At 49.5% G+C, this 144,179-nt stretch overlaps 1 protein-coding gene and 1 long non-coding RNA gene across 2 annotated transcripts; both read right to left on the bottom strand.

Annotated features, from left to right (window-relative positions):
• Positions 1–74,651: 74,651 nt before the first annotated feature.
• On the bottom strand, positions 74,652–132,642 carry LOC115121180 (ras-related protein Rab-10). The gene is made up of 6 exons (XM_029650219.2): positions 131,995–132,642; positions 117,376–117,436; positions 82,038–82,176; positions 81,488–81,577; positions 75,683–75,784; positions 74,652–75,587 (listed from the first exon to the last, which is right to left on the bottom strand). The coding sequence occupies exons 1-6, from the start codon at positions 132,119–132,121 to the stop codon at positions 75,501–75,503; spliced, it is 606 nt and encodes a 201-aa protein (XP_029506079.1). The 5' UTR covers positions 132,122–132,642; the 3' UTR covers positions 74,652–75,500.
• LOC135564269 (uncharacterized) lies at positions 82,183–84,971 on the bottom strand. Its single transcript, XR_010460831.1, has 3 exons — positions 84,220–84,971; positions 83,235–83,600; positions 82,183–82,575 (listed from the first exon to the last, which is right to left on the bottom strand). It is a non-coding gene; the product is annotated as an uncharacterized LOC135564269 (long non-coding RNA).
• Positions 132,643–144,179: the final 11,537 nt, after the last annotated feature.

The following is a 144,179-nucleotide window of genomic DNA, read 5'->3' as shown; positions in this document are numbered from 1 at the left end:
ACACACCTCCTCAGTGTTAACAGTGACCCTACTAGGACACACCTCCTCAGTGTTAACAGTGGTCTTCCTACTAGGATACACCACCTCAGTGTTAACAGTGGTCTTCCTACTAGGACACACCACCTCAGTGTTAACAGTTGTCTTCCTACTAGGACACACCACCTCAGTGGTCTTCCTACTAGGACACACCTCCTCAGTGTTAACAGTGGTCTTCCTACTAGGACACACAACCTCAGTGTTAACAGTGGTCTTCCTACTAGGACACACCTCCTCAGTGTTAACAGTGGTCTTCCTACTGGGACACGATTGAGTCTGTACTGAGGGATAAGCGTTGCATGAGAGTGCTGCCAGCTGATGTAAGACAGCATGAAGGAGTGTGTAAGGGTTCACTTCTGGGAAAGGATAAAAAACTGGGTAGCACACAACCCCCCTCTCCTCTTCGGTCTTCTCTCCTCCTTGATCTGGAAACTGGTCGAGGAGCGTGTCAATTCATCAGCAGGCTCCCCTCCTCTATTACCTACTTCTACAGAGGATGCACAAGAGTATCCTGGCGGCTGGTAGCACGGAATGGTTTTGAATTCCACCACAACCCCTTCGAATCAGCTGTGGTTTTCTGGAAGGAGAAAAGCATCCACACATTAAAAACGATTAAACCTTTATTTAGAAAATGTCTTACACAAGTAGCTACATGTGCTTTAATCACTTTACACATTTACAGACCTGCAAATCTTTTTATGAGTACGACACCCCATGAAGGCGAGCATGCGCCACCCACACTGCTCAAATCATAGGCACCTTTTATATCCTAATAATGATGTTGGCAGCAAACTGCTTCAGCAGGAATGGTATAGGCCAGGGGAATTCAACTCTTACCTCAACTCTTCCCTGCAGGGCGGAATACAGATGTCAGGGCTACAGGGCAACATACCACTCTGCAGGGCAGAATACAGATGTCAGGGCTACAGGGCAGCATACCACCCTGCAGGACGGAATACAGATGTCAGGGCTACAGGACAACATACCACCCTGCAGGACAGAATACAGATGTCAGGGCTACAGGACAACATACCACCCTGCAGGACAGAATACAGATGTCAGGGCTACAGGGCAGCATACCACCCTGCAGGGCAGAATACAGATGTCAGGGCTACAGGGCAGCATACCACCCTGCAGGACGGAATACAGATGTCAGGGCAGCATACCACCCAGCAGGACGGAATACAGATGTCAGGGCAGCATACCACCCTGCAGGACAGAATACAGATGTCAGGGCTACAGGACAACATACCACCCTGCAGGACAGAATACAGATGTCAGGGCAGCATACCACCCTGCAGGGCGGAATACAGATGTCAGGGCAGCATACCACCCTGCAGGACAGAATACAGATGTCAGGGCTACAGGACAACATACCACCCTGCAGGACAGAATACAGATGTCAGGGCAGCATACCACCCTGCAGGGCGGAATACAGATGTCAGGGCAGCATACCACCCTGCAGGACAGAATACAGATGTCAGGGCTACAGGGCAGCATACCACCCTGCAGGGCAGAATACAGATGTCAGGGCTACAGGGCAGCATACCACCCTGCAGGGCGGAATACAGATGTCAGGGCTACAGGGCAGCATACCACCCTGCAGGACAGAATACAGATGTCAGGGCTACAGGGCAGCATACCACCCTGCAGGACAGAATACAGATGTCAGGGCAGCATACCACCCTGCAGGGCAGAATACAGATGTCAGAGCTACAGGGCAGCATACCACCTTGCAGGACAGAAAACAGATGTCAGGGCTACAGGGCAGCATACCACCCTGCAGGGTGGAATACAGATGTCAGGGCAGCATACCACCCTGCAGGGCAGAATACAGATGTCAGGGCTACAGGGCAGCATACCACCCTGCAGGGCAGAATACAGATGTCAGGGCTACAGGGCAGCATACCACCCTGCAGGACAGAATACAGATGTCAGGGCAGCATACCACCCTGCAGGACAGAATACAGATGTCAGGGCAGCATACCACCCTGCAGGACGGAATACAGATGTCAGGGCTACAGGGCAGCATACCACCCTGCAGGACGGAATACAGATGTCAGGGCAGCATACCACCCTGCAGGGCAGAATACAGATGTCAGGGCTACAGGGCAGCATACCACCCTGCAGGACAGAATACAGATGTCAGGGCAACATACCACCCTGCAGGACGGAATACAGATGTCAGGGCAACATACCACCCTGCAGGACAGAATACAGATGTCAGGGCAGCATACCACCCTGCAGGACGGAATACAGATGTCAGGGCAGCATACCACCCTGCAGGGCAGAATACAGATGTCAGGACAGCATACCACCCTGCAGGGCAGAATACAGATGTCAGGGCTACAGGGCAACATACCACCCTGCAGGGCAGAATACAGATGTCAGGGCTACAGGGCAGCATACCACCCTGCAGGGCAGAATACAGATGTCAGGGCTACAGGGCAGCATACCACCCTGCAGGACAGAATACAGATGTCAGGGCAGCATACCACCCTGCAGGACGGAATACAGATGTCAGGGCTACAGGGCAGCATACCACCCTGCAGGACAGAATACAGATGTCAGGGCAGCATACCACCCTGCAGGACAGAATACAGATGTCAGGGCTACAGGGCAGCATACCACCCTGCAGGACAGAATACAGATGTCAGGGCTACAGGGCAGCATACCACCCTGCAGGGCAGAATACAGATGTCAGGGCTACAGGACAGCATACCACCCTGCAGGGCAGAATACAGATGTCAGGGCAGCATACCACCCAGCAGGACAGAATACAGATGTCAGGGCAGCATACCACCCTGCAGGGCAGAATACAGATGTCAGGGCAGCATACCACCCTGCAGGGCAGAATACAGATGTCAGGGCTACAGGGCAGCATACCACCCTGCAGGACAGAATACAGATGTCAGGGCAGCATACCACCCTGCAGGGCAGAATACAGATGTCAGGACAGCATACCACCCTGCAGGGCAGAATACAGATGTCAGGGCTACAGGGCAGCATACCACCCTGCAGGACAGAATACAGATGTCAGGGCAGCATACCACCCTGCAGGGCAGCAGATGTCAGGACAGCATACCACCCTGCAGGGCAGAATACAGATGTCAGGGCTACAGGGCAGCATACCACCCTGCAGGACAGAATACAGATGTCAGGGCAGCATACCACCCTGCAGGACAGAATACAGATGTCAGGGCTACAGGGCAGCATACCACCCTGCAGGACAGAATACAGATGTCAGGGCAGCATACCACCCTGCAGGGCAGAATACAGATGTCAGAGCTACAGGGCAGCATACCACCTTGCAGGACAGAATACAGATGTCAGGGCTACAGGGCAGCATACCACCCTGCAGGGTGGAATACAGATGTCAGGGCAGCATACCACCCTGCAGGGCAGAATACAGATGTCAGGCCTACAGGGCAGCATACCACCCTGCAGGGCAGAATACAGATGTCAGGGCTACAGGGCAGCATACCACCCTGCAGGACAGAATACAGATGTCAGGGCAGCATACCACCCTGCAGGACAGAATACAGATGTCAGGGCAGCATACCACCCTGCAGGACAGAATACAGATGTCAGGGCTACAGGGCAGCATACCACCCTGCAGGACGGAATACAGATGTCAGGGCAGCATACCACCCTGCAGGGCAGAATACAGATGTCAGGGCTACAGGGCAGCATACCACCCTGCAGGACAGAATACAGATGTCAGGGCAACATACCACCCTGCAGGACGGACTACAGATGTCAGGGCAACATACCACCCTGCAGGACAGAATACAGATGTCAGGGCAGCATACCACCCTGCAGGACGGAATACAGATGTCAGGGCAGCATACCACCCTGCAGGGCAGAATACAGATGTCAGGACAGCATACCACCCTGCAGGGCAGAATACAGATGTCAGGGCTACAGGGCAGCATACCACCCTGCAGGACAGAATACAGATGTCAGGGCAGCATACCACCCTGCAGGACGGAATACAGATGTCAGGGCTACAGGGCAGCATACCACCCTGCAGGACAGAATACAGATGTCAGGGCTACAGGGCAGCATACCACCCTGCAGGACAGAATACAGATGTCAGGGCAGCATACCACCCTGCAGGGCAGAATACAGATGTCAGGACAGCATACCACCCTGCAGGACAGAATACAGATGTCAGGGCAGCATACCACCCTGCAGGACGGAATACAGATGTCAGGGCTACAGGGCAGCATACCACCCTGCAGGACAGAATACAGATGTCAGGGCTACAGGGCAGCATACCACCCTGCAGGACAGAATACAGATGTCAGGGCAGCATACCACCCTGCAGGGCAGAATACAGATGTCAGGGCAGCATACCACCCTGCAGGGCAGAATACAGATGTCAGGGCTACAGGGCAGCATACCACCCTGCAGGACAGAATACAGATGTCAGGGCAGCATACCACCCTGCAGGACAGAATACAGATGTCAGGGCAGCATACCACCCTGCAGGGCAGAATACAGATGTCAGGGCTACAGGGCAGCATACCACCCTGCAGGGCGGAATACAGATGTCAGGGCTACAGGGCAGCATACCACCCTGCAGGACAGAATACAGATGTCAGGGCAGCATACCACCCTGCAGGGCAGAATACAGATGTCAGGACAGCATACCACCCTGCAGGGCAGAATACAGATGTCAGGGCTACAGGGCAGCATACCACCCTGCAGGACAGAATACAGATGTCAGGGCAGCATACCACCCTGCAGGGCGGAATACAGATGTCAGGGCAGCATACAACCCTGCAGGACAGAATACAGATGTCAGGGCAGCATACCACCCTGCAGGACAGAATACAGATGTCAGGACAGCATACCACCCTGCAGGGCAGAATACAGATGTCAGGGCTACAGGGCAGCATACCACCCTGCAGGGCGGAATACAGATGTCAGGGCTACAGGGCAGCATACCACCCTGCAGGACAGAATACAGATGTCAGGGCAGCATACCACCCTGCAGGGCAGAATACAGATGTCAGGACAGCATACCACCCTGCAGGGCAGAATACAGATGTCAGGGCTACAGGGCAGCATACCACCCTGCAGGACAGAATACAGATGTCAGGGCAGCATACCACCCTGCAGGACAGAATACAGATGTCAGGGCTACAGGGCAACATACCACTCTGCAGGGCAGAATACAGATGTCAGGGCTACAGGGCAGCATACCACCCTGCAGGGCAGAATACAGATGTCAGGGCTACAGGGCAGCATACCACCCTGCAGGACAGAATACAGATGTCAGGGCAGCATACCATGAATACAGATGTCAGGGCTACAGGGCAGCATACCACCCTGCAGGACAGAATACAGATGTCAGGGCAGCATACCACCCTGCAGGACAGAATACAGATGTCAGGGCTACAGGGCAGCATACCACCCTGCAGGACAGAATACAGATGTCAGGGCTACAGGGCAGCATACCACCCTGCAGGGCAGAATACAGATGTCAGGGCTACAGGACAGCATACCACCCTGCAGGGCAGAATACAGATGTCAGGGCAGCATACCACCCTGCAGGACAGAATACAGATGTCAGGGCAGCATACCACCCTGCAGGACAGAATACAGATGTCAGGACAGCATACCACCCTGCAGGGCGGAATACAGATGTCAGGGCTACAGGGCAGCATACCACCCTGCAGGGCGGAATACAGATGTCAGGGCTACAGGGCAGCATACCACCCTGCAGGACAGAATACAGATGTCAGGGCAGCATACCACCCTGCAGGGCAGAATACAGATGTCAGGACAGCATACCACCCTGCAGGGCAGAATACAGATGTCAGGGCTACAGGGCAGCATACCACCCTGCAGGACAGAATACAGATGTCAGGGCAGCATACCACCCTGCAGGACAGAATACAGATGTCAGGGCTACAGGGGGAATACAGATGTCAGGGCAGCATACCACCCTGCAGGGCAGAATACAGATGTCAGAGCTACAGGGCAGCATACCACCTTGCAGGACAGAATACAGATGTCAGGGCTACAGGGCAGCATACCACCCTGCAGGGTGGAATACAGATGTCAGGGCAGCATACCACCCTGCAGGGCAGAATACAGATGTCAGGGCTACAGGGCAGCATACCACCCTGCAGGGCAGAATACAGATGTCAGGGCTACAGGGCAGCATACCACCCTGCAGGACAGAATACAGATGTCAGGGCAGCATACCACCCTGCAGGACAGAATACAGATGTCAGGGCAGCATACCACCCTGCAGGACGGAATACAGATGTCAGGGCTACAGGGCAGCATACCACCCTGCAGGACAGAATACAGATGTCAGGGCAGCATACCACCCTGCAGGGCAGAATACAGATGTCAGGGCTACAGGGCAGCATACCACCCTGCAGGACAGAATACAGATGTCAGGGCAACATACCACCCTGCAGGACGGAATACAGATGTCAGGGCAACATACCACCCTGCAGGACAGAATACAGATGTCAGGGCAGCATACCACCCTGCAGGACGGAATACAGATGTCAGGGCAGCATACCACCCTGCAGGGCAGAATACAGATGTCAGGACAGCATACCACCCTGCAGGGCAGAATACAGATGTCAGGGCTACAGGGCAGCATACCACCCTGCAGGACAGAATACAGATGTCAGGGCAGCATACCACCCTGCAGAATACAGATGTCAGGGCTACAGGGCAGCATACCACCCTGCAGGACAGAATACAGATGTCAGGGCTACAGGGCAGCATACCACCCTGCAGGACAGAATACAGATGTCAGGGCAGCATACCACCCTGCAGGGCAGAATACAGATGTCAGGACAGCATACCACCCTGCAGGACAGAATACAGATGTCAGGGCAGCATACCACCCTGCAGGACAGAATACAGATGTCAGGGCTACAGGGCAGCATACCACCCTGCAGGACAGAATACAGATGTCAGGGCTACAGGGCAGCATACCACCCTGCAGGGCAGAATACAGATGTCAGGGCTACAGGACAGCATACCACCCTGCAGGGCAGAATACAGATGTCAGGGCAGCATACCACCCAGCAGGACAGAATACAGATGTCAGGGCAGCATACCACCCTGCAGGACAGAATACAGATGTCAGGACAGCATACCACCCTGCAGGGCGGAATACAGATGTCAGGGCTACAGGGCAGCATACCACCCTGCAGGGCGGAATACAGATGTCAGGGCAGCATACCACCCTGCAGGACGGAATACAGATGTCAGGGCTACAGGGCAGCATACCACCCTGCAGGACAGAATACAGATGTCAGGGCTACAGGGCAGCATACCACCCTGCAGGACAGAATACAGATGTCAGGGCTACAGGGCAACATACCACCCTGCAGGACAGAATACAGATGTCAGAGCTACAGGGCAGCATACCACCCTGCAGGGCAGAATACAGATGTCAGGGCAGCATACCACCCAGCAGGACAGAATACAGATGTCAGGGCAGCATACCACCCTGCAGGGCGGAATACAGATGTCAGGGCAGCATACCAGCCTGCAGGACAGATTACAGATGTCAGGGCAGCATACCACCCTGCAGGACAGAATACAGATGTCAGGGCTACAGGACAGCATACCACCCTGCAGGACGGAATACAGATGTCAGGGCAGCATACCGCCCTGCAGGACAGAATACAGATGTCAGGGCAGCATACCACCCTGCAGGACAGAATACAGATTTCAGAGCTACAGGGCAGCATACCACCCTGCAGGGCAGAATACAGATGTCAGAGCTACAGGGCAGCATACCACCCTGCAGGACAGAATACAGATGTCAGGGCAGCATACCACCCTGCAGGACAGAATACAGATGTCAGGGCAGCATACCACCCTGCAGGACAGAATACAGATGTCAGGGCAGCATACCACCCTGCAGGACGGAATACAGATGTCAGGGCTACAGGGCAGCATACCACCCTGCAGGACGGAATACAGATGTCAGGGCAGCATACCACCCTGCAGGGCAGAATACAGATGTCAGGGCTACAGGGCAGCATACCACCCTGCAGGACAGAATACAGATGTCAGGGCAGCATACCACCCTGCAGGACGGAATACAGATGTCAGGGCAGCATACCACCCTGCAGGACAGAATACAGATGTCAGGGCAGCATACCACCCTGCAGGGCAGAATACAGATGTCAGGGCTACAGGGCAGCATACCACCCTGCAGGGCAGAATACAGATGTCAGGGCTACAGGGCAGCATACCACCCTGCAGGACAGAATACAGATGTCAGGGCAGCATACCACCCTGCAGGGCAGAATACAGATGTCAGGGCTACAGGGCAGCATACCAGAGGACAGAATCAGATGTCAGGGCAGCATACCACCCTGCAGGACGGAATACAGATGTCAGGGCTACAGGGCAGCATACCACCCTGCAGGACAGAATACAGATGTCAGGGCAGCATACCACCCTGCAGGGCGGAATACAGATGTCAGGGCAGCATACAACCCTGCAGGACAGAATACAGATGTCAGGGCAGCATACCACCCTGCAGGACAGAATACAGATGTCAGGGCAGCATACCACCCTGCAGGGCAGAATACAGATGTCAGGGCTACAGGGCAGCATACCACCCTGCAGGACAGAATACAGATGTCAGGGCTACAGGGCAGCATACCACCCTGCAGGACAGAATACAGATGTCAGGACAGCATACCACCCTGCAGGGCAGAATACAGATGTCAGGGCTACAGGGCAGCATACCACCCTGCAGGACAGAATACAGATGTCAGGGCAGCATACCACCCTGCAGGACAGAATACAGATGTCAGGGCTACAGGGCAACATACCACTCTGCAGGGCAGAATACAGATGTCAGGGCTACAGGGCAGCATACCACCCTGCAGGGCAGAATACAGATGTCAGGGCTACAGGGCAGCATACCACCCTGCAGGACAGAATACAGATGTCAGGGCAGCATACCACCCCGCAGGACGGAATACAGATGTCAGGGCTACAGGGCAGCATACCACCCTGTAGGACAGAATACAGATGTCAGGGCAGCATACCACCCTGCAGGACGGAATACAGATGTCAGGGCTACAGGGCAGCATACCACCCTGCAGGACAGAATACAGATGTCAGGGCTACAGGGCAGCATACCACCCTGCAGGGCAGAATACAGATGTCAGGGCTACAGGGCAGCATACCACCCTGCAGGGCAGAATACAGATGTCAGGGCAGCATACCACCCTGCAGGACAGAATACAGATGTCAGGGCAGCATACCACCCTGCAGGACAGAATACAGATGTCAGGACAGCATACCACCCTGCAGGGCGGAATACAGATGTCAGGGCTACAGGGCAGCATACCACCCTGCAGGGCGGAATACAGATGTCAGGGCTACAGGGCAGCATACCACCCTGCAGGACAGAATACAGATGTCAGGGCAGCATACCACCCTGCAGGGCAGAATACAGATGTCAGGACAGCATACCACCCTGCAGGGCAGAATACAGATGTCAGGGCTACAGGGCAGCATACCACCCTGCAGGACAGAATACAGATGTCAGGGCAGCATACCACCCTGCAGGACAGAATACAGATGTCAGGGCTACAGGGCAGCATACCACCCTGCAGGACAGAATACAGATGTCAGGGCAGCATACCACCCTGCAGGGCAGAATACAGATGGGCTACAGGGCAGCATACCACCCTGCAGGACAGAATACAGATGTCAGGGCTACAGGGCAGCATACCACCCTGCAGGGTGGAATACAGATGTCAGGGCAGCATACCACCCTGCACAGAATACAGATGTGCTCAGGGCAGCATACCACCCTGCAGGACAGAATACAGATGTCAGGGCTACAGGGCAGCATACCACCCTGCAGGACAGAATACAGATGTCAGGGCTACAGGGCAGCATACCACCCTGCAGGGCAGAATACAGATGTCAGGGCTACAGGGCAGCATACCACCCTGCAGGGCAGAATACAGATGTCAGGGCAGCATACCACCCTGCAGGACAGAATACAGATGTCAGGGCAGCATACCACCCTGCAGGACAGAATACAGATGTCAGGGCAGCATACCACCCTGCAGGGCGGAATACAGATGTCAGGGCTACAGGGCAGCATACCACCCTGCAGGGCGGAATACAGATGTCAGGGCAGCATACCACCCTGCAGGACGGAATACAGATGTCAGGGCTACAGGGCAGCATACCACCCTGCAGGACAGAATACAGATGTCAGGGCTACAGGGCAGCATACCACCCTGCAGGACAGAATACAGATGTCAGGGCTACAGGGCAGCATACCACCCTGCAGGACAGAATACAGATGTCAGGGCTACAGGGCAGCATACCACCCTGCAGGACAGAATACAGATGTCAGGGCAGGGCAGCATACCACCCTGCAGGACAGAATACAGATGTCAGCATACCACCCTGCAGGGCAGAATACAGATGTCAGGGCAGCATACCAGCCTGCAGGATACACAGGGCAGCATACCACCCTGCAGGACAGAATACAGATGTCAGGGCTACAGGCAGCATACCACCCTGCAGGACGGAATACAGATGTCAGGGCAGCATACCACCCTGCAGGACAGAATACAGATGTCAGGGCAGCATACCACCCTGCAGGACAGAATACAGATGTCAGAGCTACAGGGCAGCATACCACCCTGCAGGGCAGAATACAGATGTCAGGGCAGCATACCACCCTGCAGGACGGAATACAGATGTCAGGGCAGCATACCACCCTGCAGGACAGAATACAGATGTCAGGGCAGCATACCACCCTGCAGGACAGAATACAGATGTCAGGGCAGCATACCACCCTGCAGGACAGAATACAGATGTCAGGGCTACAGGGCAGCATACCACCCTGCAGGACAGAATACAGATGTCAGGGCAGCATACCACCCTGCAGGGCAGAATACAGATGTCAGGGCTACAGGGCAGCATACCACCCTGCAGGACAGAATACAGATGTCAGGGCAGCATACCACCCTGCAGGGCATACAGATGTCAGGGCTACAGGGCAGCATACCACCCTGCAGGACAGAATACAGATGTCAGGGCAGCATACCACCCTGCAGGGCAGAATACAGATGTCAGGGCTACAGGGCAGCATACCACCCTGCAGGACAGAATACAGATGTCAGGGCTACAGGGCAGCATACCACCCTGCAGGGCAGAATACAGATGTCAGGGCTACAGGGCAGCATACCACCCTGCAGGGCGGAATACAGATGTCAGGGCAGCATACCACCCTGCAGGACAGAATACAGATGTCAGGGCATACCACCCTGCAGGACAGAATACAGATGTCAGGACAGCATACCACCCTGCAGGGCGGAATACAGATCAGGGCTCAGGGCAGCATACCACCCTGCAGGGCAGAATACAGATGTCAGGGCTACAGGGCAGCATACCACCCTGCAGGACAGAATACAGATGTCAGGGCATGCATACCACCCTGCAGGGCAGAATACAGATGTCAGGACAGCATACCACCCTGCAGGGCAGAATACAGATGTCAGGGCTACAGGGCAGCATACCACCCTGCAGGACAGAATACAGATGTCAGGGCAGCATACCACCCTGCAGGACAGAATACAGATGTCAGGGCTACAGGGCAGCATACCACCCTGCAGGACAGAATACAGATGTCAGGGCAGCATACCACCCTGCAGGGCAGAATACAGATGTCAGGCTACAGGGCAGCATACCACCCTGCAGGACAGAATACAGATGTCAGGGCTACAGGGCAGCATACCACCCTGCAGGGTGGAATACAGATGTCAGGGCAGACCACCCTGCAGGGCAGAATACAGATGTCAGGGCTACAGGGCAGCATACCACCCTGCAGGGCAGAATACAGATGTCAGGGCTACAGGGCAGCATACCACCCTGCAGGACAGAATACAGATGTCAGGGCAGCATACCACCCTGCAGGACAGAATACAGATGTCAGGGCAGCATACCACCCTGCAGGACAGAATACAGATGTCAGGGCTACAGGGCAGCATACCACCCTGCAGGACGGAATACAGATGTCAGGGCAGCATACCACCCTGCAGGGCAGAATACAGATGTCAGGGCTACAGGGCAGCATACCACCCTGCAGGACAGAATACAGATGTCAGGGCAACATACCACCCTGCAGGACGGAATACAGATGTCAGGGCAACATACCACCCTGCAGGACAGAATACAGATGTCAGGGCAGCATACCACCCTGCAGGACGGAATACAGATGTCAGGGCAGCATACCACCCTGCAGGGCAGAATACAGATGTCAGGGCAGCATACCACCCTGCAGGGCAGAATACAGATGTCAGGGCTACAGGGCAGCATACCACCCTGCAGGACAGAATACAGATGTCAGGGCAGCATACCACCCTGCAGGACGGAATACAGATGTCAGGGCAGCATACCACCCTGCAGGACAGAATACAGATGTCAGGACAGCATACCACCCTGCAGGGCGGAATACAGATGTCAGGGCTACAGGGCAGCATACCACCCTGCAGGCAGAATACAGATGTCAGGGCTACAGGGCAGCATACCACCCTGCAGGACAGAATACAGATGTCAGGGCAGCATACCACCCTGCAGGGCAGAATACAGATGTCAGGACAGCATACCACCCTGCAGGGCAGAATACAGATGTCAGGGCTACAGGGCAGCATACCACCCTGCAGGACAGAATACAGATGTCAGGGCAGCATACCACCCTGCAGGACAGAATACAGATGTCAGGGCTACAGGGCAGCATACCACCCTGCAGGACAGAATACAGATGTCAGGGCATACCACCCTGCAGGGCAGAATACAGATGTCAGATACAGGGCAGCCACCCTGCAGGACAGAATACAGATGTCAGGGCAGCATACCACCCTGCAGGGTGGAATACAGATGTCAGGGCAGCATACCACCCTGCAGGGCAGAATACAGATGTCAGGGCTACAGGGCAGCATACCACCCTGCAGGGCAGAATACAGATGTCAGGGCTACAGGGCAGCATACCACCCTGCAGGACAGAATACAGATGTCAGGGCAGCATACCACCCTGCAGGACAGAATACAGATGTCAGGGCAGCATACCACCCTGCAGGACGGAATACAGATGTCAGGGCTACAGGGCAGCATACCACCCTGCAGGACGGAATACAGATGTCAGGGCAGCATACCACCCTGCAGGGCAGAATACAGATGTCAGGGCTACAGGGCAGCATACCACCCTGCAGGACAGAATACAGATGTCAGGGCAACATACCACCCTGCAGGACGGAATACAGATGTCAGGGCAACATACCACCCTGCAGGACAGAATACAGATGTCAGGGCAGCATACCACCCTGCAGGACGGAATACAGATGTCAGGGCAGCATACCACCCTGCAGGGCAGAATACAGATGTCAGGACAGCATACCACCCTGCAGGGCAGAATACAGATGTCAGGGCTACAGGGCAGCATACCACCCTGCAGGACAGAATACAGATGTCAGGGCAGCATACCACCCTGCAGGGCAGAATACAGATGTCAGGGCTACAGGGCAGCATACCACCCTGCAGGACAGAATACAGATGTCAGGGCTACAGGGCAGCATACCACCCTGCAGGACAGAATACAGATGTCAGGGCAGCATACCACCCTGCAGGGCAGAATACAGATGTCAGGACAGCATACCACCCTGCAGGACAGAATACAGATGTCAGGGCAGCATACCACCCTGCAGGACAGAATACAGATGTCAGGGCTCAGGGCAGCATACCACCCTGCAGGACAGAATACAGATGTCAGGGCTACAGGGCAGCATACCACCCTGCAGGGCAGAATACAGATGTCAGGGCTACAGGGCAGCATACCACCCTGCAGGGCAGAATACAGATGTCAGGGCAGCATACCACCCAGCAGGACAGAATACAGATGTCAGGGCAGCATACCACCCTGCAGGACAGAATACAGATGTCAGGGCAGCATACCACCCTGCAGGGCAGAATACAGATGTGCAGCATACCACCCTGGGCGGAATACAGATGTCAGGGCAGCATACCACCCTGCAGGACGGAATACAGATGTCAGGGCTACAGGGCAGCATACCACCCTGCAGGACAGAATACAGATGTCAGGGCTACAGGGCAGCATACCACCCTGCAGGACAGAATACAGATGTCAGGGCTACAGGGCAACATACCACCCTGCAGGACAGAATACAGATGTCAGAGCTACAGGGCAGCATACCACCCTGCAGGGCAGAATACAGATGTCAGGGCAGCATACCACCCAGCAGGACAGAATACAGATGTCAGGGCAGCATACCACCCTGCAGGGCGGAATACAGATGTCAGGGCAGCATACCACCCTGCAGGACAGAATACAGATGTCAGGGCAGCATACCACCCTGCAGGATGGAATACAGATGTCAGGGCTACAGGGCAGCATACCACCCTGCAGGACAGAATACAGATGTCAGGGCAGCATACCACCCTGCAGGACAGAATACAGATGTCAGGGCAGCATACCACCCTGCAGGACAGAATACAGATGTCAGGGCTACAGGGCAGCATACCACCCTGCAGGGCAGAATACAGATGTCAGAGCTACAGGGCAGCATACCACCCTGCAGGACAGAATACAGGACAGAATACAGATGTCAGGGCAGCATACCACCCTGCCCTGCAGGCATACCACCCTGCAGGCAGAATACAGATGTCAGGGCTACAGGGCAGCATACCACCCTGCAGGACAGAATACAGATGTCAGGGCAGCATACCACCCTGCAGGGCAGAATACAGATGTCAGGGCTACAGGGCAGCATACCACCCTGCAGGACAGAATACAGATGTCAGGGCAGCATACCACCCTGCAGGACAGAATACAGATGTCAGGGCAGCATACCACCCTGCAGGACAGAATACAGATGTCAGGGCAGCATACCACCCTGCAGGGCAGAATACAGATGTCAGGGCTACAGGGCAGCATACCACCCTGCAGGGCAGAATACAGATGTCAGGGCTACAGGGCAGCATACCACCCTGCAGGGCAGAATACAGATGTCAGGGCAGCATACCACCCTGCAGGACAGAATACAGATGTCAGGGCTACAGGGCAGCATACCACCCTGCAGGACAGAATACAGATGTCAGGGCAGCATACCACCCTGCAGGGCAGAATACAGATGTCAGGGCTACAGGGCAGCATACCACCCTGCAGGACAGAATACAGATGTCAGGGCAAGCATACCACCCTGCAGGACGGAATACAGATGTCAGGGGCATACCACCCTGCAGGACAGAATACAGGCAGGGCAGCATACCACCCTGTCAGGAGCATACCACCCTGCAGGGCGGAATACAGATGTCAGGGCAGCATACCACCCTGCAGGACAGAATACAGATGTCAGGGCTACAGGGCAGCATACCACCCTGCAGGACAGAATACAGATGTCAGGGCAGCATACCACCCTGCAGGACGGAATACAGATGTCAGGGCTACAGGGCAGCATACCACCCTGCAGGACAGAATACAGATGTCAGGGCTACAGGGCAGCATACCACCCTGCAGGACAGAATACAGATGCAGAATCAGGACAGCATACCACCCTGCAGGACAGAATACAGATGTCAGGGCAGCATACCACCCTGCAGGACAGAATACAGATGTCAGGGCTACAGGGCAGCATACCACCCTGCAGGACAGAATACAGATGTCAGGGCTACAGGGCAGCATACCACCCTGCAGGGCAGAATACAGATGTCAGGGCTACAGGGCAGCATACCACCCTGCAGGACAGAATACAGATGTCAGGGCAGCATACCACCCTGCAGGACAGAATACAGATGTCAGGGCAGCATACCACCCTGCAGGACAGAATACAGATGTCAGGGCAGCATACCACCCTGCAGGGCAGAATACAGATGTCAGGGCTACAGGGCAGCATACCACCCTGCAGGGCAGAATACAGATGTCAGGGCTACAGGGCAGCATACCACCCTGCAGGACAGAATACAGATGTCAGGGCAGCATACCACCCTGCAGGGCAGAATACAGATGTCAGGACAGCATACCACCCTGCAGGGCAGAATACAGATGTCAGGGCTACAGGGCAGCATACCACCCTGCAGGACAGAATACAGATGTCAGGGCAGCATACCACCCTGGGCAGAATACAGATGTCAGGGCAGCATACCACCCTGCAGGACAGAATACAGATGTCAGGGCAGCATACCACCCTGCAGGACAGAATACAGATGTCAGGGCAGCATACCACCCTGCAGGACAGAATACAGATGTCAGGGCTACAGGGCAGCATACCACCCTGCAGGACAGAATACAGATGTCAGGGCTACAGGGCAGCATACCACCCTGCAGGCAGAATACAGATGTCAGGGCAGCATACCACCCTGCAGGACAGAATACAGATGTCAGGCTACAGCATACCACCCTGCAGGGCAGAATACAGATGTCAGGGCTACAGGGCAGCATACCACCCTGCAGGACAGAATACAGATGTCAGGGCAGCATACCACCCTGCAGGACAGAATACAGATGTCAGGGCTACAGGGCATACCACCCTGCAGGACAGAATACAGATGTCAGGGCTACAGGGCAGCATACCACCCTGCAGGGCGGAATACAGATGTCAGGGCTACAGGGCAGCATACCACCCTGCAGGACAGAATACAGATGTCAGGGCAGCATACCACCCTGCAGGACAGAATACAGATGTCAGGGCAGCATACCACCCTGCAGGGCAGAATACAGATGTCAGGGCTACAGGGCAGCATACCACCCTGCAGGACAGAATACAGATGTCAGGGCAGCATACCACCCTGCAGGGCGGAATACAGATGTCAGGGCAGCATACCACCCTGCAGGACAGAATACAGATGTCAGGGCTGCAGGACAGAATACAGATGTCATACCAGCATACCACCCTGCAGGACGGAATACAGATGTCAGGGCTCAGGGCAGCATACCACCCTGCAGGGCAGAATACAGATGTCAGGGCAGCATACCACCCTGCAGGACAGAATACAGGTCAGGGCAGCATACCACCCTGCAGGACAGAATACAGATGTCAGGGCAGCATACCACCCTGCAGGGCAGAATACAGATGTCAGGGCTACAGGGCAGCATACCACCCTGCAGGACAGAATACAGATGTCAGGGCAGCATACCACCCTGCAGGACAGAATACAGATGTCAGGGCAGGGCATACCACCCTGCAGGACAGAATACAGATGTCAGGGCTACAGGGCAGCATACCACCCTGCAGGGCAGAATACAGATGTCAGGGCTACAGGGCAGCATACCACCCTGCAGGACAGAATACAGATGTCAGGGCAGCAGGGCAGCATACCACCCTGCAGGACGGAATACAGATGTCAGGGCAGCATACCACCCTGCAGGGCAGAATACAGATGTCAGGGCAGCATACCACCCTGCAGGACAGAATACAGATGTCAGGGCTACAGGGCAGCATACCACCCTGCAGGACAGAATACAGATGTCAGGGCTACAGGGCAGCATACCACCCTGCAGGGCAGAATACAGATGTCAGGGCCAGCATACCACCCTGCAGGGCAGAATACAGATGTCAGGGCAGCATACCACCCTGCAGGACAGAATACAGATGTCAGGGCAGCATACCACCCTGCAGGACAGAATACAGATGTCAGGGCAGCATACCACCCTGCAGGGCAGAATACAGATGTCAGGGCTACAGGGCAGCATACCACCCTGCAGGGCAGAATACAGATGTCAGGGCTACAGGGCAGCATACCACCCTGCAGGACAGAATACAGATGTCAGGGCAGCATAGATGTACAGATGTCAGGGCAGCATACCACCCTGCAGGACAGAATACAGATGTCAGGGCTACAGGGCAGCATACCACCCTGCAGGACAGAATACAGATGTCAGGCAGCATACCACCCTGCAGGGCAGAATACAGATGTCAGGGCAGCATACCACCCTGCAGGACAGAATACAGATGTCAGGGCTACAGGGCAGCATACCACCCTGCAGGACAGAATACAGATGTCAGGGCAGCATACCACCCTGCAGGACAGAATACAGATGTCAGGGCTACAGGGCAGCATACCACCCTGCAGGACAGAATACAGATGTCAGGGCTACAGGGCAGCATACCACCCTGCAGGACAGAATACAGATGTCAGGGCAGCATACCACCCTGCAGGACAGAATACAGATGTCAGGGCAGCATACCACCCTGCAGGACAGAATACAGATGTCAGGGCAGCATACCACCCTGCAGGACAGAATACAGATGTCAGGGCAGCATACCACCCTGCAGGGCAGAATACAGATGTCAGGGCTACAGGGCAGCATACCACCCTGCAGGACAGAATACAGATGTCAGGGCAGCATACCACCCTGCAGGACGGAATACAGATGTCAGGGCAGCATACCACCCTGCAGGACAGAATACAGATGTCAGGGCAGCATACCACCCTGCAGGACAGAATACAGATGTCAGCAGCATACCACCCTGCAGGGCAGAATACAGATGGCAGCATACCACCCTGCAGGGCAGAATACAGATGTCAGGGCTACAGGGCAGCATACCACCCTGCAGGACAGAATACAGATGTCAGGGCAGCATACCACCCTGCAGGACAGAATACAGATGTCAGGGCTACAGGGCAGCATACCACCCTGCAGGGCAGAATACAGATGTCAGGGCTACAGGGCAGCATACCACCCTGCAGGGCAGAATACAGATGTCAGGGCTACAGGGCAGCATACCACCCTGCAGGACAGAATACAGATGTCAGGGCAGCATACCACCCTGCAGGACGGAATACAGATGTCAGGGCTACAGGGCAGCATACCACCCTGCAGGACAGAATACAGATGTCAGGGCAGCATACCACCCTGCAGGACGGAATACAGATGTCAGGGCTACAGGGCAGCATACCACCCTGCAGGACAGAATACAGATGTCAGGGCTACAGGGCAGCATACCACCCTGCAGGACAGAATACAGATGTCAGGGCTACAGGGCAGCATACCACCCTGCAGGGCAGAATACAGATGTCAGGCAGCATACCAGGGCAGAATACCATGTCAGGGCAGCATACCACCCTGCAGGACAGAATACAGATGTCAGGGCAGCATACCACCCTGCAGGGCAGAATACAGATGTCAGGGCTACAGGGCAGCATACCACCCTGCAGGGCAGAATACAGATGTCAGGGCTACAGGGCAGCATACCACCCTGCAGGACAGAATACAGATGTCAGGGCAGCATACCACCCTGCAGGGCAGAATACAGATGTCAGGGCAGCATACCACCCTGCAGGCAGAATACAGATGTCAGGGCTACAGGGCAGCATACCACCCTGCAGGACAGAATACAGATGTCAGGGCAGCATACCACCCTGCAGGACAGAATACAGATGTCAGGGCTACAGGGCAGCATACCACCCTGCAGGACAGAATACAGATGTCAGGGCAGGGCATACCACCCTGCAGGACAGAATACAGATGTCAGGGCTACAGGGCAGCATACCACCCTGCAGGTGGAATACAGATGTCAGGGCAGCATACCACCCTGCAGGGCAGAATACAGATGTCAGGGCTACAGGGCAGCATACCACCCTGCAGGGCAGAATACAGATGTCAGGGCTACAGGGCAGCATACCACCCTGCAGGACAGAATACAGATGTCAGGGCAGCATACCACCCTGCAGGACAGAATACAGATGTCAGGGCAGCATACCACCCTGCAGGACAGAATACAGATGTCAGGGCTACAGGGCAGCATACCACCCTGCAGGACAGAATACAGATGTCAGGGCAGCATACCACCCTGCAGGGCAGAATACAGATGTCAGGGCTACAGGGCAGCATACCACCCTGCAGGACAGAATACAGATGTCAGGGCAGCATACCACCCTGCAGGACGGAATACAGATGTCAGGGCAGCATACCACCCTGCAGGGCAGAATACAGATGTCAGGGCAGCATACCACCCTGCAGGACAGAATACAGATGTCAGGGCAGCATACCACCCTGCAGGGCGGAATACAGATGTCAGGGCAGCATACCACCCTGCAGGGCAGAATACAGATGTCAGGGCTACAGGGCAGCATACCACCCTGCAGGACAGAATACAGATGTCAGGGCAGCATACCACCCTGCAGGACGGAATACAGATGTCAGGGCTACAGGGCAGCATACCACCCTGCAGGACAGAATACAGATGTCAGGGCTACAGGGCAGCATACCACCCTGCAGGACAGAATACAGATGTCAGGGCAGCATACCACCCTGCAGGGCAGCAGATGTCAGGACAGCATACCCACCCTGCAGGACAGAATACAGATGTCAGGGCTACAGGGCAGCATACCACCCTGCAGGACAGAATACAGATGTCAGGGCTACAGGGCAGCATACCACCCTGCAGGGCAGAATACAGATGTCAGGGCTACAGGACAGCATACCACCCTGCAGGGCAGAATACAGATGTCAGGGCAGCATACCACCCTGCAGGACAGAATACAGATGTCAGGGCAGCATACCACCCTGCAGGACAGAATACAGATGTCAGGAGCAGCATACCACCCTGCAGGGCAGAATACAGATGTCAGGGCTACAGGGCAGCATACCACCCTGCAGGGCAGAATACAGATGTCAGGGCAGCATACCACCCTGCAGGACAGAATACAGATGTCAGGGCTACAGGGCAGCATACCACCCTGCAGGACAGAATACAGATGTCAGGGCAGCATACCACCCTGCAGGACAGAATACAGATGTCAGGGCTACAGGGCAGCATACCACCCTGCAGGACAGAATACAGATGTCAGAGCTACAGGGCAGCATACCACCCTGCAGGGCAGAATACAGATGTCAGGGGCAGAATACAGATGTCAGGGCAGCATACCACCCTGCAGGACAGAATACAGATGTCAGGGCAGCATACCACCCTGCAGGACAGAATACAGATGTCAGGGCAGCATACCACCCTGCAGGACAGCAGATGTCAGGGCTACAGGCAGCATACCACCCTGCAGGCAGAATACAGATGTCAGGGCTCAGGGCAGCATACCACCCTGCAGAATACAGATGTCAGGGCAGCATACCACCCTGCAGGACAGAATACAGATGTCAGAGCTACAGGGCAGCATACCACCCTGCAGGGCAGAATACAGATGTCAGAGCTACAGGGCAGCATACCACCCTGCAGGACAGAATACAGATGTCAGAGGCAGAATACAGATGTCAGGGCAGCATACCACCCTGCAGGACAGAATACAGATGTCAGGGCAGCATACCACCCTGCAGGACAGAATACAGATGTCAGGGCTACAGGGCAGCATACCACCCTGCAGGACAGAATACAGATGTCAGGGCAGCATACCACCCTGCAGGACAGAATACAGATGTCAGGGCTACAGGGCAGCATACCACCCTGCAGGACAGAATACAGATGTCAGGGCAGCACCCTGCAGGACAGAATACAGATGTCAGGGGCATACCACCCTGCAGGACAGAATACAGATGTCAGGGCAGCATACCACCCTGCAGGACAGAATACAGATGTCAGGGCTACAGGGCAGCATACCACCCTGCAGGGCAGAATACAGATGTCAGGGCTACAGGGCAGCATACCACCCTGCAGGACAGAATACAGATGTCAGGGCAGCATACCACCCTGCAGGACAGAATACAGATGTCAGGGCTACAGGGCAGCATACCACCCTGCAGGACAGAATACAGATGTCAGGGCAGCATACCACAGAATACAGATGTCAGGGCTACAGGGCAGCATACCACCCTGCAGGACAGAATACAGATGTCAGGGCTACAGGGCAGCATACCACCCTGCAGGACAGAATACAGATGTCAGGGCTACAGGGCAGCATACCACCCTGCAGGACAGAATACAGATGTCAGATGTCAGGGCAGCATACCACCCTGCAGGGCAGAATACAGATGTCAGGGCAGCATACCACCCTGCAGGACAGAATACAGATGTCAGGGCAGCATACCACCCTGCATGAATACAGATGTCAGGGCAGCATACCACCCTGCAGGACAGAATACAGATGTCAGGGCTACAGGGCAGCATACCACCCTGCAGGACAGAATACAGATGTCAGGGCAGCATACCACCCTGCAGGACAGAATACAGATGTCAGGGCAGCATACCACCCTGCAGGACAGAATACAGATGTCAGAGCTACAGGGCAGCATACCACCCTGCAGGGCAGAATACAGATGTCAGAGCTACAGGGCAGCATACCACCCTGCAGGACAGAATACAGATGTCAGGGCAGCATACCACCCTGCAGGGCAGAATACAGATGTCAGGGCTACAGGGCAGCATACCACCCTGCAGGACAGAATACAGATGTCAGGGCAGCATACCACCCTGCAGGACAGAATACAGATGTCAGGGCAGCATACCACCCTGCAGGACAGAATACAGATGTCAGGGCTACAGGGCAGCATACCACCCTGCAGGACAGAATACAGATGTCAGGCAGCATACAGGGCAGAATACAGCATACCACCCTGCAGGACAGAATACAGATGTCAGGGCAGCATACCACCCTGCAGGGCAGAATACAGATGTCATACAGATGTCAGGGCAGCATACCACCCTGCAGGACAGAATACAGATGTCAGGGCTACAGGGCAGCATACCACCCTGCAGGACAGAATACAGATGTCAGGGCTACAGGGCAGCATACCACCCTGCAGGACAGAATACAGATGTCAGGGCTACAGGGCAGCATACCACCCTGCAGGACAGAATACAGATGTGTCAGGGCAGCATACCACCCTGCAGGGCAGAATACAGATGTCAGGGCAGCATACCACCCTGCAGGACAGAATACAGATCACCCTGCAGGGCAGAATACAGATGTCAGGGCAGCATACCACCCTGCAGGACAGAATACAGATGTCAGGGCAGCATACCACCCTGCAGGACAGAATACAGATGTCAGGGCTACAGGGCAGCATACCACCCTGCAGGACAGAATACAGATGTCAGGCCAGCATACCACCCTGCAGGACAGAATACAGATGTCAGGGCAGCATACCACCCTGCAGGGCAGAATACAGATGTCAGGGCTACAGGGCAGCATACCACCCTGCAGGACAGAATACAGATGTCAGGGCAGCATACCACCCTGCAGGACAGAATACAGATGTCAGGGCAGCATACCACCCTGCAGGACAGAATACAGATGTCAGAGCTACAGGGCAGCATACCACCCTGCAGGGCAGAATACAGATGTCAGAGCTACAGGGCAGCATACCACCCTGCAGGACAGAATACAGATGTCAGGGCAGCATACCACCCTGCAGGGCAGAATACAGATGTCAGGGCTACAGGGCAGCATACCACCCTGCAGAATACAGATGTCAGGGCAGCATACCACCCTGCAGGACAGAATACAGATGTCAGGGCAGCATACCACCCTGCAGGACGGAATACAGATGTCAGGGCTACAGGGCAGCATACCACCCTGCAGGGCAGAATACAGATGTCAGGGCTACAGGGCAGCATACCACCCTGCAGGACGGAATACAGATGTCAGGGCAGCATACCACCCTGCAGGACAGAATACAGATGTCAGGGCAGCATACCACCCTGCAGGACAGAATACAGATGTCAGGGCAGCATACCACCCTGCAGGACAGAATACAGATGTCAGGGCAGCATACCACCCTGCAGGGCAGAATACAGATGTCAGGGCAGCATACCACCCTGCAGGGCAGAATACAGATGTCAGGGCTACAGGGCAGCATACCACCCTGCAGGGCAGAATACAGATGTCAGGGCTACAGGGCAGCATACCACCCTCAGGGCAGCATACCACCCTGCAGGGCAGAATACAGATGTCAGGGCTACAGGGCAGCATACCACCCTGCAGGACAGAATACAGATGTCAGGGCAGCATACCACCCTGCAGGACAGAATACAGATGTCAGGGCTACAGGGCAGCATACCACCCTGCAGGACAGAATACAGATGTCAGGGCTACAGGGCAGCATACCACCCTGCAGGACAGAATACAGATGTCAGGGCTACAGGGCAGCATACCACCCTGCAGGACAGAATACAGATGTCAGGGCTACAGGGCAGCATACCACCCTGCAGGGCAGAATACAGATGTCAGGACAGCATACCACCCTGCAGGACAGAATACAGATGTCAGGGCAGCATACCACCCTGCAGGGCAGAATATCAGGGCAGCATACCACCCTGCAGGACAGAATACAGATGTCAGGGCAGCATACCACCCTGCAGGACAGAATACAGATGATGTCAGCAGGCAGAATACATGTCAGGGCAGCATACCACCCAGATGTCAGGGCAGCATACCACCCTGCAGGACAGAATACAGATGTCAGGGCTACAGGGCAGCATACCACCCTGCAGGACAGAATACAGATGTCAGGGCAGAATACAGATGTCAGGGCAGCATACCACCCTGCAGGACAGAATACAGATGTCAGGGCAGCATACCCTGCAGGACAGAATACAGATGTCAGGGCAGCATACCACCCTGCAGGGACAGAATACAGATGTCAGGGCAGCATACCACCCTGCAGGGCAGAATACAGATGTCAGGGCTACAGGGCAGCATACCACCCTGCAGGACAGAATACAGATGTCAGGGCAGCATACCACCCTGCAGGACGGAATACAGATGTCAGGGCAGCATACCACCCTGCAGGACAGAATACAGATGTCAGGGCTACAGGGCAGCATACCACCCTGCAGGACAGAATACAGATGTCAGGGCAGCATACCACCCTGCAGGGCAGAATACAGATGTCAGGGCAGCATGTCACCAGCATACCACCCTGCAGGACAGAATACAGATGTCAGGGCTACAGGGCAGCATACCACCCTGCAGGACAGAATACAGATGTCAGGGCTACAGGGCAGCATACCACCCTGCAGGGCAGAATACAGATGTCAGGGCTACAGGACAGCATACCACCCTGCAGGACAGAATACAGATGTCACCCTGCAGGACAGAATACAGATGTCAGGGCACATACCACCCTGCAGGACAGAATACAGATGTCAGGGCAGCATACCACCCTGCAGGACAGAATACAGATGTCAGGGCTACAGGGCAGCATACCACCCTGCAGGACAGAATACAGATGTCAGGGCAGCATACCACCCTGCAGGACAGAATACAGATGTCAGGGCTACAGGGCAGCATACCACCCTGCAGGGCAGAATACAGATGTCAGGGCAGCATACCACCCTGCAGGACAGAATACAGATGTCAGGGCAGCATACCACCCTGCAGGACAGAATACAGATGTCAGGGCTACAGGGCAGCATACCACCCTGCAGGACAGAATACAGATGTCAGGGCTACAGGGCAGCATACCACCCTGCAGGACAGAATACAGATGTCAGGGCATACCACCCTGCAGGGCATACAGATGTCAGGGCTACAGGGCAGCATACCACCCTGCAGGACAGAATACAGATGTCAGGGCAGCATACCACCCTGCAGGACAGAATACAGATGTCAGGGCTACAGGGCAGCATACCACCCTGCAGGACAGAATACAGATGTCAGGGCTACAGGGCAGCATACCACCCTGCAGGGCAGAATACAGATGTCAGGGCTACAGGGCAGCATACCACCCTGCAGGACAGAATACAGATGTCAGGACAGAATACAGATGTCAGGGCAGCATACCACCCTGCCCAGATGCAGGGCAGAATACAGATACAGATGTCAGGGCTACAGGGCAGCATACCACCCTGCAGGACAGAATACAGATGTCAGGGCAGCATACCACCCTGCAGGACAGAATACAGATGTCAGGGCTACAGGGCAGCATACCACCCTGCAGGACAGAATACAGATGTCAGGGCAGGGCAGCATACCACCCTGCAGGACAGAATACAGATGTCAGGGCTACAGGGCAGCATACCACCCTGCAGGGCAGAATACAGATGTCAGGGCAGCATACCACCCTGCAGGACAGAATACAGATCAGGGCAGCATACCACCCTGCAGGGCAGAATACAGATGTCAGGGCAGCTACCACCCTGCAGGCAGCATCAGGGCAGCATACCACCCTGCAGGACAGAATACAGATGTCAGGGCTACAGGGCAGCATACCACCCTGCAGGACAGAATACAGATGTCAGGGCAGCATACCCTGCAGGGAATACAGATGTCAGGGCAGCATACCACCCTGCAGGACAGAATACAGATGTCAGGCTACAGGGCAGCATACCACCCTGCAGGGCAGAATACAGATGTCAGGGCTACAGGGCAGCATACCACCCTGCAGGGCAGAATACAGATGTCAGGGCAGCATACCACCCTGCAGGCAGAATACCACCCTACCACCCTGCAGGACAGAATACAGATGTCAGGGCTACAGCATACCACCCTGCAGGACAGAATACAGATGTCAGGACAGCATACCACCCTGCAGGACAGAATACAGATGTCAGGGCTACAGGGCAGCATACCACCCTGCAGGACAGAATACAGATGTCAGGGAATACAGATGTCAGGGCAGCATACCACCCTGCAGGACAGAATACAGATGTCAGGGCAGCATACCACCCTGCAGGACAGAATACAGATGTCAGGGCACAGGGCAGCATACCACCCTGCAGGACAGAATACAGATGTCAGGGCTACAGGGCAGCATACCACCCTGCAGGGCAGAATACAGATGTCAGGGCAGCATACCACCCTGCAGGACAGAATACAGATGTCAGGGCAGCATACCACCCTGCAGGGCAGAATACAGATGTCAGGGCAGCCACCACCCTGCAGGACAGAATACAGATGTCAGGGCTACAGGGCAGCATACCACCCTGCAGGACAGAATACAGATGTCAGGGCTACAGGGCAGCATACCACCCTGCAGGACAGAATACAGATGCTCAGGGGCTGCAGGGCAGAATACAGATGTCAGGGCAGCATACCACCCTGCAGGACAGAATACAGATCAGGGCAGCATACCACCCTGCAGGGCAGAATACAGATGTCAGGGCAGCATACCACCCTGCAGGACAGAATACAGATGTCAGGGCAGCATACCACCCTGCAGGACAGAATACAGATGTCAGGGCTACAGGGCAGCATACCACCCTGCAGGACAGAATACAGATGTCAGCATACCACCCTGCAGGACAGAATACAGACAGGGCAGCATACCACCCTGCAGGGCAGAATACAGATGTCAGGGCAGCATACCACCCTGCAGGACAGAATACAGATGTCAGGGCAGCATACCACCCTGCAGGACAGAATACAGATGTCAGGGCAGCATACCACCCTGCAGGACAGAATACAGATGTCAGGGCTACAGGGCAGCATACCACCCTGCAGGGCAGAATACAGATGTCAGGGCAGCATACCACCCTGCAGGACAGAATACAGATGTCAGGGCAGCATACCACCCTGCAGGGCAGAATACAGATGTCAGGGCTACAGGGCAGCATACCACCCTGCAGGATGTCAGGGCAGCATACCACCCTGCAGGACAGAATACAGATGTCAGGGCAGCATACCACCCTGCAGGACAGAATACAGATGTCAGGGCTACAGGGCAGCATACCACCCTGCAGGACAGAATACAGATGTCAGGGCAGCATACCACCCTGCAGGGCAGAATACAGATGTCAGGGCTACAGGGCAGCATACCACCCTGCAGGACAGAATACAGATGTCAGGGCAACATACCACCCTGCAGGACAGAATACAGATGTCAGGGCATACCACCCTGCAGGACAGAATACAGATGTCACCCTGGGCGGAATACAGATGTCAGGGCAGCATACCACCCTGCAGGGCAGAATACAGATGTCAGGCTACAGGGCAGCATACCACCCTGCAGGGCAGAATACAGATGTCAGGGCTACAGGGCAGCATACCACCCTGCAGGGCAGAATACAGATGTCAGGCATACCACCCTGCAGGACAGAATACAGATGTCAGGGCAGCATACCACCCTGCAGGACAGAATACAGATGTCAGGGCAGCATACCACCCTGCAGGACAGAATACAGATGTCAGGGCAGCATACCACCCTGCAGGGCAGAATACAGATGTCAGAGCCTCAGGGCAGCATACCACCCTGCAGGACAGAATACAGATGTCAGGGCTACAGGGCAGCATACCACCCTGCAGGACAGAATACAGATGTCAGGGCTACAGGGCAGCATACCACCCTGCAGGACAGAATACAGATGTCAGGGCTACAGGGCAGCATACCACCCTGCAGGACAGAATACAGATGTCAGGGCATACACCCTGCAGGACAGAATACAGATGTCAGGGCAGCATACCACCCTGCAGGGCAGAATACAGATGTCAGGGCAGCATACCACCCTGCAGGACAGAATACAGATGTCAGGGCAGCATACCACCCTGCAGGACAGAATACAGATGTCAGGCAGAATACAGATGTCAGGGCAGCATACCACCCTGCAGGACAGAATACAGATGTCAGGGCAGCATACCACCCTGCAGGACAGAATACAGATGTGCTCAGGGCAGCATACCACCCTGCAGGGCAGAATACAGATGTCAGCTACAGGGCAGCATACACCCTGGGCAGAATACAGATGTACCACCCTGCAGGACAGAATACAGATGTCAGGGCTACAGGGCAGCATACCACCCTGCAGGACAGAATACAGATGTCAGGGCTACAGGGCAGCATACCACCCTGCAGGACAGAATACAGATGTCAGGGCAGCATACCACCCTGCAGGACAGAATACAGATGTCAGGGGCTGCAGGACAGAATACAGATGCAGCATACCACCCTGCAGGACGGAATGTCACAGATGTCAGGACAGAATACAGATGTCAGGGCAGCATACCACCCTGCAGGACGGAATACAGATGTCAGGGCAGCATACCACCCTGCAGGGCAGAATACAGATGTCAGGACAGCATACCACCCTGCAGGGCAGAATACAGATGTCAGGGCTACAGGGCAACATACCACCCTGCAGGGCAGAATACAGATGTCAGGGCTACAGGGCAGCATACCACCCTGCAGGACAGAATACAGATGTCAGGGCAGCATACCACCCTGCAGGGCAGAATACAGATGTCAGGGCTACAGGGCAGCATACCACCCTGCAGGACAGAATACAGATGTCAGGGCAGCATACCACCCTGCAGGACGGAATACAGATGTCAGGGCTACAGGGCAGCATACCACCCTGCAGGACAGAATACAGATGTCAGGGCTACAGGGCAGCATACCACCCTGCAGGACAGAATACAGATGTCAGGGCTACAGGGCAACATACCACCCTGCAGGACAGAATACAGATGTCAGAGCTACAGGGCAGCATACCACCCTGCAGGGCAGAATACAGATGTCACAGATGTCAGGGCTACAGGGCAGCATACCACCCTGCAGGGCGGAATACAGATGTCAGGGCAGCATACCACCCTGCAGGACAGAATACAGATGTCAGGGCAGCATACCACCCTGCAGGACAGAATACAGATGTCAGGGCTACAGGGCAGCATACCACCCTGCAGGACAGAATACAGATGTCAGGGCAGCATACCACCCTGCAGGACAGAATACAGATGTCAGGGCAGCATACCACCCTGCAGGGCAGAATACAGATGTCAGGGCTACAGGGCAGCATACCACCCTGCAGGACAGAATACAGATGTCAGGGCAGCATACCACCCTGCAGGACAGAATACAGATGTCAGGGCAGCATACCACCCTGCAGGACAGAATACAGATGTCAGGGCTACAGGGCAGCATACCACCCTGCAGGACAGAATACAGATGTCAGGGCAGCATACCACCCTGCAGGGCAGAATACAGATGGGCAGCATACCACCCTGCAGGACAGAATACAGATGTCAGGGCTACAGGGCAGCATACCACCCTGCAGGGCAGAATACAGATGTCAGGGCAGCATACCACCCTGCAGGACAGAATACAGATGTCAGGGCTCAGGGCAGCATACCACCCTGCAGGGCAGAATACAGATGTCAGGCAGCTACCAGGGCAGAATACAGATGTCAGGGCAGCATACCACCCTGCAGGAGGATACAGAGAATACAGGGCAGCATCACCCTGCAGGGCTACAGATGTCAGGCAGCATACCACCCTGCAGGACAGAATACAGATGTCAGGGCAGCATACCACCCTGCAGGACAGAATACAGATGTCAGGGCTACAGGGCAGCATACCACCCTGCAGGACAGAATACAGATGTCAGGGCAGCATACCACCCTGCAGGACAGAATACAGATGTCAGGGCAGCATACCACCCTGCAGGGCAGAATACAGATGTCAGGGCTACAGGGCAGCATACCACCCTGCAGGACAGAATACACCCTGCAGGTCAGAATACAGATGGCAGCATACCACCCTGCAGGACAGAATACAGATGTCAGAGCTACAGGGCAGCATACCACCCTGCAGGGCAGAATACAGATGTCAGAGCTACAGGGCAGCATACCACCCTGCAGGACAGAATACAGATGTCAGGGCAGCATACCACCCTGCAGGACAGAATACAGATGTCAGGGCAGCATACCACCCTGCAGGACAGAATACAGATGTCAGGGCTACAGGGCAGCATACCACCCTGCAGGACGGAATACAGATGTCAGGGCTACAGGGCAGCATACCACCCTGCAGGGCGGAATACAGATGTCAGGGCAGCATACCACCCTGCAGGACGGAATACAGATGTCAGGGCAGCATACCACCCTGCAGGACAGAATACAGATGTCAGGGCAGCATACCACCCTGCAGGACAGAATACAGATGTCAGAGCTACAGGGCAGCATACCACCCTGCAGGGCAGAATACAGATGTCAGGGCAGCATACGACCCTGCAGGACGGAATACAGATGTCAGGGCAGCATACCACCCTGCAGGACAGAATACAGATGTCAGGGCAGCATACCACCCTGCAGGACAGAATACAGATGTCAGAGCTACAGGGCAGCATACCACCCTGCCAGAATACAGATGTCAGGGCAGAACCCTGCAGGGCAGAATACAGATGTCAGAGCTACAGGGCAGCATACCACCCTGCAGGACAGAATACAGATGTCAGGGCAGCATACCACCCTGCAGGACGGAATACAGATGTCAGGGCTACAGGGCAGCATACCACCCTGCAGGACAGAATACAGATGTCAGGGCTACAGGGCAGCATACCACCCTGCAGGACAGAATACAGATGTCAGGCAGCATACACCCTGGGCAGCATAGGGCCACCCTGCAGGACAGAATACAGATGTCAGGGCAGCATACCACCCTGCAGGACAGAATACAGATGTCAGGGCAGCATACCACCCTGCAGGACAGAATACAGATGTCAGGGCAGCATACCACCCTGCAGGACAGAATACAGATGTCAGGGCTACAGGGCAGCATACCACCCTGCAGGACAGAATACAGATGTCAGGGCAGCATACCACCCTGCAGGACAGAATACAGATGTCAGGGCAGCATACCACCCTGCAGGGCAGAATACAGATGTCAGGGCTACAGGGCAGCATACCACCCTGCAGGACAGAATACAGATACCAGCAGGACAGAATACAGAGGGCAGCATACCACCCTGCAGGACAGAATACAGATGTCAGGGCTCAGGGCAGCATACCACCCTGCAGGACAGAATACAGATGTCAGGGCTACAGGGCAGCATACCACCCTGCAGGACAGAATACAGATGTCAGGGGGCAGAACCACAGAATACAGATCAGGGCAGCATACCACCCTGCAGGACAGAATACAGAGATGTCAGAATACAGATGGCAGCATACCACCCTGCAGGACAGAATACAGATGTCAGGGCTACAGGGCAGCATACCACCCTGCAGGACAGAATACAGATGTCAGGGCTACAGGGCATACCACCCTGCAGGGCAGAATACAGATGTCAGGGCTACAGGGCAGCATACCACCCTGCAGGACAGAATACAGATGTCAGGGCAGCATACCACTGCAGGCAGAATACAGATGTCAGGGCAGCATACCACCCTGCAGGACAGAATACAGATGTCAGGGCTACAGGGCAGCATACCACCCTGCAGGACAGAATACAGATGTCAGGGCAGCATACCACCCTGCAGGCAGAATACAGAATGCAGGACAGAATACAGATGTCAGGGCTCAGGGCAGCATACCACCCTGCAGGACAGAATACAGATGTCAGGGCTACAGGGCAGCATACCACCCTGCAGGACAGAATACAGATGTCAGGGCAGCATACCACCCTGCAGGGCAGAATACAGATGTCACAGATGTCAGGGCAGCATACCACCCTGCAGGACAGAATACAGATGTCAGGGCTACAGGGCAGCATACCACCCTGCAGGACAGAATACAGATGTCAGGGCAGGGCAGCATACCACCCTGCAGGACAGAATACAGATGTCAGGGCAGCATACCACCCTGCAGGACAGAATACAGATGTCAGGGCAGCATACCACAGGGCAGCATACCACCCTGCAGGGCAGAATACAGATGTCAGGGCATACCACCCTGCAGGGCAGAATACAGATGTCCACCCTGCAGGACAGAATACAGATGTCAGGGCAGCATACCACCCTGCAGGACAGAATACAGATGTCAGGGCTACAGGGCAGCATACCACCCTGCAGGACAGAATACAGATGTCAGGGCAGCATACCACCCTGCAGGACAGAATACAGATGTCAGGGCAGCATACCACCCTGCAGGACAGAATACAGATGTCAGGACTACAGGGCAGCATACCACCCTGCAGGACAGAATACAGATGTGCTCAGGGCAGCATACCACCCTGCAGGACAGAATACAGATGTCAGGCAGCATACCACCCTGCAGGACAGAATACAGATGTCAGGGCAGCATACCACCCTGCAGGACAGAATACAGATGTCAGGGGCTACCACCCTGCAGGACAGAATACAGATGTCAGGGCAGCATACCACCCTGCAGGGCAGAATACAGATGTCAGGGCTACAGGGCAGCATACCACCCTGCAGGACAGAATACAGATGTCAGAGCTACAGGGCAGCATACCACCCTGCAGGGCAGAATACAGATGTCAGGGCTACAGGACAGCATACCACCCTGCAGGGCAGAATACAGATGTCAGGGCTACAGGACAGCATACCACCCTGCAGGACAGAATACAGATGTCAGGCTACAGGGCAGCATACCACCCTGCAGGACAGAATACAGATGTCAGGGCAGCATACCACCCTGCAGGACAGAATACAGATGTCAGGGCTACAGGGCAGCATACCACCCTGCAGGACAGAATACAGATGTCAGGGCAGCATACCACCCTGCAGGACAGAATACAGACAGGGCAGCATACCACCCTGCAGGGCAGAATACAGATGTCAGGGCTACAGGGCAGCATACCACCCTGCAGGACAGAATACAGATGTCAGGGCAGCATACCACCCTGCAGGGCAGAATACAGATGTCAGGCTACAGGGCATACCACCCTGCAGGACAGAATACAGATGTCAGGGCTACAGGGCAGCATACCACCCTGCAGGACAGAATACAGATGTCAGGCTACAGGGCAGCATACCACCCTGCAGGACAGAATACAGATGTCAGGGCTACAGGGCAGCATACCACCCTGCAGGACAGAATACAGATGTCAGGCAGAATACATGGGCAGCAGGGCAGCATACCACCCTGCAGGACAGAATACAGATGTCAGGGCTACAGGGCAGCATACCACCCTGCAGGACAGAATACAGATGTCAGGGCTACAGGGCAGCATACCACCCTGCAGGACAGAATACAGATGTCAGGGCTACAGGGCAGCATACCACCCTGCAGGACAGAATACAGATGTCAGGGCAGCATACCACCCTGCAGGACAGAATACAGATGTCAGGGCAGCATACCACCCTGCAGGGGCAGAATACAGATGTCAGGCAGCATACCACCCTGCAGGACAGAATACAGATGTCAGGGCAGCATACCACCCTGCAGGACAGAATACAGATGTCAGGGCTACAGGGCAGCATACCACCCTGCAGGACAGAATACAGATGTCAGGACAGAATACAGATGTCAGGGCAGCATACCACCCTGCAGGACAGAATACAGATGTCAGGGCTACAGGGCAGCATACCACCCTGCAGGGCAGAATACAGATGTCAGGGCTACAGGGCAGCATACCACCCTGCAGGACAGAATACAGATGTCAGGGCAGCATACCACCCTGCAGGACAGAATACAGATGTCAGGGCAGCATACCACCCTGCAGGGCAGAATACAGATGTCAGGGCAGCATACCACCCTGCAGGACAGAATACAGATGTCAGGGCAGGGCAGCATACCACCCTGCAGGGCAGAATACAGATGTCAGGGCAGAATACAGGTCAGCATACCACCCTGCAGGACAGAATACAGATGTCAGGGCTACAGGGCAGCATACCACCCTGCAGGACAGAATACAGATGTCAGGGCAGCATACCACCCTGCAGGGCAGAATACAGATGTCAGGGCAGGGCAGCATACCACCCTGCAGGACCCAGATGTCAGGGCAGCATACCACCCTGCAGGACAGAATACAGATGTCAGGGCTACAGGGCAGCATACCACCCTGCAGGACAGAATACAGATGTCAGGGCTACAGGGCAGCATACCACCCTGCAGGACAGAATACAGATGTCATGCATACCACCCTGCAGGACAGAATACAGATGTCAGGGCTACAGGGCAGCATACCACCCTGCAGGGCAGAATACAGATGTCAGCATACCACCCAGCTACAGATGTCAGGGCAGCATACCACCCTGCAGGGCCAGATGTCAGGGCAGCATACCACCCTGCAGGACAGAATACAGATGTCAGGGCAGCATACCACCCTGCAGGATGGAATACAGATGTCAGGGCTACAGGGCAGCATACCACCCTGCAGGACAGAATACAGATGTCAGGGCTACAGGGCAGCATACCACCCTGCAGGACAGAATACAGATGTCAGGGCAGCATACCACCCTGCAGGACAGAATACAGATGTCAGGGCTACAGGGCAGCATACCACCCTGCAGGACAGAATACAGATGTCAGGCATACCACCCTGCAGGGCAGAATACAGATGTCAGGCAGCATACCACCCTGCAGGACAGAATACAGATGTCAGGGCAGCATACCACCCTGCAGGACAGAATACAGATGTCAGGGCAGCATACCACCCTGCAGGATGTCAGCATATACCACCCTGCAGAGAATACAGATGTCAGGGCTACAGGGCAGCATACCACCCTGCAGGACAGAATACAGATGTCAGGGCTACAGGGCAGCATACCACCCTGCAGGGACAGAATACAGATGTGCAGGGCAGAATACAGAGGGCAGCATACCACCCTGCAGGGCAGAATACAGATGTCAGGGCTACAGGGCAGCATACCACCCTGCAGGACAGAATACAGATGTCAGGGCAGCATACCACCCTGCAGGACAGAATACAGATGTCAGGGCTACAGGGCAGCATACCACCCTGCAGGACAGAATACAGATGTCAGGGCAGCATACCACCCTGCAGGACAGAATACAGATGTCAGGGCAGCATACCACCCTGCAGGACAGAATACAGATGTCAGGGCTACAGGGCAGCATACCACCCTGCAGGACAGAATACAGATGTCAGGGCAGCATACCACCCTGCAGGACAGAATACAGATGTCAGGGCAGCATACCACCCTGCAGGACAGAATACAGAGCTACAGGGCAGCATACCACCCTGCAGGACAGAATACAGATGTCAGGGCTACAGGGCAGCATACCACCCTGCAGGACAGAATACAGATGTCAGGGCAGGGCATACCACCCTGCAGGACAGAATACAGATGTCACCAGCATACCACCCTGCAGGACAGAATACAGATGTCAGGGCTACAGGGCAGCATACCACCCTGCAGGACAGAATACAGATGTCAGCATACCACCCTGCAGGGCAGAATACAGATGTCAGGCAGCATACCACCCTGCAGGGCAGAATACAGATGTCAGGGCAGCATACCACCCTGCAGGACAGAATACAGATGTCAGGGCTACAGGGCAGCATACCACCCTGCAGGGCAGAATACAGATGTCAGGGCAGCATACCACCCTGCAGGACGGAATACAGATGTCATACCAGGGCCTGCAGGACCACCCTGCAGGACAGAATACAGATGTGCTCAGGGCAGCATACCACCCTGCAGGACAGAATACAGATGTCAGGGCAGCATACCACCCTGCAGGGCAGAATACAGATGTCAGGGCTACAGGGCAGCATACCACCCTGCAGGACAGAATACAGATGTCAGGGCAGCATACCACCCTGCAGGACAGAATACAGATGTACAGGGCAGCATACCACCCTGCAGGACGGAATACAGATGTCAGGGCTACAGGGCAGCATACCACCCTGCAGGGCGGAATACAGATGTCAGGGCTACAGGGCAGCATACCACCCTGCAGGGCGGAATACAGATGTCAGGGCAGCATACCACCCTGCAGGATGGAATACAGATGTCAGGGCTACAGGGCAGCATACCACCCTGCAGGACAGAATACAGATGTCAGGGCAGCATACCACCCTGCAGGACAGAATACAGATGTCAGGGCAGCATACCACCCTGCAGGGCAGAATACAGATGTCAGGGCTACAGGGCAGCATACCACCCTGCAGGACAGGGCAGACCACCCTACAGAATACAGATGCTCAGGGCAGCATACCACCCTGCAGGCGGAATACAGATGTCAGGGCTACAGGGCAGCATACCACCCTGCAGGACAGAATACAGATGTCAGGGCAGCATACCACCCTGCAGGACGGAATACAGATGTCAGGGCAGCATACCACCCTGCAGGAATACACAGAATACAGATGCTCAGGGCAGCATACCACCCTGCAGGACAGAATACAGATGTCAGGGCTACAGGGCAGCATACCACCCTGCAGGGCAGAATACAGATGTCAGGGCTACAGGGCAGCATACCACCCTGCAGGCAGAATACAGATGTCAGGGCATACCACCCTGCAGGGCAGAATACCATACCACCCTGCAGGGCAGAATACAGATGTCAGGGCTCAGGGCAGCATACCACCCTGCAGGGCAGAATACAGATGTCAGGGCTACAGGGCAGCATACCACCCTGCAGGACAGAATACAGATGTCAGGGCAGCATACCACCCTGCAGGACAGAATACAGATGTCAGGGCAGCATACCACCCTGCAGGACAGAATACAGATGTCAGGGCTACAGGGCAGCATACCACCCTGCAGGACAGAATACAGATGTCAGGGCTACAGGGCAGCATACCACCCTGCAGGACAGAATACAGATGTCAGGGCAGCAGGGCAGCATACCACCCTGCAGGACAGAATACAGATGTCAGGGCAGCATACCACCCTGCAGGACAGAATACAGATGTCATGTCAGGGCAGCATACCACCCTGCAGGACAGAATACAGATGTCAGGGCAGCATACCACCCTGCAGGACAGAATACAGATGTCAGAGCTACAGGGCAGCATACCACCCTGCAGGGCAGAATACAGATGTCAGGGCTACAGGGCAGCATACCACCCTGCAGGACAGAATACAGATGTCAGGGCAGCATACCACCCTGCAGGACAGAATACAGATGTCAGGGCTACAGGGCAGCATACCACCCTGCAGGGCAGAATACAGATGTCAGGGCATACCACCCTGCAGGGCAGCATACCACCCTGCAGGACGGAATACAGATGTCAGGGCAGCATACCACCCTGCAGGACAGAATACAGATGTCAGGGCAGCATACCACCCTGCAGGACAGAATACAGATGTCAGAGCTACAGGGCAGCATACCACCCTGCAGGGCAGAATACAGATGTCAGGGCAGCAGCCACCCTGCAGGGCAGAATACAGATGTCAGGGCAGCATACCACCCTGCAGGACAGAATACAGATGTGTCAGGGCAGCATACCACCCTGCAGGACAGAATACAGATGTCAGGCTACAGGGCAGCATACCACCCTGCAGGACAGAATACAGATGTGCTACAGGGCAGCATACCACCCTGCAGCATACCACCCTGCAGGACAGAATACAGATGTCAGGGCTACAGGGCAGCATACCACCCTGCAGGACAGAATACAGATGTCAGGGCTACAGGGCAGCATACCACCCTGCAGGCAGAATACAGATGTCAGGGCAGCATACAGCATACCACCCTGCAGAATACAGATGTCAGGGGCATACCACCCTGCAGGACAGAATACAGATGTCAGGGCTACAGGGCAGCATACCACCCTGCAGGACAGAATACAGATGTCAGGGCTACAGGGCAGCATACCACCCTGCAGGACAGAATACAGATGTCAGGGCTACAGGGCAGCATACCACCCTGCAGGCAGAATACAGATGTCAGGGCAGCATACCACCCTGCAGGACAGAATATATGTCAGGGCAGCATACCACCCTGCAGGACAGAATACAGATGTGCTCAGGGCAGCATACCACCCTGCAGGACAGAATACAGATGTCAGGGCTACAGGGCAGCATACCACCCTGCAGGGCAGAATACAGATGTCAGGGCAGCATACCACCCTGCAGGACAGAATACAGATGTCAGGGCAGCATACCACCCTGCAGGACAGAATACAGATGTCAGGGCAGCATACCACCCTGCAGGACAGAATACAGATGTCAGGCTACAGGGCAGCATACCACCCTGCAGGGCAGAATACAGATGTCAGCAGCATACAGGGCACCCACCCTGCAGGACAGAATACAGATGAATACAGGCTCAGGGCAGCATACCACCCTGCAGGCAGAATACAGATGTCAGAGCTACAGGGCAGCATACCACCCTGCAGGACAGAATACAGATGTCAGGGCTACAGGGCAGCATCACCCTGCAGGACAGAATACAGATGTCAGGGCAGCATACCACCCTGCAGGACAGAATACAGATGTCAGGGCTACAGGGCAGCATACCACCCTGCAGGACAGAATACAGATGTCAGGGCTCAGGGCAGCATACCACCCTGCAGGACAGAATACAGATGTCAGGGCAGCATACCACCCTGCAGGGCAGAATACAGATGTCAGGGCTACAGGGCAGCATACCACCCTGCAGGACAGAATACAGATGTCAGGGCAGCATACCACCCTGCAGGACAGAATACAGATGCATACCACCCTGCAGGACAGAATACAGATGTCAGGGCTACAGGGCAGCATACCACCCTGCAGGACAGAATACAGATGTCAGGGCAGCATACCACCCTGCACAGAATACAGGGCAGCATACCACCCTGCAGGACAGAATACAGATGTCAGGGCTACAGGGCAGCATACCACCCTGCAGGACAGAATACAGATGTCAGGGCAGCATACCACCCTGCAGGACAGAATACAGATGTCAGGGCTACAGGGCAGCATACCACCCTGCAGGACAGAATACAGATGTCAGGGCTACAGGGCAGCATACCACCCTGCAGGACAGAATACAGATGTCAGGGCTACAGGCCAACATACCACCCTGCAGGACAGAATACAGATGTCAGAGCTACAGGGCAGCATACCACCCTGCAGGGCAGAATACAGATGTCAGGGCTACAGGACAGCATACCACCCTGCAGGGCAGAATACAGATGTCAGGGCTACAGGACAGCATACCACCCTGCAGGGCAAAATACAGATGTCAGGGAATACAGATGTCAGGGCAGCATACCACCCTGCAGGACAGAATACAGATGTCAGGGTCAGGGCAGCATACCACCCTGCAGGACAGAATACAGATGTCAGGGCTACAGGGCAGCATACCACCCTGCAGGACAGAATACAGATGTCAGGGCTACAGGGCAGCATACCACCCTGCAGGACAGAATACAGATGTCAGGCAGCTGCAGGACAGGATGTCAGGGCAGCATACCACCCTGCAGGGCAGGGCAGCATACCAGCAGGCAGAATACAGATGTCAGGGCAGCATACCACCCTGCAGGGCAGAATACAGATGTCAGAGCTACAGGGCAGCATACCACCCTGCAGGACAGAATACAGATGTGTCAGGGCAGCATACCACCCTGCAGGACAGAATACAGATGTGTCAGGGCAGCATACCACCCTGCAGGACAGAATACAGATGTCAGGGCAGCATACCACCCTGCAGGACAGAATACAGATGTCAGGGCTACAGGGCAGCATACCACCCTGCAGGACAGAATACAGATGTCAGGGCTACAGGGCAGCATACCACCCTGCAGGACAGAATACAGATGTCAGGGCTACAGGGCAGCATACCACCCTGCAGGGCAGAATACAGATGTCAGGGCTACAGGGCAGCATACCACCCTGCAGGACAGAATACAGATGTCAGGGCAGCATACCACCCTGCAGGACAGAATACAGATCAGGGCAGCATACCACCCTGCAGGACAGAATACAGATGTCAGGGCTACAGGGCAGCATACCACCCTGCAGGACAGAATACAGATGTCAGGACAGCATACCACCCTGCAGGACAGAATACAGATGTCAGGACTACAGGGCAGCATACCACCCTGCAGGACAGAATACAGATGTCAGGGCAGCATGTCAGGACAGAATACAGATGTCAGGGCAGCATACCACCCTGCAGGGCAGAATACAGATGTCAGGGCTACAGGGCAGCATACCACCCTGCAGGACAGAATACAGATGTCAGGGCAGCATACCACCCTGCAGGGCAGAATACAGATGTCAGGGCTACAGGGCAGCATACCACCCTGCAGGACAGAATACAGATGTCAGAGCTACAGGGCAGCATACCACCCTGCAGGGCAGAATACAGATGTCAGGGCTACAGGGCAGCATACCACCCTGCAGGGCAGAATACAGATGTCAGGGCAGCATACCACCCTGCAGGACAGAATACAGATGTCAGGGCAGCATACCACCCTGCAGGACAGAATACAGATGTCAGGGCTACAGGGCAGCATACCACCCTGCAGGACAGAATACAGATGTCAGGACAGCATACCACCCTGCAGGACAGAATACAGATGTCAGGACTACAGGGCAGCATACCACCCTGCAGGACAGAATACAGATGTCAGGGAAGCATACCACCCTGCAGGACAGAATACAGATGTCAGGGCAGCATACCACCCTGCAGGGCAGAATACAGATGTCAGAGCCTCAGGGCAGCATACCACCCTGCAGGACAGAATACAGATGTCAGGGCAGCATACCACCCTGCAGGGCAGAATACAGATGTCAGAGCTACAGGGCAGCATACCACCCTGCAGGACAGAATACAGATGTCAGAGCTACAGGGCAGCATACCACCCTGCAGGGCAGAATACAGATGTCAGAGCTACAGGGCAGCATACCACCCTGCAGGGCAGAATACAGATGTCAGAGCTACAGGGCAGCATACCACCCTGCAGGACAGAATACAGATGTCAGGGCAGCATACCACCCTGCAGGACGGAATACAGATGTCAGGGCTACAGGGCAGCATACCACCGGAATACAGATGCAGGCAGCATACCACCCTGCAGGACAGAATACAGATGTCAGGGCTACAGGGCAGCATACCACCCTGCAGGACGGAATACAGATGTCAGGGCTACAGGGCAGCATACCACCCTGCAGGACGGAATACAGATGTCAGGGCAGCATACCACCCTGCAGGGCGGAATACAGATGTCAGGGCAGCATACCACCCAGATGTCAGGGCAGCATACCACCCTGCAGGACAGAATACAGATGTCAGGGCTACAGGGCAGCATACCACCCTGCAGGACAGAATACAGATGTCAGGGCAGCATACCACCCTGCAGGACAGAATACAGATGTCAGGGCTACAGGGCAGCATACCACCCTGCAGGGCGGAATACAGATGTCAGGGCAGCATACCACCCTGCAGGACAGAATACAGATGTCAGGGCAGCATACCACCCTGCAGGACAGAATACAGATGTCAGGGCTACAGGGCAGGCAGGCAGAATACAGACCAGCATACCACCCTGCAGGACAGAATACAGATGTCAGGGCTACAGGGCAGCATACCACCCTGCAGGACAGAATACAGATGCATCAGGCAGAATACAGATGTCAGGGCAGCATACCACCCTGCAGGGCAGAATACAGATGTCAGAGCTACAGGGCAGCATACCACCCTGCAGGGCAGAATACAGATGTCAGAGCTACAGGGCAGCATACCACCCTGCAGGACAGAATACAGATGTCAGGGCTACAGGGCAGCATACCACCCTGCAGGACAGAATACAGATGTCAGAGCTACAGGGCAGCATACCACCCTGCAGGGCAGAATACAGATACCACCCTGCAGGGCAGAATACAGATGTCAGCTACAGGGCAGCATACCACCCTGCAGGCAGAATACAGATGTCAGGCTACAGGGCAGCATACCACCCTGCAGGACAGAATACAGATGTCAGGGCAGCATACCACCCTGCAGGACGGAATACAGATGTCAGGGCTACAGGGCAGCATACCACCCTGCAGAATACAGATGTCAGGGCAGCAACCCTGCAGGACGGAATACAGATGTCAGGGCTACAGGGCAGCATACCACCCTGCAGGACGGAGTACAGATGTCAGGGCTACAGGGCAGCATACCACCCTGCAGGGCGGAATACAGATGTCAGGGCAGCATACCACCCTGCAGGACAGAATACAGATGTCAGGGCTACAGGGCAGCATACCACCCTGCAGGGCAGAATACAGATGTCAGGGCTACAGGGCAGCATACCACCCTGCAGGGCGGAATACAGATGTCAGGGCAGCATACCACCCTGCAGGGCAGAATACAGATGTCAGGGCTACAGGGCAGCATACCACCCTGCAGGACAGAATACAGATGTCAGGGCAGCATACCACCCTGCAGGACAGAATACAGATGTCAGGGCTACAGGGCAGCATACCACCCTGCAGGGCAGAATACAGATGTCAGGGCTACAGGACAGCATACCACCCTGCAGGGCAAAATACAGATGTCAGGGCAGCATACCACCCTGCAGGACAGAATACAGATGTCAGGGCAGCATACCACCCTGCAGGACAGAATACAGATGTCAGGGCTACAGGGCAGCATACCACCCTGCAGGACAGAATACAGATGTCAGGACAGCATACCACCCTGCAGGACAGAATACAGATGTCAGGACTACAGGGCAGCATACCACCCTGCAGGACAGAATACAGATGTCAGGGCAGCATACCACCCTGCAGGACAGAATACAGATGTCAGGGCAGCATACCACCCTGCAGGGCAGAATACAGATGTCAGAGCCTCAGGGCAGCATACCACCCTGCAGGACAGAATACAGATGTCAGGGCAGCATACCACCCTGCAGGGCAGAATACAGATGTCAGAGCTACAGGGCAGCATACCACCCTGCAGGACAGAATACAGATGTCAGAGCTACAGGGCAGCATACCACCCTGCAGGGCAGAATACAGATGTCAGAGCTACAGGGCAGCATACCACCCTGCAGGGCAGAATACAGATGTCAGGGCAGCATACCACCCTGCAGGACAGCAGATGTCACCACCACCCTGCAGGACAGAATACAGATGTCAGGGGCATACCACCCTGCAGGGCGGAATACAGATGCAGCATACCACCCTGCAGGACGGAATACAGATGTCAGGGCTACAGGGCAGCATACCACCCTGCAGGGCGGAATACAGATGTCAGGGGCTACCACCCTGCAGGCAGCATACCACCCTGCAGGACAGAATACAGATGTCAGGGAAGCATACCACCCTGCAGGGCGGAATACAGATGTCAGGGCTACAGGGCAGCATACCACCCTGCAGGGCGGAATACAGATGTCAGGGCAGCATACCACCCTGCAGGGCGGAATACAGATGTCAGGGCTACAGGGCAGCATACCACCCTGCAGGGCGGAATACAGATGTCAGGGCAGCATACCACCCTGCAGGACAGAATACAGATGTCAGGGCTACAGGGCAGCATACCACCCTGCAGGACAGAATACAGATGTCAGGGCTCAGGGCAGCATACCACCCTGCAGGGCAGAATACAGATGTCAGGGCTACAGGGCAGCATACCACCCTGCAGGACCTGTCAGGGGACCACCCTGCAGAATACAGATGTCAGGGCAGCATACCACCCTGCAGGACAGAATACAGATGTCAGGGCTACAGGGCAGCATACCACCCTGCAGGACAGAATACAGATGTGTACCACCCTGCAGGGCAGAATACAGATGTCAGGGCAGCATACCACCCTGCAGGGCAGAATACAGATGTCAGGGCTACAGGGCAGCATACCACCCTGCACAGAATACAGATGTCTGCAGGCAGCATACCACCCTGCAGGACAGAATACAGATGTCAGGGGGCAGGGCAGCATACCACCCTGCAGGGCACAGAATACAGATGTCAGGGCTACAGGGCAGCATACCACCCTGCAGGACAGAATACAGATGTCAGGGCTACAGGGCAGCATACCACCCTGCAGGACAGAATACAGATGTCAGGGCTACAGGGCAGCATACCACCCTGCAGGACAGAATACAGATGTCACCCTGCAGGCAGAATACAGATGTCAGGGCAGCATACCACCCTGCAGGACAGAATACAGATGTCAGGGCAGCATACCACCCTGCAGGACAGAATACAGATGTCAGGGCTACAGGGCAGCATACCACCCTGCAGGACGGAATACAGATGTCAGGGCAGCATAGGGCAGAATACAGATGTCAGAGCATACCACCCTGCAGGCAGAATACAGATGTCAGGGCTACAGGGCAGCATACCACCCTGCAGGACAGAATACAGATGTCAGGGCAGCATACCACCCTGCAGGACAGAATACAGATGTCAGGGCTACAGGGCAGCATACCACCCTGCAGGACAGAATACAGATGTCAGGGCTACAGGGCAGCATACCACCCTGCAGGACAGAATACAGATGTCAGGGCTACAGGCCAACATACCACCCTGCAGGACAGAATACAGGGCAGATGTCAGGGGCTACAGGCCAACATACCACCCTGCAGGACAGAATACAGATGTCAGAGCTACAGGGCAGCATACCACCCTGCAGGACAGAATACAGATGTCAGGGCTACAGGGCAGCATACCACCCTGCAGGACAGAATACAGATGTCAGGACAGCATACCACCCTGCAGGACAGAATACAGATGTGCTCAGGGCAGCATACCACCCTGCAGGACAGAATACAGATGTCAGGGCTACAGGGCAGCATACCACCCTGCAGGACAGAATACAGATGTCAGGGCTACAGGGCAGCATACCACCCTGCAGGACAGAATACAGATGTCAGGGCTACAGGGCAGCATACCACCCTGCAGGACAGAATACAGATGTCAGGGCTACAGGGCAGCATACCACCCTGCAGGACAGAATACAGATGTCAGGGGCAGCATACCACCCTGCAGGGCAGCAGACCACCCTGCAGGACAGAATACAGATGTCAGGGCGGAATACAGGGCAGCATACCACCCTGCAGGGCGGAATACAGATGTCAGGGCAGCATACCACCCTGCAGGGCAGAATACAGATGTCAGGGCTACAGGGCAGCATACCACCCTGCAGGGCGGAATACAGATGTCAGGGCAGCATACCACCCTGCAGGACAGAATACAGATGTCAGGGCTACAGGGCAGCATACCACCCTGCAGGGCAGAATACAGATGTCAGGGCTACAGGGCAGCATACCACCCTGCAGGGCGGAATACAGATGTCAGGGCTACAGGGCAGCATACCACCCTGCAGGACGGAATACAGGTGTCAGGGCAGCATACCACCCTGCAGGACGGAATACAGATGTCAGGGCAGCATACCACCCTGCAGGACAGAATACAGATGTCAGGGCTACAGGGCAGCATACCACCCTGCAGGACGGAATACAGATGTCAGGGCTACAGGGCAGCATACCACCCTGCAGGGCGGAATACAGATGTCAGGGCTACAGATGTCAGGGCAGCATACCACCCTGCAGGGCGGAATACAGATGTCAGGGCAGCATACCACCCTGCAGGGCGGAATACAGATGTCAGGGCTACAGGGCAGCATACCACCCTGCAGGACGGAATACAGATGTCAGGGCTACAGGGCAGCATACCACCCTGCAGGACGGAATACAGATGTCAGGGCTACAGGGCAGCATACCACCCTGCAGGGCGGAATACAGATGTCAGGGCAGCATACCACCCTGCAGGGCGGAATACAGATGTCAGGGCTACAGGGCAGCATACCACCCTACAGATGTCAGGGCTACAGGGGCATACCACCCTGCAGGAATACAGATGTCAGGGCAGCATACCACCCTGCAGGACAGAATACAGATGTCAGGGCAGCATACCACCCTGCAGGACAGAATACAGATGTCAGGGGGCAGCATACCACCCTGCAGGGCAGAATACAGATGTCAGGGCAGCATACCCTGCAGGACAGCAGATGTCACCACCCTGCAGGACGGAATACAGATGTCAGGGCTACAGGGCAGCATACCACCCTGCAGGACGGAATACAGATGTCAGGGCAGCATACCACCCTGCAGGACGGAATACAGATGTCAGGGCTACAGGGCAGCATACCACCCTGCAGGACGGAATACAGATGTCAGGGCTACAGGGCAGCATACCACCCTGCAGGGCGGAATACAGATGTCAGGGCAGCATACCACCCTGCAGGACAGAATACAGATGTCAGGGCAGCATACCACCCTGCAGGACAGAATATGTCAGACCCTGCAGGGCGGAATACAGATGTCAGGGCTACAGGGCAGCATACCACCCTGCAGGGCGGAATACAGATGTCAGGGCAGCATACCACCCTGCAGGGCGGAATACAGATGTCAGGGCTACAGGGCAGCATACCACCCTGCAGGGCGGAATACAGATGTCAGGGCAGCATACCACCCAGCAGGACAGAATACAGATGTCAGGGCTACAGGGCAGCATACCACCCTGCAGGGCGGAATACAGATGTCAGGGCTACAGGGCAGCATACCACCCTGCAGGGCGGAATACAGATGTCAGGGCTACAGGGCAGCATACCACCCTGCAGGACGGAATACAGGTGTCAGGGCAGCATACCACCCTGCAGGACGGAATACAGATGTCAGGGCAGCATACCACCCTGCAGGACAGAATACAGATGTCAGGGCTACAGGGCAGCATACCACCCTGCAGGACGGAATACAGATGTCAGGGCTACAGGGCAGCATACCACCCTGCAGGGCGGAATACAGATGTCAGGGCAGCATACCACCCTGCAGGGCGGAATACAGATGTCAGGGCAGCATACCACCCTGCAGGGCGGAATACAGATGTCAGGGCAGCATACCACCCTGCAGGGCGGAATACAGATGTCAGGGCTACAGGGCAGCATACCACCCTGCAGGACGGAATACAGATGTCAGGGCTACAGGGCAGCATACCACCCTGCAGGACGGAATACAGATGTCAGGGCTACAGGGCAGCATACCACCCTGCAGGGCGGAATACAGATGTCAGGGCAGCATACCACCCTGCAGGGCGGAATACAGATGTCAGGGCTACAGGGCAGCATACCACCCTGCAGGGCGGAATACAGATGTCAGGGCTACAGGGCAGCATACCACCCTGCAGGACAGAATACAGATGTCAGGGCAGCATACCACCCTGCAGGACAGAGATACAGATACCACCCTCAGGACAGAATACAGATGTCAGGGAAGCATACCACCCTGCAGGCGGAATACAGATGTCAGGGCTACAGGGCAGCATACCACCCTGCAGGGCGGAATACAGATGTCAGGGCAGCATACCACCCTGCAGGACAGAATACAGATGTCAGGGCAGCATACCACCCTGCAGGACAGAATACAGATGTCAGGGAAGCATACCACCCTGCAGGGCGGAATACAGATGTCAGGGCTACAGGGCAGCATACCACCCTGCAGGGCGGAATACAGATGTCAGGGCAGCATACCACCCTGCAGGGCGGAATACAGATGTCAGGGCTACAGGGCAGCATACCACCCTGCAGGGCGGAATACAGATGTCAGGGCAGCATACCACCCAGCAGGACAGAATACAGATGTCAGGGCTACAGGGCAGCATACCACCCTGCAGGGCGGAATACAGATGTCAGGGCTACAGGGCAGCATACCACCCTGCAGGACGGAATACAGATGTCAGGGCAGCATACCACCCTGCAGGACGGAATACAGATGTCAGCATACCACCCTGCAGGACGGAATACAGATGTCAGGGCAGCATACCACCCTGCAGGACAGAATACAGATGTCAGGGCTACAGGGCAGCATACCACCCTGCAGGGCGGAATACAGATGTCAGGGCAGCATACCACCCTGCAGGGCGGAATACAGATGTCAGGGCAGGGCGGAATACAGATGTCAGGGCAGCATACCACCCTGCAGGGCGGAATACAGATGTCAGGGCTACAGGGCAGCATACCACCCTGCAGGACGGAATACAGATGTCAGGGCTACAGGGCAGCATACCACCCTGCAGGGCGGAATACAGATGTCAGGGCAGCATACCACCCTGCAGGACAGAATACAGATGATGTCAGCAGGGCTACAGATGTCAGGGCAGCATACCACCCTGCAGGGCGGAATACAGATGTCAGGGCAGCATACCACCCTGCAGGCGGAATACAGATGTCAGGGCTACAGGGCAGCATACCACCCTGCAGGGCAGAATACAGATGTCAGGGCTACAGGGCAGCATACCACCCTGCAGGACAGAATACAGATGTCAGGGCAGCATACCACCCTGCAGGGAATACAGATGTCAGGGCTACAGGGCAGCATACCACCCTGCAGGACAGAATACAGATGTCAGGGCTACAGGGCAGCATACCACCCTGCAGGCGGAATACAGATGTCAGGGCAGCATACCACCCTGCAGGACAGAATACAGATGTCAGGGCAGCATACCACCCTGCAGGACAGAATACAGATGTCAGGGCAGCATACCACCCTGCAGGGCAGAATACAGATGTCAGGGCAGCATACCACCCTCAGGGCAGAATACAGATGTCAGGGCAGCATACCACCCTGCAGGGCAGAATACAGATGTCAGGGCTACAGGGCAGCATACCACCCTGCAGGGCAGAATACAGATGTCAGGGCAGCATACCACCCTGCAGGACAGAATACAGATGTCAGGGCTACAGGGCAGCATACCACCCTGCAGGGCGGAATACAGATGTCAGGGCTACAGGGCAGCATACCACCCTGCAGGGCGGAATACAGATGTCAGGGCTACAGGGCAGCATACCACCCTGCAGGACAGAATACAGATGTCAGGGAAGCATACCACCCTGCAGGGAGGAATACAGATGTCAGGGCTACAGGGCAGCATACCACCCTGCAGGACGGAATACAGATGTCAGGGCTACAGGGCAGCATACCACCCTGCAGGGTGGAATACAGATGTCAGGGCTACAGGGCAGCATACCACCCTGCAGGGGAATACAGATGTCAGGGCAGCATACCACCCTGCAGGGCGGAATACAGATGTCAGGGCAGCATACCACCCTGCAGGCAGAATACAGATGTCAGGGCAGCATACCACCCTCAGAATACAGATGTCAGGGCTACAGGGCAGCATACCACCCTGCAGGACAGAATACAGATGTCAGGCTACAGGGCAGCATCACCACCACCCTGCAGGGCAGAATACAGATGTCAGGAGGGCAGCATACCACCCTGCAGGGCAGAATACAGATGTCAGGCTACAGGGCAGCATACCACCCTGCAGGACAGAATACACATGTCAGGGCAGCATACCACCCTGCAGGACAGAATACAGATGTCAGGGCTACAGGGCAGCATACCACCCTGCAGGACAGAATACAGATGTCAGGGCAGCATACCACCCTGCAGGGCGGAATACAGATGTCAGGGCTACAGGGCAGCATACCACCCTGCAGGGCGGAATACAGATGTCAGGGCAGCATACCACCCTGCAGGACAGAATACAGATGTCAGGGCTACAGGGCAGCATACCACCCTGCAGGGCGGAATACAGATGTCAGGGCTACAGGGCAGCATACCACCCTGCAGGGCGGAATACAGATGTCAGGGCTACAGGGCAGCATACCACCCTGCAGGACGGAATACAGGTGTCAGGGCAGCATACCACCCTGCAGGACGGAATACAGATGTCAGGGCAGCATACCACCCTGCAGGACAGAATACAGATGTCAGGGCTACAGGGCAGCATACCACCCTGCAGGACAGAATACAGATGTCAGGGCTCAGGGCAGCATACCACCCTGCAGGGCGGAATACAGATGTCAGGGCAGCATACCACCCTGCAGGACAGAATACAGATGTCAGGGCAGCATACCACCCTGCAGGACAGAATACAGATGTCAGGGAAGCATACCACCCTGCAGGGCGGAATACAGATGTCTGGGCTACAGGGCAGCATACCACCCTGCAGGGCGGAATACAGATGTCAGGGCAGCATACCACCCTGCAGGGCGGAATACAGATGTCAGGGCTACAGGGCAGCATACCACCCTGCAGGGCGGAATACAGATGTCAGGGCAGCATACCACCCTGCAGGACAGAATACAGATGTCAGGGCTACAGGGCAGCATACCACCCTGCAGGGCGGAATACAGATGTCAGGGCTACAGGGCAGCATACCACCCTGCAGGGCAGAATACAGATGTCAGGGCTACAGGGCAGCATACCACCCTGCAGGACAGAATACAGATGTCAGGGCAGCATACCACCCTGCAGGACGGAATACAGATGTCAGGGCTACAGGGCAGCATACCACCCTGCAGGACGGAATACAGATGTCAGGGCTACAGGGCAGCATACCACCCTGCAGGGCGGAATACAGATGTCAGGGCAGCATACCACCCTGCAGGACAGAATACAGATGTCAGGGCAGCATACCACCCTGCAGGACAGAATACAGATGTCAGGGAAGCATACCACCCTGCAGGGCGGAATACAGATGTCAGGGCTACAGGGCAGCATACCACCCTGCAGGACAGAATACAGATGTCAGGGCAGAATACAGATGTCAGGGCTACAGGGCAGCATACCACCCTGCAGGGCGGAATACAGATGTCAGGGCAGCATACCACCCAGCAGGACAGAATACAGATGTCAGGGCTACAGGGCAGCATACCACCCTGCAGGGCGGAATACAGATGTCAGGGCTACAGGGCAGCATACCACCCGGAATACAGATGTCAGGGCTACAGGGCAGCATACCACCCTGCAGGACGGAATACAGGTGTCAGGGCAGCATACCACCCTGCAGGACGGAATACAGATGTCAGGGCAGCATACCACCCTGCAGGACAGAATACAGATGTCAGGGCTACAGGGCAGCATACCACCCTGCAGGACGGAATACAGATGTCAGGGCTACAGGGCAGCATACCACCCTGCAGGGCGGAATACAGATGTCAGGGCAGCATACCACCCTGCAGGGCGGAATACAGATGTCAGGGCAGCATACCACCCTGCAGGGCGGAATACAGATGTCAGGGCTACAGGGCAGCATACCACCCTGCAGGACAGAATACAGATGTCAGGGCTACAGGGCAGCATACCACCCTGCAGGGCGGAATACAGATGTCAGGGCAGCATACCACCCTGCAGGGCGGAATACAGATGTCAGGGCAGCATACCACCCTGCAGGGCGGAATACAGATGTCAGGGCAGCATACCACCCTGCAGGGCGGAATACAGATGTCAGGGCTACAGGGCAGCATACCACCCTGCAGGGCGGAATACAGATGTCAGGGCTACAGGGCAGCATACCACCCTGCAGGACAGAATACAGATGTCAGGGCAGCATACCACCCTGCAGGGCAGAATACAGATGTCAGGACAGCATACCACCCTGCAGGGCAGAATACAGATGTCAGGGCTACAGGGCAGCATACCACCCTGCAGGACAGAATACAGATGTCAGGGCAGCATACCACCCTGCAGGACAGAATACAGATGTCAGGGCTACAGGGCAGCATACCACCCTGCAGGACAGAATACAGATGTCAGGGCAGCATACCACCCTGCAGGACAGAATACAGATGTCAGGGCTACAGGGCAGCATACCACCCTGCAGGGCGGAATACAGATGTCAGGGCAGCATACCACCCTGCAGGACAGAATACAGATGTCAGGGCTACAGGGCAGCATACCACCCTGCAGGGCGGAATACAGATGTCAGGGCTACAGGGCAGCATACCACCCTGCAGGGCGGAATACAGATGTCAGGGCTACAGGGCAGCATACCACCCTGCAGGACGGAATACAGGTGTCAGGGCAGCATACCACCCTGCAGGACGGAATACAGATGTCAGGGCAGCATACCACCCTGCAGGACAGAATACAGATGTCAGGGCTACAGGGCAGCATACCACCCTGCAGGACGGAATACAGATGTCAGGGCTACAGGGCAGCATACCACCCTGGGCAGCATACCACCCTGCAGGGCGGAATACAGATGTCAGGGCAGCATACCACCCTGCAGGGCGGAATACAGATGTCAGGGCAGCATACCACCCTGCAGGGCGGAATACAGATGTCAGGGCAGCATACCACCCTGCAGGGCGGAATACAGATGTCAGGGCAGCATACCACCCTGCAGGACAGAATACAGATGTCAGGGCTACAGGGCAGCATACCACCCTGCAGGGCGGAATACAGATGTCAGGGCTACAGGGCAGCATACCACCCTGCAGGACAGAATACAGATGTACCACCCTGCAGGGCAGCAGATGTCAGGACAGCATACCACCCTGCAGGGCAGAATACAGATGTCAGGGCTACAGCTCAGGGCAGCATACCACCCTGCAGGACAGAATACACATGTCAGGGCAGCATACCACCCTGCAGGACAGAATACAGATGTCAGGGCTACAGGGCAGCATACCACCCTGCAGGACAGAATACAGATGTCAGGGCAGCATACCACCCTGCAGGACGGAATACAGATGTCAGGGCTACAGGGCAGCATACCACCCTGCAGGACAGAATACAGATGTGCATACCACCCTGCAGGACAGAATACAGATGTCAGGCAGCATACCACCCTGCAGGACAGAATACAGATGTCAGGGCAGCATACCACCCTGCAGGGCGGAATACAGATGTCAGGGCTACAGGGCAGCATACCACCCTGCAGGACAGAATACAGATGCTCAGCAGCATACCACCCTGCAGGGCAGAATACAGATGTCAGGGCAGCATACCACCCTGCAGGGCAGAATACAGGTGTCAGGGCTACAGGACAGCATACCACCCTGCAGGGCAGAATACAGATGTCAGAGCTACAGGGCAGCATACCACCCTGCAGGGCAGAATACAGATGTCAGAGCTACAGGGCAGCATACCACCCTGCAGGGCAGAATACAGATGTCAGGGCAGCATACCACCCTGCAGGACAGAATACAGGCTACAGGGCAGCATACCACCCTGCAGGACAGAATACAGATGTCAGGGCTACAGGACAGCATACCACCCTGCAGGACGGAATACAGATGTCAGGGCAGCATACCACCCTGCAGGACAGAATACAGATGTCAGGGCAGCATACCACCCTGCAGGGCGGAATACAGATGTCAGGGCTACAGGGCAGCATACCACCCTGCAGGACGGAATACAGGTGTCAGGGCAGCATACCACCCTGCAGGACGGAATACAGATGTCAGGGCAGCATACCACCCTGCAGGACAGAATACAGATGTCAGGGCTACAGGGCAGCATACCACCCTGCAGGACGGAATACAGATGTCAGGGCTACAGGGCAGCATACCACCCTGCAGGACGGAATACAGGTGTCAGGGCAGCATACCACCCTGCAGGGCGGAATACAGATGTCAGGGCAGCATACCACCCTGCAGGGCGGAATACAGATGTCAGGGCAGCATACCACCCTGCAGGACGGAATACAGATGTCAGGGCTACAGGGCAGCATACCACCCTGCAGGGCAGAATACAGATGTCAGGACAGCATACCACCCTGCAGGGCGGAATACAGATGTCAGGGCAGCATACCACCCTGCAGGGCAGAATACAGATGTCAGGGCAGCATACCACCCTGCAGGACGGAATACAGATGTCAGGGCTACAGGGCAGCATACCACCCTGCAGGACAGAATACAGATGTCAGAGCTACAGGGCAGCATACCACCCTGCAGGGCAGAATACAGATGTCAGGGCAGCATACCACCCTGCAGGGCAGAATACAGGTGTCAGGGCTACAGGACAGCATACCACCCTGCAGGGCAGAATACAGATGTCAGAGCTACAGGGCAGCATACCACCCTGCAGGGCAGAATACAGATGTCAGATGTCACCCTGCAGGGCAGAATACAGATGTCAGGGCAGCATACCACCCTGCAGGACAGAATACAGATGTCAGAGCTACAGGGCAGCATACCACCCTGCAGGACAGAATACAGATGTCAGGGCTACAGGACAGCATACCACCCTGCAGGACGGAATACAGATGTCAGGGCAGCATACCACCCTGCAGGACAGAATACAGATGTCAGGGCCACCACCCTGCAGGGCGGAATACAGATGTCAGGGCTACAGGGCAGCATACCACCCTGCAGGACGGAATACAGGTGTCAGGGCAGCATACCACCCTGCAGGACGGAATACAGATGTCAGGGCAGCATACCACCCTGCAGGACAGAATACAGATGTCAGGGCTACAGGGCAGCATACCACCCTGCAGGACGGAATACAGATGTCAGGGCTACAGGGCAGCATACCACCCTGCAGGACGGAATACAGATGTCAGGGCAGCATACCACCCTGCAGGGCGGAATACAGATGTCAGGGCAGCATACCACCCTGCAGGGCGGAATACAGATGTCAGGGCAGCATACCACCCTGCAGGATGAATACAGATGTCAGGGCTACAGGGCAGCATACCACCCTGCAGGGCGGAATACAGATGTCAGGACAGCATACCACCCTGCAGGGCGGAATACAGATGTCAGGGCAGCATACCACCCTGCAGGGCGGAATACAGATGTCAGGGCAGCATACCACCCTGCAGGACGGAATACAGATGTCAGGGCTACAGGGCAGCATACCACCCTGCAGGACGGAATACAGATGTCAGGGCTACAGGGCAGCATACCACCCTGCAGAATACAGATGTCAGGGCAGCATACCACGCTGCAGGGCGGAATACAGATGTCAGGGCAGCATACCACCCTGCAGGACAGAATACAGATGTCAGGGCTACAGGGCAGCATACCACCCTGCAGGACAGAATACAGATGTCAGGGCAGCATACCACCCTGCAGGGCAGAATACAGATGTCAGGACAGCATACCACCCTGCAGGGCAGAATACAGATGTCAGGGCTACAGGGCAGCATACCACCCTGCAGGACAGAATACACATGTCAGGGCAGCATACCACCCTGCAGGCCAGAATACAGATGTCAGGGCTACAGGGCAGCATACCACCCTGCAGGACAGAATACAGATGTCAGGGCAGCATACCACCCTGCAGGACAGAATACAGATGTCAGGGCTACAGGGCAGCATACCACCCTGCAGGACAGAATACAGATGTCAGGGCAGCATACCACCCTGCAGGACAGAATACAGATGTCAGGACAGCATACGACCCTGCAGGACGGAATACAGATGTCAGGGCAGCATACCACCCTGCAGGGCGGAATACAGATGTCAGGGCTACAGGGCAGCATACCACCCTGCAGGACAGAATACAGATGTCAGAGCTACAGGGCAGCATACCACCCTGCAGGGCAGAATACAGATGTCAGGGCAGCATACCACCCTGCAGGACAGAATACAGATGTCAGAGCTACAGGGCAGCATACCACCCTGCAGGGCAGAATACAGATGTCAGGGCAGCATACCACCCTGCAGGACGGAATACAGATGTCAGGGCAGCATACCACCCTGCAAGACAGAATACAGATGTCAGGGCTACAGGGCAGCATACCACCCTGCAGGGCGGAATACAGATGTCAGGGCAGCATACCACCCTGCAGGACAGAATACAGATGTCAGGGCTACAGGACAGCATACCACCCTGCAGGATGGAATACAGATGTCACCCTGCAGGACAGAATACAGATGTCAGGGCAGCATACCACCCTGCAGGGCGGAATACAGATGTCAGGGCTACAGGGCAGCATACCACCCTGCAGGACGGAATACAGGTGTCAGGGCAGCATACCACCCTGCAGGACGGAATACAGATGTCAGGGCAGCATACCACCCTGCAGGACGGAATACAGATGTCAGGGCTACAGGGCAGCATACCACCCTGCAGGACGGAATACAGGTGTCAGGGCAGCATACCACCCTGCAGGGCGGAATACAGATGTCAGGGCAGCATACCACCCTGCAGGGCGGAATACAGATGTCAGGGCAGCATACCACCCTGCAGGACGGAATACAGATGTCAGGGCTACAGGGCAGCATACCACCCTGCAGGACAGATGTCATACAGATACCACCCTGCAGGGCGGAATACAGATGTCAGGGCAGCATACCACCCTGCAGGGCGGAATACAGATGTCAGGGCAGCATACCACCCTGCAGGACAGAATACAGATGTCAGGGCTACAGGGCAGCATACCACCCTGCAGGACGGAATACAGATGTCAGGGCTACAGGGCAGCATACCACCCTGCAGGGCGGAATACAGATGTCAGGGCAGCATACCACGCTGCAGGGCGGAATACAGATGTCAGGGCAGCATACCACCCTGCAGGACAGAATACAGATGTCAGGGCTACAGGGCAGCATACCACCCTGCAGGACAGAATACAGATGTCAGGGCAGCATACCACCCTGCAGGGCAGAATACAGATGTCAGGACAGCATACCACCCTGCAGGGCAGAATACAGATGTCAGGGCTACAGGGCAGCATACCACCCTGCAGGACAGAATACACATGTCAGGGCAGCATACCACCCTGCAGGCCAGAATACAGATGTCAGGGCTACAGGGCAGCATACCACCCTGCAGGACAGAATACAGATGTCAGGGCAGCATACCACCCTGCAGGACAGAATACAGATGTCAGGGCTACAGGGCAGCATACCACCCTGCAGGACAGAATACAGATGTCAGGGCAGCATACCACCCTGCAGGACAGAATACAGATGTCAGGACAGCATACACCCTGCAGGACGGAATACAGATGTCAGGGCAGCATACCACCCTGCAGGGCGGAATACAGATGTCAGGGCTACAGGGCAGCATACCACCCTGCAGGACAGAATACAGATGTCAGAGCTACAGGGCAGCATACCACCCTGCAGGGCAGAATACAGATGTCAGGGCAGCATACCACCCTGCAGGACAGAATACAGATGTCAGAGCTACAGGGCAGCATACCACCCTGCAGGGCAGAATACAGATGTCAGGGCGGAATACAGATGTCAGGGCAGCATACCACCCTGCAAGACAGAATACAGATGTCAGGGCTACAGGGCAGCATACCACCCTGCAGGGCGGAATACAGATGTCAGGGCAGCATACCACCCTGCAGGACAGAATACAGATGTCATGCAGGATGGAATACAGGCTCAGGGCAGCATACCACCCTGCAGGACAGAATACAGATGTCAGGGCAGATGCAGGGCGGAATACAGATGTCAGGGCTACAGGGCAGCATACCACCCTGCAGGACGGAATACAGGTGTCAGGGCAGCATACCACCCTGCAGGACGGAATACAGATGTCAGGGCAGCATACCACCCTGCAGGACGGAATACAGATGTCAGGGCTACAGGGCAGCATACCACCCTGCAGGACGGAATACAGGTGTCAGGGCAGCATACCACCCTGCAGGGCGGAATACAGATGTCAGGGCAGCATACCACCCTGCAGGGCGGAATACAGATATCAGGGCAGCATACCACCCTGCAGGACGGAATACAGATGTCAGGGCTACAGGGCAGCATACCACCCTGCAGGGCGGAATACAGATGTCAGGACAGCATACCACCCTGCAGGGGGGAATACAGATGTCAGGGCAGCATACCACCCTGCAGGGCGGAATACAGATGTCAGGGCAGCATACCACCCTGCAGGACGGAATACAGATGTCAGGGCTACAGGGCAGCATACCACCCTGCAGGACAGAATACAGATGTCAGGGCTACAGGGCAGCATACCACCCTGCAGGGCGGAATACAGATGTCAGGGCAGCATACCACCCTGCAGGGCGGAATACAGATGTCAGGGCAGCATACCACCCTGCAGGACAGAATACAGATGTCAGGGCTACAGGGCAGCATACCACCCTGCAGGACGGAATACAGATGTCAGGGCAGCATACCACCCTGCAGGGCGGAATACAGATGTCAGGCCTACAGGGCAGCATACCACCCTGCAGGACGGAATACAGATGTGTCAGGGCAGCATACCACCCTGCAGGACGGAATACAGGTGTCAGGGCAGCATACCACCCTGCAGGGCGGAATACAGATGTCAGGGCAGCATACCACCCTGCAGGGCGGAATACAGATGTCAGGGCAGCATACCACCCTGCAGGGCGGAATACAGATGTCAGGGCAGCATACCACCCTGCAGGACGGAATACAGATGTCAGGGCTACAGGGCAGCATACCACCCTGCAGGGCGGAATACAGATGTCAGGACAGCATACCACCCTGCAGGGGGGAATACAGATGTCAGGGCAGCATACCACCCTGCAGGGCGGAATACAGATGTCAGGGCAGCATACCACCCTGCAGGACAGAATACAGATGTCAGGGCTACAGGGCAGCATACCACCCTGCAGGACGGAATACAGATGTCAGGGCTACAGGGCAGCATACCACCCTGCAGGGCGGAATACAGATGTCAGGGCAGCATACCACCCTGCAGGGCGGAATACAGATGTCAGGGCAGCATACCACCCTGCAGGACAGAATACAGATGTCAGGGCTACAGGGCAGCATACCACCCTGCAGGACGGAATACAGATGTCAGGGCAGCATACCACCCTGCAGGGCGGAATACAGATGTCAGGCCTACAGGGCAGCATACCACCCTGCAGGACGGAATACAGATGTCAGGGCTACAGGGCAGCATACCACCCTGCAGGACGGAATACAGGTGTCAGGGCAGCATACCACCCTGCAGGGCGGAATACAGATGTCAGGGCAGCATACCACCCTGCAGGGCGGAATACAGATGTCAGGGCAGCATACCACCCTGCAGGACGGAATACAGATGTCAGGGCTACAGGGCAGCATACCACCCTGCAGGGCGGAATACAGATGTCAGGACAGCATACCACCCTGCAGGGCGGAATACAGATGTCAGGGCAGCATACCACCCTGCAGGGCGGAATACAGATGTCAGGGCAGCATACCACCCTGCAGGACGGAATACAGATGTCAGGGCTACAGGGCAGCATACCACCCTGCAGGACGGAATACAGATGTCAGGGCTACAGGGCAGCATACCACCCTGCAGGGCGGAATACAGATGTCAGGGCAGCATACCACCCTGCAGGGCGGAATACAGATGTCAGGGCAGCATACCACCCTGCAGGACAGAATACAGATGTCAGGGCTACAGGGCAGCATACCACCCTGCAGAATACAGATGTCAGGGAATACCACCCTGCATGAATCAGATGTCAGGCCTACAGGGCAGCATACATACCACCCTGCAGGGCGGAATACAGATGTCAGGGCAGCATACCACCCTGCAGGGCGGAATACAGATGTCAGGGCAGCATACCACCCTGCAGGACAGAATACAGATGTCAGGGCTACAGGGCAGCATACCACCCTGCAGGACAGAATACAGATGTCAGGGCAGCATACCACCCTGCAGGGCAGAATACAGATGTCAGGCCTCAGGGCAGCATACCACCCTGCAGGGCGGAATACAGATGGCAGGGCTACAGGGCAGCATACCACCCTGCAGGACCCTGTCAGGGGCATACCACCCTGCAAGACAGAATACAGATGTCAGGGCTACAGGGCAGCATACCACCCTGCCGGAATACAGATGTCAGGGCAGCATACCACCCTGCAGGACAGAATACAGATGTCAGGGCTACAGGGCAGCATACCACCCTGCAGGACAGAATACAGATGTCAGGGCAGCATACCACCCTGCAGGACAGAATACAGATGTCAGGGAAGCATACCACCCTGCAGGGCAGAATACAGATGTCAGGGCTACAGGGCAGCATACCACCCTGCAGGACGGAATACAGATGTCAGGGCTACAGGGCAGCATACCACCCTGCAGGACGGAATACAGATGTCAGGGCAGCATACCACCCTGCAGGGCGGAATACAGATGTCAGGCCTACAGGGCAGCATACCACCCTGCAGGGCGGAATACAGATGGCAGGGCTACAGGGCAGCATACCACCCTGCAGGACCAGATGTGCAGCATACCACCCTGGACAGAATACAGATGTCAGGGCTACAGGGCAGCATACCACCCTGCAGGGCGGAATACAGATGTCAGGGCAGCATACCACCCTGCAGGACAGAATACAGATGTCAGGGCTACAGGACAGCATACCACCCTGCAGGATGGAATACAGATGTCAGGGCAGCATACCACCCTGCAGGACAGAATACAGATGTCAGGGCAGCATACCACCCTGCAGGGCGGAATACAGATGTCAGGGCTACAGGGCAGCATACCACCCTGCAGGACGGAATACAGGTGTCAGGGCAGCATACCACCCTGCAGGACGGAATACAGATGTCAGGGCAGCATACCACCCTGCAGGACAGAATACAGATGTCAGGGCTACAGGGCAGCATACCACCCTGCAGGACGGAATACAGGTGTCAGGGCAGATGTCAGGGCGGAATACAGATGTCAGGGCAGCATACCACCCTGCAGGGCGGAATACAGATGTCAGGGCAGCATACCACCCTGCAGGACGGAATACAGATGTCAGGGCTACAGGGCAGCATACCACCCTGCAGGGCGGAATACAGATGTCAGGACAGCATACCACCCTGCAGGGCGGAATACAGATGTCAGGGCAGCATACCACCCTGCAGGGCCAGATGTCAGGGCAGCATACCACCCTGCAGGACGGAATACAGATGTCAGGGCTACAGGGCAGCATACCACCCTGCAGGACGGAATACAGATGTCAGGGCTACAGGGCAGCATACCACCCTGCAGGGCGGAATACAGATGTCAGGGCAGCATACCACCCTGCAGAATACAGATGTCAGGGCAGAATACAGATGTCAGGGCTACAGGGCAGCATACCACCCTGCAGGACAGAATACAGATGTCAGGGCAGCATACCACCCTGCAGGGCGGAATACAGATGTCAGGGCTACAGGGCAGCATACCACCCTGCAGGACGGAATACAGATGTCAGGGCTACAGGGCAGCATACCACCCTGCAGGACGGAATACAGGTGTCAGGGCAGATACCACCCTGCAGGGCGGAATACAGATGTCAGGGCAGCATACCACCCTGCAGGGCAGAATACAGATGTCAGGGCAGCATACCACCCTGCAGGACAGAATACAGATGTCAGGGCAGCATACCACCCTGCAGGACGGAATACAGATGTCAGGGCTACAGGGCAGCATACCACCCTGCAGGGCGGAATACAGATGTCAGACAGGCAGGGGGAATACAGATGTCAGGGCAGCATACCACCCTGCAGGGCGGAATACAGATGTCAGGGCAGCATACCACCCTGCAGGACGGAATACAGATGTCAGGGCTACAGGGCAGCATACCACCCTGCAGGACGGAATACAGATGTCAGGGCTACAGGGCAGCATACCACCCTGCAGGGCGGAATACAGATGTCAGCAGGGCTACAGATGTCAGGGCAGCATACCACCCTGCAGGACAGAATACAGATGTCAGGGCTACAGGGCAGCATACCACCCTGCAGGACGGAATACAGATGTCAGGGCAGCATACCACCCTGCAGGGCGGAATACAGATGTCAGGGCTACAGGGCAGCATACCACCCTGCAGGACGGAATACAGATGTCAGGGCTACAGGGCAGCATACCACCCTGCAGGACGGAATACAGGTGTCAGGGCAGCATACCACCCTGCAGGGCGGAATACAGATGTCAGGGCAGCATACCACCCTGCAGGGCGGAATACAGATGTCAGGGCAGCATACCACCCTGCAGGACGGAATACAGATGTCAGGGCTACAGGGCAGCATACCACCCTGCAGGGCGGAATACAGATGTCAGGGCATACCACCCTGCAGGGCGGAATACAGATGTCAGGGCAGCATACCACCCTGCAGGGCGGAATACAGATGTCAGGGCAGCATACCACCCTGCAGGACGGAATACAGATGTCAGGGCTACAGGGCAGCATACCACCCTGCAGGACGGAATACAGATGTCAGGGCTCAGGGCAGCATACCACCCTGCAGGGCGGAATGTCAGGGCAGCATACCACCCTCAGGGCGGAATACAGATGTCAGGGCAGCATACCACCCTGCAGGACAGAATACAGATGTCAGGGCTACAGGGCAGCATACCACCCTGCAGGACGGAATACAGATGTCAGGGCAGCATACCACCCTGCAGGGCGGAATACAGATGTCAGGCCTACAGGGCAGCATACCACCCTGCAGGGCGGAATACAGATGTCAGGGCAGCATACCACCCTGCAGGGCGGAATACAGATGTCAGGGCATACCACCCTGCAGGACAGAATACAGATGTCATACAGGGCAGCATACCACCCTGCAGGACAGAATACAGATGTCAGGGCAGCATACCACCCTGCAGGGCGGAATACAGATGTCAGGGCTACAGGGCAGCATACCACCCTGCAGGGCGGAATACAGATGTCAGGGCTACAGGGCAGCATACCACCCTGCAGGACAGAATACAGATGTCAGGGCATACCACCCTGCAGGGCAGCATGTCAGGACAGCCACCCTGCAGGGCAGAATACAGATGTCAGGGCTACAGGGCAGCATACCACCCTGCAGGACAGAATACAGATGTCAGGGCAGCATACCACCCTGCAGGACAGAATACAGATGTCAGGGCTACAGGGCAGCATACCACCCTGCAGGACAGAATACAGATGTCAGGGCAGCATACCACCCTGCAGGACAGAATACAGATGTCAGGACAGCATACCACCCTGCAGGACGGAATACAGATGTCAGGGCAGCATACCACCCTGCAGGGCGGAATACAGGGCAGCATACCACCCTGCAGGACAGAATACAGATGTCAGAGCTACAGGGCAGCATACCACCCTGCAGGGCAGAATACAGATGTCAGGGCAGCATACCACCCTGCAGGGCAGAATACAGGTGTCAGGGCTACAGGACAGCATACCACCCTGCAGGGCAGAATACAGATGTCAGAGCTACAGGGCAGCATACCACCCTGCAGGGCAGAATACAGATGTCAGAGCTACAGGGCAGCATACCACCCTGCAGGGCAGAATACAGATGTCAGGGCAGCATACCACCCTGCAGGACGGAATACAGATGTCAGAGCTACAGGGCAGCATACCACCCTGCAGGGCAGAATACAGATGTCAGGGCAGCATACCACCCTGCAGGACGGAATACAGATGTCAGAGCTACAGGGCAGCATACCACCCTGCAGGGCAGAATACAGATGTCAGGGCAGCATACCACCCTGCAGGACGGAATACAGATGTCAGGGCTACAGGGCAGCATACCACCCTGCAGGGCAGAATACAGATGTCAGGGCAGCATACCACCCTGCAGGACAGAATACAGATGTCAGGGCTACAGGGCAGCATACCACACTGCAGGACGGAATACAGATGTCAGGGCTACAGGGCAGCATACCACCCTGCAGGACGGAATACAGGTGTCAGGGGCACCCTGCAGGGCGGAATACAGATGTCAGGGCAGCATACCACCCTGCAGGGCGGAATACAGATGTCAGGGCAGCATACCACCCTGCAGGGCGGAATACAGATGTCAGGGCAGCATACCACCCTGCAGGACGGAATACAGATGTCAGGGCTACAGGGCAGCATACCACCCTGCAGGGCGGAATACAGATGTCAGGACAGCATACCACCCTGCAGGGCGGAATACAGATGTCAGGGCTACAGGGCAGCATACCACCCTGCAGGGCGGAATACAGATGTCAGGGCAGCATACCACCCTGCAGGGCGGAATACAGATGTCAGGGCAGCATACCACCCTGCAGGACAGAATACAGATGTCAGGGCTACAGGGCAGCATACCACCCTGCAGGACGGAATACAGATGTCAGGGCAGCATACCACCCTGCAGGGCGGAATACAGATGTCAGGCCTACAGGGCAGCATACCACCCTGCAGGGCGGAATACAGATGGCAGGGCTACAGGGCAGCATACCACCCTGCAGGACAGAATACAGATGTCAGGGCAGCATACCACCCTGCAGGGCAGAATACAGATGTCAGGACAGCATACCACCCTGCAGGGCAGAATACAGATGTCAGGGCTACAGGGCAGCATACCACCCTGAAGGACAGAATACAGATGTCAGGGCAGCATACCACCCTGCAGGACAGAATACAGATGTCAGGGTTACAGGGCAGCATACCACCCTGCAGGACAGAATACAGATGTCAGGGCAGCATACCACCCTGCAGGACAGAATACAGATGTCAGGGCTACAGGGCAGCATACCACCCTGCAGGACAGAATACAGATGTCAGGGCAGCATACCACCCTGCAGGACAGAATACAGATGTCAGGGCCACCCTGCAGGGGCAGATGTACCACCCTGCAGGACAGAATACAGATGTCAGGGCTACAGGGCAGCATACCACCCTGCAGGACAGAATACAGATGTCAGAGCTACAGGGCAGCATACCACCCTGCAGGGCAGAATACAGATGTCAGGGCATACCCTGCAGGGCAGAATACAGCATACCACCCTGCAGGGCAGAATACAGATGTCAGGGCTACAGGGCAGCATACCACCCTGCAGGGCAGAATACAGATGTCAGAGCTACAGGGCAGCATACCACCCTGCAGGGCAGAATACAGATGTCAGGGCAGCATACCACCCTGCAGGACAGAATACAGATGTCAGAGCTACAGGGCAGCATACCACCCTGCAGGGCAGAATACAGATGTCAGGCAGCTACCAGGGCAAATACAGATGTCAGGGGCCACCACCCTGCAGGACAGAATACAGATGTCAGGGCTACAGGGCAGCATACCACCCTGCAGGACAGAATACAGATGTCAGGGCTACAGGGCAGCATACCACCCTGCAGGACGGAATACAGGTCAGGGCAGAATACCCTGCAGGGCGGAATACAGATGTCAGGGCAGGGCATACCACCCTGCAGGGCAGAATACAGATGTCAGGGCAGCATACCACCCTGCAGGATACAGATGTCAGGGCATACCACCCTGCAGGACGGAATACAGATGTCAGGGCTACAGGGCAGCATACCACCCTGCAGGGCAGAATACAGATGTCAGGGCATACCACCCTGCAGGGCGGAATACAGATGTCAGGGCAGCATACCACCCTGCAGGGCAGAATACAGATGTCAGGGCAGCATACCACCCTGCAGGGCGGAATACAGATGTCAGGGCTACAGGGCAGCATACCACCCTGCAGGACAGAATACAGATGTCAGGGCTACAGGGCAGCATACCACCCTGCAGGGCGGAATACAGATGTCAGGGCAGCATACCACCCTGCAGCGGAATACAGATGTCAGGGCAGCATACCACCCTGCAGGACAGAATACAGATGTCAGGGCTACAGGGCAGCATACCACCCTGCAGGACAGAATACAGATGTCACCCTGCAGGGCTACAGATGGGCAGCATACCACCCTGCAGGGCAGAATACAGATGTCAGGGCTACAGGGCAGCATACCACCCTGCAGGACAGAATACAGATGTCAGGGCAGCATACCACCCTGCAGGACAGAATACAGATGTCAGGGCTACAGGGCAGCATACCACCCTGCAGGACAGAATACAGATGTCAGGGCAGCATACCACCCTGCAGGCAGATGTCAGGACAGCATACCACCCTGCAGACGGAATACAGATGTCAGGGCAGCATACCACCCTGCAGGGCAGAATACAGATGTCAGGGCTACAGGGCAGCATACCACCCTGCAGGACAGAATACAGATGTCAGGGCAGCATACCACCCTGGGCAGAATACAGATGTCAGGGCAGCACCACCCTGCAGGGCAGAATACAGATGTCAGGGCTACAGGACAGCATACCACCCTGCAGGGCAGAATACAGATGTCAGAGCTACAGGGCAGCATACCACCCTGCAGGGCAGAATACAGATGTCAGAGCTACAGGGCAGCATACCACCCTGCAGGGCAGAATACAGATGTCAGGGCAGCATACCACCCTGCAGGACAGAATACAGATGTCAGAGCTACAGGGCAGCATACCACCCTGCAGGGCAGAATACAGATGTCAGGGCAGCATCACCCTGCAGGACAGAATACAGATGTCAGGGCAGCATACCACCCTGCAGGACAGAATACAGATGTCAGGGCTACAGGGCAGCATACCACCCTGCAGGGCAGAATACAGATGTCAGGGCTACAGGGCAGCATACCAGAATACAGATGTCAGGGCAGCATACCACCCTGCAGGACGGAATACAGATGTCAGGGCTACAGGGCAGCATACCACCCTGCAGGACAGAATACAGATGTCAGAGCTACAGGGCAGCATACCACCCTGCAGGACAGAATACAGATGTCAGGGCAGCATACCCTGCAGGGCAGAATACAGATGTCAGGGCAGCATACCACCCTGCAGGACGGAATACAGATGTCAGGGCTACAGGGCAGCATACCACCCTGCAGGACAGAATACAGATGTCAGGGCTACAGGGCAGCATACCACCCTGCAGGACGGAATACAGATGTCAGAGCTACAGGGCAGCATACCACCCTTCAGGGCAGAATACAGATGTCAGGGCTACAGGGCAGCATACCACCCTGCAGGACGGAATACAGATGTCAGGGCAGCATACCACCCTGCAGGACGGAATACAGATGTCAGGGCTACAGGGCAGCATACCACCCTGCAGGACGGAATACAGATGTCAGGGCTACAGGGCAGCATACCACCCTGCAGGACAGAATACAGATGTCAGGGCAGCATACCACCCTGCAGGGCGGAATACAGATGTCAGGGCAGCATACCACCCTGCAGGACAGAATACAGATGTCAGGGCTACAGGGCAGCATACCACCCTGCAGGACAGAATACAGATGTCAGGGCTACAGGGCAGCATACCACCCTGCAGGACAGAATACAGATGTCAGAGCTACAGGGCAGCATACCACCCTGCAGGGCGGAATACAGATGTCAGGGCTACAGGGCAGCATACCACCCTGCAGGACAGAATACAGATGTCAGGGCAGCATACCACCCTGCAGGACAGAATACAGATGTCAGGGCAACAGGACAGCATACCACCCTGCAGGACAGAATACAGATGTCAGGGCTACAGGACAGCATACCACCCTGCAGGACGGAATACAGATGTCAGGGCTACAGGACAGCATACCACCCTGCAGGACGGAATACAGATGTCAGGGCTACAGGACAGCATACCACCCTGCAGGACGGAATACAGATGTCAGGGCAGCATACCACCCTGCAGGACGGAATACAGATATCAGGGCAGCATACCACCCTGCAGGACAGAATACAGATGTCAGGGCAACATACCACCCTGCAGGGCAGAATACAGATGTCAGGGCTTCAGGGCAGCATACCACCCTGCAGGGCAGAATACAGATGTCAGGGCAGCATACCACCCTGCAGGACGGAATACAGATGTCAGGGCTACAGGGCAGCATACCACCCTGCAGGACAGAATACAGATGTCAGGACAGCATACCACCCTGCAGGGCAGAATACAGATGTCAGGGCTACAGGGCAGCATACCACCCTGCAGGGCAGAATACAGATGTCAGGGCTACAGGGCAGCATACCACCCTGCAGGACAGAATACAGATGTCAGGGCAGCATACCACCCTGCAGGACGGAATACAGATGTCAGGGCAGCATACCACCCTGCAGGACAGAATACAGATGTCAGGGCAGCATACCACCCTGCAGGACAGAATACAGATGTCAGGGCTACAGGGCAGCATACCACCCTGCAGGACAGAATACAGATGTCAGGGCAGCATACCACCCTGCAGGACAGAATACAGATGTCAGGGCAACAGGGCAGCATACCACCCTGCAGGACGGAATACAGATGTCAGGGCTACAGGACAGCATACCACCCTGCAGGACGGAATACAGATGTCAGGGCTACAGGGCAGCATACCACCCTGCAGGACGGAATACAGATGTCAGGGCTACAGGGCAGCATACCACCCTGCAGGGCGGAATACAGATGTCAGGGCAGCATACCACCCTGCAGGACAGAATACAGATGTCAGGGCAGCATACCACCCTGCAGGACAGAATACAGATGTCAGGGAAGCATACCACCCTGCAGGGCGGAATACAGATGTCAGGGCTACAGGGCAGCATACCACCCTGCAGGGCGGAATACAGATGTCAGGGCAGCATACCACCCTGCAGGGCGGAATACAGATGTCAGGGCTACAGGGCAGCATACCACCCTGCAGGGCAGAATACAGATGTCAGGGCTACAGGGCAGCATACCACCCTGCAGGACAGAATACAGATGTCAGGGCAGCATACCACCCTGCAGGGCAGAATACAGATGTCAGGGCTACAGGGCAGAATACCACCCTGCAGGGCGGAATACAGCGCAACAACCCACTCAAGTGACGCACCCCTCCTAGGGACGGGTTGCAAGAGCACCAGCAAGCCAGTGACTCAGCCCCCGTAATAGAGTTAGAAACAGAGAATCCTAGTGGAAAGAGGGGAACCGGCCAGGCAGCGACGGCGGTTCGTTGCTCCAGAGCCTTTCCGTTCACCTTCACACTCCTGGGCCAGACTACACTCAATCATAGGACCTACTGAGGAGAGGAGTCTTCAGTAAAGACTTAAAGGTTGAGACCGAGTCTACGTCTCTCACATGGATAGGCAGACCATTCCATAAAAAAAGGAGCTCTGTAGGAGAAAGCCCTGCCTCCAGCTGTTTGCTTAGAAATTCTAGGAACAGTAAGGAGGCACCTTGTGACTGTAGCGCACGTGTAGGTACACTACCGTTCAAAAGTTTGGGCGAACTTAGAAATGTTCTTGTTGTGAAAGAAAAGCACATTTCTTGCCCATTAAAATAACAACACCAGTCTCTCGGTGCACAACTGAGCAATAGGACAAGTACATTAGAGTGTTTAGTTTGAGAAACAGACACCTCACAAGTCCTCAACTGGCAGCTTCATTAAATAGTACCCACAAAACACCAGTCTCAACGTCAAAAGTGAAGAGGCGACTTCGGGATGCTGTCCTTCTAGGCAGTTGCAAAGAAAAAGCCATATCTCAGACTGGCCAATAAAAATAAAATATCAAGATGGGCAAAAGAACACAGACACTGGACAGAGATATGTTTTTTTCTTTGCAACTCTGCCTAGAAGGCCAGCATCCCGAAGTCGCCTCTTCACTGTTGACGTTGAGACTGGACAGAGGAACTCTGCCTAGAAGGCCAGCATCCCGGAGTCGCCTCTTCACTGTTGACGTTGAGACTGGACAGAGGAACTCTGCCTAGAAGGCCAGCATCCCGGAGTCGCCTCTTCACTGTTGACGTTGAGACTGGTGTTTTGTGGGTACTATTTAATGAAGCTGCCAGTTGATGACTTGTGAGGTGTCTGTTTCTCAAACTAAACACTCTAATGTACTTGTCCTATTGCTCAGTTGTGCACCGGGGCCTCCCACTATTCTGGTTGGAGCCAGTTTGCGCTGTTCTGTGAAGGGAGTAGTACACAGCGTTGCATGAGATCCTATGTTTCCTGGCAATTTCTCACATGGAATAGTCTTCATTTCTCAGAACAAGAATAGACTGATGAGTTTCAGAAGGTCTTTGTTACTGGCCATTTTGAGCCTGTAATCAAAGCCACAAATGCTGATGCTCCAGATACTCAACATACCTCTAAAGAAGGTCAGTTTTATTGCTTTTTAATCAGCACATCAGTCTTCAGCTGTGCTAACATAATTGTAAAAGGGTTTTCTAATGATCAATTAGCCTTTTAAAATTATAAACTTGGATTAGCTAACACAAAGTGCCATTGGAACACAGGAGTGATGGTATGCTACTACGCAAATGTAGTTATTCCATATTCTGCCGTTTCCAGCTACAACAGTAGTGTACCTACACGTGCTTACAAGTGATTTTTATGTTACGAAGATGGAAAAATGCTGTCCTTGAAATAGTCTTGATATGTTCGTCAAAAGAGAGATCAGGGTCCAGAGTAACACCCGAGGTCCTTCACAGTTTTATTTGAGACTCTACAACCATCAAGATTCATTGTCAGATTCAACAGAAGATGGGACAAAACCATCTCAGTTTTTAGAAGAGTTTAAAAGTAGAACGTTTGCAGCCATCCACTTCCTTATGTCTGAAACACAGGCTTCTAGCGAGGGCAATTTTGGGGCTTCACCATGTTTCATTGAAATGTACAGCTGTGTGTCATCCGCATAGCAGTGAAAGTTAACATTATGTTTTCTGATTGACATCACCAAGAGGTAAAATACATAGTGAAAACAAGTGGTCCTAAAACAGAACCTTGAGGAACACTGAAACTTACAGTTGATTTGGCAGAGGACAAACCATCCACAGAGACAAACTGATATCTTTCCGACAGATAAGATCTAAACCAGGCCAGAACTTGACCCTGTAGACCAATTAGGGTTTCCAATCTCTCCAAAAGAATGTGGTGATCGATGGTATCAAAAGCAGCACTAAGGTCTAGGAGCAACGAGGACAGATGCAGAGCCTCGGTCTGACACCATTAAAAGGTAATTTACCACCTTCACAAGTGCAATCTCAGTGCTATGATGGGGTCTAAAACCAGATTGAAGCATTTCGTATACATTGTTTGTCTTCAGGAAGGCAGTGGTTTGCTGCGCAATTTTCTAAAAATTTTGAGAGGAACAGAAGATTCGATATAGTTTTTTAAATATTTTTGGCTTTTTCAAGAGAGGCTTTATTACTGCCACTTATAGTGAGTTTGGTACACATCCGGTGGATAGAGAGCCGTTTATTATGTTCAACATAGGAGGGTCAAGCACAGGAAGCAGCTCTTTCAGTAGTTTAGTTGGAATAGGGTCCAGTATGCAGCTTGAAGGTTTAGAGGCCATGATTATTTTCATCATTGTGAAGGGATATAGTACTAAAAAACTTCAGTGTCTCTCTTGATCCTAGGTCCTGGCAGAGTTGTGCAGAGTCAGGACAACTGAGCTTTGAAGGAATACGCTAGGTTTAAAGAGGAGTTTTAATTTGCTTTCTAATGATCATGATCTTTTCCTCAAAGAAGTTAATGAATTTATTACTGCTGAAGTGAAAGCCATCCTCTGTTGGGGAATGCTGCTTCTTAGTTAGCTTTGCAACGGTATCAAAAATACATTTTGGATTGTTCTTATTCTCCTCAATTAAGTTGGAAAAACTGTGGCAGTGAGTAGGTCCAGAGACATGTTGGACAAAACCCACTGAGTCAACGACGGCTCCGAAAGCCTTTTGGAGTGGGTCTGTGGACTTTTCCCTGTGAATATTAAAGTGGCTGGCTAACATCCTGCTGCCTGGCCTACACCCTATCTCATTGTGGAGTTAGAGCCCTGTCTTGTTCATAGATAAGATGAGAGCATTCCTCCAGCTAGGATGGAGTCCGTCACTCCTCAACAGGCCAGGCTTTCTGGCGAGTCCCAGAAAGAGGGCCAATTATTGACAAATGTTATCTTTTGGGAGGGGCAGAAAACAGTTTTCAACCAGAGATTGAGTTGAGACTGCTGTAGAGCTCATCACTCCCCCTGGCTGGGAGGGGGCCAGAGACAATTACTCGATGCCGACACATCTTTCTAACTGATTTACACACTGAAGCTATGTGACCTCTTGGTGATCTCTGACTGTTTCCTCTTAACATCGTTGGTGCCAAAGTGGATAACAATATCCCTATACTCTCTACACTCACCAGTTTTAGCTTTAGCCAGCACTATCTTCAGATTAGCCTTAACGTCGGTAGCCCTGCCCCCTGGTAAACAGTGTATGATCGCTGGATGATTCATTTTAAGTCTAACGAATGAAGTCGTTTGATGTATAAGACCCCGTAACGGGAGGAGTAAAGACAAGAGAAGGCTCGGCCTCTGACTGCGACTCATTGCTTAATGGGGAAAACCGGTTGAAAGTTTCTGCCGGCTGTATGAGCGACACCGGTTGAGCGTTCCTTCAGCATTTCCTTCCAGAAGCCGTGAGAAAGTTGTCCGGCTGCGGGGACCGTGCCAGGGGATTTATACTACTATCTGTACTTACTGGTGGCACAGACGCCGTTTCATCCTTCCTAGAGTTAAATTACCCTTGCCTAACGATTGCGTCTGAAGCTGGGCTTGCAGCACAGCTATACTCGCCGTAAGGCGATCGTTCTCCTGTATATTATGAGTACAGCGACTGCAATTAGAAGGCATCATGTTAATGTTCCGACTGAGCATCGGCTGGTGGAGGTCTTGACGAACCACGGCCAGATAAAGCGTCTGGGGTGGAAAAGTTTAATGAAAAAAGTAGAGCGAGGGAAAAATAAAAAATATAAAATGGTAATTCAAAAGTAAAAACCGTAAAGTTGGCAGGTAGCAACAAACGTAAACAAATCTACAAGCTGTTACCAGAGGTGAAAGGTTTTTTATTTTGCACTCCTTGCTTTTTGAGAGTCCTCGGTTTTTCTGGTATAGGAGCTCTTTTAATTCCATTCTTTTTGGGAATAACGAGATCCTCAGAGAAACGGATGAACTCAAGAGACTGTATCCGCTGCCTCTTCCAGGCCATTGGTGCTGTCCGTCATCCAGTCAGTGGAGGAATTCAGGAGTCCAGCTTTTAATCTCCACCTTTTTAACCTTCTCTCGCTGCAGAGATGAGCTGAACCATGTTATGATCCCAACCCCCAAGATTGGCTGGTGCCTTCAGAGTAGGCGTTCCTGAACGGAAAAAATAAAAATGCTAGAATGTGCCAATAGGATCTCACTAGGTTGTGCTTGGCTCCACCCACCTCCTTGCTTGTTCTGCAATATGGTTTATTTGTCCTATTGGTAATGTCATGCTGATCGATCTTGGGTTAATTATTTAAAAAAAATTGTCTGCCATTTCCTGGTTGCTAAAATTCAGTTTGTGACAAAACAAGTATAGTGTAGATTATCATTGTAACATCTAAACAGCTGTGAAATATATTTTCTATAAACAAAAATATCGAATCTGGTGTTCAAAACCGAAAGTATAACATGCAAATTCAAATATAAAACGCACACATAGAACAGATCTACCACTTCTTAGACTTCCTTTCAATGAGAATGAGAATCTACAACACATTCCTATGTGAATTGCATCACTGCCTGGTGTGGCAACTGCTCAGCCTCCGACCACAAGGCTCTACAGAGGGAAGTGCATACGGCCCAGTACATCACCTGGGCTAAGCTTCCGGCCATCCAGGACCTATACCAGGCAGTGTCAGAGGAAGGCCCTAAAAATTGTCATGGACTCCAGCCACCCTAGTCATAGACTGTTCTCTCTGCTACCGCACGGCAAGCGGTACCGGAGCACCACGTCTAGGTCCAAGAGGCTTCTAAACAGCTTCTAACCCCAGGTCATAAGACCCCTGAACATCTAATCAAATGACCACCTAGACTATTTGCATTGCCCCCAAGAGTGGAGGAGTCATTTCATACAAGGGCATTTGTTTCAATGTTTCCTCTCCTTGATTACCTTTGTTTCCCCCCCCCCAAAGAGGCAAGCAGAGGACAAGCAGAGGACAGAGGGCAAGCAGAGGACAGAGGACAAGCAGAGGAAAGAGGACAAGCAGAGGACAGAGGACAAGCAGAGGAAAGAGGACAAGCAGAGGAAAGAGGACAAGCAGAGGAAAGAGGACAAGCAGAGGACAGAGGACAAGCAGAGGAAAGAGGACAAGCAGAGGACAGAGGACAAGCAGAGGACAGAGGACAAGCAGAGGAAAGAGGACAAGCAGAGGACAAGCAGAGGAAAGAGGACAAGCAGAGGAAAGAGGACAAGCAGAGGACAGAGGACAAGCAGAGGAAAGAGGAAAGCAGAGGACAAGCAGAGGAAAGAGGACAAGCAGAGGAAAGAGGACAGAGGACAAGCAGAGGAAAGAGGACAAGCAGAGGAAAGAGGACAAGCAGAGGACAAGCAGAGGAAAGAGGACAAGCAGAGGAAAGAGGACAAGCAGAGGACAGAGGACAAGCAGAGGAAAGAGGACAAGCAGAGGACAGAGGACAAGCAGAGGACAGAGGACAAGCAGAGGAGAGGGAAGCAAAAGCAATTGAGATTCTCCTTTAGCCTGGTGGAACCAGCGTGATCACTGTGTTTACCATTCCCTTCACCCACGGTAAAACACAATGTTGAACCCAATGAACAGGCCGGTAGCACTAAGCTAACATGCTCTGTCAGACACACTAAGGAGCACGGTAATGAACAGAAACACACCAGCGAGTCCAGTAACTTATACAAGCTTATTTTTAATGGATCTGCAAAACTGTTTGAATTTTCTTGAGAACGTTCAATCTCCTTCCATACAACCGAGAGAGTGTTCCAACATTACAGAAACAACATATTACAAACGCTTCCAACCCAAACATCTGCATGCATGAAAAATTAAACCCCAAATAAAGGAAAATAAATCCAAATGTAAAACAATCCCCCATTCGTTAAGCAGACATCCTAACAAGCTGTTCTCTGGTTGGAGCAGACATCCTAACAAGCTGTTCTCTGGTTGGAGCAGAAATTCAAACCTTTCTGCTGGGCCTCACTATGGGAGGAGCAAGAAGATTAAACACATTTTATTGGGTGGATGTGGCTCCGCCCCCGTCTTCCATATAAGGCACAGGACAAAATAAACCCTCAGTTACAAAACTCAAAATGACCCAACACGTCTCAGAAACCCACTAGTGTACAAAATGTTAGTCCTACATTTGTCTTTTTATTTTATTTTATGTATTTTCCTGACAGACGGTGAGGGGACCCGGTGGACTCAGGCAAAGAAAAGATTAAAAAAGGTGACTGACTTTTTGACTCGCGTTTTGCAACCTTTAAAATAAACAGGAAACATGATCTCTTATTACCAAAACTGATTTTCAGAAAGATGACATCAGACCATGGGGGGGAGGGGGGGGGGGGAAGACCATGGGGGTGGGAACAGAAGACTGAAGTGGTTTATTGTCAGTGAGAACAGATGGAGATAGAGAACAGATAGAGGGGGACGAGTGTTAGAGAGAGACTGAGTTAGCGGTTAGAGAGAGTGTGTGCTTCCGTGCGTTAGTGTGTGTGAGGGAGGGACAGCGGGCTGTTCTAACTGCAGCACTTGCTCTTCCATCCTGTGACTCCACTCCCACCGCTGATGTCCACGTTTTCACTGTTGGGCTCTTTGACGGGCGTCTGCAACACACACCCACGTTATATATATATATATATATATACACACACACACACTATGCATAGAAACATTCCATCGACACCATTATTACACACACCTTCCTGAGGATGTCTTCTGCTAGCGTGAGGAAAGCCTTCTCGATGCTGATGTTGGCCTTGGCACTCGTCTCAAAAAACCTAATACCATGTTCTCTGGCAATCTGCGAGAGAGAGAGAGAGAGAGAGAGATAGGAGGGGCGAGAGAGAGAGAGACGAGAGAGGGCCGAGAGAGCGAGAGATTAAATGAAAATATTAGAGGGTTGGTCCCAAAATAAGGCAAGTCTCCTGTGAGACAGGAATCAGGTTTCCTCACAACCTTTAAATGTGTGTGTGATCTTGTGTAATCCACGCTGTATGTATGCATGTGTATACACAGTACCAGTCAAAAGTTGACACCTACACTTTCCAGGGTTTTACATTGTAGAATAATAGTGAAGACATCAAAACTATGAAATAACATATGGAATCATGTAGTAACCAAACAAAGTGTTAAACAAATCAAAATACATTTTTCAAAGTAGCCACCCTTTGCCTTGACAGCTTTGCATACTCTTGGCATTCTCTCAACCAGTTTCATGAGGTAGTCACCTGGAATGTATTTCAAATAACTGGTGTGACTTGTTAAAAGTTATTTTGTGGAATTTATTTCCTTCTTAATGTGTTTGAGCCAATCAGTTGTGTTGTGACAAGGTAGGGGTTGTATACAGAAGACAGCCCTATTTGGTAAAAGACAAGTCCATATTATGGCAAGAACAGCTCAAATAAGCAAAGAGAAATGACAGTCCATCATTACTTTAAGACATGAAGGTCAGTCAATCTGGAAAATTTCAAGAACTTTGAAAGATTCTTCGAATGCAGTTGCCAAAACCAAGCGCTATGCTTAAACTGGCTCTCGTGAGGATTGTCACAGGGAAGGAAGACCCAGGGTTACCTCTGTCGCAGAGGATAAGTTCATTAGTTACCAGCCTCAGAAATTGCAGCCCAAATAAATGCATAAGAGTTCAGGTAACAGACATCAACAGTTCAGAGGAGACTGCGTGAATCAGGCCTTAATGGTCAAATTGCTGCAAAGAAACCACTACTAAAGGACACCAATGAGACTTGATTGGGCCAAGAAACACAAGCAGATCAGTGGAAATCTGTCTTTTGGTCTGATGAGTCCAAATGTGAGATTTTTGGTTTGTTAGACGCAGAGTAGGTGAACGGATATTACATCATACATGTAACATTAGCTAGCTAGCCAGCCAGCTAACATTAAATAGCTAGCTAACAGTACACTAACTTGAAATGAAAACTACTTTGATAAATTATTGAAATGGGTAATATCTGAAAATGTAGCTAGCTAGACTCTCTTACCCATATGAATGGATGCTTCTCCCTCTCTGTCACGGTTGCCTGAGATTGAAGATGTAATCCGGACAGGTGTTTTATACCACAGTCTTCTGTGTGATCTTTTTTCAACTCTGTCTGCATATTTGCAAATCAAATGCCAGAATTTTCTCCATCTCCTTAGTTATCATACTCAAATTCCACTGATTTCAAAACTCGTTCTCCACTTTCTGGAGGACCAACACCTTTTCAGTTCTACTACGTGATGTCTTTCAAACAGCTGCGTTAGAAAGGATTACCTACAGATACTGACCAGCTTATATTATAGACAGAAGCCTGCTACATGGCAAACCAATCAGAACTCATCTATCGGCATGTCCAGCCCACTCATTATCTCAGCCAGTCATGGCTAGCGGAAAGGTTGCTGACTTTTTCTGTGGCTAAACCAACTAGGTTCAAGTTAACATTAATGTTCAAATGTCTCTCTTGTGAAGTAGTGACGCACAACATAGTTTCCTGAAACCAGTCATATTCACGCCATCACTGTTGAGTCAGTGACGCTTAAACGTATAGATGAACGTCATATTAGATTAGTGTCTCCCCTTCCCATTGGTCTATTATGTGGACATCATAGTGTCTCTCCTTCTCATTGGTCTATTATATGGACAACATCATGGTGTCTCCCCTTCTCATTGGTCTATTATGTGGACATCATAGTGTCTCTCCTTCTCATTGGTCTATTATATGGACAACATCATGGTGTCTCCCCTTCTCATTGGTCTATTATGTGGACATCATAGTGTCTCTCCTTCTCATTGGTCTATTATATGGACAACATCATGGTGTCTCCCCTTCTCATTGGTCTATTATGTGGACATCATAGTGTCTCCCCTTCTCATTGGTCTATTATATAGACCACATCATATTAGTGTCTCCCCTTCTCATTGGTCTATTATGTGGACAACATAAACAAGATGACTATGAATAGTAGTCTAGTCTGCAAATGTGATGATGCCTGGAATGCTTTATTATAAAATGTGCATTATTTTGAAAATTTGCTTCCCCTAACTTGAAACTCACTGCCTATACATAGGCTAGTGATTTAGCTGTTCATTACTCGTATTGTTGACTGAAGGTACATTTTATTACGTTTGCAATTGTAACAAATAATCTGCTCAGACCACAACCAAGGAACATCAAAAGTCGTGCTATAAATTCACAGACAACACAAAGATTCCTTGATGTCCTTCCAGATTCCCTCTGTCTACCCAAGGACGACAGAGGACAAAAATCAGTTAACCACCTAACTGGGGAACTCAATTTAACCTTGCGCAATACCCTAGATGCCTAGATGCAGTTGCACCCCTAAAAACATTTCTCATAAGAAACTTGCTCCCTGGTACACAGAAAATACCAGAGTTCTGAAGCAAGCTTCCAGAAAATTGGAACGGAAATGGCGCCACACCAAACTGGAAGTCTTCCGACTAGCTTGGAAAGACAGTACAGTTCAGTACCGAAGAGCCCTTACTGCTGCTCGATCATCCTATTTTTCCAACTTAATTGAGGAAAATAAGAACAATCCGAAATTCCTTTTTGATACTGTCGCAAAACTAACTAAAAAGCAGCATTCCCCAAGAGAGGATGGCTTTCACTTCAGCAGTGATAAATTCATGAACTTCTTTGAGGAAAAGATCATGATGATTAGAACGCAAATTACAGACTCTTCTTTAAATCTGCGTATTCCTTCAAAGCTCGGTTGTCCTGAGTCTGCACAACTCTGCCAGGACCTAGGATCAAGAGAGACGCTCAAGTCTTTTAGAACTATATCTCTTGACACAATGACGAAAATAATCCGGGCCTCTAAACCTTCAAGCTGCATACTGGACCCTATTCCAACTAAACTACTGAAAGAGCTGCTTCCTGTGCTTGGCCCTCCTATGTTGAACATAATAAACGGCTCTCTATCCACCGGATGTGTACCAAACTCACTAAAAGTGGCAGTAATAAAGCCTCTCTTGAAAAAGCCAAAAATATTTTCAAAACTATATAAAAATCGGCCTATATCGAATCTTCTGTTCCTCTCAATTTTTTTAGAAAATTGCGCAGCAACTCACTGCCTTCCTGAAGACAAACAATGTATAAGAAACACTTGTCTGGTTTTAGACCCCATCATAGCACTGAGACTGCACTTGTGAAGGTGGTAAATTACCTTTTAATGGCATCAGACCGAGGCTCTGCATCTGTCCTTGTGCTCCTAGACCTTAGTGCTGCTTTTGATACCATCGATCACCACATTCTTTCGGAGAGATTGGAAACCCAAATTGGTCTACACGGACAAGTTCTGGCCTGGTTTAGATCTTATCTGTCGGAAAGATATCAGTTTGTCTCTGAATGGTTTGTCCTCTAACAAATCAACTGTAAATGTTGGTGTTCCTCAAGGTTCCGTTTTAGGACCACTATTGTTTTCACTATATATTTTACCTCCTGGGGATGTCATTCGAAAACATAATGTTAACTTTCACTGCTATGCGGATGACACACAAGCTGTACATTTCAATGAAACATGGTGAAGCCCCAAAATTGCCCCCGCTAGAAGCATGTGTTTCAGACATAAAGAAGTGGATGGCTGCAAACTTTCTACTATTAAACTCGGACAAAACAGAGATGCTTGTTCTAGGTCCCAAGAAACAAAGAGATCTTCTGTTGAATCTGACAATTAATCTTAATGGTTGTACAGTCATCTCAAATAAAACTGAAGGACCTCAGCATTACTCTGGACCCTGATCTCTCTTTTATAGAATATATCAAGACTGTTTCAAGGAAAGATTTTTTCCATCTACGTAACATTGCAAAAATCAGAAACGTTGTCCAAAAATGATGCAGAAAAATTCATCCATGCTTTTGTCATTTCTAGGTTAGACTACTGCAATGCTCTACTTTCCGGCTACCCGGATAAAGCACTAAATAAACTTCAGTTAGTGCTAAATACGGCTGCTAGAATCCTGACTAGAACCCCAAAATTTGATCATATTACTCCAGTGCTAGCCTCCATACACTGGCTTCCTGTCAAGGCAAGGGCTGATTTCAAGGTTTTACTGGTAACCTAAATCATTACATGGGCCTTGCTCCTACCCATCTCTCTGATTTGGTCCTGCCGTACATACCTACACGTACGCTACGTTTACAAGACACAGGCCTCCTAATTGTCCCTAGAATTTCTAAGCAAACAGCTGGAGGCAGGGCTTTCTCCTATAGAGCTCCATTTTTATGGAATGGTCTGCCGACCCATGTGAGAGACGCAAACTCGGTCTCAACCTTTAAGTCTTTACTGAAGACTCATCTCTTCAGTGGGTCATATGATTGAGTGTAGTCTGGCCCAGGAGTGTGAAGGTGAACGGAAAGGCACTGGAGCAACGAACCGCCCTTGTTGTCTTTGCCTGGCCGGTTCCCCTCTTTCCACTGGGATTCTCTGCCTCTAACCCTATTACAGGGGCCTAGGAGGGGTGCGTCACTTGAGTGACTGATGTGATCTTCCTGTCTGGGTTGGCGCCGGCGCCCCCTCCCTCCCTAGGGTTGTGCCGTGGCGGAGATCTTTGTGGGCTATACTCTGCCTTGTCTCAGGATGGTAAGTTGGTGGTTGAAGATATCCCTCTAGTGGTGTGGGGCTGTGCTTTGGCAAAGTGGGTGGGGTTATATCCTTCCTGTTTGGCCCTCTCCGGGGGTATCGTCAGATGGGGCCACAGTGTTTCCTGACCCCTCCGGTCTCAGCCTCCAGTATTTATGCTGCAGTAGTTTATGTATCGGGGGGGCTAGGGTCAGTTTGTTATATCTGGAGTACTTCTCCTGTCCTATCCGGTGCCCTGTGTGAATTTAAGTTTGCTCTCTCTAATTCTCTCTTTCTCTCTCTCGGAGGACCTGAGCCCTAGGACCATGCCTCAGGACTACCTGGCATGATGACTCCTTGCTGCTGCTCCATTTTCAACTGTTCTGCCTGTGATTATTATTATTTGACCAAGCTGGTCATTTATGAACATTTGAACATCTTGGCCATGTTCTGTTATAATCTCCACCCGGCACAGCCAGAAGAGGACTGGCCACTCCACATAGCCTGGTTCCTCTCTCGGTTTCTCTCTAGGTTTCTTCCTAGGTTTTTGCCTTTCTAGAGAGTTCTTCCTAGCCACCGTTTTTCTACACCTTTGGGGTTTTAGGCTGGGTTTCTATACAGCACTTTGAGATATCAGCTGATGTACGAAGGGCTATATAAATAAATTTGATTTGAAATGTGGACAGTTATTAGAATATCTTCAAAGTGCCCAGTAGGGACAACCATCCTCGACTTGCATGTTCTGTTAAAATTAATTACCATAACCTGAATGTGATGTCTTTAATTCTGAGGAACGTGGGTGGACGCCCCAATCAGGTTAAGGACCCAATGCATATTGATCCCATACGTTTCTCAAATGTCAAATGTAGATGCTGCCGGTCTATATGTCCATTTTCATAACAGAAACCCTGCTGTGTGGGTTGTGTCTCACCTGCTCTCCCTTGGCTTTTGGTACCACCCTCTTGTCCTCCATGTCACACTTGTTGCCTAGCAGCATTCTCTCCACGTCCTCATTGGCATGCTGAAAAACATCATATTACAGACTAACTCGAACCCTTACTTACTTACAGGCCCTTAACCAACAATGCAGTTAAGAAAATATTTACTAAATAAATAATATAATTTCTATAATTATTATTTAATAATTCTTTAGCCCTTCTCTGAAGGCCCATTGTTCCCCACTGTGTTTGCGTTAGCTATAATTTGTAGAGTGGCTCTATTTTCCCTCAGTGTGTATGTTTTCATTAATCAATGTCTATATAGAATCCATATGTTGTTCTGAAATATGAACAAAAAAATACTGGCCATTTTTAACTCTTATTATGGTGGTGATTTGACAAAATTACAATAATGGTCTTGAATTGGACTGGCATTTCCCCCTCCCGGTCTGGGTCTGGACTCTGTCGCCATTTTCTCCAGTCTCTCTTTAGGTGGTCTCAAACATTGGTGTGTATAATGTCCTTGTGTGTATGTATGTGTACCTCGTCGATGTTGCGGAGCCACTTGCTGATGTTCTCGAAGCTCTTGGCGTTGGTGATGTCATAGACCAGCATGATGCCCATGGCGCCTCGGTAGTAGGACGTGGTGATGGTGTGGAACCGCTCCTGACCAGCGGTGTCCCTGGATAAACACAATGATATATAAACCTCTCCTGACCAGCAGTGTCCCTCCCTGTTAAACACATGATATATAAACCTCTCCTGACCAGCAGTGTCCCTGTTAGACACATAATATATAAACCTCTCCTGACCAGCAGTGTCCCTGTTAGACACATGATATATAAACCTCTCCTGACCAGCAGTGTCCCTGTTAAACACATGATATATAAACCTCTCCTGACCAGCAGTGTCCCTCCCTGTTAAACACATGATATATAAACCTCTCCTGACCAGCAGTGTCCCTCCCTGTTAAACACATGATATATAAACCTCTCCTGACCAGCAGTGTCCCTGTTAGACACATGATATATAAACCTCTCCTGACCAGCAGTGTCCCTGTTAAACACAATGATATATAAACCTCTCCTGACCAGCAGTGTCCCCCCCTGTTAAACACATGATATATAAACCTCTCCTGACCAGCAGTGTCCCTCCCTGTTAAACACAATGATATATAAACCTCTCCTGACCAGCAGTGTCCCTGTTAAACACATGATATATATAAACCTCTCCTGACCAGCAGTGTCCCTCCCTGTTAAACACAATGATATATAAACCTCTCCTGACCAGCAGTGTCCCTCCCTGTTAAACACAATGATATATAAACCTCTCCTGACCAGCAGTGTCCCTGTTAAACACATGATATATAAACCTCTCCTGACCAGCAGTGTCCCTGTTAAACACATGATATATAAACCTCTCCTGACCAGCAGTGTCCCTGTTAAACACATGATATATAAACCTCTCCTGACCAGCAGTGTCCCTCCCTGTTAAACACATGATATATAAACCTCTCCTGACCAGCAGTGTCCCTCCCTGTTAAACACATGATATATAAACCTCTCCTGACCAGCAGTGTCCATGATAAACACATGATATATAAACCTCTCCTGACCAGCAGTGTCCCTGTTAAACACATGATATATAAACCTCTCCTGACCAGCAGTGTCCCTGTTAGACACATGATATATAAACCTCTCCTGACCAGCAGTGTCCCTGATAAACACATGATATATAAACCTCTCCTGACCAGCAGTGTCCCTGTTAAACACAATGATATATAAACCTCTCCTGACCAGCAGTGTCCCTCCCTGTTAAACACATGATATATAAACCTCTCCTGACCAGCAGTGTCCCTGTTAAACACATGATATATAAACCTCTCCTGACCAGCAGTGTCCCTGTTAGACACATGATATATAAACCTCTCCTGACCAGCAGTGTCCCTGTTAAACACATGATATATAAACCTCTCCTGACCAGCAGTGTCCCTGTTAGACACATGATATATAAACCTCTCCTGACCAGCAGTGTCCCTGATAAACACATGATATATAAACCTCTCCTGACCAGCAGTGTCCCTGTTAAACACAATGATATATAAACCTCTCCTGACCAGCAGTGTCCCTCCCTGTTAAACACATATATAAACCTCTCCTGACCAGCAGTGTCCCTGTTAGACACATGATATATAAACCTCTCCTGACCAGCAGTGTCCCTCCCTGTTAAACACATGATATATAAACCTCTCCTGACCAGCAGTGTCCCTGATAAACACATGATATATAAACCTCTCCTGACCAGCAGTGTCCCTGTTAGACACATGATATATAAACCTCTCCTGACCAGCAGTGTCCCTGTTAAACACATGATATATAAACCTCTCCTGACCAGCAGTGTCCCTCCCTGTTAAACACAATGATATATAAACCTCTCCTGACCAGCAGTGTCCCTCCCTGTTAAACACAATGATATATAAACCTCTCCTGACCAGCAGTGTCCCTCCCTGTTAAACACATGATATATAAACCTCTCCTGACCAGCAGTGTCCCTGTTAAACACATGATATATAAACCTCTCCTGACCAGCAGTGTCCCTCCCTGTTAAACACAATGATATATAAACCTCTCCTGACCAGCAGTGTCCCTCCCTGTTAAACACAATGATATATAAACCTCTCCTGACCAGCAGTGTCCCTCCCTGTTAAACACAATGATATATAAACCTCTCCTGACCAGCAGTGTCCCTGTTAGACACATGATATATAAACCTCTCCTGACCAGCAGTGTCCCTGTTAGACACATTATATATAAACCTCTCCTGACCAGCAGTGTCCCTGTTAGACACATGATATATAAACCTCTCCTGACCAGCAGTGTCCCTGTTAAACACAATGATATATAAACCTCTCCTGACCAGCAGTGTCCCTCCCTGTTAAACACATGATATATAAACCTCTCCTGACCAGCAGTGTCCCCCCTGTTAAACACATGATATATAAACCTCTCCTGACCAGCAGTGTCCCTGTTAAACACATGATATATAAACCTCTCCTGACCAGCAGTGTCCCTGTTAAACACATGATATATAAACCTCTCCTGACCAGCAGTGTCCCTCCCTGTTAAACACAATGATATATAAACCTCTCCTGACCAGCAGTGTCCCTGTTAAACACAATGATATATAAACCTCTCCTGACCAGCAGTGTCCCTGTTAAACACATGATATATAAACCTCTCCTGACCAGCAGTGTCCCTGATAAACACATGATATATAAACCTCTCCTGACCAGCAGTGTCCCTGTTAAACACATGATATATAAACCTCTCCTGACCAGCAGTGTCCCTGATAAACACATGATATATAAACCTCTCCTGACCAGCAGTGTCCCTGTTAAACACATGATATATAAACCTCTCCTGACCAGCAGTGTCCCTCCCTGTTAAACACATGATATATAAACCTCTCCTGACCAGCAGTGTCCCTCCCTGTTAAACACAATGATATATAAACCTCTCCTGACCAGCAGTGTCCCTCCCTGTTAAACACATGATATATAAACCTCTCCTGACCAGCAGTGTCCCTGTTAAACACAATGATATATAAACCTCTCCTGACCAGCAGTGTCCCTCCCTGTTAAACACAATGATATATAAACCTCTCCTGACCAGCAGTGTCCCTCCCTGTTAAACACATGATATATAAACCTCTCCTGACCAGCAGTGTCCCTGTTAAACACAATGATATATAAACCTCTCCTGACCAGCAGTGTCCCTCCCTGTTAAACACATGATATATAAACCTCTCCTGACCAGCAGTGTCCCTCCCTGTTAAACACATGATATATAAACCTCTCCTGACCAGCAGTGTCCCTGATAAACACATGATATATAAACCTCTCCTGACCAGCAGTGTCCCTGATAAACACATGATATATAAACCTCTCCTGACCAGCAGTGTCCCTCCCTGTTAAACACAATGATATATAAACCTCTCCTGACCAGCAGTGTCCCTGATAAACACATGATATATAAACCTCTCCTGACCAGCAGTGTCCCTGATAAACACATGATATATAAACCTCTCCTGACCAGCAGTGTCCCTCCCTGTTAAACACATGATATATAAACCTCTCCTGACCAGCAGTGTCCCTGATAAACACATGATATATAAACCTCTCTGACCAGCAGTGTCCCTCCCTGTTAAACACAATGATATATAAACCTCTCCTGACCAGCAGTGTCCCTGTTAAACACATGATATATAAACCTCTCTGACCAGCAGTGTCCCTGTTAAACACATGATATATAAACCTCTCCTGACCAGCAGTGTCCCTCCCTGTTAAACACAATGATATATAAACCTCTCCTGACCAGCAGTGTCCCTCCCTGTTAAACACATGATATATAAACCTCTCCTGACCAGCAGTGTCCCTCCCTGTTAAACACATGATATATAAACCTCTCCTGACCAGCAGTGTCCCTGTTAGACACATGATATATAAACCTCTCCTGACCAGCAGTGTCCCTGTTAAACACATGATATATAAACCTCTCCTGACCAGCAGTGTCCCTGTTAAACACATGATATATAAACCTCTCCTGACCAGCAGTGTCCCTCCCTGTTAAACACAATGATATATAAACCTCTCCTGACCAGCAGTGTCCCTGTTAAACACATGATATATAAACCTCTCCTGACCAGCAGTGTCCCTGTTAGACACATGATATATAAACCTCTCCTGACTAGCAGTGTCCCTGTTAAACACATGATATATAAACCTCTCCTGACCAGCAGTGTCCCTGTTAAACACATGATATATAAACCTCTCCTGACCAGCAGTGTCCCTGTTAAACACATATATATAAACCTCTCCTGACCAGCAGTGTCCCTCCCTGTTAAACACATATATAAACCTCTCCTGACCAGCAGTGTCCCTCCCTGTTAAACACATATATAAACCTCTCCTGACCAGCAGTGTCCCTGTTAAACACATGATATATAAACCTCTCCTGACCAGCAGTGTCCCTCCCTGTTAAACACATATATAAACCTCTCCTGACCAGCAGTGTCCCTGTTAAACACATGATATATAAACCTCTCCTGACCAGCAGTGTCCCTGTTAAACACATGATATATAAACCTCTCCTGACCAGCAGTGTCCCTCCCTGTTAAACACATGATATATAAACCTCTCCTGACCAGCAGTGTCCCTCCCTGTTAAACACATGATATATAAACCTCTCCTGACCAGCAGTGTCCCTCCCTGTTAAACACATATATAAACCTCTCCTGACCAGCAGTGTCCCTCCCTGTTAAACACATATATAAACCTCTCCTGACCAGCAGTGTCCCTGTTAGACACATGATATATAAACCTCTCCTGACCAGCAGTGTCCCTGTTAGACACATGATATATAAACCTCTCCTGACCAGCAGTGTCCCTGTTAAACACAATGATATATAAACCTCTCCTGACCAGCAGTGTCCCTCCCTGTTAAACACATGATATATAAACCTCTCCTGACCAGCAGTGTCCCCCCCTGTGAAACACATATATAAACCTCTCCTGACCAGCAGTGTCCCTGTTAGACACATGATATATAAACCTCTCCTGACCAGCAGTGTCCATGTAAAACACATGATATATAAACCTCTCCTGACCAGCAGTGTCCCTCCCTGTTAAACACATGATATATAAACCTCTCCTGACCAGCAGTGTCCCTGTTAAACACAATGATATATAAACCTCTCCTGACCAGCAGTGTCCCTGTTAAACACATGATATATAAACCTCTCCTGACCAGCAGTGTCCCTGTTAAACACATGATATATAAACCTCTCCTGACCAGCAGTGTCCCTCCCTGTTAAACACATGATATATAAACCTCTCCTGACCAGCAGTGTCCCTCCCTGTTAAACACAATGATATATAAACTTCTCCTGACCAGCAGTGTCCCTCCCTGTTAAACACATGATATATAAACCTCTCCTGACCAGCAGTGTCCCTGTTAGACACATGATATATAAACCTCTCCTGACCAGCAGTGTCCCTCCCTGTTAAACACATGATATATAAACCTCTCCTGACCAGCAGTGTCCCTGTTAAACACAATGATATATAAACCTCTCCTGACCAGCAGTGTCCCTCCCTGTTAAACACATGATATATAAACCTCTCCTGACCAGCAGTGTCCCTCCCTGTTAAACACAATGATATATAAACCTCTCCTGACCAGCAGTGTCCCTCCCTGTTAAACACATGATATATAAACCTCTCCTGACCAGCAGTGTCCCTGATAAACACATGATATATAAACCTCTCCTGACCAGCAGTGTCCCTCCCTGTTAAACACATGATATATAAACCTCTCCTGACCAGCAGTGTCCCTGTTAAACACATGATATATAAACCTCTCCTGACCAGCAGTGTCCCTGTTAAACACATGATATATAAACCTCTCCTGACCAGCAGTGTCCCTCCCTGTTAAACACAATGATATATAAACCTCTCCTGACCAGCAGTGTCCCTCCCTGTTAAACACATGATATATAAACCTCTCCTGACCAGCAGTGTCCCTCCCTGTTAAACACATGATATATAAACCTCTCCTGACCAGCAGTGTCCCTGTTAAACACATGATATATAAACCTCTCCTGACCAGCAGTGTCCCTGTTAGACACATGATATATAAACCTCTCCTGACCAGCAGTGTCCCTGTTAAACACATGATATATAAACCTCTCCTGACCAGCAGTGTCCCTCCCTGTTAAACACATGATATATAAACCTCTCCTGACCAGCAGTGTCCCTCCCTGTTAAACACATGATATATAAACCTCTCCTGACCAGCAGTGTCCCTGTTAAACACATGATATATAAACCTCTCCTGACCAGCAGTGTCCCTGTTAGACACATGATATATAAACCTCTCCTGACCAGCAGTGTCCCTCCCTGTTAAACACATATATAAACCTCTCCTGACCAGCAGTGTCCCTCCCTGTTAAACACATGATATATAAACCTCTCCTGACCAGCAGTGTCCCTCCCTGTTAAACACATGATATATAAACCTCTCCTGACCAGCAGTGTCCCCCCCTGTGAAACACATATATAAACCTCTCCTGACCAGCAGTGTCCCTGTTAGACACATGATATATAAACCTCTCCTGACCAGCAGTGTCCCTGTTAAACACATGATATATAAACCTCTCCTGACCAGCAGTGTCCCTCCCTGTTAAACACATGATATATAAACCTCTCCTGACCAGCAGTGTCCCTGTTAAACACATGATATATAAACCTCTCCTGACCAGCAGTGTCCCTGTTAAACACATGATATATAAACCTCTCCTGACCAGCAGTGTCCCTGTTAGACACATGATATATAAACCTCTCCTGACCAGCAGTGTCCCTCCCTGTTAAACACAATGATATATAAACTTCTCCTGACCAGCAGTGTCCCTCCCTGTTAAACACATGATATATAAACCTCTCCTGACCAGCAGTGTCCCTGTTAGACACATGATATATAAACATCTCCTGACCAGCAGTGTCCCTGTTAAACACATGATATATAAACCTCTCCTGACCAGCAGTGTCCCTCCCTGTTAAACACATGATATATAAACCTCTCCTGACCAGCAGTGTCCCTGATAAACACATGATATATAAACCTCTCCTGACCAGCAGTGTCCCTGTTAAACACATGATATATAAACCTCTCCTGACCAGCAGTGTCCCTCCCTGTTAAACACAATGATATATAAACCTCTCCTGACCAGCAGTGTCCCTCCCTGTTAAACACATGATATATAAACCTCTCCTGACCAGCAGTGTCCCTGATAAACACATGATATATAAACCTCTCCTGACCAGCAGTGTCCCTGTTAAACACATGATATATAAACCTCTCCTGACCAGCAGTGTCCCTGTTAGACACATGATATATAAACCTCTCCTGACCAGCAGTGTCCCTCCCTGTTAAACACATGATATATAAACCTCTCCTGACCAGCAGTGTCCCTCCCTGTTAAACACAATGATATATAAACTTCTCCTGACCAGCAGTGTCCCTCCCTGTTAAACACATGATATATAAACCTCTCCTGACCAGCAGTGTCCCTGTTAGACACATGATATATAAACATCTCCTGACCAGCAGTGTCCCTGTTAAACACATGATATATAAACCTCTCCTGACCAGCAGTGTCCCTCCCTGTTAAACACATGATATATAAACCTCTCCTGACCAGCAGTGTCCCTCCCTGTTAAACACAATGATATATAAACCTCTCCTGACCAGCAGTGTCCCTCCCTGTTAAACACATGATATATAAACCTCTCCTGACCAGCAGTGTCCCTGTTAAACACATGATATATAAACCTCTCCTGACCAGCAGTGTCCCCCCCCTGTTAAACACATGATATATAAACCTCTCCTGACCAGCAGTGTCCCTCCCTGTTAAACACATGATATATAAACCTCTCCTGACCAGCAGTGTCCCTGTTAACCACATGATATATAAACCTCTCCTGACCAGCAGTGTCCCTGTTAGACACATGATATATAAACCTCTCCTGACCAGCAGTGTCCCTGTTAAACACATGATATATAAACCTCTCCTGACCAGCAGTGTCCCTCCCTGTTAAACACATGATATATAAACCTCTCCTGACCAGCAGTGTCCCTGTTAGACACATGATATATAAACCTCTCCTGACCAGCAGTGTCCCCCCCCTGTTAAACACATGATATATAAACCTCTCCTGACCAGCAGTGTCCCTGTTAAACACATGATATATAAACCTCTCCTGACCAGCAGTGTCCCTGTTAAACACATGATATATAAACCTCTCCTGACCAGCAGTGTCCCTCCCTGTTAAACACATATATAAACCTCTCCTGACCAGCAGTGTCCCTCCCTGTTAAACACATGATATATAAACCTCTCCTGACCAGCAGTGTCCCTCCCTGTTAAACACATATATAAACCTCTCCTGACCAGCAGTGTCCCTCCCTGTTAAACACATGATATATAAACCTCTCCTGACCAGCAGTGTCCCTGTTAAACACATGATATATAAACCTCTCCTGACCAGCAGTGTCCCTCCCTGTTAAACACATGATATATAAACCTCTCCTGACCAGCAGTGTCCCTCCCTGTTAAACACATGATATATAAACCTCTCCTGACCAGCAGTGTCCGTTAAACACAATGATATATAAACCTCTCCTGACCAGCAGTGTCCCTGTTAGACACATGATATATAAACCTCTCCTGACCAGCAGTGTCCCCCCCCCTGTTAAACACATGATATATAAACCTCTCCTGACCAGCAGTGTCCCTGTTAGACACATGATATATAAACCTCTCCTGACCAGCAGTGTCCCTCCCTGTTAAACACATGATATATAAACCTCTCCTGACCAGCAGTGTCCCTCCCTGTTAAACACAATGATATATAAACTTCTCCTGACCAGCAGTGTCCCTCCCTGTTAAACACATGATATATAAACCTCTCCTGACCAGCAGTGTCCCTGTTAGACACATGATATATAAACCTCTCCTGACCAGCAGTGTCCCTCCCTGTTAAACACATATATAAACCTCTCCTGACCAGCAGTGTCCCTGATAAACACATGATATATAAACCTCTCCTGACCAGCAGTGTCCCTCCCTGTTAAACACAATGATATATAAACCTCTCCTGACCAGCAGTGTCCCTCCCTGTTAAACACATGATATATAAACCTCTCCTGACCAGCAGTGTCCCTCCCTGTTAAACACAATGATATATAAACCTCTCCTGACCAGCAGTGTCCCTCCCTGTTAAACACAATGATATATAAACCTCTCCTGACCAGCAGTGTCCCTGTTAAACACATGATATATAAACCTCTCCTGACCAGCAGTGTCCCTGTTAGACACATGATATATAAACCTCTCCTGACCAGCAGTGTCCCTGTTAAACACAATGATATATAAACCTCTCCTGACCAGCAGTGTCCCTCCCTGTTAAACACATGATATATAAACCTCTCCTGACCAGCAGTGTCCCTGTTAGACACATGATATATAAACCTCTCCTGACCAGCAGTGTCCCTGTTAAACACAATGATATATAAACCTCTCCTGACCAGCAGTGTCCCTCCCTGTTAAACACATGATATATAAACCTCTCCTGACCAGCAGTGTCCCTCCCTGTTAAACACATGATATATAAACCTCTCCTGACCAGCAGTGTCCCTGATAAACACATGATATATAAACCTCTCCTGACCAGCAGTGTCCCTCCCTGTTAAACACAATGATATATAAACCTCTCCTGACCAGCAGTGTCCCTCCCTGTTAAACACATGATATATAAACCTCTCCTGACCAGCAGTGTCCCTCCCTGTTAAACACATGATATATAAACCTCTCCTGACCAGCAGTGTCCCTGATAAACACATGATATATAAACCTCTCCTGACCAGCAGTGTCCCTCCCTGTTAAACACATGATATATAAACCTCTCCTGACCAGCAGTGTCCCTCCCTGTTAAACACATGATATATAAACCTCTCCTGACCAGCAGTGTCCCTGTTAAACACATGATATATAAACCTCTCCTGACCAGCAGTGTCCCTGTTAAACACATGATATATAAACCTCTCCTGACCAGCAGTGTCCCTCCCTGTTAAACACATATATAAACCTCTCCTGACCAGCAGTGTCCCTGTTAAACACATGATATATAAACCTCTCCTGACCAGCAGTGTCCCTCCCTGTTAAACACATATATAAACCTCTCCTGACCAGCAGTGTCCCTCCCTGTTAAACACATGATATATAAACCTCTCCTGACCAGCAGTGTCCCTCCCTGTTAAACACATGATATATAAACCTCTCCTGACCAGCAGTGTCCCTGTTAAACACATGATATATAAACCTCTCCTGACCAGCAGTGTCCCTCCCTGTTAAACACATGATATATAAACCTCTCCTGACCAGCAGTGTCCCTCCCTGTTAAACACATGATATATAAACCTCTCCTGACCAGCAGTGTCCCTCCCTGTTAAACACATATATAAACCTCTCCTGACCAGCAGTGTCCCTCCCTGTTAAACACATGATATATAAACCTCTCCTGACCAGCAGTGTCCCTGTTAGACACATGATATATAAACCTCTCCTGACCAGCAGTGTCCCAGACACATGATATATAAACCTCTCCTGACCAGCAGTGTCCCTGTTAAACACAATGATATATAAACCTCTCCTGACCAGCAGTGTCCCTCCCTGTTAAACACATGATATATAAACCTCTCCTGACCAGCAGTGTCCCCCCTGTGAAACACATATATAAACCTCTCCTGACCAGCAGTGTCCCTGTTAGACACATGATATATAAACCTCTCCTGACCAGCAGTGTCCCTGTTAAACACATGATATATAAACCTCTCCTGACCAGCAGTGTCCCTCCCTGTTAAACACATGATATATAAACCTCTCCTGACCAGCAGTGTCCCTCCCTGTTAAACACAATGATATATAAACCTCTCCTGACCAGCAGTGTCCCTCCCTGTTAAACACATGATATATAAACCTCTCCTGACCAGCAGTGTCCCTGTTAAACACATGATATATAAACCTCTCCTGACCAGCAGTGTCCCCCTGTTAAACACATGATATATAAACCTCTCCTGACCAGCAGTGTCCCTCCCTGTTAAACACAATGATATATAAACTTCTCCTGACCAGCAGTGTCCCTCCCTGTTAAACACATGATATATAAACCTCTCCTGACCAGCAGTGTCCCTGTTAAACACAATGATATATAAACCTCTCCTGACCAGCAGTGTCCCTCCCTGTTAAACACAATGATATATAAACCTCTCCTGACCAGCAGTGTCCCTCCCTGTTAAACACATGATATATAAACCTCTCCTGACCAGCAGTGTCCCTCCCTGTTAAACACATGATATATAAACCTCTCCTGACCAGCAGTGTCCCTGATAAACACATGATATATAAACCTCTCCTGACCAGCAGTGTCCCTCCCTGTTAAACACAATGATATATAAACCTCTCCTGACCAGCAGTGTCCCTCCCTGTTAAACACATGATATATAAACCTCTCCTGACCAGCAGTGTCCCTCCCTGTTAAACACATGATATATAAACCTCTCCTGACCAGCAGTGTCCCTGATAAACACATGATATATAAACCTCTCCTGACCAGCAGTGTCCCTCCCTGTTAAACACAATGATATATAAACCTCTCCTGACCAGCAGTGGCCCTCCCTGTTAAACACATGATATATAAACCTCTCCTGACCAGCAGTGTCCCTGATAAACACATGATATATAAACCTCTCCTGACCAGCAGTGTCCCTCCCTGTTAAACACATGATATATAAACCTCTCCTGACCAGCAGTGTCCCTGTTAAACACATGATATATAAACCTCTCCTGACCAGCAGTGTCCCTGTTAAACACATGATATATAAACCTCTCCTGACCAGCAGTGTCCCTCCCTGTTAAACACAATGATATATAAACCTCTCCTGACCAGCAGTGTCCCTCCCTGTTAAACACATGATATATAAACCTCTCCTGACCAGCAGTGTCCCTCCCTGTTAAACACATGATATATAAACCTCTCCTGACCAGCAGTGTCCCTGTTAGACACATGATATATAAACCTCTCCTGACCAGCAGTGTCCCTGTTAAACACATGATATATAAACCTCTCCTGACCAGCAGTGTCCCTGTTAAACACATGATATATAAACCTCTCCTGACCAGCAGTGTCCCTCCCTGTTAAACACATGATATATAAACCTCTCCTGACCAGCAGTGTCCCTATTAAACACATGATATATAAACCTCTCCTGACCAGCAGTGTCCCTCCCTGTTAAACACATATATAAACCTCTCCTGACCAGCAGTGTCCCTCCCTGTTAAACACATGATATATAAACCTCTCCTGACCAGCAGTGTCCCTGTTAAACACATGATATATAAACCTCTCCTGACCAGCAGTGTCCCTCCCTGTTAAACACATGATATATAAACCTCTCCTGACCAGCAGTGTCCCTGTTAAACACATGATATATAAACCTCTCCTGACCAGCAGTGTCCCTCCCTGTTAAACACATATATAAACCTCTCCTGACCAGCAGTGTCCCTCCCTGTTAAACACATGATATATAAACCTCTCCTGACCAGCAGTGTCCCTCCCTGTTAAACACATATATAAACCTCTCCTGACCAGCAGTGTCCCTCCCTGTTAAACACATATATAAACCTCTCCTGACCAGCAGTGTCCCTCCCTGTTAAACACATATATAAACCTCTCCTGACCAGCAGTGTCCCTCCCTGTTAAACACATATATAAACCTCTCCTGACCAGCAGTGTCCCTCCCTGTTAAACACATGATATATAAACCTCTCCTGACCAGCAGTGTCCCTCCCTGTTAAACACATGATATATAAACCTCTCCTGACCAGCAGTGTCCCTGTTAAACACATGATATATAAACCTCTCCTGACCAGCAGTGTCCCTCCCTGTTAAACACATGATATATAAACCTCTCCTGACCAGCAGTGTCCCTCCCTGTTAAACACATGATATATAAACCTCTCCTGACCAGCAGTGTCCCTCCCTGTTAAACACATATATAAACCTCTCCTGACCAGCAGTGTCCCTCCCTGTTAAACACATGATATATAAACCTCTCCTGACCAGCAGTGTCCCTGTTAGACACATGATATATAAACCTCTCCTGACCAGCAGTGTCCCTGTTAGACACATGATATATAAACCTCTCCTGACCAGCAGTGTCCCTGTTAAACACAATGATATATAAACCTCTCCTGACCAGCAGTGTCCCTCCCTGTTAAACACATGATATATAAACCTCTCCTGACCAGCAGTGTCCCCCCCTGTGAAACACATATATAAACCTCTCCTGACCAGCAGTGTCCCTGTTAGACACATGATATATAAACCTCTCCTGACCAGCAGTGTCCCTGTTAAACACATGATATATAAACCTCTCCTGACCAGCAGTGTCCCTCCCTGTTAAACACATGATATATAAACCTCTCCTGACCAGCAGTGTCCCTCCCTGTTAAACACAATGATATATAAACCTCTCCTGACCAGCAGTGTCCCTCCCTGTTAAACACATGATATATAAACCTCTCCTGACCAGCAGTGTCCCTGTTAGACACATGATATATAAACCTCTCCTGACCAGCAGTGTCCCTCCCTGTTAAACACATGATATATAAACCTCTCCTGACCAGCAGTGTCCCTCCCTGTTAAACACAATGATATATAAACTTCTCCTGACCAGCAGTGTCCCTCCCTGTTAAACACATGATATATAAACCTCTCCTGACCAGCAGTGTCCCTGTTAAACACAATGATATATAAACCTCTCCTGACCAGCAGTGTCCCTCCCTGTTAAACACAATGATATATAAACCTCTCCTGACCAGCAGTGTCCCTCCCTGTTAAACACAATGATATATAAACTTCTCCTGACCAGCAGTGTCCCTCCCTGTTAAACACATGATATATAAACCTCTCCTGACCAGCAGTGTCCCTGTTAAACACAATGATATATAAACCTCTCCTGACCAGCAGTGTCCCTCCCTGTTAAACACAATGATATATAAACCTCTCCTGACCAGCAGTGTCCCTCCCTGTTAAACACATGATATATAAACCTCTCCTGACCAGCAGTGTCCCTGTTAAACACATGATATATAAACCTCTCCTGACCAGCAGTGTCCCTCCCTGTTAAACACATATATAAACCTCTCCTGACCAGCAGTGTCCCTCCCTGTTAAACACATGACATATAAACCTCTCCTGACCAGCAGTGTCCCTGTTAAACACATGATATATAAACCTCTCCTGACCAGCAGTGTCCCTCCCTGTTAAACACATGATATATAAACCTCTCCTGACCAGCAGTGTCCCTGTTAAACACATGATATATAAACCTCTCCTGACCAGCAGTGTCCCTCCCTGTTAAACACATATATAAACCTCTCCTGACCAGCAGTGTCCCTCCCTGTTAAACACATGATATATAAACCTCTCCTGACCAGCAGTGTCCCTGTTAGACACATGATATATAAACCTCTCCTGACCAGCAGTGTCCCTCCCTGTTAAACACATGATATATAAACCTCTCCTGACCAGCAGTGTCCCTGTTAAACACATGATATATAAACCTCTCCTGACCAGCAGTGTCCCTCCCTGTTAAACACATATATAAACCTCTCCTGACCAGCAGTGTCCCTCCCTGTTAAACACATGATATATAAACCTCTCTCCTGACCAGCAGTGTCCCTGTTAGACACATGATATATAAACCTCTCCTGACCAGCAGTGTCCCTCCCTGTTAAACACATGATATATAAACCTCTCCTGACCAGCAGTGTCCCCCCCTGTGAAACACATATATAAACCTCTCCTGACCAGCAGTGTCCCTGTTAGACACATGATATATAAACCTCTCCTGACCAGCAGTGTCCCTCCCTGTTAAACACATGATATATAAACCTCTCCTGACCAGCAGTGTCCCTGTTAAACACAATGATATATAAACCTCTCCTGACCAGCAGTGTCCCTGTTAAACACATGATATATAAACCTCTCCTGACCAGCAGTGTCCCTCCCTGTTAAACACATGATATATAAACCTCTCCTGACCAGCAGTGTCCCTCCCTGTTAAACACAATGATATATAAACTTCTCCTGACCCGCAGTGTCCCTCCCTGTTAAACACATGATATATAAACCTCTCCTGACCAGCAGTGTCCCTGTTAGACACATGATATATAAACATCTCCTGACCAGCAGTGTCCCTGTTAAACACATGATATATAAACCTCTCCTGACCAGCAGTGTCCCTCCCTGTTAAACACATGATATATAAACCTCTCCTGACCAGCAGTGTCCCTGATAAACACATGATATATAAACCTCTCCTGACCAGCAGTGTCCCTGTTAAACACATGATATATAAACCTCTCCTGACCAGCAGTGTCCCTCCCTGTTAAACACATGATATATAAACCTCTCCTGACCAGCAGTGTCCCTGATAAACACATGATATATAAACCTCTCCTGACCAGCAGTGTCCCTGTTAAACACATGATATATAAACCTCTCCTGACCAGCAGTGTCCCTGTTAAACACATGATATATAAACCTCTCCTGACCAGCAGTGTCCCTCCCTGTTAAACACATGATATATAAACCTCTCCTGACCAGCAGTGTCCCTCCCTGTTAAACACAATGATATATAAACCTCTCCTGACCAGCAGTGTCCCTCCCTGTTAAACACATGATATATAAACCTCTCCTGACCAGCAGTGTCCCTGTTAGACACATGATATATAAACCTCTCCTGACCAGCAGTGTCCCTGTTAAACACATGATATATAAACCTCTCCTGACCAGCAGTGTCCCTGTTAAACACATGATATATAAACCTCTCCTGACCAGCAGTGTCCCTCCCTGTTAAACACATGATATATAAACCTCTCCTGACCAGCAGTGTCCCTGTTAAACACATGATATATAAACCTCTCCTGACCAGCAGTGTCCCTGTTAGACACATGATATATAAACCTCTCCTGACCAGCAGTGTCCCTGTTAAACACATGATATATAAACCTCTCCTGACCAGCAGTGTCCCTGTTAAACACATGATATATAAACCTCTCCTGACCAGCAGTGTCCCTCCCTGTTAAACACATATATAAACCTCTCCTGACCAGCAGTGTCCCTGTTAAACACATGATATATAAACCTCTCCTGACCAGCAGTGTCCCTCCCTGTTAAACACATATATAAACCTCTCCTGACCAGCAGTGTCCCTCCCTGTTAAACACATGATATATAAACCTCTCCTGACCAGCAGTGTCCCTGTTAAACACATGATATATAAACCTCTCCTGACCAGCAGTGTCCCTCCCTGTTAAACACATGATATATAAACCTCTCCTGACCAGCAGTGTCCCTGTTAAACACATGATATATAAACCTCTCCTGACCAGCAGTGTCCCTCCCTGTTAAACACATATATAAACCTCTCCTGACCAGCAGTGTCCCTCCCTGTTAAACACATGATATATAAACCTCTCCTGACCAGCAGTGTCCCTGTTAGACACATGATATATAAACCTCTCCTGACCAGCAGTGTCCCTCCCTGTTAAACACATGATATATAAACCTCTCCTGACCAGCAGTGTCCCCCCCTGTGAAACACATATATAAACCTCTCCTGACCAGCAGTGTCCCTGTTAGACACATGATATATAAACCTCTCCTGACCAGCAGTGTCCCTGTTAAACACATGATATATAAACCTCTCCTGACCAGCAGTGTCCCTCCCTGTTAAACACATATATAAACCTCTCCTGACCAGCAGTGTCCCTCCCTGTTAAACACATGATATATAAACCTCTCCTGACCAGCAGTGTCCCTGTTAAACACAATGATATATAAACCTCTCCTGACCAGCAGTGTCCCTGTTAAACACATGATATATAAACCTCTCCTGACCAGCAGTGTCCCTCCCTGTTAAACACATGATATATAAACCTCTCCTGACCAGCAGTGTCCCTCCCTGTTAAACACAATGATATATAAACTTCTCCTGACCAGCAGTGTCCCTCCCTGTTAAACACATGATATATAAACCTCTCCTGACCAGCAGTGTCCCTGTTAAACACATGATATATAAACCTCTCCTGACCAGCAGTGTCCCCCCTGTTAAACACATGATATATAAACCTCTCTGACCAGCAGTGTCCCTCCCTGTTAAACACATGATATATAAACCTCTCCTGACCAGCAGTGTCCCTGTTAACCACATGATATATAAACCTCTCCTGACCAGCAGTGTCCCTGTTAGACACATGATATATAAACCTCTCCTGACCAGCAGTGTCCCTGTTAAACACATGATATATAAACCTCTCCTGACCAGCAGTGTCCCTCCCTGTTAAACACATGATATATAAACCTCTCCTGACCAGCAGTGTCCCTGTTAGACACATGATATATAAACCTCTCCTGACCAGCAGTGTCCCCCCCCCTGTTAAACACATGATATATAAACCTCTCCTGACCAGCAGTGTCCCTGTTAAACACATGATATATAAACCTCTCCTGACCAGCAGTGTCCCTGTTAGACACATGATATATAAACCTCTCCTGACCAGCAGTGTCCCTCCCTGTTAAACACATGATATATAAACCTCTCCTGACCAGCAGTGTCCCCCCCTGTGAAACACATATATAAACCTCTCCTGACCAGCAGTGTCCCTGTTAGACACATGATATATAAACCTCTCCTGACCAGCAGTGTCCCTGTTAAACACATGATATATAAACCTCTCCTGACCAGCAGTGTCCCTCCCTGTTAAACACATATATAAACCTCTCCTGACCAGCAGTGTCCCTCCCTGTTAAACACATGATATATAAACCTCTCCTGACCAGCAGTGTCCCTGTTAAACACAATGATATATAAACCTCTCCTGACCAGCAGTGTCCCTGTTAAACACATGATATATAAACCTCTCCTGACCAGCAGTGTCCCTCCCTGTTAAACACATGATATATAAACCTCTCCTGACCAGCAGTGTCCCTCCCTGTTAAACACAATGATATATAAACTTCTCCTGACCAGCAGTGTCCCTCCCTGTTAAACACATGATATATAAACCTCTCCTGACCAGCAGTGTCCCTGTTAAACACATGATATATAAACCTCTCCTGACCAGCAGTGTCCCTCCCTGTTAAACACATATATAAACCTCTCCTGACCAGCAGTGTCCCTCCCTGTTAAACACATGATATATAAACCTCTCCTGACCAGCAGTGTCCCTCCCTGTTAAACACATATATAAACCTCTCCTGACCAGCAGTGTCCCTCCCTGTTAAACACATGATATATAAACCTCTCCTGACCAGCAGTGTCCCTGTTAAACACATGATATATAAACCTCTCCTGACCAGCAGTGTCCCTCCCTGTTAAACACATGATATATAAACCTCTCCTGACCAGCAGTGTCCCTCCCTGTTAAACACAATGATATATAAACTTCTCCTGACCAGCAGTGTCCCTCCCTGTTAAACACATGATATATAAACCTCTCCTGACCAGCAGTGTCCCTGTTAGACACATGATATATAAACCTCTCCTGACCAGCAGTGTCCCTGTTAAACACATGATATATAAACCTCTCCTGACCAGCAGTGTCCCTCCCTGTTAAACACATATATAAACCTCTCCTGACCAGCAGTGTCCCTGATAAACACATGATATATAAACCTCTCCTGACCAGCAGTGTCCCTCCCTGTTAAACACAATGATATATAAACCTCTCCTGACCAGCAGTGTCCCTCCCTGTTAAACACATGATATATAAACCTCTCCTGACCAGCAGTGTCCCTCCCTGTTAAACACAATGATATATAAACCTCTCCTGACCAGCAGTGTCCCTCCCTGTTAAACACATGATATATAAACCTCTCCTGACCAGCAGTGTCCCTCCCTGTTAAACACAATGATATATAAACCTCTCCTGACCAGCAGTGTCCCTGTTAAACACATGATATATAAACCTCTCCTGACCAGCAGTGTCCCTGTTAGACACATGATATATAAACCTCTCCTGACCAGCAGTGTCCCTGTTAAACACAATGATATATAAACCTCTCCTGACCAGCAGTGTCCCTGTTAAACACATGATATATAAACCTCTCCTGACCAGCAGTGTCCCTGTTAGACACATGATATATAAACCTCTCCTGACCAGCAGTGTCCCTGTTAAACACAATGATATATAAACCTCTCCTGACCAGCAGTGTCCCTCCCTGTTAAACACATGATATATAAACCTCTCCTGACCAGCAGTGTCCCCCCTGTGAAACACATATATAAACCTCTCCTGACCAGCAGTGTCCCTGTTAGACACATGATATATAAACCTCTCCTGACCAGCAGTGTCCCTGTTAAACACATGATATATAAACCTCTCCTGACCAGCAGTGTCCCTGTTAAACACATGATATATAAACCTCTCCTGACCAGCAGTGTCCCTGTTAGACACATGATATATAAACCTCTCCTGACCAGCAGTGTCCCTGTTAAACACATGATATATAAACCTCTCCTGACCAGCAGTGTCCCTGTTAGACACATGATATATAAACCTCTCCTGACCAGCAGTGTCCCTCCCTGTTAAACACATGATATATAAACCTCTCCTGACCAGCAGTGTCCCCCCCCTGTTAAACACATGATATATAAACCTCTCCTGACCAGCAGTGTCCCTGTTAAACACATGATATATAAACCTCTCCTGACCAGCAGTGTCCCTGTTAGACACATGATATATAAACCTCTCCTGACCAGCAGTGTCCCTCCCTGTTAAACACATATATAAACCTCTCCTGACCAGCAGTGTCCCTCCCTGTTAAACACATATATAAACCTCTCCTGACCAGCAGTGTCCCTGATAAACACATGATATATAAACCTCTCCTGACCAGCAGTGTCCCTCCCTGTTAAACACAATGATATATAAACCTCTCCTGACCAGCAGTGTCCCTCCCTGTTAAACACATGATATATAAACCTCTCCTGACCAGCAGTGTCCCTCCCTGTTAAACACAATGATATATAAACCTCTCCTGACCAGCAGTGTCCCTCCCTGTTAAACACATGATATATAAACCTCTCCTGACCAGCAGTGTCCCTCCCTGTTAAACACAATGATATATAAACCTCTCCTGACCAGCAGTGTCCCTGTTAAACACATGATATATAAACCTCTCCTGACCAGCAGTGTCCCTGTTAAACACAATGATATATAAACCTCTCCTGACCAGCAGTGTCCCTGTTAAACACATGATATATAAACCTCTCCTGACCAGCAGTGTCCCTGTTAGACACATGATATATAAACCTCTCCTGACCAGCAGTGTCCCTGTTAAACACATGATATATAAACCTCTCCTGACCAGCAGTGTCCCTCCCTGTTAAACACATGATATATAAACCTCTCCTGACCAGCAGTGTCCCTCCCTGTTAAACACATGATATATAAACCTCTCCTGACCAGCAGTGTCCCTCCCTGTTAAACACATGATATATAAACCTCTCCTGACCAGCAGTGTCCCTGTTAGACACATGATATATAAACCTCTCCTGACCAGCAGTGTCCCTGTTAGACACATGATATATAAACCTCTCCTGACCAGCAGTGTCCCTGTTAAACAAAATGATATATAAACCTCTCCTGACCAGCAGTGTCCCCCCCTGTTAAACACATGATATATAAACCTCTCCTGACCAGCAGTGTCCCTCCCTGTTAAACACATGATATATAAACCTCTCCTGACCAGCAGTGTCCCTGTTAGACACATGATATATATAAACCTCTCCTGACCAGCAGTGTCCCTGTTAAACACAATGATATATAAACCTCTCCTGACCAGCAGTGTCCCTCCCTGTTAAACACATGATATATAAACCTCTCCTGACCAGCAGTGTCCCTCCCTGTTAAACACATATATAAACCTCTCCTGACCAGCAGTGTCCCTCCCTGTTAAACACATATATAAACCTCTCCTGACCAGCAGTGTCCCTGATAAACACATGATATATAAACCTCTCCTGACCAGCAGTGTCCCTCCCTGTTAAACACATGATATATAAACCTCTCCTGACCAGCAGTGTCCCTCCCTGTTAAACACAATGATATATAAACCTCTCCTGACCAGCAGTGTCCCTCCCTGTTAAACACATGATATATAAACCTCTCCTGACCAGCAGTGTCCCTGTTAAACACATGATATATAAACCTCTCCTGACCAGCAGTGTCCCTGTTAGACACATGATATATAAACCTCTCCTGACCAGCAGTGTCCCTGCAGCAGTGTCCCACATGATATATAAACCTCTCCTGACCAGCAGTGTCCCTGTTAAACACATGATATATAAACCTCTCCTGACCAGCAGTGTCCCTCCCTGTTAAACACATATATAAACCTCTCCTGACCAGCTGTCCCCTGTTAACTTCTCTAGGGTAGGGGGCAGCATTCGGAATTTTGGATGAAACGCATGCCCAAATTAACGGCCTGCTACTCGGGCCCAGAAGATATGATATTCATATAACTGGTAGATTTGGATAGAAAACACTAAAGTTTCCAAAACTGTTAAAATAGTGTCTGAGTATAACAGAACTGATTTGGCAGGTGAAAACCTGAGAACTCTATTCAGGAAAGTTCTTGTAGTTTTCTATTCCATTACAGTATCCATTGACTTAGAACTCAAATTGCAGTTCCTATGCCTTCCACTAGATGTCAGTCTTTATAAATTGTTTCAGGCTTGTATTCTGATAAATGAGAGCGTAAGACCAGCCTGAATGAGTGGACCCTGAGTGGACCCAATTAGATTTTTTTTGTCTGCGTTTGAGCCTGGGGATTACTGAAGAAAAGACTAACAAAAGAGGTTTTTGGATATAAAAGAGACTATCGAACAAAAGGAACATTTATTGAGTAAATGAATGTCTTGAGTGCAACCATATGAAGATCAAAGGTAAGGGATTAATTTTCTCTCTTTGACTTGTGTAACTCTTCTACTTGGCTGGCTACTGTTTGTAATGATTTGTCTGCTGGGCTATGTTCTCAAATAATCGTAAGGTATGCTTTCGCCATAAAGCATTTTTTAAATCTGACACCGTGGTTGTATTCACAAGAAGTTCATCTTTCAACCTATGTAAGATATGTTTTGTTTTCTGAATTTTTACAATGACTATTTCTGTATTTGAATTTGGCGCTCTGCAATCTCACTGGATGTTGGCCAGGTGGGAGCGTCCCACATAGCCTAGAGGTTAAACACGTATATAAACAGCTTTGACCAGCTGTCCCCCTGTTAAACACATTAAATATAAACTACTCCTGACCAGCTGTCCCCTTGTTTAAGTCCTAGTAGAAATGCCTCTTAAATCAGTTAGGATCACCACTTTATTTTAAGAATGTGAAATGTCAGAATAATAGTAAAGAATCATTTATTTCTGTCATCGAATTCCCAGTGGGTCAGAAGTTGACATACACTGAATTAGTATTTGGTAGCATTGCTTTTAAATTGTTCAACTTGGGTCAAACGTTTTGGGTAGACTTCCACAAGCTTCCCACAATAAGTTGGGTGAATTTTGGCCCATTCCTCCTGACAGAGCTGGTGTAACTGAGTCGGGTTTCTAGGCCTCCTTGCTCGCACACGCTTTTTCAGTTCTATAGGATTGAGGTCAGGGCTTTGTGATGGCCACTTGACTTTGTTGTCCTTAAGCCATTTTGCCACAACTTTGGAAGTATGCTTGGGGTCATTGTCCATTTGGAAGACTCATTTGCGAGCAAGCTTTAACTTCCTGACTGATGTCTTGAGATGTTGCTTCAATATATCCACATACTTCTATTTTCTCATGATGCCATCTATTTTGTGAAGTGCACCAGTCCCTCCTACAGCAAAGCACCCCCACAACATGATGCTGCCACCCACGTTCTTCATGGTTGGGATGGTGTTCTTCGGCTGCAAGCCTCCCCCTTTTTCCTCCAAACATAATGATGGGCATTATGGCCAAACAGGTCTATTTTTGATTCATCAGACCAAAGGACATTTCTCCAAAAAGTACGATCTTTGTCCCAGTTGTGTGCAGTTGCAAACCGTAGTCTGGCTTTTTATGGCGGTTCAAATCAAATCAAATTTTATTTGTCACATGCACATGGTTAGCAGATGTTAATGCGAGTGTAGCGAAATGCTTGTGCTTCTAGTTCCGACAATGCAGTGATAACCAACAAGTAATCTAACTAACAATTCCAAAACTACTGTCTTATACACAGTGTAAGGGGATAAGGAATATGTACATAAGGATATATGAATGAGTGATGGTACAGAGCAGCATACAGTAGATGGTATCGAGTACAGTATATACATATGAGATGAGTATGTAGACAAAGTAAACAAAGTGGCATAGTTAAAGTGACTAGTGACATAAGGATGCAGTCGATGATCTAGAGTACAGTATATACGTATGCATATGAGATGAATAATGTAGGGTAAGTAACATTATATAAGGTAGCATTGTTTAAAGTGGCTAGTGATATATTTACATCATTTCCCATCAATTCCCATTATTAAAGTGGCTGGAGTTGGGTCAGTGTCAATGACAGTGTGTTGGCAGCAGCCACTCAATGTTAGTGGTGGCTGTTTAATAGTCTGATGGCCTTGAGATAGAAGCTGTTTTTCAGTCTCTCGGTCCCAGCTTTGATGCACCTGTACTGACCTCGCCTTCTGGATGATAGCGGGGTGAACAGGCAGTGGTTCGGGTGGTTGATGTCCTTGATGATCTTTATGGCCTTCCTGTAACATCGGGTGGTGTAGGTGTCCTGGAGGGCAGGTAGTTTGCCCCCGGTGATGCGTTGTGCGGACCGCACTACCCTCTGGAGAGCCTTACGGTTGAGGGCGGAGCAGTTGCCGTACCAGGCGGTGATACAGGCCGCCAGGATGCTCTCGATTGTGCATCTGTAGAAGTTTGTGAGTGCTTTTGGTGACAAGCCGAATTTCTTCAGCCTCCTGAGGTTGAAGAGGCGCTGCTGTGCCTTCTTCACGACGCTGTCAGTGTGAGTGGACCAATTCAGTTTGTCTGTGATGTGTATGCCGAGGAACTTAAAACTTGCTACCCTCTCCACTACTGTTCCATCGATGTGGATAGGGGGGTGTTCCCTCTGCTGTTTCCTGAAGTCCACAATCATCATTTGGAGCAGTGGCTTCTTCCTTGCTGAGCGGCCTTTCAGGTGATGACGATATAGGACTCGTTTTACTGTGGTCCCATGGGTGTTTATACTTGCGTACTATTGTTTGTACAGATGAACGTGGTACCTTCAGGCTTTTGGAAATTGCTCCCAAGGATGAACCAGACTTGTGGAGGTCTACAATTATTTTTCTGAGGTCTTGGCTGATTTCTTCTGATCTTCCCATTATGTCAAACAAAGAGGCACGGAGTTTGAAGGTAGGCCTTTAAATACATCCACGGGTACACCTCTCCAATTGACTCAAATGATGTCAATTAGCCTATCAGAAGCTTCTAAAGCCATGACATTTTCTGGAATTTTCCAAGCTGTTTAAAGGCAGTCAGCTTAGTGTATGTAAACGTCTAAACCACTGGAATTGTAATAGTGAATTAAAATTAAATAATCTGTCTGTAAACAATTGTTGGGAAAAAAAATCACTTGTGTCATACACAAAGAAGATGTCCTAACCGATTTGCCAAAACTATAGTGTGTTAACAAGAAATTTGTGGAGTGGTTGAAAAACAACTTTTATTGACTCCAGCCTAAGTGCATGTAAACTTCCGACTTCAAACTGTATATATTATATAGTCGTGGCCAAAAGTTGAGAATGACACAAATATGAATATCCACAATGTTTGCTGCTTCAGTGTCTTTAGATAATTCTGTCAGATGTTACTATGGAATACTGAAGTATAATAAGAAAGAATTTCATAAGTGTCAAAGGCTTTTATTGACAATTACATGAAGTTGATGCAAAGAGTCAATATTTACAGTGTTGACCCTTTTTTAAGACCTCTGCAATCCGCCCTGGCATGCTGTCAATCAACTTCTGGGCCATATCCTGACTGATGGCAGCCCATTCTTGCACAATCAATGCTTGGAGTTTGTCAGGATGTGTGTGTTGAGGATTGACCACAAGTTCTTAATGGGATTAAGGTCTGGGGAGTTTCCTGGCTATGGACCCAAAATATCGATGTTTTGTTCCCTGAGCCACTTAGTTATCACTTTTGCCTTAAGGCAAGGTGCTCCATCATGCTGGAAAATACATTGTTCATCACCAAACTGTTCCTGGATGGTTGGGAGAAGTTGCTCTCGGAGGATGTGTTGGTACCATTCCTTATTCATGGTTGTGTTCTTAGGCAAAATTGTGAGTGAGCCCACACCCTTGGCTGAGAAGCAACCCCACACATGAATGGTCTCAGGATGATTTACTGTTGGCATGACACAGGACTGATTGTAGCGCTCACCTTGTCTTCTCAGGACAAGCTTTTTTCCGGATGCCCCAAACAATCAGAAAGGGGATTCAGAGAAAATTACTTTACCCCAGTCCTCAGCAGTCCAATCCCTGTACCTTTTGCAGAATATCAGTCTGTCCCTGATGTTTTTCCTGGAGAGAAGTGGCTTCTTTGCTGCCCTTCTTGACACCAGGCCATCCTCCAAAAGTATTTGCCTCACTGTGCGTGCAGATGCACTCACACCTGCCTGCTGCCATTCCTGAGCAAGCGCTGTACTGGTTGTGCCCCGATCCCGCAGCTGAATCAACTTTAGGAGACGGTCCTGGCGCTAACGGTCCTGGCGCTAGCTGGACTTTCTTGGGCGCCCTGAAGCCTTCTTCTCAACAATTGAACAGCTCTCGAAGTTCTTGATCTGATAAATGGCTGATTTAGGTGCAATCTTACTGGCAGCAATATCCTTGCCTGTGAAGCCCTTTGTGCAAAGCAATGATGATGGCACGTGTTTCCTTGCAAGTAACCATGGTTGACAGAGAAAGAAAAATGATTCCAAGCACCACTGTCCCTTTGAAGCTTCCAGTCTGTTACTAGAAATCAATCAGCATGACAGTGTGATCTCCAGCCTTCCCATGTCAACACTCACCCCTGTGTTAACCTCTTGCTTCTACTCGGGACGCTTGCGTCCCAACTAGAGCTCTGGAAATGCAAATGCGCTACGCTAAATGCTAATAGTATTAGTTAAAACTCAAAAGTTCATTAAAATACACATGCAGGGTATCGAATTAAAGCTACACTCGTTGTGAATCCAGGCAACAAGTCAGATTTTTAAAATGCTTTTCGGCGAAAGCACGAGAAGCTATTATCTGATAGCATGTAACACCCCAAAAGACCCGCAGGGGACGTAAACAAAATAATTAGCATTTCGGCGTTACACAAACCGCACAATAAAATAGAAAACATTCATTACCTTTCACCATCTTCTTTGTTGGCACTCCTAGATGTCCCATAAACACTATTTGGGTCTTTATTTCGATTAAATCGGTCCATATAAAGCCTAGATATCGTTATATGTAGACTGTGTGATAAACGAAAAAAACATTGTTTCAAAACGTAACGTCATTTTTTAAAATTCAAAAAGTCGACGATAAACTTTCACAAAACACTTCGAAATACGTTTGTAATGCAACTTTAGGTATTAGTAAACGTTAATAAGCGATAAAATTCATCAGGAGGCGATGTAAAGATCATTAGCTGTCCGTCTGGAAAAATGTCCGGCTAGAAACTCAACGAAAATATCCGGTCCTAGACCAGAGGAGATACGGTGCCCTGCATGTGTTTGACCAAGAAAAAACTCGAAGGGAAATGACAAGACTCGACACCGTGTGGAAGCTGTAGGTACTGCAACCTCAGTCAATTAATTGTGGTTCACCTTTATCAATGGGTTCAAGTAGCGCATGGATATATTTTCCCATTTTCAGTGATCAGTTTTTCCTGTGCTTTTCGATGTAAATGCCGTTCTGGTAAAGCCACAGCAGTGATTTAACCAGTTTTATAAACGTCTGAGTGTTTTCTATCCACACAGACTAAGCAAATGCATATACTATATTCCTGGCATGAGTAGCAGGGCGCTGAAATGTTGCGCGATTTTTAACAGAATGTTCAAAAAAGTAGAGGGTCGACTTAAGAGGTTAACAAGAGAATCACTGACATGATGTCAGCTGGTCCATTTGTGGCAGGGCTGAAATGCAGTGGAAATGTTTTTGGGGGACTCAGTTCATTTGCATGGCAAAGAGGGACTTTGCAATTAATTCATCTGATCACTCTTCATAACATTCTGGAGTATATGCAAATTGAGGCAGCAGATTGTGAAAATTAATATTTGTGTCATTCACCTTTTGGCCACGACTGTACAGTGTATTCAGAAAGTATCCTGACACCTTATTCTAAAATGGATTGAATACATTTTTTCCCCTCAATAAAATAAATGAAAACTGGTGAATTTTAATCAGTAAATGAATTTTTTTAAATGAACAGAAATAGCTTATTTAGTTAACTCGAAATTTAGCTCAGTTGCATCCTGTTAACATTGGTCATCCTTGGGATGTTTTACAACTTGATTGGAGTGGACTCGATTAGACATGATTTGGAAAAACACACCTGTCGACATAAGGTCCCACAGTTGACAGTGCATATCAAAGCAAAAACCAAGCCACGAGGTCGAAATAATTGTCCGTAAAGCTCAGAGACAGGATTGTGTAGAGGCACAGATCTGGGGAAGGGTAACAAAATATTTCTGCAGTATTGAATGTCCAAGAACAGTGGTCATCATTCTTAAATGGAACAAGTTTGGAACCACCAAGACTCTTCCTAGAGCTGACCGCCAGGCCAAACTGAACAATAGGGGGAGAAGGGCCTTGGTCAGGGAGGTGACCAAGAACCCGATGGTCACTCCGACAGAGCTCCAGAGTTCCTTTGTGGAGATGGGAGAACCTTCCAGAAGGACAACCATCTCTGCAGCAATCCACCAATCAGGCCTTTATGGCAGAGTGTCCAGACAGAAGCCACTCAGTAAAAGGCACATGACAAGTCTCAATGTCCTTGAGAGCACAGACTTGAACCCGATCGAAAATCTCTGGAGACCTGAAAATAGCTGTGCAGCGACGCTCCACATCTAACCTGACAGAGCTTGAGAATATCTGCAGAGAAGAATGGGAGAAACTCCTCAAACACAGGTTTGCCAAGCTTGTAGAGTCATACTCAAGACTCTAGGCTGAAATAACTGCCAACGATGTTTCAACAAAGTACTGAGGAAAGGGTCTTAATACTTACGTAAATGTGATATGTTTTTTATTTTCTAAGATACTTGTAAAAATGTCTAAACAACCTGTTTTTGCTCTTTCATTATGGGGTATTGTGATGTCATTATGGGGTATTGTGTGTAGATTGATGAGGGGGGGGGGGGATTTAATCCATTTTAGAATAAGGCTGTAATGTAACAAAAGGAAAGGTCAGGGCGTATGCACTGTATATCTACAAAAGTAAGAGCTTCTATTACCCGTTTGAGTGATTAATAGCCTACTGATTCTGTGAGCACCAAGCCTCATGCAACATGGCAGATAAAGCTATTTCACCGATGCGGCTGTTTTTAATATTTCCTTTGCTGTAATTAAGGCTTTGCCATTTCATTTCTTTAGAAATTTGAATTTATTCAGTGTCGTTTACACGGTTCCAAACAGAGAGAAAAATAATATCTAACCACAATATGCAGTTCTCGCTCCGGTACCCTCCTTTCTATTCATCTCCTTGTTCGTGTTATTATCACCATTATAACAATAGGTAATGTCATTATCATTAGTAGGCTTTGTATAACACCCTTGTATAACCACCATGGAGCTTCAGGCCTAAGAGAGTGTCCTGTTCAGTCTTGATACGGTTACTTAGGCCTATATTTCAATATATAAGCTACTGGATAAATCAAATATTTCATTCGTTCATGCCATCACACAGCATATGAGACATTAATGCAATCAATCATTTTTTTGAATGAAATAACAAAGGGAGCTTTGAATAATTATCCTAAAGAATAAATAATCCGCAATTCACAAACGCAAACTGTTTTTAGTCTGCTGTAATAAATAATTAGTGTTGTTTACACCGTTCCACATGGTCAAAACAAATAGTGTAATCTAACTGACTGTTTGGCATAATAATACTCATGCAACTCTTGGTCCTCCTTTGTCTGGATCTCATTTCCACAACTAAGTCAAATGTCTTCCACAGATCTGACTTCCCCTGTCCCCCCCTGAACAACCAGTCAACATCCCCTGTTCCCAGTTTATTTTTCACATCCTCCACATCCATTTTGCTGTCATGTGTTACTGTGTTCAGAGTTTGTTAGAACCAATTTATTGATACCGACACACGTTTCACATAAAGAGAGCGAGAGTTGAGGGAATGTTTTTCCGAAAAAAATTAGGGATTTCAGTAACAGAACTTTGCAGTCAGAAACAAGGAACTGAATGGCTGAAATGATGTTTCAGCTACACCATGGACAGCGTGATGAACACTGCTCTGCTGTGGTGCCTTTTCTCTGTAGTATGGAGGAGAGAGGGACAACGTGCGCCAGTCACACAGGCACTGTGCTGTCATTGTTTTAAACACAGTGTTTACCATCAGGCTCTTCATCCATTTGTGTCTTAATAATTTAATCAAACAGTGTGCTGAAAGCATCAGAAAAGCTCAGTGCCTATGTTGTTGATTTATTCAAACACAAAGGGTGTCTATGTATGGAAAAATAAGTTGTAACATTTAGACCAATCGATTGGTCGAAAGAACAGGACGACTCTCGGTTGACAACATTTTTTATTACATTTTTAACATTTTTTTGGGGGGGGACAGTCCTTGTCGTCACGTTACAAAGCTTCCGTTAGCTGTGCAGTAGAACAGGGGCTAATGACAACAGGTCGACCGATTAATCAGAATGGTCGATTAAATTAAGGCCGATTTCAAGTTTTCATAACAATCGGAAATCGGTATTATTGGACACCGATGTGGACGATTTTTCACACCTTTATTAACAAGTCAGTTCAGAACACATTCTTATTTTCAATGACTGCCTAGGAACAGTGGGTTAACTGGTCTAGGAACAGTGGGTTAACTGCCTTGTTCGGGGGAACATTGGGTTAACTGCCTTGTTCGGGGGAACATTGGGTTAACTGTCCAGTGTTAACTGGGGGAACATTGGGTTAACTGCCTTGTTCTGGGGAACATTGGGTTAACTGCCTAGGAACAGTGGGTTAACTGGGGAACATTGGGTTAACTGCCTTGTTCTGGGGAACATTGGGTTAACTGCCTTGTTCGGGGAACATTGGGTTAACTGCCTTGTTCGGGGAACATTGGGTTAACTGCCTTGTTCGGGGGAACATTGGGTTAACTGCCTTGTTCGGGGGAACATTGGGTTAACTGCCTTGTTCGGGGGAACATTGGGTTAACTGCCTTGTTCGGGGGAACATTGGGTTAACTGCCTTGTTCGGGGGAACATTGGGTTAACTGCCTTGTTCGGGGGAACATTGGGTTAACTGCCTTGTTCGGGGGAACATTGGGTTAACTGCCTTGTTCGGGGGAACATTGGGTTAACTGCCTTGTTCGGGGGAACATTGGGTTAACTGCCTTGTTCGGGGGAACATTGGGTTAACTGCCTTGTTCGGGGGAACATTGGGTTAACTGCCTTGTTCGGGGGAAGAACTAAATATTTTTTAACTTGTCAGCTCAGGGATTCAATCTTGCAACCTTACGGTTAACTAGTGCAACGCTCTAACCACCTGCCTTACATTGCACTCCACGAGGAGCCTGCCCGTTACGCGAATGCAGTAAGAAGCCAAGGTAAGTTGCTAGCTAGCATTAAACTTATCTTATAAAACAACAAAATCACTAGTTAACTTTTTATGGCTGGGGGGCAGTATTGAGTAGCTTTGATGAATAAAGGTGCCCAGAGTAAACTGCCTGCTACTCAGGCCCAGAAGCGTTGGATAGAAAACACTGAAGTTTCAAAAAGTGTTAGAATGATGTCTGAGTATAACAGAACTCATATGGCAAAAACCTGAGAAGAAATCCAACCAGGAGGTGGGAAATCTGAAGTTTGTAGGTTTTGAAGTCTTTGCCTATCCAATATACAGTGTAAAATTTGTCCAATTGCACTTCCTAAGGATTCAACTAGATTTCAACAGTCTTTAGAACCTTGTGTCAGGCTTCTACTGTGAAGGGGGAGCGAATAAGAGCTGTTTGACTAAGGGGTCTGGCAGAATGCCATGAGCGAAGTCATGCGTGCGGCCGTGAGAGTTCGCTGCATTCCTTTTCATTTCTAAAGACAAAGGAATTGTCCGGTTGGAATATTATTGAAGATTAATGATAAAAACATCCTAAAGATTGATTCTATTCATCGTTTGACATGTTTCTACGAACTGTAAAGGAACTTTTTGACTCTGTCTGGACTAAGTGCCTGCGCCTCGTGAATTTGGATTTGTGAACTAAACGTGTGAACAAAAAGGAGGTATTTGGACATAAATGGACTTTATCGAACAAAACAAACAATTATTGTGGAACTGGGATTCCTGGGAGTGCATTCTGATGAAGATCAAAGGTAAGTGAATATTTATAATGCTATTTCTGACTTCTGTTGACTCCACAACATAGTGGGTATCTGTATGGCTTGTTTTGGTGCCTGAGCACTGTACTCAAGATTATTGCATGGTGTGCTTTTTCCATAAAGCTTTTTTGAAATCTGACACAGCAGTTGCATTAAGGAGAAGTATATCTTTAATTCCATCAACATTTATGAGTATTTCTGTAAATTGATGTGGCTCTCTGCAAAACATTACAGGACATAACACACCAATGTAACCAGATTTTTGGATATATGAACTTTATCGAACAAAACATACATGTATTGTGTAACATGAAGTCCTATGAGTGTTATCTGATGAAGATCAGTGATCAGGTTAGTGATAATTTTCTCTATTTCTGCTTTTTTTGACTCCTCTCTTCAGCTAGAAAAATGGCTGTTTTTTTTCTGTGACTTGGCTAACATAACCTAACATAAATCGCATAATATGCTTTCGTCGTAAAGCCTTTTTGAAATCAGACACTGGTGGGATTAACAAGTTAATCTTTAAAATGGTGTAAAATACTTGTATGTTTGAGAAATTTTAATTATGAGATTTGTTGTTTGAATTTGCGCCCTGCACTTTCACTGGCTGTTGTCAAATAGATCCCATTAACGGGATTTCAGCCGTAAGAAGTTAACTATACCTGGATGATATTACTAGTTCATCTAGTGTCCTGCGTTGCACATAATCGATGCGGAGCGCATTCGCGAGAAAGGACTGTCGTTGCTCCAACGTATACCTAACCATTAACATTAATGCCTTTCTTAATCTATACACAAGCATATATTTTTTAAACCTGCATATTTAGTTAAATTCATGTTAGCAGGCAATATTATTTTAACTAGGGAAATTGTGTCACTTCTCTTGCAACAGAGTCAGGGTATGTACAACAGTTTGGGCCGCCTGGCTCGTTGCGAACTGTGCGAAGACTATTTGTCTAAAAAGAACAGCCAAACCGGGGATGATTTAAAAGCGCATTTGCGAAAAAAGCACAATCGTTGCACGACTGTACCTAACCATAGACATCAATGCCTTAAAATCAGGTAGTATATACACTGCTCAAAAAAATAAAGGGAACAACACAATGTAACTCCAAGTCGATCACACTTCTGTGAAATCAAAATGTCCACTTAGGAAGCAACACTGACAATAAATTTCACATGCTGTTGTGCAAATGGAATAGACAACAGGTGGAAATTATAGGCATTTAGCAAGACACCCCCAATAAAGGAGTGGTTCTGCAGGTGGTGACTATAGACCACTTCTCAGTTCCTATGCTTCCTGGCTGATGTTTTGGTCACTTTTAAATGCTGGCGGTGCTTTCACTCTAGTGGTAGCATGAGACGGAGTCTACAACCCACTCAAGTGGTTCAGGTAGTGCAGCTCATCCAGGATGGAACATCAATGCGAGATGTGGCAAGAAGGTTTGCTGTGTCCGTCAGCGTAGTGTCCAGAGCATGGAGGCGCTACCAGGAGACAGGCCAATACATCAGGAGATGTGGAGGAGGCCGTAGGAGGGCAACAACCCAGCAGCAGGCAAGCTAACTCGGCCTTTGTGCGAGGAGGAGCAGGAGGAGGCACTGCCAGAGCCCTGCAAAATGACCTCCAGCAGGCCACAAATGTGCATGTGTCTGCTCAAACTGTCAGAAACAGACTCCATGAGGGTGGTATGAGGGCCCGATGTCCACAGGTGGGGGTTGTGCTTACAGCCCAAAACCGTGCAGGACGATTGGCATTTGCCAGAGAACACCAAGATTGGCAAATTCGCCACTGGCGCCCTGTGCTCTTCACAGATGAAAGCAAGTTCACACTGAGCACATGTGACAGACGTGACAGAATCTGGAGACGCCGTGGAGAACGTTCTGCTGCCTGCAACATCCTCCAGCATGACCGGTTTGGCGGTGGGTCAGTCATGGTGTGGGGTGGCATTTCTTTGGGGGGCCGCACAGCCCTCCATGTGCTTGCCAGAGGTAGCCTGACTGCCATTAGGTACCGAGATGAGATCCTCAGACCCCTTGTGAGACCATATGCTGGTGCGGTTGGCACTGGGTTCCTCCTAATGCAAGACAATGCTAGACCTCATGTGGCAGGAGTGTGTCAGCAGTTCCTGCAAGAGGAAGGCACTGATGCTATGGACTGGCCCGCCCGTTCCACAGACCTGAATCCAATTGAGCACATCTGGGACATCATGTCTCACTCCATCCACCAACGCCACGTTGCACCACAGACTGTCCAGGAGTTGGCGGATGCTTTAGTCCAGGTCTGGGAGGAGATCACCTCATCAGGAGCATGCCCAGGCGTTGTAGGGAGGTCATACAGGCACGTGGAGGCCACACACACTACTGAGCCTCATTTTGACTTGTTTTAAGGACATTACATCAAAGTTGGATCAGTCTGTAGTGTGGTTTTCCACTTTAATTTTGAGTGTGACTCCAAATCCAGACGTCCATGGGTTGATAAATTTGATTTCCATTGATAATTTGTGTGATTTTATTGTCAGCACATTCAACTATGTAGAATATTTCATTCATTCAGATCTAGGATGTGTTATTTTAGTGTTACCTTTATTTTTTTTGAGCAGTGTATTTTTAAACCTGCATATTTAGCTAAAAGAAATCCAGGTTAGCAGGCAATATTAACCAGGTGAAATTGTGTCACTTCTCTAGTGTTCATTGCACACAGAGTCAGGGTATATGCAACAGTTTGGGCCGCCTGGCTCGTTGCGAACAAATTTTCCAGAATTTTACGTAATTATGACATAACATTGAATGTTGTACAATGTAACAGGAATATTTAGACTTCGGGATGCCACCCGTTAGATAAAATACGGAACGGTTCCGTATTTCACTGAAAGAATAAACGATTTGTTTTTGAAATTATAGTTTCCGGATTCGACCATATTAATGATCAATGGCTCGTATTTCTCTGCGTTGTGTTATAATTAAGTCTATGATTTGATAGAGCAGTCTGACTGAGCGATGGTAGGCACCAGCAGGCTCGTACGCATTCATTCAAACAGCACTTTTGTGCGTTTTGCCAGCAGCTCTTCGCAATGCTTCAAGCATTGAGCTGTTTATGACTTCAAGCCTATCAACTCCCAAGATTAGGCTGGTGTAACCGATGTGAAATGGCTAGCTAGTTAGCGGGGTGCGCGCTAATAGAGTTTCAATCGATGACGTCACTCGCTCCGAGACTTGGAGTAGTTGTTCTCCTTGCTCTGAAAAGGCTGCGAGATGGTGTCCCCTCAATCTTAGCTAGCTTAAGTTATACTACATCCAAAGTAAATATGGCGACATCACAAAGATGGCAAAGGGTCTCCTACTAATTATTTGCCTCTTTTTTAAATGTCGTGTTTTCCAAGTCACAGTACTGCACTATAAACCAAATCTTCATCAGCAATTATTGACAATGCATTGAGTAGAACGCTCAGTCGGGCATTAGTTTTAAAACAAAAGTTCAAACCAATAGTGACGAAACATACAACCCATGAATAGGCCCTGCTGAATAGGCCCTGCATCACCCAATGTCTTTAAAAACGACACCATGTCCGGGCCAGTAGAAATTCTGTCCGGGCCAGTAGAAATTCTGTCCGGGCCACTCACCATATCTGTAATTTGATCTTCTTTCCCTGGAGTTCAACAGTTTTGATCTTGAAGTCTATTCCTGGAAAACACAAAGAAACACATCAATACAGACCTCCTTTAGAGTAGTGACCTCTACAGGGAAACGCATTAGAAAGTCGAATAAATCCATGTAATATAGCCTACACCTTCACAATGTGTAACTGTGTTGTTTTTGTCACATTGCTTTGCCTTGGCCAGGTCACAGTTGTAAATGAGAACTTGTTCTCAACTGGCCTACCTGGTTAAATAAAAGGAGAGAAAAAAAATGGTCCATCACCCAAAGGACATCCAGCTTGAGACAAACTCTGGGAAGTATTGGAGTCAACATGGGCCAGCATCCCTGTGGAACGCTTTCGACACCTTGTAGAGTCCATGCCCTGAAAAATTGAGGCTGTTGAGGGAAAAATGGGATGCAACTCAAAATTAGGAAGCTTTTCTTAATGTTTTTATTTTATTTTTTACACTCAGTGTAGATCTTTCATTCTAATTTAAAGCAAGCCTAATAAGGGTTAGATCCATTCAATGTTTCTACGATTTGTTTAGTTTGGGTTTTGTACATAAACTTCAAAGAGCAGAAAATATTTTAATTTCAGAAACCAGGAAATGACAGCACGCCCCATCAATGTTGAAGGAGTATATGGAGATCTTCAAGTTCCTCGGTGTCCAAATGACTAGACTTAAATGGTCCAAATACACACAGTCGTGAAGGCGGCGAAACACTGCCTTCGGGCCGTCAAATCCTGAAAAGGTTAAACAGCTGTACCACTGACAATAGCACCGCCTTTGATCAAATTGAGCTAGAGGGTTGTGCGGACCGTATATCACTGGGGCCGAGCGCTTTGCCATCCAGGACCTATATATCAAGCGGTGTGAAAAAGGCACAAGAAAATGTAAATGGTTTGGCGAGATCGTTGTGAAAGAACTTGACTGGCCAGCACAGAGCTCTGAACTCAAGCCCATCGCACACCAATGGAATGAGACAGGTGCCTGATAGTGGTCCATTGAAATTGTCACAAGCGCCGAATACAACAGGTATCACATTTTATTAGTCACATGCACCGAAAACAAGTGTAGACCTTACAGTGAAACTTACAAGCCCCTAACCAACAACGGCATATAAAAATAAGAGAAGAGTAACAGGTAGTTAAACCTTTGAGGTAGGGTGCAGCATTTTCACTTTTGGATGAATTGCGTGCCCAAACTGAAAGGCCTCCTCTGTCCCAGATGCTAATATATGCATATTATTATTGGATAGAAAACACTGAAGTTTCTAAAACTGTTTGAATGATGTCTGTGAGTATAACATAACTCATATGGCAGGCAAAACCCTGAGAAGAAATCCAAACAGGAAGTGGGAAGTCGAATTTCAAAACAGTTTAAATCCCTGATAGTTATGGATGTGCTTGCACTTCCTAGGGCTTCCACTAGATGTCACCGTCTTTAGAACCTGTTTTGAGGATTCTATTATAAAGGAGGGGCTCATAGGAGCTATTTGAGTGAGTGGTCTGGCAGAGAGACTTGGTCTCATGACGCGCACTCCCGACAACTTGCTCCCGTTCCAATGCTTTTCTTCAGACAATGAAATTCTCCGGTTGGAACCTTATTGATGACATATGTTAAAAACATCCTAAAGATTGATTGCAGACATGTTTTGACTTGTTTCTACGACCTGTAACGGAACATTTTGAGTTGTCGTCATGGAGGAAATGGTCACGCCTCATGAAGATGGATTACTGGGCTGAACACGCAAACAAGTGGCTAAATGATGGGCTTTATGGAACAAATCAGTAATTTATTGTCGAACTGGGATTCCTGGGAGTGCCTTCTGTCTTTGGCCGTTTTGGGGTGCCGAGCGCCGTTCTCAGATTATGCTTTTCAGGTAAAGTTTTTTTATTTTTTATTATCTGGCACAGCGGTTGCATAGAGGATCAGTATATCTTTAATTCTGTGAATAACACTTGCATTTTTTATCAATGTTTATTCTGAGTATTTCTGGGAAAATCACCGGATGTTTTGGAATCAAAACATTACTGTACGTAAGGTGCAAATGTAAACAGATTCTTGGATATAAATATGCACATTATTATCGAACAAAACATACATGTATTGTGTAACATGATGTCCTATGAGTGTCATCTGATGAAGATCAAAGGTTAGTGATTCATTTTATCTATATTTCTGCTTTGTGACTCCTATCTTTGTCTGGAAAAATTGCTGTTTTTTTGAGTTGGCTATGAGCTAACAATCATATGTTGTGCTTTCGCTATAAATCATTTTTTAAATCGGACACCATGGGTAGATTAACAAGATGTTCATATTTTATTTGCTGTATTGGGACTTGTTAATGGGTGAAAGTTACATATTTCTAAAAAAAAAAAAAATAGTTGAATTTCACGCTCTGCCTTTTCAGCGGAATGCCGTGGGGTTCCGCTAGCGGAACACCTTACCCATTAGGTTAAAGAGCAGCAGTAAAATAACAATAGCGAGACTATATACAGGGGGGTACTGGTACAGAGTCAATGTGGAGGCTATATACAGCAGTAAAATAACAACTGGTACAGAGTCAATGTGGAGGCTATATACAGGGGTACTGGTACAGAGTCAATGTGGAGGCTATATACAGGGGTACCGGTACAGAGTCAATGTGGAGGCTATATACAGGGGGGTACTGGTACAGAGTCAATGTGGAAGCTATATACAGGGGGTACAGATACAGAGTCAATGTGGAGGCTATATACAGGGGGTACCGGTACAGAGTCAATGTGGAGGCTATATACAGGGGGGTACTGGTACAGAGTCAATGTGGAAGCTATATACAGGGAGGGGTACAGAGTCAATGTGCGGGGGCACCAGTTAGTCTAGGTAATATGTACATGCAGGTAGAGTTAAAATGACTATGCATAGATAAGCAGAGTAGCAACGGTGTAAAAGAGGGGGGGGCAATGCAAATAGTCTGGGTAGCCATTTGATTAGATGTTCAGGAGTCTTATGGCTTGGCGATAGAAGCTATTTAGAAGCCTCTTGGACCTAGACTTGACGTGCGGTAGCAGGGAGAACAGTCTAAGACTAGGGTGGCTGGAGTCTTTGACCATTTTTAGGGCCTTCCTCTGACACCGCCTGGTATAGCTTGACCCCAGTGATGTACTGGGCCGTACGCACTACCCTCTGTAGTGCCTTGCGGTCAGAGGTCGAGCTGTTGCCATTTCAGGCAGTGATGCAACCAGTATGGATGCTCTCAACGGTGCAGCTGTATAACCTTTTGGGGATCTGAGGACCCATGCCAAATCTTTTCAGTCTCCTAAAGGGGAATAGGTTTTGTCGTGCCCTCTTCACAACTGTCTTGGTGTGCTTGGATCGTGTTAGTTTGTTGGTGATGTGGACAGCAAGGAACTTGAAACTCTCAACCTGCTCCACTGCAGCCCCATCGATGAGAATGGGGACATGCACGGTCCACCTTTTACTGTAGTCCACAATCAGCCCCTTTGCCTTGATCACGTTGAGGGAGAGGTTGTTGTCCTGGCACCACACGGCCAGGTCTCTGATCTCCTCCCTATAGGCTGTCTTGTCGCTGTCAGCGATTAGGCCTACCACTGCTGTGTCATCAGCAAACTTAATCTGTCGTTCTGACCCTGAACAAGGCAGTTAACCCACTGATCCTAGGCAGTCATTGAAAATAAGAATTTGTTCTTAACTGACTTGCCTCGTTAAATAAAGGTTAAATAAAAAATAAATAAAATAAAAATGGTGTTGCCTGGCCGTGCAGTCATGAGTGAACAGGGAGTACAGGAAGGAGGGGCACCTGTGTTGAGGATCAGCGTGGCGGATGTGTTGTTACCTACCCTTACTACCAGGGGGCAGCCAGTCAGCAAGTCCAGGATCCATTTGCAGAGGGAGGTGTTTAGTCCCAGGGTTCTTAGCTTAGTGATGAGTTTTGAGAGCACTATGGTGTTGAATGCTGAGCTGTAGTCAATGAACGGCATTCTCACATAGGTGTTCCTTTTGTCCATGTGGGAAAGGGGGCGGCAGGGTAGCCTAGTGGTTAGAGCGTGTGACTAGTAACCGGAAGGTTGCGAGTTCAAACCCCCGAGCTGACAAGGTACAAATCTGTCGTTTTGCCCCTGAACAGGCAGTTAACCCACTGTTCCTAGGCCGTCATTGAAAATAAGAATTTGTTCTTAACTGACTTGCCTGGTTAAATAAAAGGTCAAATAAAAAGGGCAGTGTGGAGTGCAATAGAGATTGCATCATCTGAGGATCTGTTAAGGCAGTATGTAAATTGGAGGTCATCTAGGGTTTCTGGGATAATGGTGTTGTGAGCCATAACTAGCCTTTCAAAGCACTTCATGGCTACAGAAGTGAATGGTACGGGTCAGTAGTCATTAAGGCAGGTTGGTGTTCTTGGGCACAGGGACTACGGTGGTTTGCTTAAAACATGTTGGTATTACACATAAGACGAGCGTCGGAGCCGGTGTAGTACGATTCGATCTTAGTCCTGTATTGACCCTTTGCCTGTTTGATGGTTTGTCGGAGGGCATATCAGGATTTCTTATAAGCTTCCGGGTTAGAGTCCCGCACCTTGAAAGCGGCAGCGCTATACTTTAGCTCAGTGCGGATGTTGCCTGTAATCCATGGCTTCTGGTTGGGGTATGTACGTATAGTCACTGTGGGGACTACGTCATCGATGCACTTATGTACTTCTCATCGATGTGGTGTACTTCTCAATGCCATCGGAAGAATCCCAGAACATATTCCAGTCTGTGCTAGCAAAACTGCCCTGTAGCTTAGCATCTGCGTCATCTGACCACTTCCTTATTGAGCAAGTCACTGGTACTTCCTGCTTTAGTTTTTGCTTGTAAGCAGGATTCAGGAGGATAGAGTTGTATGTGTCTCTGTGTGTGGAGTAAAAGTGGTCTACAGATTTTTTTCCTATGGTTGCACATTTTTAAAATTTTATTTAACCTTTAACCTTAACTAGGCAAATCAACATGCTGGTAGAAATGAAGTAAAGCGATGTAAGTTTGCCTGCATTAAAGTACCCGGCCACTAGGAGCACCTGTGGATGAGCGTTTTCCTGTTTGCTTATGGTCTTATACAGCTCATTGAGTGCCATATTGGTGCCAGCATCGGTTTGTGGTTGTAAATAGAAACCCATGAAGAATATAGATGAAAACTTTTGGTAAATAGTGTGGTCTACAACTTATCATGAGATACTCTACCTCAGACGAGCAAAACATTGAGACTTTCTTAATATTAGATTTTGTGCACCATTTATTTACAAATAGACACCACTTGTCTCACCGGAGGCAGCTGTTCTATCTTGCAGATGGACCAATAACCCAGCCAGCTGTATGTTATCCGTGTCATTATTCAGTCACAACTCAGTGAAACAAGATATTACAGCTTAATGTCCCATTGGTAGGATAGTCTTGATCGAAGCACGTTGGCTAATAGTTCTGATGGTAGAGGGGGATTACTCCCATGCCGTCGGATCCTTACAAGGCACCCCGACCTACTTCCCCGATATCGCCATTTCTTCTTCATGCGAATGACGGGGATTTGGGCCTTGTTGAGTGTCTGAAGTAAATCCTTCACGTCCGACTCGTTAAATAAAACATCTTGATCTAGTACGAGGTGAGTAGTCGCTGTGCTGATTTCCAGAATCTCTTTTCAGTCAAAAGAGGCGGTGGCAGAAAAATTATGTACAATAATATGAATATGAATATGTCCGTAAACACACCGGCCAGCTGGTCTGCGCATGCTCTGAGGGTGCGGCTGGGGATGCCGTCTGGGCCTGCTGCCTTGCGAGGGTTAACACGTTTAAATGTTTTACTCACCTCGGCTGCAGTGAAGGAGAGACCGCATGTTTTCTTTGCAGGCTGTGTCAGTGGCACTGTATTGTCCTCGAAGTGGGCAAAAAAGTTATTTAGTCTGCCTGGGAGCAAGACATCCTGGTCCGTGACTGGGCTGGATTTCTTCTTGTAGTCCGTGATTGACTGTAGACCCTGCCACATACCTCTTGTGTCTGAGCCGTTGAATTGAGATTCTACTTTGTCTCTATACTGACGCTTAGCTAGTTTGATAGCCTTGCGGAGGGAATAGCTGCACTGTTTGTATTCGGTCATGTTACCAGTCACCTTGCCCTGATTAAAAGCAGTGGTTCGTGCTTTCAGTTTCACGCGGATGCTGCCATCAATCCACGGTTTCTGGTTAAGGAATGTTTTAATCGTTGCTATGGGAACGACATCTTCAACGCACGTTCTAATGAACTCGCACACCGAATCAGCGTATTCGTCAATGTTGTTATCTGACGCAATACGAAACATATCCCAGTCCACGTGATGGAAGCAGTCTTGGAGTGTGGAATCAGCTTGGTCGGACCAGCGTTGGACAGACCTCAGCGTGGGAGCCTCCCGTTTTAGTTTCTGCCTGTAGGCAGGGATAAAAAAAAATGAGTCGTGGTCTGCTTTTCCGAAAGTAGGGCGGGGCAGGGCCTTATATGCGTCGCGGAAGTTAGAGTAACAATGATCCAAGGTTTTACCACCCCTGGTTGCGCAATCGATATGCTGATACAATTTAGGGAGTCTTGTTTTCAGATTAGCCTTGTTAAAATCCCCAGCTACAATGAATGCAGCCTCAGGATGTATGGATTCCAGTTTGCAAAGAGTCAAATAAAGTTTGTTCAGAGCAATCGATGTGTCTGCTTGGGGGGGAATATATACGGCTGTGATTATAATCGAAGAGAATTCTCTTGGTAGATTTGATTGTGAGGAATTCTAAATCAGGTTAACAGAAGGATTTGAGTTTCTGTATGTCGAAAGCACACCGCACATGAGTGGTATCATGCGACTATTGCAACATCTGTTAGAAATGTTGAAAGAGAGGAGATCTAAAGACGCGACAACTGGCATGGCTTGCTAATGCTTATATGACTAGGATTATCAACAACTAGCATGGCTTGTTAATGCTAATATGACTAGGATTATCAACAACTAGCATGGCTTGCTAATGCTTATATGACTAGGATTATCATCAACTAGCATGGCTTGCTAATTTGACTAGGATTAACATCAACTAGCATGGCTTGCTAATGCTAATATGACTAGGATTATCAACAACTAGCATGGCTTGCTAATGCTAATATGACTAGGATTATCAACTAGCATGCCTTGCTAATTCTAATATGACTAGGATTATCATCAACTAGCATGGCTTGCTAATGCTAATATGACTAGAATTATCAACAACTAGCATGGCTTGCTAATTCTAATATGACTAGGATTATTATCAACTAGCATGCCTTGCTAATGCTAATATGACTAGGATTATCGTCAACTAGTATATGACTAGGTTTGAAGTTTGGCTACTGGACAACGGCAGAAAGTTGATTTGAAAACCAATAGAACATGAGAGAAACCATACTGGTTTCAATTGAAGCCTTTAGCCTAACATAAATGATTTGATACTTTGAAGCAATTTAAGACATGACTCATAATATGAAATAAAACTGCCTCCAGCTCATTGCAATGTGGTGTGACATGCTAAAGCCTGCCTACTGTTACCCATATATGCACATCAATGGTGAAACAGACACAGGAGCTGAGGAGGTGCAGCCACAGGAGCTGAGCGAGGAGGAGGTGCAGCCACAGGAGCTGAGCGAGGAGGAGGTGCAGCCACAGGAGCTGAGCGAGGAGGAGGTGCAGCCACAGGAGCTGAGCGAGGAGGAGGTGCAGCCACAGGAGCTGAGCGAGGAAGAGGTGCAGCCACAGGAGCTGAGCGAGGAGGAGGTGCAGCCACAGGAGCTGAGCGAGGAGGAGGTGCAGCCACAGGAGCTGAGCGAGGAGGAGGTGCAGCCACAGGAGCTGAGCGAGGAGGAGGTGCAGCCACAGGAGCTGAGTGAGGAGGTGCAGCAGTCTATGTATGATGTGTGATATAGACTACATAACGACTAATCAAATCAAAATGTATTTGTCACGTGCGCCGAATACAACAGGTGTAGGTAGACCTTACAGTGAAATGCTTACTTACAGGCTCTAAACAATAGTGCAAAAAAGATGTGAACAATAGTTAAGTAAAGAAATAAAACAGTAAAAAGACAGGCAACATACAGTAGCGAGGCTACATACAGTAGCGAGGCTACATACAGACACCGGTTAGTCAGACTGATTGAGGTAGTATGTAGATATGGTTAAAGTGACTATGCATATATGATGAACAGAGTAGCAGTAGCGTAAAAAGAGGGGTTGGCAGGTGGTGGGACACAATGCAGATAGTCCCGCACATTGGCTAACCGGGCTAACTACATTTAATTCCACTAAATTATGCAAATGAACCTATAGACATATGCATGACTGGTGAAATATATTTCCACCACCATCAATGAATAGGCTAAAAAGCATTATTTTGCATTGGGATTTTTTCCCCCTTCTCCCAGACAATTAACCAGGGCCAATTTTATTGATCGGCTTTTCAATCATTTTCGACCAGCCAAAAGCCAGCTATTACTGGCTAATGGATACTCCGACTCACACACTAGGAGATACTCCCTAACTTTCACTATCAATCCAATAGTTATGATGAAGAACGCTAAAAAAACGACTGCTAGATAAGTACTATGACACAAGAGTTACTGACTGAAAACAGATTCTAGGTTCAAACTGCTTCTGGTTAAGGAGAGGAGGCAGAGGAAAGGTGTGTTCATTTTTTATTTAACTAGGCAAGTCAATTAAGAACACATTTTCAATTAATGACGGCCTACACCAGCCAAACCCTAACGACGCCGGGCCAATTGTGGGCCGCCATATGGGACTCCCAATTACGTCCAGATGTGATACAGCCTGGAATCGAACCATGGTCTGTAGCGATGCCTCTGGGACTGAGATGCAGTGCCTTAGACCGCTGATCCACTTGGGAGCCAGAAGAAAGACAGGAGGACGAGTTGAAAAAAAGAGAATAGAGAGGATAGGAGAGAGAGGATAGGAGAGAGAGGATAGGAGAGAGAGGATAGGAGAGAGAGGATAGGAGAGAGAGGATAGGAGAGAGAGGAGAGTGGCAAAAGAGGAGAGAGAGGAAAGGAGAGAGAGGAGAGTGGCAAAAGAGGATAGAGAGGAAAGGAGAGAGAGGAAAGGAGAGAGAGGAAAGGAGAGAGAGGAAAGGAGAGAGAGGAAAGGAGAGAGAGGAAAGGAGAGAGAGGAAAGGAGAGAGAGGAAAGGAGAGAGAGGAAAGGAGAGAGAGGAGAGTGGCAAAAGAGGATAGAGAGGAGAGAGAGAGAAAGGAAAGGAGAGAGGAGAGTGGCAAAAGAGGATAGAGAGGAGAGAGAGAGAAAGGAAAGGAGAGAGAGGAGAGTGGCAAAAGAGGATAGAGAGGAGAGAGAGAGAAAGGAAAGGAGAGAGTATCGAGAGGAGAGAGAGGGCGAGAGAGAATAGTGGGTTTCCGGTGGTGTATTTTGAGAAGAAGCTGCATGTCTCTGAAGGTATGACTGCTGCGTCAGAGAAGGGGGAACACTCCTATTACACTGCACGCACACACCTATTGGGCTATACTGATGTACACACTGCCCAACTCTGTGGCCAGTAAAGGTTACTGCAAGCTCCACTCTGTTGCTCGGTGGGTGGAGTGGGATTTGAGCCACAGACACCTTTTGGAGCCTAGTCCCACTACCATTAACAAGGGGGTGATTGCAACGTTTTTCTTAAGTCATTTAATTTAGTTAAAACAAGGAAGAGACACCTTCCCTTGCTAGTAGTAACTAGCTGGCAGTCTGGCTAGGTGGCTAAAAAAATAGCAAGCTAGCTAAACGTTTTAGCTTACCACACCTTCATGTCAAATAATCAGATGTATAATAAAAACACAAGCCCTGGAAATACTGTTCTACTTGCTGGTGTAACCTACAACATTATCCCTGTTTAATATAGTGCGTGTGTATTAATTCCAATATCGGCTAAAAATAGATCATGTTTTGGTAATGGAGAAGAGCAGGCTACATAGAGCAGGTTCCTCCATTTCACAATAGCCTGGAATCACTAGTTATTACTTCTAAACTAAATGGATTTTGGCTGAATTGTTGTAGTTTGGTTTACCATCGCCTGATACGAAAATAAGGGCGCGGGACAATTTACAAAACCCAGAAGAAAAATAAAATATATATACTATTCTAATATCATCTATGTATGTCAAAATGATTGTAGTGTGATTAACATTAATCTAAATAAATGATTATAATCTAAGAGATACAATTCAACGAGAGAGCACCCTAATGGGATCATGGGAAAAGGCAGCACTTCACCGTTGTACTTGAAACATTCCTACAGTGAATGACTAGCTACACTATGAAACATTCCCTTGGTGAATGACTAGCTACACTATGAATCATTCCCTTGGTGAATGACTAGCTACACTATGAATCATTCCCTTGGTGAATGACTAGCTACACTATGAATCATTCCCATGGTGAATGACTAGCTACACTATGAATCATTCCCTTGGTGAATGACTAGCTACACTATGAATCATTCCCTTGGTGAATGACTAGCTACACTATGAATCATTCCCTTGGTGAATGACTAGCTACACTATGAATCATTCCCTTGGTGAATGACTAGCTACACTATGAAACATTCCCTTGGTGAATGACTAGCTACACTATGAATCATTCCCTTGGTGAATGACTAGCTACACTATGAATCATTCCCTTGGTGAATGACTAGCTACACTATGAAACATTCCTACAGTGAATGACTAGCTACACTATGAATCATTCCCTTGGTGAATGACTAGCTACACTATGAATCATTCCCTTGGTGAATGACTAGCTACACTATGAAACATTCCTACAGTGAATGACTAGCTACACTATGAATCATTCCCTTGGTGAATGACTAGCTACACTATGAAACATTCCCTTGGTGAATGACTAGCTACACTATGAAACATTCCTACAGTGAATGACTAGCTACACTATGAAACATTCCTACAGTGAATGACTAGCTACACTATGAAACATTCCTACAGTGAATGACTAGCTACACTATGAAACATTCCTACGGTGAATGACTAGCTACACTATGAAACATTCCTACAGTGAATGACTAGCTACACTATGAAACATTCCTACAGTGAATGACTAGCTACACTATGAATCATTCCTACAGTGAATGACTAGCTACACTATGAAACATTCCCTTGGTGAATGACTAGCTACACTATGAATCATTCCCTTGGTGAATGACTAGCTACACTATGAATCATTCCCATGGTGAATGACTAGCTACACTATGAATCATTCCCATGGTGAATGACTAGCTACACTATGAAACATTCCCATGGTGAATGACTAGCTACACTATGAATCATTCCTACAGTGAATGACTAGCTACACTATGAAACATTCCCTTGGTGAATGACTAGCTACACTATGAAACATTCCCTTGGTGAATGACTAGCTACACTATGAAACATTCCTACAGTGAATGACTAGCTACACTATGAAACATTCCTACAGTGAATGACTAGCTACACTATGAAACATTCATACGGTGAATGACTAGCTACACTATGAATCATTCCCTTGGTGAATGACTAGCTACACTATGAATCATTCCTACAGTGAATGACTAGCTACACTATGAAACATTCCTACAGTGAATGACTAGCTACACTATGAAACATTCCTACAGTGAATGACGAGCTACACTATGAATCATTCCTACGGTGAATGACTAGCTACACTATGAAAGCACACACTATTGAATAATTTCTACGGAGAATGACTAGCTACACTATTGCAGGGACTTTGATATTACCGGACGCAATTAATATGGTGAAAACAATGTGAGGGGAGACAAAGGCACAGAAACTCACATCAATGCCTGTGTCAGATAACACCATTAAACTAAGAATGTATACTCTGATGAATGACTCAAGAACTCCCCAGATTATGCTTTCCAAATGGACGTCAGCTGTGATGACCGAGATGCCCATGCTTTGACTTTTGTTGGATAAACATGTTGGGGGATGCTCTTCATGGGGACATATTGTTCTTTCTCATGATTACAGAGCATGAAATGAAATGTGGGATGTTCAGTGAGTTGCTATATTGATAAAAAACAGATTCCATGGGATGGAATGATGCGCTTTTGTACAGATGGGTCTCCATCCATTACGGGACATAGGGTAGGCCTCCACACTACAGTTATGGATTGGGTCTGGTACAGTCTGGTGGTGACTGTAGTCTGTCTTGGTCTGGTGGTGACTGTAGCCTGTCTTGGGTCTGGTACAGTCTGCTGGTGACTGTAGTCTGTCTTGGTCTGGTGGTGACTGTAGCCTGTCTTGGGTCTGGTACAGTCTGGTGGTGACTGTAGTATGTAGCCTGTATTGGGACTGGTACAGTCTGCTGGTGACTGTAGTCTGTCTTGGTCTGGTGGTGACTGTAGTCTGTCTTGGGTCTGGTACAGTCTGGTGGTGACTGTAGTCTGTAGCCTGTCTTGGGTCTGGTACAGTCTGGTGGTGACTGTAGTCTGTAGCCTGTCTTGGGTCTGGTACAGTCTGGTGGTGACTGTAGTCTGTCTTGGGTCTGGTACAGTCTGGTGGTGACTGTAGTCTGTAGCCTGTCTTGGGTCTGGTATAGTCTGGTGGTGACTGTAGTCTGTATTGGGCCTGGTATAGTCTGGTGGTGACTGTAGTCTGTATTGGGTCTGGTATAGTCTGGTGGTGACTGTAGTCTGTAGCCTGTCTTGGGTCTGGTACAGTCTGGTGGTGACTGTAGCCTGTCTTGGGCCTGGTATAGTCTGGTGGTGACTGTAGTCTGTAGCCTGTCTTGGGTCTGGTACAGTGTGGTGGTGACTGTAGTCTGTAGGCTGTCTTGGGTCTGGTATAGTCTGGTGGTGACTGTAGTCTGTATTGGGCCTGGTATAGTCTGGTGGTGACTGTAGTCTGTAGCCTGTCTTGGGTCTGGTACAGTGTGGTGGTGACTGTAGTCTGTAGGCTGTCTTGGGTCTGGTATAGTCTGGTGGTGACTGTAGTCTGTATTGGGTCTGGTATAGTCTGGTGGTGACTGTAGTCTGTAGGCTGTCTTGGGTCTGGTATAGTCTGGTGGTGACTGTAGTCTGTATTGGGTCTGGTATAGTCTGGTGGTGACTGTCACCCCCTGGTGATGACGTCACACCATGTATGTGCTTTCAGTAGCCTGAATTCCTCCAGACTGAGGAGGAAACCTCACAATACGCCCCTGACCACCTCCTGAAGTGGTCAGACAGATCTCAACACAATCTGAACTCTGTGCAGCTAGACCAGTCTTGTCAACGCACTCTTCATATTCTGATAGCAAAAGTTGCATATAAGTTTCAAGTGTAGACACAGCCATCTAGACCCAGCCTCCACCTGGGAACTCAAGAAAAAACGAGCTCAGACAGGGAAAAATTGTTTTGAATGGTCATCCAACTCAGTACTCGAAGTTGAGAACTCTGGCATCTTCTAGCACTCCGACCTGAAGATCACTGACAGGTTACCAGTTGTCTTGAAAGCACCATAAAACCATTTTTCAGCTCATATCTGTGTGAAGCTGGGTTCAGTGTTTTCATAGCTGCGATCACATCCAACCTAAATTGATATTTGTTTTTAATGCAGATGAGAGCACTGAATCCAGCATCACACAGATACGGCCTAGCAAAGGGTCGGTCGTCTACCATGAGTTTTATGGTGCTTTGAAGACAAGTGGAAACTCTGAAAAATATTAGGTCAAATCATGATATCAGTGATCTTCAGGTCAGAGCTCTAGCAAGAGGTCTGAGGTCAATTTGAAATTTCGAGTTGGTTGACCTTTCAAACCTATTTTTCCCCAGTCGGAGCTCGTTTTCCACCCCAATTCCCCAGTTGTTTGAACACGGCAGCAAAAGCGACAAGACAGTGACGCCATCATCATGAATTGTTTATGATTTCAGAAGAGTAAAACTTAGCAGATGTTTTTAGAATCTTCCTCACATACCAAGACATACAGAGATCCGTGAAAGCTAGCTATCAAAGCCCCTTGACTGACAACTATGACTAAAAATGTTTATATAGTGTACGAATGTATATCATTAGCCAGCTAACGGCCCATTCTACATGAAAGCTGGCACAGTCTGGTGGCCTGGCAAGCCAGCATTTCAAAATACATAACCGGTTATACTACTTGGTTTCTCTGAGACTAGATTAGTTAGTTGACAACTGAGGGCCACCAGATAGCTAGGTAACATAAGTTAAGTCTACACATTGTACATGTATGTTACCCAACCAGCTAGTCAGCTAGCTAATGTTAGTTAACAAATAAGTGAAATGTAGAAATAAGACAGGCATAATGTCACCAGTTTGTGACTGACAGGTCATTTTAAAACGTTTTTTAAAAACGAACCATTTAGTACACTAACTAGCTAGTTTGGAGAGTTCAGCAAACTTGCGCCATGGGCCTTTTTGTTAGCTGCTATGGACCGTCAGTCACCGTGACAGTTGAAATATCTACGTCAACGAAGCTACAGGTGGCGATTTATTAGCGATAATTTGCCCCCGCAGAATCCATACAGTTGTGGTCCCCCCAGTATTGTTGACACCCCTGTCCCGGTAACTCACCTATGGTGGAGATGAAGGTGGTGTTGAAGGCGTCGTCTGAGAAGCGGAACAGCACGCAGGTCTTCCCCACGCCCGAGTCCCCGATCAGCAGGAGCTTGAAGAGCAGGTCGTAGGTCTTCTTCGCCATCGATAGACAAGTTGTGTTCGCCGGACAGAGCAGAAACTATCTCCCGCAGGTCTAGAGCCAGCCTGAGTTACAAGCAGAGGAACGGTCTGTAATATTTGAGTTATGTTGATATCTAGTTGGCTAGTTAGCTATATACCACCAGGGGTAGCGTGTCGCAACAGTAACCGAAGAGTAACCAAGACGGGTTTTCTTACAGCATTTGAATTAAAAACCACTAAAAAAAAATGGTATCCCGTGTGATTCCCCCTTTTCCACTCTCTTTCTCTCGCTCTGTCGGGACAAAATGGCTCCCCTCCCCGACTTACTCTTTCTTCAAACTACCAGCGAGCTCATTAAAATTATTGGCATTCCCCGTCATTACAACCGCCTCGGGACTTGCGATCGAGAAGAATTATAAATTTCCGTAGGTTAAAAAGTGTGTAAATTAACGATCTTGTTACAATTATTTGTTTTGTCGATGATTAGACCCCGAAACAAACGACAGCCGTGACGTCGCCTTCAAATGCAGGCACTACCGCGACACCCTAGCTATACGTCTGTTTTCCGCCCCTTCTGTCAAAATCTCGCTCGGTGATTGGCTCACATCACTGCTTTCCAAATATACAGCTGAACCCGATTGGTCAGATTGTCAAGGAGTAAAAAGGCGTAATTTAGGTTGACTTGTAGAAAGGGCAAATGTTTTTCTGCATGACCATTCCGGAACAATCCCAGGCTCGGACTCTCGTTCCACTACAGATAGAACAATGAAACATATATTTTCCCGGATGTATAAATGTGAAGCATCCGGTTAGGGTTTCCCCTCTACCAAATATGGTGGTGAGAGGAAGCCCAATGGAAGCCTAGTGACCGGCAGTTGGAGAAGATGGGGCGAAATGGATTTTGGCCGAGATTCTGCTCATTTTCTCATCGATGGAACATTTGATCTCAATAGCGTTTTCTGTGTCTATAATTAACATTTGTTACGCACAGAGTGGACAGAGTTTTCTAGACTTTATTATTTTCCAAAGTTTCTTAAAAATCGCGTTGTTTAGAAGGAGTGCAAAGGTGAATTGAATTATTGGAAACGAACGCTTCGCGGAGTAGGCGTTCCCTAACGGAAATATGTAAATACATGGTAGAACGCGCCAATGGGTTCTCGCTAACTCGTGCTTGGCTCTGCCCACCTCCTTGCTTGTTCTGCCCACTATGATTAATTTGCTCCCGTTGGAAACAACAGGCTGTGGTCTATCTTGGGTTATTTATAAAAAATCTTTGGTACCACTGGTGGAAATGTAACTTTTTTTTAAATCCAAAATGGCCACCGGTTCCGGTCCGTGCTAGTCGGGGTGTGTTTGCTGGTTGGTGTCTGGCCAGAGGTTTGACGATCCCAGCGATGAGTCAAGCTGAATGATGTCATAAATTCTCATGTTCATGTAGTGGGTGTTACCAATCACTCTACATTCTGCTACTTTAGTACCGTTTCAGTACTTTCCATGGGGTAGTGACTTTTATAATTATTAACACATCAAACATAACAATAATATTTAGTAATTTCCCTCTTCTAAACTGACAGTGGGGTGCCTTGTTTCAACACAAGAATGCCATATAAAAAAACAGAACTGTCTCTTTTGGTTTGTTCCATCCTGACCAACTCATCACTCTGACGACAGGAAGTAGACTTAATTTCAGCAGATCCATTATATTGACCAGATACTCAAGTAGCCACTCTAACAAATAAAATAAATGGGAGGAGGCAAGATCAGGTGGGGCCACTCTAGCCAATGAGAGGGCACATATGCGTGTGAACAACAGGCACAACTCCAATGTAAAGTGTTTTTTCCTCAAAGTTGCCAGGATGTCATGTGTGCTACGTATCAATTCACTCGAAACAACCTAAGCACTATGAAACGTATATTTGATCAAATACACCATACGTAGCAAATAAGCCATACACATTTCTGTTAACCAAGGTCTACGTTTTCATTGACCTCCATTCAAAAACTCTTCGCTTGTCGAGCCAAAAAGAACAACACCTACTGGAGAAGACAGATTTTGGGCCCAGTTATCCCTCTCACTTTTCCTCTTCCTCTCTGACTTCACTAACTTACTGACTAGTGATGGGAAGATCAGTCTTCACTTACTGACTAGTGATGGGAAGATCAGTCTTCACTTACTGACTAGTGATGGGAAGATCAGTCTTCACTTACTGACTAGTGATGGGAAGATCAGTCTTCACTTACTGACTAGTGATGGGAAGATCAGTCTTCTCTTAATGACTAGTGATGGGAAGATCAGTCTTCACTTACTGACTAGTGATGGGAAGATCAGTCTTCTCTTAATGACTAGTGATGGGAAGATCAGTCTTCACTTACTGACTAGTGATGGGAAGATCAGTCTTCACTTACTGACTAGTGATGGGAAGTTCAGTCTTCACTTACTGACTAGTGATGGGAAGATCAGTCTTCACTTACTGACTAGTGATGGGAAGTTCAGTCTTCACTTACTGACTAGTGATGGGAAGTTCAGTCTTCACTTACTGACTAGTGATGGGAAGATCAGTCTTCACTTACTGACTAGTGATGGGAAATTCAGTCTTCACTTACTGACTAGTGATGGGAAGTTCAATTTGTTGATTGCTAGGCATCCAAATAAGATTATTTCTAGATGCATTTGAATTGAGTTCTAGTTGTGGCCGAAACCGGACTAGATTGTGAACGACTCTTGACAGAAAGCATTGCTTGACTGCCTCATGGGTGATAAGCTACAATGTCATTCACGAACTGCAGCCCCCCCCCCAAACCATTTTTACTGGTTGGAGTTTGTTGAGCAGAGGCTGTGTATGTCTTGGTTCCACAAAACTGTGTCCATCATAACATTCAATAATGAATTCATTGCATTCATTTTTGCACCATGTGATCAATGATTAGTTCTAAACATGTATTGTTCTTGTCTATGCTCATGATCTATTTCCCTGTGTGCATTTGACAGACAGACAGGTGGTCGGATGACATCTCTGGATCCGCTGAGCCAAGGAGCTGGTATTAATCCTGCTGTAGGGCTCATTGCGGACAGCACTAGCACGTCAAACAAACTATTAAAATGAACGAGTCACTCAGAAAAATGAATCATGACTCTCAAGTCGGTAAAAAGAGTCCTTTGAAAATACTGCATTTTTTGTGAACTGTACATCACCTTTGTGAGTGTGTGTGTGTGTGTGTGTGTCTAGTATCTAACTACAACCTATCCAGATATGTGTACACTACTGCTAAACCAGTGTTTCTGAAGGGAATTAATCAATCAACCAGGATATGCTCTCAAGCCCTTCAGCCAAGTACACACAGACACACAGACACACGCAGTAAAAACAGAACATCCCTCTACATGTTCTGAACTTGTCTCCCACCAGACCCTCTGCTGCCACTGCTGGTGAGATGGTGAACTGCAGGCACTGCATCATCACTAAGAACCAGCAGGTGGTACTGTTGCTTCATATTTCATCACCTAGCTCCATCTCAATAGTCGACATTGGGGTTTTCTCGTTTGTGAAAAAGACCATCCTCCATCCTCTCTCCTTTGTGCCGGAAACCGATAAGTGGTCGAGTAGTGTGTCAATTCGTTAGTAGGCAAAAACTGTCCTCCCATCTCGATAGCCACTTTTCTGAAAGCGTGAACCACTGCTTTTAACCATGGAAAGGTGACTGGGAATATTGTTGAATACAAAAAGTGTAGTTATTCCATCTGTAAGGCAATCAAACAGGCAAAACATCAGTACAGGGACAAAGTATAGTCGCAATTCAACGGCTCAGACAGGAGTCATCTGGTGTGAGGGGACAAAATTAACATGCGTGAAGTCTGGTCAGCATGTAAGAATGCTGTTCATTGTCTATAGCTCAGCATACAACACCATAGTACCCTCCAAGCTCATCATCAAGCTCGGGGCCCTGGGTCTGAAACCCGCCCTGTGCAACTGGGTCCTGGACTTCCTGACGGCCCGCCCCCAGCTGGTGAAGGTAGGAAACATCACCTTCACTTCACTGATCCTCAACACTGGGGCCCCACAAGGGTGCGTTCTCAGCCCCCTCCTGTACTCCCTGTTCACTCATGACTGCGTGGCCATGCACGTCTCCAACTCAATCATCAAGTTTGCAGACAACATGACCATAGTAGGCCTGATTACCAACAATGACGAGACAGCCTACAGGGAGGAGGTGAGGGCCCTGGGAGAGTGGTGCCAGGAAAATAACCTTTCCCTCACCGTCAACAAAACAAAGGAGCTGATCGTGGACTTCAGGAATTAGCAGAGGGAGCATCCCCCCATCCACATTGATGGGAACGCAGTGAAGAAGGTGGAAAGCTTCAAGTTCCTCGGTGTACACATCACTGACGATCTGAAATGGTCCACCCACACAGACAGTGTGGTGAAGAAGGCACAACAGTGCCTCTTCAACCCCAGGAGGCTGAAGAAATTTGGCCTAGCCCCTAAAACCCTCACATACTTTTACAGATGCACAATGTCACCGGAAGGCCAAAAAGATCATCAAGGACATCAACCACCTGAGCCACGGCCTGTTCACCTCACTATCATCCACAAGGCGAGATCAGTACAGGTGCATCAAAGCTGGGACCAAGAGACTGAAAAAAAGCTTCTATCTCAAGGCCATCAGACTGTTAAATAGCCATCACTAGCCAGCTACCACCAAGTTACTCAACCCTGCAACTTAGAGGCTGCTGTCCTGTATACTTCGACTTGGAATCACTGGTCACTTTAATCATGTTTACATACTGCTTTACTCATTTCATATGTATATACTGTGTTCTATTAGACTATTTTAGTCAATGCCACTCCTACATTTCTCAATCTAATATTTATACATGTCTTAATTGTATTATTTTACTTTTAGATTTGTGTGTCTTGTTATGAATTGTTAGATATTACTGCACCGTCGGAGCTGGGAACACAAGCATTTAGTTAGATACTACTGCACCGTCGGAGCTGGGAACACAAGCATTTAGTTAAATACTACTGCACCGTCGGAGCTAGGATCACAAGCATTTAGTTAAATACTACTGCACTGTTGGAGCTAGAAACACAAGCATTTAGTTAGATATTACTACACTGTTGGAGCTAGGAACACAAGCATTTAGTTAGATACTACTGCACTGTTGGAGCTAGGAACACAAGCATTTTGTTAGATATTACTGCACTGTTGGAGCTAGAAACACAAGCATTTAGTTAGATACTACTGCACTGTTGGAGCTAGGATCACAAGCATTTAGTTAGATATTACTGTTGGAGCTAGAAACACAAGCATTTAGTGAGATATTACTGCACTGGTGGAGCTAGGAACACAAGCATTTAGTTAGATATTACTGCACCGTTGGAGCTAGGAACACAAGCATTTAGTTAGATATTACTGCACTGTTGGAGCTAGGAACACCAGCATTTAGTTAGATATTACTGTTGGAGCTAGGAACACAAGCATTTAGTTAGATACTACTGTTGGAGCTGGGAACACAAGCATTTAGTTAGATACTACTGTTGGAGCTAGGAACACAAGCATTTAGTTAGATATTACTGCACTGTTGGAGCTAGGAACACCAGCATTTAGTTAGATACTACTGTTGGAGCTAGGAACACAAGCATTTAGTTAGATATTACTGCACTGATGGAGCTGGGAACACAAGCATTTTGCTACACCGCAATAACATCGGCTGAAAATGTGTATGTGACCAATAACATCTATTGAAAATGTGTATATGACCAATAACATCTGCTGAAAATGATTTTCATGGAGAATATGTGCATCCTGTGTACTTTACAGCTGAAGAGTTTGGAGATCTTCCACACCCCCTTTAAATCAGCTTTGATTTGTCAGAGGAAAAAACATGCACACATTTAAAAACAATATGATACTTATTATTTTATCGATAAAATGTCTTAACTAACTTCATTTGTTTTTATCAATTTACAATTTATTATGGGACCACCCCTGGCTGGGGCCAATGGGGATGCAGGGTGGTATGCTGCTGGCTGGGGCCAATAGGGATGCAGGGTGGTATGCTGCTGGCTGGGGCCAATGGGTCCAATAGGGATGCAGGGTGGTATGCTGCTGGCTGGGGGAAATAGGGATGCAGGGTGGTATGCTGCTTGCTGGGGCCAATAGGGATGCAGGGTGGTATGCTGCTGGCTGGGGCCAATGGGGCCAATAGGGATGCAGGGTGGTATGCTGCTGGCTGGGGCCAATAGGGATGCAGGGTGGTATGCTGCTGGCTGGGGCCAATAGGGATGCAGGGTGGTATGCTGCTGGCTGGGGCCAATGGGGCCAATAGGGATGCAGGGTGGTATGCTGCTGGCTGTGGCCAATGGGGATGCAGGTTGGTATGCTGCTGGCTGGGGCCAATGGGGCCAATAGGGATGCAGGGTGGTATTCTGCTGGCTGGGGCCAATCGGGATGCAGGGTGGTATGCTGCTGCCTAAGGCCAATGGGGCAAATAGGGATGCAGGGTGGTATGTTGCTGGCTGGGGCCAATGGGGATGCAGGGTGGTATGCTGCTGGCTGGGGCCAATGGGGCCAATAGGGATGCAGGGTGGTATGCTGCTGGCTGGGGCCAATAGGGATGCAGGGTGGTATGCTGCTGGCTGGGGCCAATGGGGCCAATAGGGATGCAGGGTGGTATGCTGCTGGCTGGGGCCAATAGGGATGCAGGGTGGTATGCTGCTGGCTGGGGCCAATGGGGCCAATAGGGATGCAGGGTGGTATGCTGCTGGCTGGGGCCAATAGGGATGCAGTGTGGTATGCTGCTGGCTGGGGCCAATGGGGCCAATAGGGATGCAGGGTGGTATGCTGCTGGCTGGGGCCAATAGGGATGCAGGATAATAATGTTTGAACAAGATGGCGCTGACAGACACGGTAACCCTGTTTCTAGCTCCTAGCCAACCTTTGCAGTCATTTTTTTGTGTGGTTTATATATTTCATTATTTACTCAGAACGTTACTTGTATCATTACCTAGAGCCGGAAATAACTTTTGGACATTAGATCGGCAGACACTCACCACAAATCAGAGCTGAAATTCATCTTCCCTAACCTGGATCCATTGTTTGAACTTCCCGAGGCAACTCTATTCATCCCGGGGGCTGCACCAAAACACCAATGCAGGAGAAGAGGAAGTATGAGTGTCAGACTCAGGTGATGTGCATACCATCCATCGCTTCTGAGTATTTTTCTCGCTAATGTTCAGTCCTAGACAATAAAGTAGATGAGCTCAGGGTGTGGATCTCCTTCCAGAGAGACATCAGGGACTGTAAAATGACACAGCAGGTGTTCACACTGTAGAACCCAGTTGTAGGACATTTGAATGTAAAAATATATTTATCAAACAAAACTATGCTACATGTTATCTCTGGGACCCTCATAATGACAAATCAGAGCAAGATTACTAAATGTAAGTACATTATTTACCTTCAGAGGTGAATGCATCAAACCAGTTGCCATGATAAAAGTGTTGTTGCTGTTGTGCACTCTACTCAAACAATAGCATGGTATTTTTTCACTGAAATAGATACTGTAAATTGGATACCTCAGTTACATTAACAAGGATTTAAGCTTTCTGCCCATATAAAACATGTCAATGTCCTGGAAAGTTGGCTGTTACTTACAACGTCATTCTAATAACATCAGCGCACGTTAGCAACAACCGTCCCGGTAACTCATCTCTTGTGCTGCACGTGCATCACAAACTCTTGATCATTACTACTCTCCTTTCCGGGATGGCTACAAGTCCCTCCCTCTTCCTCCTTTCAGCAAATCAGATCATGCCTCCATTCTGCTCCTCCCCACCTAACAGCAGAAACCTAAACAGTAAACACCCGTGGTAAGGGACTGTTCAACATTAGTCTGACCAGTCGGAATCTATGCTAAAATATTATTTTGATCAAGCAGACTAGGAAGTGTTCTGGGTTCACCAGGAAGAGAACAGTATTGACGTCCGCACTGACTCAGTGACTGGGTTCACCAGGAAGAGAACAGTATTGACGTCCGCACCGACTCAGTGACTGGGTTCACCAGGAAGAGAACAGTATTGACGTCCGCACCGACTCAGTGACTGGGTTCACCAGGAAGAGAACAGTATTGACGTCCGCACCGACTCAGTGACTGGGTTCACCAGGAAGAGAACAGTATTGACGTCCGCACTGACTCAGTGACTGGGTTCACCAGGAAGAGAACAGTATTGACGTCCGCACTGACTCAGTGACTGGGTTCACCAGGAAGAGAACAGTATTGACATATGCACTGACTCAGTGACTCGGTTCACCAGGAAGAGAACAGTATTGACGTCCGCACTGACTCAGTGACTGGGTTCACCAGGAAGAGAACAGTATTGACATCCGCACCGACTCAGTGACTGGGTTCACCAGGAAGAGAACAGTATTGACGTCCGCACCGACTCAGTGACTGGGTTCACCAGGAAGAGAACAGTATTGACGTCCGCACCGACTCAGTGACTGGGTTCACCAGGAAGAGAACAGTATTGACGTCCGCACCGACTCAGTGACTGGGTTCACCAGGAAGAGAACAGTATTGACGTCCGCACTGACTCAGTGACTGGGTTCACCAGGAAGAGAACAGTATTGACGTCCGCACTGACTCAGTGACTGGGTTCAGCAGGAAGAGAACAGGAAGAGAACAGTATTGAACAGTATTGACATCCGCACTGACTCAGTGACTGGGTTCACCAGGAAGAGAACAGTATTGACGTGAACACTGACTCAGTGACTGGGTTCACCAGGAAGAGAACAGTATTGACTCAGTGACTGGGTTCACCAGGAAGAGCACTGACTCAGTGACTGGGTTCACCAGGAAGAGAACAGTATTGACATATGCGACTCAGTGACTGGGTTCAGTGACTTGGTTTATTGACGTCCGCACTGACTCAGTGACTGGGTTCACCAGGAAGAGAACAGTATTGACATCCGCACTGACTCAGTGACTGGGTTCACCAGGAAGAGAACAGTATTGACGTCCGCACTGACTCAGTGACTGGGTTCACCAGGAAGAGAACAGTATTGACATATGCACTGACTCAGTGACTGGGTTCACCAGGAAGAGAACAGTATTGACGTCCGCACTGACTCAGTGACTGGGTTCACCAGGAAGAGAACAGTATTGACGTCCGCACTGACTCAGTGACTGGGTTCACCAGGAAGAGAACAGTATTGACGTCCGCACCGACTCAGTGACTGGGTTCACCAGGAAGAGAACAGTATTGACGTCCGCACCGACTCAGTGACTGGGTTCACCAGGAAGAGAACAGTATTGACGTCCGCACCGACTCAGTGACTGGGTTCACCAGGAAGAGAACAGTATTGACGTCCGCACTGACTCAGTGACTGGGTTCACCAGGAAGAGAACAGTATTGACGTCCGCACTGACTCAGTGACTGGGTTCAGCAGGAAGAGAACAGTATTGACATATGCACTGACTCAGTGACTCGGTTCACCAGGAAGAGAACAGTATTGACGTCCGCACTGACTCAGTGACTGGGTTCACCAGGAAGAGAACAGTATTGACGTCCGCACTGACTCAGTGACTGGGTTCAGCAGGAAGAGAACAGTATTGACATATGCACTGACTCAGTGACTGGGTTCACCAGGAAGAGAACAGTATTGACATCCGCACTGACTCAGTGACTGGGTTCACCAGGAAGAGAACAGTATTGACGTCCGCACCGACTCAGTGACTGGGTTCACCAGGAAGAGAACAGTATTGACGTGACTCAGTGACTGGGTTCACCAGGAAGAGAACAGTGACTGGGTTGACGTCCGCACTGACTCATTGTGACTGGGTTCACCAGGAAGAGAACAGTATTGACGTCCGCACCGACTCAGTGACTGGGTTCACCAGGAAGAGAACAGTATTGACTCCGCACTGACTCAGTGACTGGGTTCACCAGGAAGAGAACAGTATTGACGTCCGCACAGTATTGACTCAGTGACTGGGTTCACCAGGAAGAGAACAGTATTGACATCCGAACAGTATTGACTCAGTGACTGGGTTCACCAGGAAGAGAACAGTATTGACGTCCGCACTGACTCAGTGACTGGGTTCACCAGGAAGAGAACAGTGATTGACTGGGTTCACCAGGAAGAGAACCGCACTGACTCAGTGACTGGGTTCACCAGGAAGAGAACAGTATTGACGTCCGCACCGACTCAGTGACTGGGTTCACCAGGAAGAGAACAGTATTGACGTCCGCACCGACTCAGTGACTGGGTTCACCAGGAAGAGAACAGTATTGACGTCCGCACCGACTCAGTGACTGGGTTCACCAGGAAGAGAACAGTATTGACGTCCGCACTGACTCAGTGACTGGGTTCACCAGGAAGAGAACAGTATTGACGTCCGCACTGACTCAGTGACTGGGTTCACCAGGAAGAGAACGGTTCACCAGGAAGAGAACAGTATTGACGTCCGCACTGACTCAGTGACTGGGTTCACCAGGAAGAGAACAGTATTGACATCAGTGACTCAGTCAGGAAGAGAACAGTATTGACTGGTGTTCACCAGGAAGAGAACAGTATTGACGTCCGCACCGACTCAGTGACTGGGTTCACCAGGAAGAGAACAGTATTGACGTCCGCACTGACTCAGTGACTGGGTTCACCAGGAAGAGAACAGTATTGACGTCCGCACCGACTCAGTGACTGGGTTCACCAGGAAGAGAACAGTATTGACGTCCGCACCGACTCAGTGACTGGGTTCACCAGGAAGAGAACAGTATTGACGTATGACTCAGTGACTGGGTTCACCAGGAAGAGAACAGTATTGACGTCCGCACTGACTCAGTGACTGGGTTCACCAGGAAGAGAACAGTATTGACGTCCGCACTGACTCAGTGACTGGGTTCACCAGGAAGAGAACAGTAACAGTCCGCACTGACTCAGTGACTGGGTTCACCAGGAAGAGAACAGTATTGACGTCCGCACTGACTCAGTGACTGGGTTCACCAGGAAGAGAACAGTATTGACTGACTCAGTGAACTGACTCAGTGACTGGGTTCACCAGGAAGAGAACATATGCACTGACTCAGTGACTGGGTTCACCAGGAAGAGAACAGTATTTCCGCACTGACTCAGTGACTGGGTTCACCAGGAAGAGAACAGTATTGACATCCGCACTGACTCAGTGACTGGGTTCACCAGGAAGAGAACAGTATTGACGTTCACCAGGAAGAGAACAGTATTGACGCCCCGCACTGACAGTGACTGGGTTCACCAGGAAGAGAACAGTGACTGACTCAGTGACTGGGTTCACCAGGAAGAGAACAGTATTGACGTCCGCACTGACTCAGTGACTGGGTTCACCAGGAAGAGAACAGTATTGACTGGGTTCCAGGAAGAGAACAGTATTGACGTCCGCACCGACTCAGTGACTGGGTTCACCAGGAAGAGAACAGTATTGACGTCCGCACCGACTCAGTGACTGGGTTCACCAGGAAGAGAACAGTATTGACGTCCCGCACCGACTCAGTGACTGGGTTCACCAGGAAGAGAACAGTATTGACGTCCGCACTGACTCAGTGACTGGGTTCACCAGGAAGAGAACAGGACGTCCGCACTGACTCAGTGAACAGGAAGAGAACAGTATTGACGTCCGCACTGACTCAGTGACTGGGTTCACCAGGAAGAGAACAGTATTGACGTCCGCACTGACTCAGTGACTGGGTTCACCAGGAAGAGAACAGCACTGACTCAGTGACTCGGTTCACCAGGAAGAGAACAGTATTGACGTCCGCACTGACTCAGTGACTGGGTTCACCAGGAAGAGAACAGTATTGACATCCGCACTGACTCAGTGACTGGGTTCACCAGGAAGAGAACAGTATTGACGTCCGCACCGACTCAGTGACTGGGTTCACCAGGAAGAGAACAGTATTGACGTCCGCACCGACTCAGTGACTGGGTTCACCAGGAAGAGAACAGTATTGACGTGACTCAGTGACTGGGTTCACCAGGAAGAGAACAGTATTGACGTCCGCACTGACTCAGTGACTGGGTTCACCAGGAAGAGAACAGTATTG

Source organism: Oncorhynchus nerka, linkage group LG24 (genome assembly GCF_034236695.1).
Source record: "Oncorhynchus nerka isolate Pitt River linkage group LG24, Oner_Uvic_2.0, whole genome shotgun sequence".
Taxonomy (NCBI): Eukaryota; Metazoa; Chordata; class Actinopteri; order Salmoniformes; family Salmonidae; genus Oncorhynchus; species Oncorhynchus nerka.
The sequence above is the reverse complement of the archived record's forward strand: the minus strand, read 5'-3'. Positions and strand labels throughout refer to the sequence as shown.

Excerpts from the sequence above, each read along its gene's own strand:
- LOC115121180 (XM_029650219.2), bottom strand. The coding sequence starts at position 132,121 with ATGGCGAAGAAGACCTACGACCTGCTCTTCAAGCTCCTGCTGATCGGG. Across the intron at positions 117,437-131,994 it reads CACCTTCATCTCCACCATAG|GAATAGACTTCAAGATCAAA; the intron begins GTGAGTTACCGG and ends TGTGTTTTCCAG. Across the intron at positions 75,588-75,682 it reads CAGAAGACATCCTCAGGAAG|ACGCCCGTCAAAGAGCCCAA; the intron begins GTGTGTGTAATA and ends TGTGTGTTGCAG.